This window comes from Solanum lycopersicum, chromosome 4 (assembly GCF_036512215.1).
Source record: "Solanum lycopersicum chromosome 4, SLM_r2.1".
In the NCBI taxonomy this organism is placed as follows: domain Eukaryota; kingdom Viridiplantae; phylum Streptophyta; class Magnoliopsida; order Solanales; family Solanaceae; genus Solanum; species Solanum lycopersicum.
The window spans coordinates 6114571-6258749 of NC_090803.1; the positions used below are offsets into that span (position 1 = coordinate 6114571).

Consider the following 144179-nt stretch of genomic DNA (forward strand, 5'->3'; position numbering starts at 1 on the left):
TAAAACATGAAATATAATGTCATGCCCATACAATTAGTAATTAGACTTCATACATACATTAATTTATATATCAATTCAAACATCATGCAAACACTGTCATATAAATGGACAACCAAATCAATTCATACACAAAGCATGAAATGAAATTCTAAGGTACTTTCATACACAAATCATACAACAACAATATATCAATGTATATATCAATTCATACAAAATTTATACACAAGTCATACAAACTAATACATCAATCCACATATAATTCATACAATATTAATATATATTACAATTTTTGAAAAACTAATCTGTGACTTTCAAACTATAAAATAATACTCATACAGGACTAATACACCAATTCATACATCAAAATCATACATAAATTATTCAATGATAATACATATTATAATTGTCAAAATTCTACAATGTGACTATAAAACTCATAAAGTGTTCGCATAAAAACTAAAAAATCAATTCATACATAACTCATACAAAATTCACACAAAATACAATTGTCAAACAAAATCAAAAATTCATACACAACAACATACATATCAACCGTCGATGGTATCATCTAATATGGAAAATCAATGCTCATTAAACACAGTTCCAAAAAAATATGGCATTCAAAAAAATATATTTAATATCAAAATAATACACATTTCATACTATAAATGTTTAAAAAAAATAATACAAATATTGCATTACAAATCAGAAATAGACAAACAAACTAGCATTTCATATTTCATACCATATTAATATGCAATTTATACAACTAACATCATGTTGACCAATTTTATATGATTTTTTCACCAAAAATTCCATTAATAATACATATATCCACAAATAACAAAAAGAAAATTACCAAACAAAAAAACAAGTATCGTACAATCTTGCAACACTTTTAATACAATGAATTTGAAATACAAAATAACACACAGTAATATCAATTTGTTTTATATTTTCAGAAAACAACTTTTGCTCATATTTTAAATTTTAATAAACATATATAATATAACATGTTGTTGGTCTAAACAATTGTATATAGCATTTTTTTTTATTGTAAATAACTTTTTTATAGTAATATTTACCTGCCAAAATGTGTTGTGAAACAAAAACATCACAAACTTTATTATTAACAGAGATTACTAAGAAGAAATCAGACGGATCCCATCTTCCACCATGTTTAATTAATATTATTAAATTATTGTCCATCACAACAAATCAAAATTTTTTCACAACAAAAAAATTTGATCAGTCAAGAAAAAACGCGGGAGTAAAAGTTCTTCAAACATGGATTGAGAGTGATCCATGAGAGAGAGGAAAAAAAGGAAAAAATCAACTAGATATATATAGTCTTACATGTGTAAAGGGTGTTATTTTTATAATTAAATTTGAATTCTTTGGCCCAATTTCTTCAAAATTCTCAACCCTTCGATTTCTTTCGATCCGTTCATCAACTATATGGTTGATTGACTCGGAAAGACATTTTGAGCCTTTATAGCTCTCTCAAAATGAACCCGAATGTATTTCACATGCATAACAACAAATGAACTAGTGACTTGAGGTTAAAATGGTAACATGTCAAAATTACTAACTACAGATATAACATATTGGAGTCGTTTTTTTTTTTAATTCAATAGCAGCAACTTACACACTTACCGCAGATAATAATCAACTTAAGAGTAATAATAAACCTTAAACAACATGAGGATGAGAGATGACTCGAACAGAATACAATACGCTGTAGACAAACACAAAGCAAAAAATAATAATATTTAAGCTGTACAAAACGAATCAAACTAAAAATAAATAAATTAATCCAATCAAGGAACAAACATAGATTACCTCAGCGAATGGACATGAAACAGAAACTGTAATACTCCGTCCGAAACTAAGTCTTCCACGTTGGGCCGGAAAAATCTAGGGTTCATTTTTTGGGGGATCAAAAATTTCCAATCCCAAACTTTGAATTTTTTTGTGGACGCGAAACCCGAGTTTTAAAAATTATATAAGCTACTAAAATTACTTTACAATAACTTGAAAAATACTTTGAATTATTTTAAATCGTACGAAATTAATGAAGCTCGAAGGTTAATTTATTTTGGGAAGGGTCAAAATTGGGTGTCAACATTTGTCACTCTTCACTCGGTTACACTTGAAGTAATTCTCCAAGTGCTACAGAAAATTTTCCACCTCTTGCGCGTCACGGGCGCCTTTGAACATAGGTGGCTTGGGAGTCTCCCTATCTCGGTCAATTGATGACGATCCTCCAACTTACACGTCCTCCTTGAGTGATTTCATCTCGGTCTTCATGGTCTCAATCATGCTCAACGCCATGAGCCGACACTCCAAAGAAGTGATAGCCTCTTTCATCTCGAACTCGGCATGATGGCGCCCCTCCAACTCCTTGCGGAGGTTGTCCATCTCCTCAAGGGTGAAGTCTTCGAGAGTCTTGAACTTGCGACCGGTCACGTTCAAATGTCGGGCTAATATCTCCACGGTCTGCCTCACCGTTTCAACCCTTGCGATCCACTCCTCTCCTGGTGTGACGTCAATGGGCTCCTCACCTTGTTCATCGTCACTTGCTTCGGTGGTAAAAGGTGGGTGAGATGTTAGCGTGTCCTCATTACTCTTTTTGTGCTTGCGGTTATTCTTTCCTCCCTCCGCGTTGGTGGTGCTAACGGCGTTTACGTCTCCTTCATCAGTCATTCCCTTAGTAGCAAAACTTATTTGTTAAAACGAGTATTATATATGCAAAGCAAGAGTATTTCCATAGGAGTATACTGTCTTGGGTAATGATAATCAAGTTTTGATTGAACTAACATCCACCTACAACCCTGATGGAAATTGGTGAGTACTTGAGAAATAGTGATGGAATCTGAACCAACAACATATAGAAGATTCTCGTTTCAGCTTCCTTCGAGAATAATCATGAAAAAGATAATGGATCCTATATGTCTTAATTTTCACATCAAAAAACTTCGTTTGTCAACAATAACTAGACTTTTCTCAATAAGATCATGAAAAAGATCATGGATCCTACATGTCTTAACTTATCTCTTTTAATTTATCTATGAAATCTGATGTAATTTAATGAATTTTTTCTTATATAGTTTTGTTTCATTCATAATTCGATTGAAATAAAAATGTAAAATTAAATACATTTGTTGTTATTTATTATTGTTCAATTTTGATGCTCTCAATAAGTTTGTAATGTTACGTAGAATCTCATTGAATATAGAAAAATTAATTAAGGTTTTAGAGTTAGTACATTGAATAAATTTTTAGAAAAAAAATGTTAATTGTGATATTTTAAAATGAATACGTCATAACATCTTTTCTTGTCCTGATTTAAATAATAATGATAAAGTAGATATAACTAAACTAAATAAATAAATAAATAAATAAATAAATAAATAAAACAAATTATTTTTGTTTTATGTTATCACACAAAAATAGGATTTTATTCTAACAATTTTTTATTGTTTTGTTGTAGTAAAAAGTGTATGCTTAATTTTGACATTAACATTTAGAGTAATAAAAATATAAAACATTAACACATAAATAAAATCTATAGAAATAATGGCAGAATTACATATTGTATCCTCAATATTTAGATTTATTTTACATTATTTAGTGTTATTTATAAAGGAAAAATATTTGTTTTAATGACTAGATTAGTTTTAGGCATATTAATAAATATTTATTTCAATTAAGAATGTAGTTACACATTTTTTTTGAAACACTAAGAACTCAAGAATGCGATTACGCACCTTGACCAGATTATTTTAATAACTAACGTTCATTAATTTAAATCAGCAAGTGTAAATAAAAATTATTAGTTGTGATGAACTTGAGAGATGACAATTATGTCTCCAAATGTGAAAGTCAAGAATGCAGTTATGCATTTGATTTGAGACTAAATAAAAGTTCACATATAAAAAATGTATACAATTCATGGCCTAAAAATAATATATCCAAAAAAAAATTAAAATTAGTATAAGTCAATAAAAGAGACCGTGCTAGAAACACGGGACTCGAGGGATGTCTAATACCTTCCCATCGGTCAACAGAATTCCTTACCTGAATTTTTGGTTCACAGACGAAAACAAAGAGTTATTTCCTTTTGGTTAAGAATTAAAACAAAAAGGTGACTTGGAACACCATAACTCAAATTGAAAAAAACCCTTTCACCTACGCTGCACACGCGAAAAAGGAGTGTGACATTCGTTGTTTCAATTCCTCGAATATCTCAATTGCTCCACGCATTGTAAAATCTCCTCCTATGATGTAAAGTTGCTCAATTATACAATGCACAAAACACAAATAGTTCCATCACTAGCTACCAATAAATAGAGATACATTTAATTATCATTCAAATGGAGATACATAATTCTTGAAGACTAACCAACCTTTACTACATACATAAACTTATTATATATTGTCATGCTTTAGCCATCTAATAAAATATCAAATAACATATTGTTTAGATATGTTATTCGAACTCTCCAAAAACATTATTGCACTCATGTACTGCTTTTGAAGGATACGACAAGTATCTTTTTGTCTTTTTTTTTTTATAGAGTCCGAATAACATAATCACGAATAACTAATAAAGTAAAAGAACACAATTACTCAACCACAAAACCCCTGGGTTTGATTCTCGGCTTATGCACGATATTTTTTATCCAAGAATATATTTGTTTTATCTTTATAACTCAAAAATGTCTCAATTGAAAATGCTATAAAATATTATAGTGTAGATGTCCACTACATCAAGAAGTTACACTCATTATGTCCATTACTTTCTTCCATTATGAAGATAACCATAACCTCTAACTTTATAACTATTATTCTTGTAACATTACACTTTCATAACCTCCTTCATCATATTCTTGTTAATGTCATGTTTATGACTAACCTTTGTATGTCTCTATGTTACACTATAAATAGAAGTAAGGATTCATATTGTACACACTTGGAGATTTGGTGAATACTTGAAACAAAGAAAGTAATCTTATATTGTTCCTCTTGTCTTTATTTTTCTTGTCTTCGTCTTTATATTGTTCTTTTGTTCTTTAATTTTACAACACGTTATCCACACGAGTTTCTCATTATTCGTCAAGAATCAATGATAGGTATTTCTAGATTTTTATGAATTATCCTAGTAAGTCTTCGGCAGCAAGTATACTTCATATTCTATATATTATTTGTACTAACAAAACTTGTTTTGTTCTTATTTAAAATGGTTAGTAATTATGATAATCTTCATAACAATATTGTGAGGTACAATGTTTTAATTTATTTTACTTGTGACTTTTTATGGTTCTAACATGTTATTCCAATTAATTAGTTTGTTTATTTTTATTTAATTTTAAGTCAAATTCAAATTATATTTATGGCGTTCAATATTTATTTTTGGTAATACATTTGGTTTATTAAGACATTGGTTGAGGGTAATACGGTGAATTCATGTTTCACCGCACCAAGTTGGTAAGACACTGAGTTAAAGTCTAAGTGTACCATGATAAGTTGGGTTCAAGTCCCATTGATTTATGACCAAAGGTGTCTTTATATGGGTAAGACAATGAGTTTAAGTCATAATGTACTAGAGTGATGATATGATATGTGTTATTTGTAGTTTTGATGATTTGACAAACTTAGGGACCTTGTAAAGGTACCAGGTCTCTTACTTGAGTATTGCAGGTTCTTACTTGAGTATGAGTGCATATTTTTCTTAACAATACTAGTTTAGCCAATTTGGTGACTAACAAACTATATGAATACAAATGCATACATAATCTCATAAAATTTTGTGCATGTGAATAATTTCAAACATTTTAGTTTGGCCACTTTGGTGACTAACAAACTATAGAAACATATACATGCATCAGTGATCATAAATATGATATGTGTAAACGTTAATTTTTCTAGTTTGGCCACTTTGGTAACGAACAAACTGTATAAATACAAAGCACGCATAACATTATAAATTTTTGTGTATGTAAATAATTTTAAACATTTTAGTTTTACCACTTTGTTGACTAAAAAACTATAAAACATAATACATGCATTAGGTTGAAAAACCAAGCTCTGTCTCTCCTGAAATACTGAACATGCCAATATTATATGTGTAAACGTTAATTTCTCTAGTTTGGTCACTTTAAAAACTAACAAACTATAAAAAGATAATACACATATTATTTGTTGATCAATATAACGACCACTTTGATTTATTGAAAATTTTAAACTAAACATAATAATTACATTATGGAAGGATTAACTGATGAGTCCAAACACAAGTACAAAATTAGCTACAAGATTGATGATACTTTGTAGATAAAGTGAGTATATAATAACTTGTGGCCATAATTACTCTTACAAGTTTAACTTGGAAACACCAGAAAATTAAGTCATACTTAAAACCAATCAAATTGCATGGACAACATGTATTAACGTAATCTAGTCAATCACAAGAAATTCAATTAAGATTTCCAGTGCATGCAACAAAGAAGCACATACAAGAATAACCAATAATGTAGCATCTCCAAAACAGAAGAAATTTAAAACGGTTAATTAGCATATATTATCAACTTGAACTGCTCTGTTGTTATGTACACAATTTGAAGATAATTTTAGTTCACATAATTCAGAAGTACAACGCTACATAAGTTATTTATTTTTTGATGTGGTTACATAATTTACGAAAATTATCATTTCAAATAATCTAGGATATAACAAAATATCAGGATCTTGAACACGGTAATCTTACATAGAGATTGTTAGGAGCACATACTTGATGAGGAAGACATCATCACAGAGAAAAGCGGAAGCGTTAGTCATAAATTGGTTTCTACCTCCTTGTCCTAACTTTATGTTATCACAACCGTCAGCGATTTTGAATTATTGTAGAGAATATGCGATGGAATTATTGTAGAGAATATGTGATTGACCCTAATGGGTGGAGGGAGGACCAATTTATAGAGGTTATGATTTAATTTGGTACGTCCATCAAGTGAGGAATGTACGGACGAGATATATTCCTTATTAAATACTACTATTATGGTATTACTTGGGTTACAAGTAAACTTGGGTCATAAGTAAGAAATAATTAACAATAATAATTCTTACATTCTCCCACTTGGCCCAATAATCATATATCATTAATATTTAATAAACATTAGTTGCGCATGCAATAAATCTCTTATATAATGTCCATCATACATACCACAATATAACAAACTACTAATGCGAGTTATGGCGGTTGTACATAAATTTTAAACTATATATTTTCTTCCATATACTACTACATTATAATGGCAGGTTCGGGTGTATTCTTGACTGAAATTATCATAGTAATAAATATATGTGAAAATCATATAGTTCTACGATCCTAAATAATTGATAGGATTTCTGAATATTTAGATTATTTATGTTTTCACAATCATTAAAATCCCAAACACTTTTTCCTTGTCCGATAAAAGTTTATGTAGGAATAAGTTATACCTCTCAAGGCATAAATTTTATTGGAACCCTTATTATGGTAAGCAAGTATAAAATATTTATTTTTATTTCAGCTGGCTTTACTTGAACTAGTTTGATCTCCCAAATTTGTCACAATTTGATAATTTCAATAGGGTCCTGTTGTGGAGGATATCGAAGTGATTGGTTTTGATAAGCCTGCAAAAGATGTGATAAAGCGACTCTGTGAAGGATCAATAGATCTTGATGTTATACCTATTGTGGGAATGCCAGGACTTGGAAAGACCACACTGTCAAGAAAAGTTTACTTGATTTTCATTTTTACAAGAGAATGTGGGTTTATATTAGGACATCGAAGAAACCAAAGGATCTTGTTGTTAAGATTGTAAAAGAAGTCGCGCCAAGCAATAGTGAAGAACTAATTAATGACAAGGATGAGGAGCAATTAGCTCATATAATACATGGTTTTCTCATTGTCTTGGATGATGTGTGGGACTCACAAGTTGTAGATTTTGTCGAGAAAGCTTTCTCAAACAACAAATCCCAGCCCCGAGGGGGCAGAATCATGTTGACAACTCGCCAACAACGTGTAGCTGAAGCTGTCAGCGCTCATCCTCACAATCTGGAAAATATGTCAAAAGGGGATAGTTTTTAAGTTGTTGGAACAAAGATCTTTTGGCAAAACAAGGGAGTGTCCTATTAAGTTAAGAGGATATGGAAATGAGATTGTAGATAAATGTTGTGGCGTACCACTTGCTATAGTGGTGATTGCAGGAGCTTTGAGAGGTTGTGAATGGAAACTAGTAAAGAATAATGTGGGAAAGCACCTTATAAACAAAGATGACAGTAAAAGTTGCTTGAAATTTGTTAAAACGAGTTACAATCATTTGGCGCAACAGAGAAAGGCAGCCTAGTTGTATTTTGCAGTATTTCCTCAAGGCTTTGATATTCCTGCTTGGAAACGTATTCGCTTATGAGTTGCTGAGGGGCTAATAAAGTCCGATCTTCAAGGCAGTGAAATCGAGGAGGTTGCAAAGACTTACTTGAGCGACTTCACCGGGAGGAATTTAGTGATGGTGATGCAAAAGAGATCTAACGGTCAAATCAAAACATATCGTCTCCATGACATGTTGCATGAGTTCTGCATTAATGAAGCTCAAAGGATAAGTCTCTTTCAACAAGTATATCTCCAACATGGTGTTTGAGTTTTTCCTTCTATAAAAGATCCAAATACTTCTCGTCTATTCCGTATAATTGTATCCCTAAACATAGAATTGTACAGCATCTTAGGTATCTCCAATTTCTGGTTTTCTCTTTCTTCTTCACTCACAAGCAGATTTGTTTGCACATTATGGAACAAAATAACTCTCAGGAAGGAACTTCGACTGGGAATCAAGCTCCAACTCACGTTTCTGCAGATCTGACTAGTGTGTTTTATGTTCATCCATCTGAAAATGCCGGATCCACGAGTGTTCAGGTTCTGTTCGATGGATCTGGATATCGCTCATCCTTCGTGGATTATCTATAAAATATAATACAGGTTTCATCAATGGCTAGATTCAGATACCTTCCCTCAGTGGGAAAGGTGCGATGACATGGTGACCTCTGGCTATTCAATTCCCTATCCAATGATCTCAGAGACAAACCTGCAGTACGTAGACAATGCGAAAGAAATTTGGGGATGAACTGGAGGATAGGTACGATCAAACTAATGGAGCTAAATTGTTTCAACTGCAGTGTGAAATCAATGAACTCAATCAGGAGAACTTAGATGTCACTGGTTTCTATACCAGAATTAGGAAACTATGGGAAGAGCTTAGTGCCTTAGACACTAATTCACGATACACATGTATGTGCACTTGTAGCATGCTTAGATTTCCTAAGCATTCTGGAATTAATCGAGAGAGCTCATTAACTTGCTTTAACCAAATTAGATAAATGGCATAATAATGACAAATGCTTTTTGACCATAGTTGATGGTTTCAGTAGATCAACATGGACTCACCTCCTCAGTTGCAAAAGCAACACCCTTCAGGCTGTAAAATCCTTCATATCACTGATTGAAAATCAGTTTAGTTAGAGTCAATAAGAACTGATAATGGTACAGAATTCACTAACAATGAAACCAATATGTACTTCCTAACCAAGGGGATAATACATCAAAAGACTTGTCCTTATACACCACAACAAAATGGTGTTGTGGAAAGGAAACACAAGCACCTTTTGGAGGTTATTGTATCAGTCCAAACTCCCCACTACATATACTTTGACAGCCACCTACTTAGTAACCAGACTTCCTAATTCAGTAATTCATAACAAAACACGTTTTGAGATGCTTTACTACCAAAATCCTACTTACTCCCACCTTAGGTCTGCCACAAAACTAAATTTCCCAAGAACCAAACCTCACATATTTGTTGGATATCCTGTCAATACAAAGGGTTATAAGGTTCTGGACCTAAGCACCAAGAAGATACATGTTTCCAGAGATGTGACTTCCCATGAAAACATTTTTCCTCTTGTTTTTTCTGAATCTGATCATAGTTTTACAACAACATTGAAACATTTAAATACTTATCCAAGCATGTTAAATTCCACTTAGGGTGTCTTTAGCAGAACCTCTGTGTTGGGTGATGACACCACTTTTGTTGTCACTAATGCTAGTTTACCTGTACCTTCACAAACACCACAACCTCCAAGTTTTGATCATTCACTGAACATTAATCCAGCACCACTAAATGACCAAACCTCTATTGATCATCCCTTGCCAAACACCACTACTTAACATCTGAACCAAATATCAAACTTAAGAAGGCGTGGTAGACTTCACACTACATCAATCTACCTGAAAGAATATAGCCACTACCTTCCCTCATTACCGCACCAATCCTCATCACCTTCAGCACCTTATTCTCACCTTGTTTTATCTGAAAATTATCTGCCCTTCACAAGTCTTGGACAGAATAGCCAACAAGCAGTTAAAGGTCTTTTACATGACAATGAACCACATTCTTATGAGGAAGCAGTACAGGCAGCAATGACATCAGAATTTGAAGCTCTTCATGCCAATGACACTTGGGACCTTGTTAAGATATCCATAGGGAAGAAGGCCATTGGATGCAGGTGGGTTTACAATGTTAAACATAAAGTTGATGGCACAATAGAGAGGCTGCTTACCATGTTCTCAGATACCTCAAGAGGGATCCTTTCATGGGTATACACTTGTCCAATAATGCAGATTGCTCAATTACTGCTTATTGTAACTCAGATTGGGTTGCCTGCCCTGATACGAGAAAATTAGTAAGTGGCTTTGTTGTGTTGATGGGGGGGACAATATTATTTGGAAATCTAAGATACAAACATTTATCTTCAGCAGAAGCAGAGCACAGAGTTGTTATAAAAGTGGTGGGTGAGTTAGTATGGTTAAAGAGGCTGCTGATTGAATTGGATTTGCCATGTAACTTGCCAATATTCGTGTTTTGTGACAGCCAAGCACCTGTTCACATAGCAAAGAAGCCTGTTTTTCATGAAAGGACAAAACACATAAAGGTGGATTGTCATTTTGTTAGAGCTAAACTGCAAGAAGGTCTCATTACACTCCATCACATTTTGACTAATGATCAGTTAGCAGATTATGTGACGAAAGCTTTGCCGAGTGCCAAACACTCAAACATTCGGCTTGTGAGCTACTCACCTCCAACTTGAGGGGGCTGTTGAGATATATAGTTTATGTTTTATTCAAAAATGTAATTAGTTTTACAATTAATGTTAGCTGAGCAGAGTCAGTTAGTTATAAGTTAGTTAACCTTTCTTCCATGCTTTTGTTAGTTAGGTTGGTTATTCCTTGAATATTGTACAGGTTGATAAGTTAGCTTTTAGAATCTTCTTGTTATTGTTTTGTATAAATACAGTACATCGATCATTGAATGAAGTTAAGTACTCATTCCCAAATTGCAGAGCTTTTCTTCTTTTCTGTTCTCTCTCAAAGCTTAGCTTAACATTCATCAATGGAGAATTGACATTCTCCATAAGTTCTGCTCAAATTCAATACCAACTCATCCCCAACGCCTTTCCACTCATCAGGGTGTTGGACATTCAATCCCTCATATTTGAATTCTTCAAGATGTTTTATCGGCTATTTCACTTGAGGTATATTGCCATCAGAGGCAACTTCACTGTGCTTCCTTCACTCTTTCGTAATTTTTTATATTTACAAACTCTTATACTTCGTAATGATGATACACATACTTCAAGCTCCATCCTTGAGATTAAAGAGGACATATGGAAACCGTTACAATTGAGACAACTGCACTCTGACCTTCCTGTGAAATTGCCTCCCCCTCCTACCCCAACAAGCAATAGTCCTACTTCTTGTCTACAAACTCTTTGTAAGGTTACACCAGATATATGCAAAAAAACTGTAAAGGCTTGTCATCTCAGAAAGTTGGGTATTGAAGGGCAATTGGCACTTCTTCTTGGAAAATCTACCAAGGGACGTGGATTCGACAGTTTCCAAGAGCTAAGGTGTGTGGAAAAATTGAAATTGTTGAACAATGATTTTAGTGAAGAGCTTCACCTTCCTCCACACTTTTTCAGCTTACAAAAAAACACTGAAAAAGTTAACTTTGTCAAGTACAAGGTTTGAGTGGAGTGAGGCAGATATGTTGGGGCAGTTGGAATGTCTTGAAGGTACTGAAATTGAAAGATAATGCATTCATAGGGAAGAATAGGAAGCCCAAGAAAGGAAGTTTTAGCAAGCTCCAAGTCCTGCACATTGTCTGGGCAGGAAACTTGGGATGCATCAAATCGTCCGTTCCAAAGTCTTACACACCTTGCTCTTATTTCCTGTTATGATCTCAAGGCTTTGCCACACGAGCTGTCTGATTTACCTTATCTTTCAGAGATGAAGCTGAACCGCACATTCCAGGCAGTCAGTTCTGCCATAGAAATCAAAAGAAAAAAACTACAGAGGCAAGGTCCGGAAAGCAACATCAAATTCAATCTCATTATATTGCCCCCTCCCTCGTCCACAAATTAGTTCATTTTGTCTTGACAAATGATTTTATATCTTCATCATACGTTTGTGTTTGTTCATAAGTTACTTTCTAGTCGTTGTACAATTTCTGCAATCACGATTTCACATTTCTTAGCATAGAAAGCTCTCTCCAACACTTACATCTATCACATTTTCCATGTAGGATAGAATAAAGGCATGGTGTTCCCTCGGATCAATGATGGCAAATAAAATACTCGTGGATCACTCACTGTTTCATCTTTCTGCAGTCCATTCCGACGAAACAAACCTGTTGTCTTTCAAGCATTGTGATTCTTGAAAATAAGTTTCTGTGTGGTTTAATTTAAGAGATGTCGAATAAATATGCTCCATTATGCGTTTCTAGTCTCTTGTAAAACTTTTCCAGCTTTCAAGTGATTATTCGTGCCATCGAAAACATTTCTTGTAATTCCTGCAATTATTTCTTGTAAAACTCTTCCAGCTTTCAAGTTTTGTTGCTTTTGCGCCACAGAAACTCAAGATGCTATTTTAATCGGACTCTTCACTCTCAGTGCTGCACCCCTGTCAACACGACCTGGATCGAGATCAAATACAACGATTTTAATGCTAGAAGTGCATATACTCGTTATCAGTTCAAAGCATAAGTCGAGTAGAGTTATGATCAACTTGAAGGTTCAGATTTTAAGTGTTCTGCCATTTGACACCTCTGAACAGTCAAAGTGATGCATATACCTTCGAGTTGAAGGGGACGTTCATTATGCTCAAAAATGACCAAAGAATGAGGAGTTATAGTATTAGGACCGCTGCTTTGTAATTTTGTATTTTGCAATTAACTTCTCACAAGAATAAAAATGTATTTTGTAATCTTTGTGTATGTCGTATTCATATTTATAATATTTTTGATAGGGAAATAGCTACATCCAATTCTTCGTCTAAATACAAATAAAATAATACATAAATAATATATTTGGTACACCTTTAACACAGCAACATGTTTTAGCCTACTTGTTTAAGGTGCCTTGAAAGAGTCGATCCCTCGAGTGTTCGAGTGTTTGTGAGTTCAAATCTTGCTAACAACAACTTTGAGCCTCTTTTTCTTTTAAATTTTTACAGAAGTTTTTCTAGTGCACTCATTCTGTTAAGAGTTTGTGAAAGAGTTATCTCTCTTCTTCCTACAACCTCTTGTCCTAATTATATGTTTCTTCCCTTGCTAAAAGTTTACTTTCTATTCAACGTATAATAATTTCTTCATTCTGATTTTTTTGTTAAGGACAAGAAGAACAATACAACACTGCTCCGTTGTAACAACACTGGGCGGATCCTCCCATTTGATGTGTGAAAAATCTGAATCCTTCGGAAAATTCAAAGAGTTTCATACATGGTTAAAAGTATTTTTTTCACACTTCTATTTCCTATTTTCAATCTGATGGGGTGGAGAACATGTTAACCAAAATGCAAATATTATTGGCAACAAATGGGTGTTTTGGTTCAAGTTTTGTGGAGGTTTTGACCAAACTAAGTCATTATATAAAATAATTTATCAAAGTAATACATTTTTCTAAAATTTTACAAAATTAGTATAAACGTATTTCACGGTAACGTTTTAGGGTATATTTTATTTTTTAAAAACTAACAGCATTAGGTTAATATACGTTACTGTAAGTAACGTTTTACTCTTAAAACGTTACTGTGAGTAACGTATATCAATCTGACGCCATCAACTTTTAAAAAATAAAATATATCCTAAAACGTTACTGTGGAATACGTTTATACTAATTTTATAAAATTTTAGAAAAACATATTATTTTGATAAATGACTTTATATAATGACTTAGATTGGTCAAAACCTCCGTGGAGTGCAAATGGTTCTATTGAAAGATTTAAATCTCATTTAGTGGCTCAAGGTTTTTATGATTATAATTTTTTTTTCTTTCACTTTAAAATTATTATAGATATCGAGATTATTATATTTAAATTACAAAAGGCTAAGTCAGATAAGTTCTAGAAAACTTCAGCTTATTAAAATATAAAAATATTGTGAATTTGATATATAGACTTGTCTCTCATTTTAAGAGTCAACTTTTGCAAATATTGCTTCAGTTTCAATTTTTCAACACAAGGAAAGAAAGAAGAAGCATCTACCATCTGCGAGGTGAATCGAATCCTTCCTAACAAGGTGAAAGTTCGTTCTCGTAAGTTCTTTAGCTATCAGGAGCTCGTTTGATATCAGATTAGATTTGAAGTTGAAGTTTTGTTTGAATATTTAATTTGATTTTTTTAAAATTACATTTCTTTGAATAAGCACGAAAACCCTCCTAATTGTAAAATTTATCAAATTTTGTAATGTCAAAAATTTTCCCTTTTCATATATGTGTTCAATACACAATCAACGTTTAAAAGTCTGAATCTCAAAATTTTTTATCAAAGCAGGCCATCATCAAGATAATATATTTTTTTAAAATTTTACAAAACTAGTATATACATAATTCTTAGTAACGTTTTAGATAATATTTTATTCAAAAAAATTTGATAACAAAAAAGACAAAAATCTGACTGAGTAAATAGACATAAAGCGTTATTGCCAGTAACGTTTTATAATTCGTTGCTCTAAAGCACGTTTTACAGCTAAAACGTGACTCACAGTAACGTTTCTCTAAAATGGTTGAAAATTGAAATTCAATTTTGTACATCTCTCATTCATTATTCAAATTTCCACTATTGAAATGGATAGATATATTTTGTACATGCCTTCAATTGAAAATATATATGATTTCTCTTTTCTTTTGCTTTTATGTATAGACAATACCTTTTTAAACAAAAAAAAAACGTGAGGAAGACTTTAAACTAATTGGAGCTTGTCTTGTGTCATTTTAATTTCAAAATTTGTGAATAATTCATATAAAAGATCTTTTTCTAGCCAAGGTAACCATCAATTCCAACTATTAGACCAATCGGTTTCTTATGATTATTAAATATTAGACTATCAATAAAGAAGTTATTGAATTAATATTGATGCAATAAGTAAGCAAGACAACTATTAAAAATAGGAATTAATTGATATCGTAGAAAATTCCTCGTGTTAACTGCAAAACGTGTCTAGAGTAACAAAATATAAAACGTTACTGACAGTAACGTTTTATGTCTGTTTACTTTGTCAGATTTTGGTCTTTTAGTTATTGAACTTTTTTGAATAAAATTTTACCTAAAACATTACTGAGAACTACATTTATACTGGTTTTATAAAATTTAAAAAGAAATGTACTATTTTGATAAATTAATTTTAATAATGACTTACTTTGGTCAAAAATTCCTAAGATAAGTGATGTGTTATTGTGATTGAGAAACTTGTTCAGTTGGATGTGTTCATTAATATTCATTGTGTCATACTGGTATTACAAACTTAAACTTGAATTGTACATATCAGTAAAAAGGACGATTCCCATATTCAAATCACCATTCATCAATAATAAATATTGCATGTTGATGTGACAATCTAACAAATATATCTGAAATGTGATATATATACAATATTTATGAAACTTGTGTGTATATAGGTAGAGATGGCGGCTACTTACGCTGCACTAACTTCTGTGTTGGGAACCATAAACAAGCTTTTACGGTCCAACTTATTAGTTGGCGTAGAAGAGGTTCATAAGCAACAATTAGAGTCACTCGACAAGATGTTTGGCACTCTGCAAGTGTCTCTAATTGGCAAATGTGATGACGGAGAAGCAATTATTAGCAAGGAATAATCAAAGATGTTGCAGTTGATGCAGAAGATGAAGTTGAATCACTAATGAAACAATTTATAATTGATGATAGATGTGGTCGTGTGAAGCTTGATAAGGTGTCTCAACAGGTTATACAAGTAACTCATTCTGTCAATGAAAAGCTGATCTCAACCTTAGAAAATGGACAACCACCGCCGGCTCTCATGATCATTTCCCCAGCCTTGAAAGTTTCTAGTCTAGAGATTGATATGGACTTCAAACTCTGACTAACTGTAAATTTATACAAATTATGATGCATGCACATGCGTGAATCAAGGGTCACAACGGGTGTGATTTTGATCATACCAGACTTTTTCATTTAACTCGCACACTCTAAAAACTAGCTCAATCTTTATCTAATTTTATTTATTCACCGATATGGGATATTTTAACTTATATCCACACACACAAAGAATTACAGTGTTAGCTTAATTTTAGAAATACTTATTTCTTTTACCTTCTCTTTTTCTTTTTTTTTAAACGCTCTCTATAAATTTAAGATTTTTTTGAAATAAAATTCAAATATTTTTATACTATCGTCTATGAGTATTATTTAAATAAACTGATTTGAGTACTACTTAAATAAATTGGAATACATATGAAGGTATATGGATCAAAGTCTATTTTCAATTAATTTTTGGATTATCGATAACATGAACTAAGAAGAGAATCGAAAAAACTAAGAAAGAGAAAAGTTGAAGCATCTATTTAAAAAACTTTTTAATATTAGAAAGAAGATTTAATAAGTTATGATTAATGTTTTTTTTAATGAAAACAATTAATTTAGATTTAAAAAAAAAAAAGTTACCATTAATGATTGTCTTAAATTGCTTCAAGGGTGTTGATGAAGAATGAGGTAAAAATAAAGAGGACAAGTAAATACTAAAAAAAATCTACTCATCTTTGACAATCAAGAAGAATTCTAAATAAACTCATATAATTAATTTAGAGTTCAAGTTATCATATAATACTTTTTTTATTATTATATAAATACTAATAATAAGTAATATATTTTAAAAAATAAATATTTCTAAAAATGAGCTGATGGTGTAATTTTTTTTTCCCACTATTAGTGCATATAAGTTAATCTGATTCATCACGAACCCGTTAAATTAAAAAATAAATTAAAAAAAAAGAGAAAGAGGAAGAAGAAGAAAATCCAAACAAAATTTCAAATAAATGACAGAAAAAAATTGCATGCATTTTTGGCCTTTGCAAATGTGGCATAAATTACGGTTTCAAATTTCAACTGTTTTTAACTTTCTGTTTCCGTTTTTTTTTTAAATAATAATAAAATTAAATTAAATTAAATCCTCTCAAAATATGTATGGACCTGTTAATATAGCAATTTATTAAGGAAAGAAGTTTTTTTAAAAATTATTAGTCACGAGAAAATGTCAGATAACAAATTTAAACTTTTTTTCTTGCGTATTTTATGGAGTTTCGGATCCATAGTTTTTTTTATTAAAAAGCGTGACTTCTTCATCATCATCATCACTTACTATTAAAAAAACTTTCTCTTAGTTTCCATTTTTAGGTATAAAATCTTTAAAATTTTATTCGAGTATCTGAATTTGCATTTTGATATAAAAAAAATGGAGAATAATAGAAAGAGGGGGAGAGAAACGTTGAATACGATTTACAAGAAGAAGAAACACCAAGTCATGATGATGAGGATGATGAATGAGGATGATGATTTTGATCAAATTAGGTATAAATGGGATAACGCTAAGGATTTTATGCGAACAAAGGAATTTCATCAAGACGATGCGTCAGGTACAAGTATAGGTCCAAATGCAGAAACAGGGGTTTTTGATTTTCCATGGATTAAAGGAAACAGAGACGTAAACTTCAAAGAAGAAATCGAGGAATGTTTGGATAGTACATTTTCAACCTACAACTGTTACGATGATGAAATTCACATCGACGCTACTACTATTACCACTACTCCATCAATTTTCAGTGATAGCACCATGTTCGATCAAAAGAAGTTGCTATTAGGATTGGACATTGATCTCGATTTCAACCTCAATCCCGATCTAATTGATCAATTTTTCACTGATACTGCACAATCGTCCTGTGACAATGATCACGTGGATGAAATTGAAGATCATCAATTGAAAATTGAAGTAAACGGCGATACAAAACTTGTTGAACCCAAGGATAGAAGTTAATTAATTGGAGATAGCAAAAGTAGTCTATTACCGTTGGAACGAATTGGTTCGACTTGAGTTGGATTAGAAGCATGAAATATATATACATCATCCCCGATAGCTAGTTATCAAGCACCATGAAATGATATACAACAAAACCCAACAAGTTCTTCTTCGATCTTGAATTTCAATTATGAAACCTTTGAAAAAAATGTAATATAATGATTAGATCCTTAACCGAAGGTTTTCTTTACATAAAATTGTTTAAGAAGTGTACAAATTTTTGTTTTTTTGGATATTAATATAATAATATTCTTAATAAATAAAAATTCATTCATTATTCTATGTGACTCTATTTATTGAGTGATAGAGTTTAAAAAGGAGTAACGTTAAATATATGTAAAAAATACTGAAACTATCCTTTTAAATAAGTGATTAGGAATATTTTACCTATCTTTTATTTTAAATTTGTGATAGAAAAGGTCTCAATATAAAATAATAGTGATAATTAAAAAGAAAAATATATCGTATTTGGTCTTGTCAATTGTCATTAAATGAAATTCCATTGCCAAACAAGCAGACTCCATGATTCAAATTATTCGATAAAAATGTCCAAATTTATTTCTTTTTTAACTTTTAATTATAATTAAGATAGATGAAAATAGTATTGGGATCTAAAGTAAAAATAAGACTTGTCTCCGATGACATGGGCGATCTTAGTTTAAAATATAATTAACAACAAGTGAACAGGTAAAGTTACTTTAATTTATATTAATTGAGGTGAGCAGTGGCGGCTCAAGCTAATTAGTGACTTAAATTTAAAAATAAATTAGAGATCTAATTTTTAATTATTTTTTATATCTGAAATTTAAAATTAATTCGTTCAGAAAAACTTCAAATTCTTTTTATAGTCTTAAACTAGACATTAATTTCAAACAAAATAGATTCGTGTATAAGAATTATTTTTGAGAAAATGAATTAATATAGTCTTGAATAGTAGACCTTATAAAAATTACCCCTACATCATTTCATATTACTTTAATAAAAATATTTTTATTTATTTTAAAAACTAGTCCATATATTATTATTATTATTATTTATATTAAATATTGAATACTTACAGTAAAATCTGATTAATCTGAATATATTATATAAATCTCATTTATGAAAAATACTTTCTATCAATCAAAAAAATAATTATACTGAAAATTTAAAATTGAAATTTCTGATTAATGAAATAACGACATTATTCCCTCTAATACAATTTTATATATTTTCTATCTTTTATAATACTAAATGAAGAAATGACCAAATGCACCAACAAAGAAGGTTTTCATTTTTGTTTTCTCAAAGTACTCTTTCTTTATTATCTATTTATATAAATGAATTTATTTAATTAGATATTTTAAAACATAATAATACCATTGAAATTATCTACATTTTTTGTTGATGAAATATTTGGAGTATTAAAGAGATTAAATTATTTGTGTAACATCTTTATATTTTAACAAAATATACTTTTATATGCTCACTAAAAAACTTATTTCAACTAAATTTTGGACTTTTCTATCATTAACCTTACCATAATAATCATTTATTAATTAATTTGTCTTTTTTCACCCAATAATAGTAAGAATTTAAGATTTAAGTACAAAGTTTAATATTTAAGATTCTTAATATTATATTCTATAGAATTGAGGTTACGACAATAATAACAATAATGACGTAGATGATGGAATTTAATTAGTATGATTTGAGGAAAATAGAGTATAAACAAGTTAATTAGTGGCTTATAGCAAAAAAATAATTAGAAGGCCTAATTTTAATTATCTTTTTACATTTGAGATCTAAAATTATTTTTTTAAATAATTTTTTCAATGGTCTTAAACTATATATTTACAGATATTTTTTAATCTCGTGATGTTAAAGATATCATGTGGAAGTTAAATTTAAAAATTGATTCAAAATAGAAACATTCTTTAATGTTTCGAAACAAACTAAAAAAATGACAAACATATTTAAAAAATATAATATTTGTTTTTGTTTAATAAGGCTTATACTAATTTTATATCATTAAAAAAACTAGGCGTTTGAATTTGGAGGCCCTAAGACGTATGTCTCATTTTTAAAGGCATTGAGCCGTTCTGAGAAGTGAATCTAAGATTCCAAGAAGAAGGGTGCACCATTATAAGACACGATTTTGTCCCTTTAAGAAAAAAAAGACAATTACTTTAGGCTTTCAAATTTGAGAGGCCTCATATATTTTAGCAATAATAGATATGGATTTTTTCATAAGAAAAATATTAAATACGATTTTCAAAAAATATTATAGTAATAGAAAAAGTTATAAGAAGAAATTTAATATACCTAACTATGTCGCAAGAAAGCTTAAATGCATTCATTATATGAATTATTGATTGAAAATAAATTATAAAAAAAGCCGATTATAAAAAATATATCAATTTAATTTTGTCTCAGACAATTTGTACGTTTGAACCGCCGCTGACCCTTGACGTAAGATTAGATCTAAATATTATAATTGATTTTGCTAAAAAGAATGGAAAAGAAGGAAGAAAAGAATGTGGATTTTTTCAGCTAACAAGTTCGAAAACTACTTTATTTTTAATTTATGTGAAATAAAATGTTTGCAATGGAACCTACTTTTAGCTTCTTTTATTTTTTAAAAAATAAAAAAGAAGTAAAAAAGCAATGCTGCATTTTAATTGCTTTTTAAAACGTCAAAAACAAACACCCAAAATTAGTGATTTTAATTGTTATATTTTACGAATTATACATGTAACATATTAAATTTTTGTCTCGATCATGGGTTTTGGTGACTCATTTTTTATTATATCTAAATTCACCCCTAATTGTCCTTAGTAGTGAAAATAGTTGAGAATCCTTTGCTTTTAATTAGAGATTTTAAATTTGAATTTTAAAAATCAGTATAAGAAATGTTGGGAGCATAATCTTTATAATAAGCTTTCTTCTATATGAATATCAAAACATTATATTTTTTAACTTAAATTTCAAATAGTAGTTAAGTAAATTTGATCAATTTTTATTTTATATTATCGTGGATGTCTCCTCTTCATTAAGTATCTAGTGTATTTGTCTGTGTTTCATACTGTTCTAAAAGAATATAGGATATGAATTAATACTAATTAATATTACGTATAATTTTATTTTAAAACACCGTATTATGATGGAATGTCTTCTCATGATTTTTTAGATGATAAATAAATATGTTTTTGACTAAATAAATATGTATGAGACATTAAAGCCGTATATGGAATGATTTATTGAAATTAATGTATAATATTAATTTAAATATGAAATTGAAGAATAAAATAAAGAAGAAGACAAAAAAAATATAGATTCAATTTGATGAAGCGAATCTAAGAAATAATCCGATTTTATTTAATACAAATAACCTAATATGATTTTAAGATGTAAAGAAAAAATTAGAATATTGAAATGTGAATCAATTTTAATTACCGGTTAACACGAGGACAAAAAAATAAGCATATTAATAAAATTATGTAAAAAAAAATATACATAAATTCAATAATGAAATATAAATCACGATGTGAATGTTTAATCATATTTAAAAAATAAAAATTAAATAAAATTTGAAGTTAAAATTATGTTTGGTTATATTTCATAAAGAATATTAAAATTTGAATGTATACACTTTAATATTATCCAATCGAAAATAAAACATATTAATTTTTATTACATTAATTAAAATTTTTAAAAATTAAATAAAATTTGAAGTTAAAATTATGTTTGGTTATATTTCATACAGAATATTAAAAATTTGAATGTATACACTTCAATATTATCCAATCGAAAATAAAATATATTAATTTTTATTACATTAATTAAATTAATTAAGATCTCAATTATCACGCGCACGAAGCAAAAACTTTACTAGCCCTCCGTTTGAGCGGTCCCTAGTTGATTTTTCTTGAGTTTCAAATTTCTAAATTTAGTTATAAAATACTAAATGAAAAAGGGTCTGAAACCTTTGAAGTATTGAAAATGGAATAAAATTATCCTTCATCCACCTATTGACTCCAAAATTTCTTTTTCATCCACCTATTGGCTCCAAAATACCCTTGTCATCAACCTTTGAGTTCAAAATTGACCACTTATTTAATGATTTTAAATTTAAACTATTTTAATTTTTTTAAAATACTTGATGTTCAACTATTGGTTATAATTTAATTTATTTGTATTATTTATAAACCAACCCACTATCCACTCATTACTACTAAACTCCACCCAATTAATAATCCAACTATAATATCAAAATCGTCATAAACACAACTAAAACACGATGAAATTATAGATTAATGAAAATGACATCCAAAATTATTCGAGTCCGAATCGAAGCCCCAATTAAATTTATGTTGAGCCTCTTATTTAGGAGGACACTTTCAATTTGATTCTCTTTCAAGATTGAATTAGAAATTTATGATTAAAGGTAAAGAAGTAATACATCCCGAATTGATTCATCCACTTTTTTAAAATATAATTTTATTAATAATTATGATTTGTTTTAAAACTTTTAATATATTATTTTGAAAAAAAGTTACCTATGAAGTAACATCACATAATTGAGACGTAAGAATAATTAAGATGAACATAGTTAGACTTTTAAGTTTATTGGTAATTTTTATTTAAACACTTGAATGTATGATAATTAACTTCTATAGATATTTTCGTCTCAAATTTTAAAAAACACTCAATTGGCAGTAGCTTTTCTATTGTTGCATTAATAATGTGAGTGATTTATTAATTTGGAGGGTAACTAGTAATGGATGGATAGTAGATTGAATTATAAATTATACTAATAAGTTAAATTATAACAAATAGTTGAGCGCCATGTATTTAAAAAAAATATTTAAAGTTTAAATATAAAACCGTTAAATAAATGGTCAATTTTGAACCAAAAGGTGGATGACAAGGGTATTATGGACCCAATAGGTGGGTGGGAAGGGTATTTTGGAGCCAATAGGTGGATGAAGGATAATTTTGTACCATTTTCAATATTTGAGGGTATTTTAGACCCTTTTATGCATACTAAATTGTGGAGGTGAAATAGTTATAATATGGTAATAAAAAATTTCTTAGCATTTATAGTTTTTAACTAATTTATGGAAAGACATTTAACAGTATACCTAGTTATATATACTTTTCTTTATGAAAAAATAACTAGGCATTAATGCTAAACTGATTTATAGAAAATAATTAGACATTAATTTCAAATAAGTTAGATTAGGCGTAAGAACTAATTTTTGAAAAAATGAATTGATATAGTCTTTAATAACATAACCTATAAAAACCACCCCTACATTCTTTCAAATTACTTTGATAAAAACATCTCATAAAAATATAAAAATTACTTTTATTTATTTTTTAAAACTACTCTATATATTTGTTTTACTTTTTGTTATTTAATATTTAATATGTGTATTATAATTCGATTAATCTGAATTCATATTATGTAAATCTCATTCATGAAAAACACTTTCAATTAAAAAGAAAAATCATATTACAAATTTAAAATTGAAACTTCTAATTCTAAAAAAATAATTTATTCGTTTTTATTATTAATTTATAGTATTTTCTATTTGTTTTATAATAATAAATGAAAAAAGACCAAATGCATCAACAAAGACAACGGTGTAATAAATATAATTTTGTGGGGTTAGTGACAACTTGGCATCTCATGTTCATCCACACAAATCACTAATTTATTTCTAATAAAAAATATTTCATTTTCATTTTTGTTTCTTAGAATAGTATTATTTTCTTTATTATCAATTTATTTATACAAATTTATTTAATTAGATATATATAAAAATTTAATAAAGAAAAAAATGTGTTTTATAATCATCCATATTTTAGTTGATGATTTATTTGGAGTATTACATAAATTATATTATTTGTGTCATATCTTTATACATTATTTTATGTTCCACTGATAAACTTACTTTAACTAAATTTGACTTTCTTGTTATTAAATTTACCAAAATAATTGATGAATAGATTAAATTATTTTGTTCCTTTTCACCCAATAATAGTAAGAATTAATATCAAAATTATAGAGTTAAATATATAAGATTCTTAGCATTATATTCATTATAATTGAAGTTAGAATAACAACAGTAATGTACATATGAATTTTATTAATATGATTTAAGAAGAGTAGAGCGTATACAATATTATTATCATCATATTGAGGTAAAAAAATTATTTTTAAAAGATCAGTATAACAAATCCAAGCACAAAAAATAAGAAAATAATATAAAAAACATTGCAATTAACAAAAGAAGCAATGCAAATCCGATAAGAAAAGAAAAAAAATAACAATATAGTACAAATTGCGATAATCAATCGGTTATAATAAATATCAAAATTATAGAACAACGACAAACATCAACAAATCTAAAATCTCGTGGAGAAAGCAAGATAAATCCATTCAATGTCATAACTTTTAATTGTTATAAGATTATTAAAATTTTATTAATAATAAAAATATCATAATAAATATTTTTGTATTTTTATAATTAAGAAGATTTTAATAATAAAAATAATGATTTTCAATTTCTCATTTGTATTCGGATCGCATTTGCTCTTACCGACACCCTTATCTTTCTCTTCCTTGTATCTCTCTTTCTTTTGCATTCACCATAGCCAAATTCTTCCTTTTTTCAAGGCTGATTTTATGGTATGTTCAATCTCGTTTTCTCTTTTACTTGAACCCATTTTCTGTATTCTTTTTCTTGCCTGAAAAATCATCATTTGGGTTCACTTACAGTGGTGTAGTATAGAGTTAGAACCCATACATTTTACAGTTTTTTCTTAAAGGAAATTGAGTTTTTCCTTCGTTTTCTCAAGTGGGTGTTGTTCAGTTTCTTGTATTTTTAAGGTTAGGTTCAATTGAGTATTGATTTGGTATTGATATTTGTGTTAAAGGAGATCTGAGTTTTGCTGCTAATAAGCTGAGAAGAAGGAAGTTTGATAGTCGTTATTCTGGTATGTTTACTTCGACCATTTTTTGTGTTTGGGATTTTTGTTTTTGTTGTTCTTAGTTGCAAATTCGCCATCTGGGTTCAGTTTCAGTGTAGTACAATAATTGATACATTCTACAGCAATTTTGAGATTTGTTAAGGAAATTGAGTTTTTCTTTCGTTTTGCCAAGTGTGTCTTCTTCAGTTTCTTGTATTTTTACGGTTAGGTTCAATTGTATTTGATAGTTGTGCTGAAGGAGATCTGAATTTTACTTCTAATAAGCTGAGATAAGGAAGAAATTTGCTAGCGACTGTTCTGGGATGCTCAGTTCCTCTTCTGTTTACTTCGACCATTGTTGTGTGGGGGGTTTCTAGTTTTGTTGTTTTTAATTGCAAAATCACCATTTGGGTTCAGTTACAGTGGTTTTGTGTAGTATTATAAACAATACATTCTACAGCATTGTATAGATTTGTTGAGGAAATTGAGTTTTTCCTTCGTTTTCATAAGTGGGTGTTGTTCAGTTTCTTGTATTTTTACGGTTAGGTTCGATTGAGTATTGATTTGGTATTTGTATTTGTGCTGAAGGAGATCTGAGTTTTGCTTCTAATAAGCTGAGATAAGGAAGCTACCGAATGTTCTTCCTTTTTGAGGCTGAGTTCATGGTATGTTCACTTCTCTTCTCTTTACTTCTTCCATCTCTTATTATTCTTTACTGCAAAATCATCAATTTGGGTTCACTTTCAGTGGTGTAGTGCAGTACTTCAATCAGTACATTGTATAGTAATTCATAGATTTATTAGAGGAATTGAGTTTTTCCTTCATTCCCCTAGCGGGTGTTCAATCTTTTTTAGGTTTTTCATTTGTTCAATTGAGTAATGATTTGGTATTGACATTTGTGCTGAAGGTGATCTGAGGTTTTGCTGTTAATAAGCTGAGATAAGGAAGGAATTAGAGGGGGTTTAGTGATGAAGATGAAACTGAGGAAGCCGGTTTTGTTCTTGTTGCTAGTGACTGTTTTTGCCCCTATAGTCCTTTACACTGACACTCTTGGGACTTATTTTACTTCTCCTTCTTCATGTAAGTTTCTTAATTGATTCTCTGTAATTCTTAAAATGGGAATAGCCCATCAAGGATAATGTTTGATGTATTGGCATTCTATGATTATTTCTGCAGCAAGGACTGAGTTCATTGAAGATCTGTCCACCTTTGTAAGTCGGATTTGTGTTTTATCCACTTCATTGTTTAGTGTCTTTTATGTGTTTGTTAAAGCATGAATATGTAATATTTTATTTACAATTCTGATTCCATGATGCAGACTTTTGGTGGTGACGTCCGACCTCTAAATGTGCTCCCTCAGGTATCAATCGTAATTCTAGTCTGAGGATTTATATTTGCTCTTAGATTGAGGCATTGAGCAACATTTGGTCACTGTGCTTAACTTTCCATGTCTACAAATACTAATAGGAGTCATCCACATCTCTCAAAGAACCACGGGGCGATGTATATTCAGAAAATTCAAGCCAAACCATTTCTAATGCCTCAGACACTTTAGGCAGCGAGGATGCTCGGAAAACAAGACAACTAACTGAAGGTTTTTGTTCATTTATGTCTGTCTATATTTCGAACTTAGAGATCTGGAATGCATGAAAAAATCTTGATCAAGTTTCATGTTGCTTCTATAGTTTTTGAACTGTCTATCTCTAACATGTCATCTTTATTCAGCAGAATCATTGAAGCATCAAACTGCCACTGGAAGCAGCAATGATGGAGTAGAAGTGGCTATGAATGGAAATCACATAAGTCAGGTTACCGATAACTTGCACGAACCACAACAAACAGACAAAACTTCACCGAAACTTGTGTCAGCGGGGAAAGACGAAAGCATAGCAATGGAAACCAACTCAAAGAAAAAGACGAGTTCAACAGATCCTAACCAGACCTTGGATTCCACTAAAACTGTAACTACCTTGCATATTCTCTGCTTTTGCATGACTCATCTAAATTTCCAGTCTGCAGCTATTTGAATGTTTTATGGTGTTTGTTGTTCGTTCTCTCAAACTGTTTAGTTATCCTACATCAATTGAGGGATGTGGATTTGGTCTTTATATGTTCTTTGGTAATTTCTCACCTCATGAGCTAGTATTTGGAGTTAGGCCCAAGGTCCATTTCTTTACATGGTATGAGTGTCAGACTCATCCCACTTTTTATTTACCTGATTATGGGGCGTCATATATGTTGTCCATGCTCTAGTTGACAAGCCTGGACGTGCAGGGGGTATTAAGTTATTCCACATCTGTTGTAGTTGTCGATGTGAATTTTGTCTCCTTATAGCTTTTGGGGTTGAATTAGGCCTGATCCTCATTTCCTTGCACAAAAATTCATGCGTTAACATTGTGATATTGTAATCGTTTTCTTTACTGTCTTAATCTGAGGATCGATCTATAAGGTGCGCACTCTGGCCCTTTTCTTGGGTGGCCATAGAATATTTTTTTGTTCTTGGTCTTTCACATGTCAACTTTTGGGCTCATAAATGCTTCAGTGTCATGGGAGTTTCTGTGTATCTTCTTTTGCTTCTTCAGTACTATGTGAAATGCTGGGAGGATTTAAAGATGATTTTCTCATCATCATGGATTTACACCCGTGATCTATCTTGAAACTTTGCACATTAACCCTGGATGTCATTGAGTTAAAGGATAGTATATAGAATGGGGTTCTGTGGTGCATGTTATTTGCAATAATATTATGTTAATTGGCGGAACTAGTAATGGAACCAAAAGTTGGAATTATAGAGAAGCACGATAGGGCATAACACTCTTAGGATTAGTAGAATTATGACTAAATCCATGTTCAAATTTTGCAAGTTTATACTCCATTAGACGAATGACAGTGAAATTAGACGCGAATGTTGTGCTTAGATATTGATAGATTAAGATGCAACGCATTGAATTAAAATTGGATAGTCTGTATAAAAGAAGTAAAATAAGATAGCTAAAATAGGGGAATCCTCGTAGAGTGTTATGCGCCAAAAAACTTCTTACGAAAGTGAAAAACAAGTTGTATCAAACACTTGCGGGAGCAACAATATTGTATAGGAGTGAAGTTGGGCTGTTAAAGACCATTATATCTATCTTTTCCAACATATGCACAAGATGAATGGCATAAAAATGCATGTTAAGATGGATTGAAGTTGTTATTATACTTACATTAAGTTTGGTGGTTGTTGCGGTGTTGTCAAAGGCGAAAAGCACTGAATTTGTGCTAAGGTTTTTAGTACAAAGCACAATTAAAGTATGAGCTTTTATAAGGGAAGGCTCAATGAGAGATGCTTTTATTCTGGTTGGAAAATCATATGTCCATATGGGATAAGTATGAGATTTGGATTATCAGTAATTTGCCAGACAGATTATTTAGTGGTGGAATACAATGGAGTTAAATAGAGAAGATTAGATGCACGGATTCATATAGCTGATCCTACTAATTTAGTTTGTGATTGTGTGACAATGGGTAATCTGCTATATTTTGGAAAAGATTTGTATGGTTGTGCCGTTGTGTGGACTGCATATATTGGTTGATCTGCAATAATTATCTAGGAAACCAGAGATAAAAAATTGACCCTTCTACATGAATTGAACTTGCTTATGTTTGGATTGGTTTCTAGGAAACAAGACATGATCAACACACTGTTCAAACCAGTGGTAAAGTTGTATCTGGAGAGACAGCAAGGGGCAAAGATGAAGAGCGGAATGCGCAAATTGTCCCCCCTGATGCCCGTGTTCGCCAGCTCAAGGATCAGCTCATTAGGGCGAAGGTCTACCTTTCACTCTCGGCAACACGAAGCAATCCCCACTTCATTAGAGAACTTCGCTTGCGGATAAAGGAATCGCTGCGAGCACTTGGTGAGGCCACTAAGGATTCTGATCTGTCTAGAAGGTTAGTTTTATTTTTTAACAATTAGGTTCATCTTATTCCTGTCAAAGTGGCTTTGGGATGGTCCTGAGTCCTACCTTCCCCAGTGATTTTGCCATTTCATTGCATAGTGTCTACTAGCCTGATCCATTTGATTTATCTACCAATACATATGATTTCTTTTTATAGTGCCAATGAGAAGTTGAAGGCAATGGAGCAAACATTGGCCAAAGGGAAGCAGATTCAAGATGATTGTGCTACTATTGTAAAGAAGCTTCGTGCCATGCTTCACTCAGCAGAAGAGCAGCTCCGTGTCCACAAGAAGCAAACATTGTATTTAACACACTTAACTGCTAAGACACTTCCAAAGGGTCTTCATTGTCTTCCTTTACGCCTTTCAACAGAGTATTTCAAGTTAAATTCTTCCCAACAGCATTTTCCGCATCAAGAGAATTTAGAAAATCCCAAGCTATACCACTATGCACTCTTCTCAGACAACATATTAGCCGCTGCTGTCGTCGTAAACTCAACTGTTTCCCATGCAAAGGTAAACGAGCTATTGTCAGAAACTCATCTTGTATATTGAGGTTGCATCTGGCTCAGAAATTCACTTTATTCTTTCCAAGTCTTTTCCTATATGATTACATAGAAACATGCCCATCTGCATGTTTAAGTTTATAATATCTCAACCTTTATGTCTCTTCAGGGACATCCAATAAATTTGGAATATCTCAATCTTCATTTATAACTTTTTCTGTATATGGTGGCAGGATCCATCAAAACACGTTTTCCATATAGTGACTGACAGGCTTAATTTTGCTGCAATGAGAATGTGGTTTTTGGCTAATCAACCAAAGTATGCTACAGTAGATGTTCAAAGTGTTGAGGAATTCACCTGGCTAAATTCAAGTTATAGTCCAGTTCTGAAGCAATTGAATTCTCAGTCTATGATAGATTATTACTTCAGATCTCGTGCTGATTCTGATCCAAATGTGAAGTTTAGGAATCCAAAATACCTTTCAATCATGAATCACTTACGCTTTTACTTGCCGGAGATCTTCCCAAAGCTGGATAAGGTTCTCTTCTTGGATGATGATATTGTTGTGCAAAAGGATCTTGGCGGCCTTTGGTCACTTGATCTTAAGGGTAAGGTAATTGGTGTGGTTGAGACCTGTGGAGAAAGCTTTCATCGGTTTGACCGCTACCTCAACTTCTCAAATCCTCTGATCTCTGAAAATTTTGATCCTCGTGCTTGTGGTTGGGCATTTGGAATGAACATCATTGATCTAAATGAGTGGAGGCGACAAAACATCACAGAGGTGTACCACTCATGGCAAAATCGGGTATGAAATGAATTCTTTTCACTTATTTTTTTCAGGATTAGCATGTTCATTTAGCCATAATTTCACATGCTTTGCTTGGTCATGAAATTGATAGCCTGGAGGCTGGAGCAATATGGTCAATATTTCGTTAAGTATCATATCAGTTCCTGACCCTTGGGGCAATTTCTCTTTTTTCCAGTAAAAGGTCACTTTCACATTTAAGTTTTGTCCACACCCCAACCAAATCCCTGCCATGTCCTTTTTTTTTTTGGATCAAGTAAAAGATTTCATTAATAGTAACAAGGCCAACTTGGTCGTATACAAGAACCGCCATATGTCTTGTCCTGCCCTGTTCCTCCAATTAAACTCAACAATTGTATTGTTGTAGCCTTTGTAAGTTTTCTGGATGACTATGGCTTGTCATATCGATCTCGTTCTGTTACTAAAAATGTCAACATATACACTATACACCATCGATTTTCATGCATCATAAAGTTGTTCAAATAAGTCATGAAATTTTATCTGCACAGAATCATGAAAGACAACTTTGGAAGTTGGGGACCCTACCACCTGGTTTGATAACCTTTTGGAAGCGCACATATGCCCTTGACCGATCATGGCATGTCCTTGGACTTGGCTACAATCCAAATGTTAGCCAGAAGGACATCCAACGAGCAGCAGTCATACACTACAATGGAAACTTGAAACCATGGCTTGAAATAAGCATACCCAAGTTCCGGGACTACTGGTCAAAATTTGTTGACTATGATCAGACATTTTTGCGAGAGTGTAATATCAACAAATTGGGTGGTTCATGAAGTGTTCTCTGCACATATTTCTCCTAATTCCTGAAATACAGCGAGCAAGCATTTGTTTAGTTTACAGGTCCGTTCTTCCTGAATAAGTGTATGATTTTTGTTCTTGTTCTCTAAATCAGGGAGTTATTCAGGTATATATACATATATGTTGAGTGGAGTATTAGAGTGAACATTCTGTATGACCTTTATTCTTGACATCCATTATTGGATGACAGCATGAGTCCAGATTTATTGTAAATGATTAACCATAGCTATCCCTTTGAATTTTACTGTTGGTTCTTTTTTGGATTGTTGTATATCAATGGGTGCTACTCTCGAGGGTGACCATGGATCTTCCATTACTCAGTTTATTACACTAATGTCTTCAGTGATGGTTCTTTTTGAATTCAAGTAAAAAGCATTGCAAGTGTGTTGTTTTCATATTACTTGCTTTATAGATAACTTAGCATGCATACATCATACTTGGTACTATTGTAACAACCCTCATGAAATGCCATCCCTTCCTTAATTTCTAATGTCATGCTTTGGCTGTATTAATTTTACTTTTACTTTGATTGTTGTGATTATGGACCACTCGTGACAACTACGTGATTGTTGATACGTAGATATCTGATTGTACTTACTGAGTGCCTTGTATATTTGCATTTTGAATGTTAGGAGTGAGGAGCAGTTTGTGCCGTCTCTGGTCACATAGTAGCAATTAGCAAGTACAGTTTAGATGTATATATTCATGTGCCTTAGTTATTTCCCCAACTGAACCGAGTTATCGCACTTGCTGCGTGCACCAACTAAGAGGGGCTATGGTAGGTATAGACTAATAAAGTGCGCGGAAAAGGGGAAATGAGAAGTCACCTTGCTAGATGATCTATGTTGTATCCAGAGATGCAGCATTTACACTGGTCTAGTTTTAGTTTTATATATGTGTTACTATATTTCGTAATAATGGCAATGGGGTATGCAATGTGGCAAAAGGATCGAAATTTGTAGTTGCTATTTGATTTTTGTTACTTGTAGTCAAAGGCGTGTATAAGATTTAAACTTTATGTGTTCAATCTTTATGGTTGTGAACTCGTTTAAGCTGTCAATTGGATATCACATTCTCAGTTTTATTCCTTGTGTTTATTTCCAGAAAGTCATTTTCAGGTTGAAATGTACTATATTCTTCTGTTTTTTCAATGTAGGAATGTCACATTTCTCATTAATCTAACTACTAATTAGATTTAACCCTCCCAATTATCATATGCTTGTGATTTGAAGAGTTAGAAACAACCTCTCTGCCTCACGAAGGTAAGGTTTGTGTGCGTCTTACCCGGATTAACTACCCTCTCTCTCTCTCTTCCAAAATGCTAGATTTATGGTTGTGTTTAGTGTGGAGGAAAATATTTTTGAGTTTTTCATGCTCGCTTGGTCGAGATTTTTTTTGAACAGTTTCTTTGGGAAAATAAGTTACTTAACAATGAGGAAATTGACTTTCATAGTAATAGTAAAAAATAATAATTTAGAAGCAACATTCTACACTATGAGTGTGTTTGGTAGGAAAACATTTTCTCTCATGTTTGGTTGGGATAAAAGTTTCGGAAAATGTTTTCCAAATCAACTCATTTTCCTTAAGGAAAACATTTTCCATAACTCTCCTCTAATTTCAAATTACATTTTTTTTTGGAAAAATATCAATTTAAATAAATATTTTCAATTTCAAAATTTTATTTTTTTCATCTGATCCTTGACCCTCCCCCACCGGCCAGCCCCCCCAACCCCAACCCGTCCCTAAAAAATTAATTTTGCTTTTTAAAAATATTTTCAACTTCAAATTTTTATTTTTAAACTCCTACCCCTCCCGGCCAGCCCCCCTACCAGCCCCCAGCAACCCCAATCCCCAAAAAAATTATTTTGTTTTTTAACAATACTATCAACTTCAAATTTTTATTTTTTCACTCCTATTCCCTCCCCCCACCCCCACCACCCTCCAAAAAATAATAACTTTGATTTTAAAAAATATTTTCATGTCATAAATTATTTTTTACTCTAGTAAAATTAAAAGCTGTCTCTCAAAAATATTTTTCATTCATAAATCAAACACTAAATCATTTCCAGAAAATATTTTCTACTCACCAACCAAACATGAGAAAATAAGTCAAAAATTCACTTGTTTTCCAGGAAAACATTTTCTAGGAAAACATTTTCCATGGAAAACATTTTCCTCCATACCAAACACACCCTAATTGTGTTCTTTTTATCTTCCGACGTACTTCGTTTTCACCCTTACTTTCGTACCATTCACTTCTACTTCCTTACCCCATTTCTCGTAATATTTGTCTAGATAATTATATGCATATGTCGTTAGAATAATTGTTTTTGGTTATGTACCAAACACCTCATTCCCGCCCCATTAATATATATATATATTAAGATAATTGTTTTTACTTATATACCAAATATATTTTTTTTAAAAAAGGTAAGATATTCACTTTTTTAAATATTTTCATTCATACTGAACACACCCATATGTTACATAACTTATCATACTTAAGTTTAAAAGTAACTATTGAATATCACTATAATTTTTTTTTATATCATTTAAAATTAGAGAAAGATCTATGAAAGTATCCATTATAAGTTGTTATGACTAATTATTTATAAAAATACAGACAAATAATTTACATATATATGTATATATATCAATTTGGTCAAGGAAAATAATTATTTAATGTACTTGGTGTCAGGTTGTGGAGCCTGATTAATATTTGGTGTACTGTCATATATTACTGTTTACGCGGTTTAACCTCCGCGGTGAGGTTGCCAGGGGGTTATGGGGGCGGGAGCCCTCCATCCCAAAAGAGGGGTTCGGGGCGCCGCCCCGACCTAAATTTTAGGCTGTACAATTTATTCTCTGTAATAAAAAATATTCTGATTTGTTAATATATATACCCCATTGACGTGGAAGTTTACTCGCGGGGTATTACCACGAAATATTGGTTTTTCTCTTTCTCTCTCTAGATCTCTCATCTCTTTCTCTTGAAAGTTCTTGTGTTTTTCATTTATCAAGTGTGTGTGCGTGAATTCGATCCTAATACTTTTAAATTAAAGGAAATTTTCCTTGATTAATTTTGCAATCGCGATTGAATAATTAAAACTTTTTTTTTGTTTGTAATAGAATCTTTTGCATGCACAACTTCCATTAGGATTTAAGAACAATGGGCATATTAACGGTCCTATTCTCTCTTAACATTTGTTTGCTAATCATAAAATACAATAGTTTTTATTTATTTCTTTAAATTTGTTTAGAAGTAAAATTTACAAAATCATGCATTTTTATTTTTTAATTTATAGTAAAATAGATGCAATCCATAATGATTATAATGGAGTGATAAATATCTTTTTAATTTTCTTTTTGATTAGAAAATTTGACTAGAATGATATTTTCTATGTTATTTCACTTTTTAAAATATTTTTACCCTTTTAACTAAAAAAATGATCAGTTTATTTTAAAATAAAAAATATTATAATTATTTTAATTTTTTGACTATTTAGCATTTTTCTTATTTTTCTATTTTATTTTTAAGTACAAGTCTCAAACTTGAATCTTTCCGATCTCAAATTATATAGCTGTCTTTGTTATCGAGTGTTTTATCCTAATATAAATTTATTATATGTGAATATTTTCTTCCAAGAAAGTCAATAGTCAATACACCAAACACCTTTTTCAAGAAATTTGTTTCAATTATTAACAAAGTAACATCTTTGAATGAAATAATGCCAAACTCCCAATAGTCCAAATTCCTTTATATATATATCACCTTTTCAATTAGTTGGAATAGGACAAATGAACTCTATTCATTTCTTTTTGTTTCTTTTATCTTTAACTTCTTTTTTCTTTTTCTTTTTTTTGGCTAAAGTGAAATATAACAAGACTGATTTTTTTGATGGTTTTTTTTGTATTATTTTATTTAATAAAATGGTACATTTTTTTAAAAAAAAATTTTAGTGAAAAAAGTGAGTTAAAGTTAAAGTGAAATCACCCTAGACATGCCAATAAAGTACTAAAAAATGTGTTATACCATGGGCCTCTTTGTTCCCCATCTTTGTCACATGCAAAATCTTTAATATTATTAGATGGACCCAAAAATAATTCAAATCATTTTTTTGTGTGTACTTATATACATGTTAAATTTACATCAAATTATATATATATATATATATATATATATACTTTGGGATCGTTTGATAATTAGAATATAATAAAACAAAGATATAGGTTGGAATATCTTCACCTTCAATATATAATAGTTTATTTTGTTATTTTGATTCAAAATTTATTTTCAGACTAACTAATATCGATAAATAAATGTGAAGTAATAAAATCTCATATTTTTTTTTTCAAAATTGTTATTCGTTATTTGGACAAACAATTTCTTCGATTAGGTAACATATTGAAACATGATAATAATTTCACAAGTCAATAATTTAAAATTCAAAACTTCAAATTCAAAATTGTGAACAATCTTTTTGGGTCTTTTCAATATAGTCCAGCTTTTTTTTTTAAAAAAATAAAATAAAATCAGCCAAAGCCCTTCCTTCTAGTCCTTTTCTTATTTTTATATTTATTTTGTACTTCATTTGGTCATTTCAATGTTTTATTGCTTTCCACGTATAAAAATGTTTTGTTTTTTTTAACCAAAAGAAAAAAATAGTTTTGTTTTTCTCAAATTTGTTTTGAGAATTTCTTTTATTGAGTTAAACATTTATCGGAATAGTCTTTTTATTTCTTAAAAATAGAGTTAAAAAGTTTGAGTGTATTTCACCTTCTACAAATCACATTTATGAGATTATATCCACTGATTAATATATTTTAAAAAATCGAGATAATCTTAAATTTTTATTTCCTCGATATAAAATTCTCTCCTAAAAATCGAAATCGAGGAAACAAAAATTTAAGAACCACGATTCGAAAACTCTGTCACCCCCTTCTCCTAAAAAAGTCGCTATTAGTCCTTAAGAAACATGAGTATTATTTATTAGATCGTTATGAACGGACCCATAAAATTTAAGGTCAAATAAATTTTATAAATCATATTTTTAAAAAAACATTTTTTAAAAAATTTATTACGATTTTGAAATGAATCGATTCGTTAAACTAAATTTAAAATGATCCAGTGATTATTGTAACAAGAATGAAGAAAGTGCTGAAATTTTTTAGGGGATTTGGACAAAAGGAAAAGTACAAAAAGAAAATAGTGGGGCAACACTAATAATGGACTAATTAGCACGAGTTTTGACGTACCTGATAACGTTATTATTTAGGTGATCATACTATTATGAATTAAATTATTAAATATTTTTTTTATAAAAATAAAAATTATTTAAAATAAACTTTTATAATTCAACTATTTTACAAATCACGCTAAAAATATGAACTATAACACAACCATAAAAAAAGAGAAAAAAGACACAGAGTCCAAAGAAAAATTAAACAGTGAGCAGACACTTTGACTGAAATATTGAGAGGGAGCGGAGCAACGACAAATAAGTTAAAATTTAATTTATAAATTTAATGTTTTATATTATTAAAAAGTTTTTATTTAGATCTTTTTAATTATTACTCAATTAATTTGAATTTACACGAAGAAATTTTTATTTTAATATAAAAACACTATTCTATTAAAAGCAATTTCATATGAGATGAATACTTAGCTTACTAAAAATACATTATTCTTCTAAAGCTTCCACTAAAATATCTCAGTATAAACATATTGACATAATACATAAAAATATGTTATATTTAATCTTATTTTATATTTATATAATCTAATTTTAAATATGCGTGTATAAATAGATATTTTAAAATTTATATAAAATTATATAAGTATATGAATTTTATGTGACATAATACAGATAGGATAACACATAAGATTTTTCAAATTCCCATGTAAGATATTAAGTGATATGCACATGTTTATTTATTTCATTTTATACAAATTTAACTGTTTACTTATGCATATCGAAAGTTAGATGACATATACACAAGCTAATACCAAATTGAAGAGCATCTTTATATATTACTGTATGACTTATGCCTAAAACGTTTCGTTCACTATCACTATTTTTATAGCTATTTCGATTGAATTGATAAGAAAAAAATCATTAAATATTTGTTTTCTATTATGTTTTATAACACCAAAAAATTATCGAGTTCAACCAAACTCACAAAGTAACACAAACATAGCAAAAAAGCAAATTTTATATTTTCTTCATCCAAAATTATTTGTTATGATTTCTATTTTTAGAGTCAAAATATAATAATTTTGACTAACATTTTAAGATATATTTTTTCATCATATCAATATGCAAAAAATTGTAATTTATAGTATTTTTTATTTGATTTTAAAATATCTAATTTATTTTGTTTAAAATATTAAAATAATATGATCTAATTTACTTTTATAAATTAGTTAAATTAATTTTTAATAAACATGACATGATAAATAATTCTTAACGGAGGGAGTACTAGTTGTTGTTGAGTGTCTGTGTGTGAGAGAGACAGTAAAGAGTAAAGAAGGGGACTGACTGACCCCCCATTATTGAAAACTGGCGATACCCAACTTTTCTTTAACCCTTTATTTTGTATATCTTTTCCCCCCTCTCTCCATCTGTAGTGGGTATAAGCTTTTTCAGTGAGATTGAATGAATTCCCATTTGGGTTTTGTATAATACGTTCAGTTTATTCACTTGTACAGTGAGTTTTACGAAAAGGGTCGTCGCCGGAAATGGGTATATTCGCCGGAGAGTCGTCGTCGTATTCAGGGAGGCTGAAGAGAGTAGCAAAAAAGATTCTTCTTCAGACTTGTGGGTCATTTCGTTGTGGATACCAAAACCCTCCTGATGATGAACCTCACAACAACAACAACAACAACAACAATCCCTCTGTAAGTTTACTGAAATTCGTTTAGTTTTTTCTTTTTACTTTTTTGTTTCCCATCTGGTGTCGGTATCTCTAATGAGTTTTAAGCTAAATTTGGATTGAGGGAAGTCCCACATTTTGGCATTGAGGGTAGAATTGTTTTTAAATTCGAACTTGAGATCTCTGATTAACGAATAAGTAATACAATCCCATCACAGTTTTCCATCTGGTGTCGGGTAAAGTTTTACATTGAGGGTAAAATGTTACTCAAGACTCAAACTCGAAATCTGTAGTTAAGGATAAAGTAGTATTTTTCCATCACAATTTCACATCAGTGTTTGGTAAAGCCCCACATTGAGGGTAAAATGTTAGTTAGGACTCGAACTTGAGATGTCTAGTTAAAGATAGAGTAGTACCATCTCTCACCTGGTGTTTATTACCTGTAATGAGGCTCAGCTAAATCCGGATTGTGTCAAGTCCCATACTGAGGGTAAAATGTTACTCTCTCCGTCCTATTTTAAGTGACACTTTTCGAATTTTGAGATTCAAACAAGTTTATATTTGACCGTAAATTGTTCATAGATATTTAAACATTTTGAATTATCAATTATTGTGACTTATAGTACTTTACAAATATATAGATTTCATTTCAACAAAATTGAAGATTCCGTGCGCATATTTTTGGTCAAACTTAAACTATTCGTGTCTCGATAAATGATAAATTTCACATAAATTGGGACTGAGGGAGTATATAAGATTCGGACTCGAGATGTTTAGTTAAAGATAAAGTAGTACCATCCCATTACAATTTGCCAATCGGTATTTGGTACTTGCATTAAGGCTCAGCTAAATCCGGATTGTTGAAAGGTTAAGTATGAAGTAGTACTTAGTACTTACAATCCCATCACAATTCTTGTTGGTGGAATTAGTTTAGTTTTGAGCTTTTTTCCCTAAAATTTCATGCATTTGATGATCTGTTATGTGCAGGAGTTTCCATATCCGGTGAATAATCTCGAGCTGTTGAATCATACTTCTGTAATTAAATCCTCACGATTAGATTCTACTACTAACACACCTTCTAACAAGGTACCTTCTTCTCTGCATCTTCAATTTTTTGTCATTGTTTTGCTGTGAATTACAAATTGTTCTTGCTTTTGGATTGTGGTTTCAGTAAAATTAGCTGGTTTAAGCTAGCCTTGCTGTCCTTTTGTGATAAAGAATTGGACTTTGGACCTAACTCAACAATGCATTATCATATCCCTGATTAAATTTCTATGAAGTAAAGATTGTAACATGAGGTGAGGATTAACCATCTCATCTTTAAAGAACCGATATGGGAGCTCAACATTTCGTTTCATATCCCAGATAAATTTGGAAGTAAAGATTGTAGTTGGCTAGCATTCTCTTAGATTTCTTGAAATTCTTGTTTCCTTGATTAGTTTTAGCCTTATAAATGAATAAATGCTTAGTGTTCTCAATGAATTCCCAACCTGAGAGAATCAAAAGTTGTGAATGCTTATGCTGCATTGTGATAGGTAAAAGTTTTCTGCCCGCGGAATTTTCAGATCCAATCTTTACACTCCCATTTACCTTTCCCAGGTCAAAATTTTGGCAAGCCTCTATTGTTTCTTATTAACATAGTGCAGATATTATTAAGCGTAGTAATAAGCCAAAAAAAAGAAGAGCTAAACTATAGAAAATAAGAGACTGAATAACTCAACTTTTCATTGATTACATCCGTCAAGAAGGAATCTGTCGCGTCTCTGGTACAGTTCAGTATGATATTTTACTTCTAGATGTTTAACTCAACTACTCCCTTCTTGACAACTGGGAAAGAAAATATTAAATATGAAAGCAAACCTGGGGGTGGGGTGGGGGTGGGGGGAGGGGCACTCTTAAGAGTGTCTTGTGCTATGTTTTTTCCTTGTTTGATGAATGAGTAGTTAGTCTGTGCCATCTGATTAAACATTCTAAAAAGGATTCTTCTTGCAGGACAAAACACATTTAAGTCTTTTTCTTTAAGAGATTATATCTGGAATTTCCTTTTTCTTTTTTTTGTGTGTTTAAGAGCTGGTCTGTTCTTTTTTGGCATCTGTATGTCCAATGTTGCTTATGTACAAAGAACCTACAAAGTCCTGCATGAGAATGTTATTATGTATATTAGTCCCTTTCCGTTGGTTTTCCATTTGCAATTTAGAAAACTCATGCTTCTCTTTCTATTGTCTGGCAGAACTTTTGTCCAATATGTCTGGATTCATTGAGCTATAGCTGCGACAGCAGCCCAGGACAGGCTATATTCACAGCACAGTGCTCTCATGCTTTTCACTTCGCTTGCATATCATCCAACATCCGCCATGGCAATGTTACTTGCCCTGTTTGCCGTGCACATTGGACCCAGCTACCTCGGACATTGAAGATGCATTATTCTCCTCACAGCAATCGCGCTGATCCCATTCTCCAGATTCTTGATGAATCAATTGCTACTTCTCGGGTACATAGACGTTCCTTTTTACGTTCTGCTCGCTATGATGATGATGATCCAGTCGAGCCTGACCGTACATCAAATATTCACCGTTTGCATCTATCTTTATCACCTGTTCCTCACAGTACTTCTGTGTTTGATCCGTGCTCAAATCCAAAGTCTAGCTTTAGTTCATGCCATTATCCTCAGCATTGTTTAGAATCTTCACAATCAGCAGCACAGCATTTTGTAGAAACTGGGCAGTCTCCTCTGGTTTGCAGCTCCTCTAGTAGTGCTTATCTTTGCTTAAAATTGGCACATCAGCCAGCCACTGACTTAGTCTTAGTGGCAAGCCCCAACGGACCTCACCTGAGGCTTATGAAACAAGCCATGGCATTTGTGGTATTTTCATTGCGGCCTATAGACCGTTTGGCTATTGTTACCTACTCTTCTGCCGCAGCACGCATCTTCCCTCTCAAGTGTATGACCTCTTACGGGAAGCGCACAGCACTTCAAGTTATTGACAGACTGTTTTATATGGGCCAAGCTGATCCAGTAGAAGGACTCAAGAAAGGAGTAAAGATACTAAGAGAACGCAGCCACCAAAATACTCATTCTTTTATTCTACATCTTTCTGACAATCCAACAAGATCTTTCCATGGGTTTCACTTGGAACTTCCCATTACAATCCATAAGTTTCATGTGGGATTTGGATTTGGTACTTCAAATGGATTCGTCATGCACGAGTTTGAGAGATTTCTTGCTAAAATACTATGTGGTGCAGTTAGAGATATTGCATTGATGATTGGAGAGGACACAAGGATCGTGAGGCTTGGAGAATTGCGAGGGGGTGAGGAGAGGAGAATTCCATTGCTTTTGGAAGATATGGACAAAGTTCGCGTGGTATATACCTACATTGATTGCATGATGGATGATTCTGTTAAAACAGGTGAAGTTGTAGTCGGAGTTGGTGACAGGAAAGAACTGACGGATACTATTGACATTGTTGAGAACACTGGTGGAAGAAGTAGTAGCGTTGAGGGCTGGGAATACCATGATCCATTCATGGCTAGACGATGGGCTAAGCGTTTACATGGCTATCGGATATGATGCTCATGTCCTTGATCCCATGATGCTGGCTGATCTATTAATTGAACAAACATTTTTTAGATTCTGCATTATAGGTGTGTGATCTTGTGAAATACATGAAGATAGTTTCTTGTATATCTGTGTTCCCAATTTTTGTATTAAAGAATCTAATATGATTGATTGAACTGTTATGAAGTGCTTATAATATTTTACAACATTGTAGGATTCATCATAAATAGACTAATTCTTTATTGTTAGTTTATCGCAACCTTTCACCTTTATTTCGCTTGAGACTAACAATATGAATAATATTACTCACCATTTAAGCATTTACATAGTGATCTAGTGGTCAGTGAAAAATGAAGTTTAATGTTACCTTAGAAGAAATACATTGTCTCAAGTAACCTAATGGTCAATAACATGCATGGACTATGGAGAAACACGAGTTTTCAAGTTCAACAACAAAAACAAAAACATATTATGTGATTTTTCGAGTCTTAATAGATAGAATTAGTTACAAGATACTTATATGGGTGGAATGACTTAGGTGTACCATGTTCAAGTTAATAACAAAATTTCGTCTACTCAAATGTTGATAGATAAGGTTACTTAATATATATTTGATTAAAACACTACTACGTAAACTATCTGTGCTTCGCACGGAAATGAACTATGTTATTAAGTTCACATTGATCATTCGGGAATATTCGGATTTTCAATGTATACACTACATTGTCAAAATCATTTTATCTTAAGTCAATCCAAAATCTTAAAAGTGCTATATATTTTTTTTATTTGTGATTGTTTTATACAAAAATTGTGAGTCATAGAGTTATTTTAATTGTAAGAAGTCTAAGAAATCTCCATGGAAATAGTTGGTCAAAAGTAATGAAATTTTCTAGATTCCAGAACTTATAATGAACAACATCAGACGTTAAAGAAGAGACTAAAAAGCCTCGAACAACAACACTCCCAAGTAAAGTGGAACATCACGTCCATACAAGAACATAATTAAATAATTCAAATGGAGGAATTCGAGTTCCTTTCTTATGACCCTAAAATTGTTAGTATCATAATTTCATATCACCAACCAACTTGTTTGGAATTGAACCATAGTTATTGTTATGGTTATAATGTAATTATTAACAAAGCAGTAAACAACATCATTCATAACTGGATATTCTAAACCAAAATTTTTATACATAACATATTTAAATCTCAAAGCATATTTGAGTGTTTGAACTCACAAATATCCACAAATAAATATTTTTGTGTTAGTGTATTTTGGACATTCATTTGTTTCAAGAAAATTTGATCTCTTATTATGCCTTAAAAGAAGAAACGAAGAAATATGACAAATTAGTTAACTTGCGATAAAAAAAGTGAACTAATTGTCTCTATACTAATATTCTAGGAAGGATGAAATGACATATAAAATGTTTGTACCTAAGAAAGGACAATCAAAATAATATACTAACTGTGACAAAGAAGAGAGCAATCTGTTTGGTTCTTTTAACAAACTTCAACATTGATTGTGTATTAGTTATCACATATTTCTTGTTCCGTGCTATCAAATATGGCGCAACCCCACAAGAAATTTTCCCAAAAAAGTATTGTAATAAAACTATAGAGAGAGACAAAATGGAAGATAAATTTTCAATTATCTTCACTGGAATTTTTAACTGAGTTAAAAAAACCACCAAAATAGAAATTTTTTTTTGCAATAGATACATGAATTACTATGACTTACAGTAAAAGATTAAGCTTCATTAGATATGAGGAAGAAAACTTTGAGGAATGAAACACACTCCATAAGAAGCTTAATTAATGTATTTATATTCAACTCTCGCAGAGCGGAAAAAACCTACAAATAATAGTGGCAGAAAAAAAAATACTTTTGTTATTCAAGAACCAAATATAATGAATTGAACCATTTCAGCAGTTTTGTGAGTTGTTGATTGAGAGGTGCAAGAGTAGTAATGCAACATTGCAATTAAAATCATTTTTCTATGTTTATAAGAAGAAATATGTAGGAAGGGAAGAAAGAGAAGATCAAATTTTAATCAACCTAGCTGAAATTTTTAACAGAGTTAAAAAAGATCACCAAAATAGTAAAAAGAAATTGTCATAATTACATTAATAACTATGATTTACAGTAAATATTAATCTCCATGAAATAGGACGAAGAAACCTGTAAGGAATGAAACAAGCTTCATAAGAAGCATAATTAATGTATTTAAATTCTTATCCTATAACGAAAACCCCCCTACAAATAACAGTGGCAAAGAATCCCTCTACTTATATTAAACAAAGTGTAGGTCACAACTCTTTGGAAAAGTTACAACCCATTAGAAAGGTCACAACCTTACATAAAAGTCACAATTTTTCATAAAAGTCGCAACTCTTCGTAAAAATCGTAACTCTTTCTAAAGATCAAAACTTTTCATAAAAGGAAAAAGTTAATTTTGATAATAAATAAATTTAAAAGAGAATCCTTATTTGTGGCGACGCCACGCAGACGGGCCTAGAGTTCTCTTATAATATATATATATATATATAACTAAGGAATTCTCATATATCTTATATTCGATGATCAAAGTTATTCGATAACTCATTAATAACGAAGATGCAAATATTTTATCAATTAATCGAAATACGTGAAGGGGCTTTGGTGTAAAAATAAATAAATAAATCAATTCTTGGTTACACAATTTAAAGATGAAGAACCGCCGGGTAATAAACTCCATATCGCATCACTGTGTACCGAATCATTTCAATCTTGACTTTGGGGTTGGCGAAAACCCCAAAATTTTGCTACTTACCCTTTGAATCTGCATTCAATTCTATGAAAATTGCTTAATTGATACAGTAAAACTTGTTGAAAATTCGACTACAGAAGCAAAAGGTGTTGATTCAATGTTTCCCAGATTGATTCAATCGCAAGAAGATGAATTTATTCATGGGTGTGATGTTAATGTCGGGATTCATCATCATAATAGGGTTAATGGAGACCCTTGTCTTGTGTTAACTTCAGATCCCAAACCTCGTCTTCGATGGACTGCTGATCTTCATGAACGATTCATTGATGCTGTTACTCAACTTGGCGGACCCAGTAGTTAGTATTTTCTGTTTTCTTATTTGCCCTTCTTATCAAGTTTCTTTTTTTTTGTTGTTGTTAAACTTTTCAAGAATGTTGAGGATTTTTATGATGTTGATGTATTGTGCAAATGTTTAGCATTTAGATGCTTGTTTTGTTTCTTGTTTGGCTGAGAAAATGAGGTAGTGCACTATTGGTTTGCCAACTATTGTGTAGATTTTGGAAGGTTAGCATTTGCATCTATGGAGGCTTGAGACGTTTTGAGCTCACACCTTTTTTGCTCTCCCTTGGTACTTCGAACACATAAACTTAAAGTTGGTGATGAAAAGAATGCTTATTGTCTGAGTGACCCCGAGGCTTGAGACTTGAAACTTATTCTTACAGCTGAGATGAGGAGTGAAACATTTTGAGCTCCCACCTTTTTTTTTTCCATTGGTGACTCAAACCCACAAACTTAAGGTTGGAGATGCAGAAAATGTTTAACGTCTGAGCAACCCCGAGGCTTTTGAGACCTGAAAGTTATTCTAACAGCTAAGATGAGGCTTTAGACTTTTTGAGCTACCACCTTTTTTGCTCTCTTAGTGTCTCAAACCCACAAACCTAAGGTTGAAGGTGGAGAGAGCGTTTACTGTTTGAGCAACCTCGAGACTTTTGAGACTTGGAAGTTATTAAATATTAAGCTAAGATGAGTTTTGACTGGAATGAAGCGTTTAGCAAGACTCGGAAAAAAGTTAAGTAAAACTCCAATCTCAATTACCATAGTTAAATTGCAAAAGCATTCCAGTCAGGAGGCTGCTTTGAAGTGAAAAAAGAAGAACAATATTGGGGGTGTGTAAAGGGAAAACTACTGGGCTTGCAAAGAATCTCTCTTCTTTTTCATTTCCCCTTTTTTCTGTTTACCCCTTCTTTTGGTTTTTTAACTTTTTAGAATGTTGAGGATCTAGAAGTTATGTATTGTGTTACATTTAGCATTAGTACTTGTTCTTTTGTTTTTTGTATTGGCTGAGAAAATGAGATAGTTTACTATTGGTTCGCCAACTGTTGTGTAGATTTCGAATGGCTAGCATTTTCATATATGGAGGGTAAAGATGAGTCAGATATAACTTACGGCTAAGATGAATTTTAACCAGAACAAAACCTTTTAGGTCCAATCTATTCATTAGATCTATCCACTTCCATTCTCCTCAAATTTCACACTTAGCCCCATTACCATAGTTAAACTACTACGGGTTTGAATCCTGCAGAAGGTTAGAGGGATGGGCCCATTATCCAATGAGTTTCGAGCTGTGCGCCAAGGGCACTTGGGATTTCTTGGTTATTAGAAAATACCATAGTTAAATTGCTGAAACATTTCCATTTAGCCTACCAAAACCTTACCTAATGGACTAATGGGTGGTATGTGCAAGTTGGAAATTAAGAGGCTTCACTAAAAATAATTTACAAATTGAAATCAGTCTAGTGTCATACCCAAGAGCCTTTATCCTGGAGAAAAAGAAGAACTACGCTAGGGTGTGAAAAAGAAAACTATTGAACTTGCAAAAAATCGTTAAAAATGTTGTGAGAATTAAAAAGATGGAGACATTAGCAACTCAAGATATATTCAGTTTAATAGTCCTTATGTGGGTGAGATTGGAAATTGGGAATGAAACCATCTAAACCCATAACCCAAAAAGTTAATTTTTTAGGGAAGATTCATGATTAGTGTTAACTGATAAGCTTGGGAAAGTCTGGAAAAATGGGTTCGTATCGTGGAAGAGAAGGTAATGGCTTAAGTTGGAGAAGAGTTGAAAAAAGCTGAATTTGGTGCTAGTTTGTTACCATTGGTACCAACTGAACTGTTGCTGGTTTACTGCAATTCTTTTAAGTCTCTGCCTTTGCCCTTTTTTTCCCTGCCTTGAGCAAGCAACTATATTATGCTGGCAGCAGAACATAATTTTCCAGTACCAGTATGCCATCAAGACAAGATAGGCAGGTGCTGTCTGACATGTGTATATCAGGTAAAAGGAAGATATTATCAGGGAAAGAACTTAGTATATGTAGAGACCTTCCTATTCATTCAAATTGGTGTGATAGCATGACTACTTTCCCTTGTTAGTTGTGTTTGGCTAAAACATAACCCTTGATCTCACTCTGGATGACAAGTGCTTAGTTTTATTAATCATATATTATTATAAGAGGGAACCAAAAAAGTTAAAAGTTGAATTACGATTTTACCCTTATTATAAATTAAAATATTTAACTATTTAATTTAAATATTAAATTTTATTATTTTAATCAAAATGTTAATGACTTTTCCACTTCTTTAGAATAATTTTTAATTAAAATATCTAATTTAATTTATTTTCTTGAAATTATTTAAAATATTATTTTTTCGTTTAATATTTATTTCGGGATTCAATGAATTTTGATTATCAAAGTTGAATTACTTTTTTGCCTTTTAATTAATAAAAATTTTAATAAATAAAAATAACTAATCTAATTAGTAGTAGTATTTAAATTGTTACGCAAGCTAATTAAATAGGAGTAATATTTTAATTATCACTCAAATTACAACAACCTATATTCAATGTTTTGGAATTGCTAGCTTTTCATCTTCCTAAAATTATCCTATATTCAATATTTTGATTTTGTTTCAACTTCCTGAAATTATGAAACATTAATGTGAAGTTCATGAATCTCTCAAGCCCTTAGTATACTTTGTCTTTTACTATATAATTATATATGCATTTATTCCATTAATTTAAATTTGTTATTTCTTTTAAATTTCATCCGTTAGAAAACTTTTCATGTACTCTATTAAGTTTTATCACATAACATTTTAAAAAAATATATAGGATGTTGTTCCAATTGATTTGCACAGTAATTTTGATAAGTGTAGAAAAAAATGTTATATATGACATTATATACTTGAGGTTTAATAAAAAATTTGAAGTTATTAGTTTAATGTGGTGTTGCAATGCATGAAAAATATTAGTTTTAATAGTTTGTCATGTTACATTCGATATATATATATACTATTTTACTAATTATTTATGTTAAATTCAAAAAAGAAATGACTCGGAAGTTTAAATCCGACAAAAAATAATCTTCCTTTCAAATTCATATAACTCATATTATTTTCTTAAAAAAATTACTTAACGTGAAATATACGTGCGTTGCACGTATTAGAGAACTAGTTAGCCTAAATTAGTGCCACCATTACCTCTTTAAAAAAGGTCCCCTATAATTAATTCTTGTTAGCCACATCATATAGGGATCATCAAATCAATAGCAATGTTTACTTGAATACAAGGTTCCTCTCTTTTTTTGTTGAAGTAAATGCAAGATATCTTGCTGGATTATTTGTATTACGTGTCGGTGTTTGGGGGGGGGGGGGATTTGTATTACTTGTCGGTGTTAATATAATGGTTGCATAGTTGATATCTGCATTAAAGTCTTTAGTTTGGCTGGAACACCTGCTTTTCTCATGGATATGCTTTCAATATCACTTGCAGAAGCTACTCCAAAGGCAATAATGCGGACAATGGGAGTCAAGGGACTGACTCTCTTCCACCTAAAGAGCCACCTTCAGGTCTGTCAGAATACATTAGATTTTTTTCTTATTTGTCTCACAAGCCCACCGCACATCCTTCACTTAAGTCCCAGATGTAAAGAGGAGGAGGTGGGCGGTGGAGCAAAACATGTATGTTTTCTAATGAGCTTAAAATCAAATGTTTTTTGATCAATTTTTAACTATGATGTTGTTTGTTCACTGCAGAAATACCGACTAGGTAAGCAATCTCAGAAAGATCTTGATGAAGCTTCAAAAGATGGTAGGTATAGTTGACCCATGTTTTCCTATAACTGGAAACGTGGTTGCTCCTGTAGTTTCACAAGTCTCTTGGCAGTTGGCATATAACCTTCACCATTTCAAAAAGAAAAAGAAAAATAAGTCTCTTAGCATATATTGTTAATTAAGCTTCAAAACTGGCGTAGTGGCTGTCTGGCTGAGATATATATCTTTCGATGCCTCAGGGTTGATGCAAACAGCTTGCTCTTCTGTTATTTATGGTTATACCTTTAGTCTTTCTTCTTCTTCTTTTCTTTTTTTTTTACTTGAAAGGAATAATTAAGGAACATTGTGTACTGATTTGGAATGTAGACTCCAGCAACTCTGTTTACCCCCTCATTTCTTCTTTAAAATAAGCCCAAAAGATGAAAAATGGAAAAATGCAGGAAGAATATCATAAACTTGGGCAGTGATGTGTGAAGCTTACAGAATAACCAAGAAGACACTGATTTTGTTTATGTGTGAGATCAGATCAGTGCAGGAAAGGCTATAGGAAGACATCTTTTTTGAATTTTTCTTTTTTATTGAAACTGGGTTCTTGTTCTGCATTGAAGGACTTACAGCTACGTATTCATTAGAAAGCCCTTGTTCTGGTGGTACTCCTCAGCAGTTGCCTGCATCAGACTTGAATGAGTAAGGGTTCATCCTATAACTAAGACGGCTACTATTTATTTTTACTTTACCCCAATAATTATATAATTTGCTTGAAATGCGTCTTTTAGTTTAAAGATTGTAAAATGTCTTCAGAGGTTTTGAAGTCAAGGAGGCATTGAGAGCTCAAATGGAAGTGCAAAGTAAATTGCACCTCCAAGTTGAAGTAAGCTTTCTGCACTACATCGGATGAGTAAATTGCATTTGAATGTTTCTCAAAATTAATACATGGAGTTGATCCTTTCAAACAAAGATGTCCAGATGAACATGTTCTAAATCATGGCTGATAATTCATTATATTATTTGTTATACAGGCTGAGAAGCACTTGCAAATTCGGCAGGATGCTGAACAAAGATATATTACCATGCTGGAGAAGGCCTGTAAAATGCTCGCTGATCAATTCATCGGTGATGTAGTTACTGAAAATCACCAAGAGACTTACCAAGGACTAAATACGAAGACACAACTTAGCCCTTTATGTAATCCACATGGATTGTGCCCCTCGGAGTCTGCTGACTTTGTTGGAGTCCATGGTCCAGAAGACGTTTCCCCCAGAATCCATCCACAACGCACGGATTGTTCCACTGAAAGCTGCTTAACTTCGCATGAGAGCCCCGCTGGACTTCCTGTAGAAGGATCTTCACCTGGAGGGAAAAAGCGAGGGCTTAGTGGTGATTCAACACAAGCATCATATGTTTGGGGTGAAGCAGATATGAGATCATCCGGTGTTCACGTGCTACCAGTTAATTGCTTTGGTATTTCTGGCTCTAATGTTCAAAATGTCTCTAATTAAGAGATTAAGCCAAGTCCGTCCATAGTCATTGCTTTGCACATTGCAGTTTCTGGGAAGTCCAATGAGCCCAACTTAAAACTGTGTAAATGCAAGCTGATGTTATTCTAACTCTTAACTGCATCTCTGTGAAATCATCTTAGTTCCTTGAAAAAGAAAAAAAGAGAAGAAAATTGAGATTCCATTTGCTTTTATATCTTTCTCAATTTACTCTGCTGTCCTAACTTTCATTTATAAGTTTGACTGCTTTGAGCTGGGCTGCATGTTAGGGAGTACATCAGTATTCCAAATGAAAGCAACAATAAGTACCGTTTGGTATTGACTTTTTTCTATTTTTTTCAAAAGATATTTTCAAATCATTGTTTGGTTCAACATTGGAATGATTTTTTTGATTAGATTTCAGGATGAGTTTTTCAACTTTGAAAGTTTGTTTTGATCACTTCTTCAAGTGAACTCTTCCACTTACAAAACCTTGATTTGTTTCAAGAGTAATATATGTTCAAGCACAACTTAAACTTTTGTTCTCAAGTTTGACTAAATCTATGTTATGTCCAAACACGTACTTGACATTTTGGTTGTACAAAATGTTTGTATGAAGAGTCAAATGCATTTGCCTGACAGACAGACATAAATGTCAAGACAATATTTAGTTCTTGCATTTTGTACAAAATTATTGTGAAGAGAACCAAGTGCTTGTGACATCAAGTGAGAAGCTTCTGCATGTTTTAACATTAACTACCCAGCAGTCTGAGCTGCATCACTTGGTTGAATGAGACCTAAAGAACCCATCTTTCTGTTGAAGAATTTTCTCCTCCAATCAAAGTGGACCATATAATTAAACTTGATGCATAATCAAACTAAAACCCAAACATTTGAAAGAAAGGGTAAACATGAAAGTTTACTGTCATATAATTTTCTTGAACCAATTTCAACAAATTTAACATTATAAGGGGAGTTATAATTAGTTACATAAACCTACACTATTGCTAGGCATACACATAAGAGCCACTAAAGAAAAAGTTGTCAACTTCTCCATTTATGGAACAGTGCTTGTGAATAGCAACAGATGGTTAGGAGGAGCTGTATCTCCTATGGTTAATTCTCTTCTGAAAACAAAGCCGTAATCGCTGGCTAAGAGCTTCCAACTTTTCAAACTTCTCGCGCTTGGATTTTTTTGTGATTTTTGCAGCTTTCTTTTTTCCATCGTCCTTTGATGAGTCCAGTGCAGTATGTTGGTTATCGCGAAGAGGGGTCACAAGCACATCTACAGTACTCTGCAACTCAAACAGAAATTTACAACTGTTTATCATGAAGTGTACATAAGAGTAAAGCAAAAAGTCTACTACTGGTTGAAATAGACTCAAGTCAGGAGCCCTTGAACTTTATATCATGAAACAAGTTGGAACTATTTTTTTCATTCAGCTGATATCATATTCAATCCCAAAGTGTAAAGGCTTATTTAGAGGGTTAATTTGATCAGCTTTCAGAGTGATATTGAGCATGAATTTTTATTTTTATTTTTAAAATTTAATATTTGGCATGAATAAATAATATTTAAGGACTAGAGATTAAAAAGAAAATACCACAAACTTGTTTTCTCTTCCATTTCAAATATAATTAGTTAGGACTTAACACGATTAGCAATATGGTCCATAAGATTAGGATAGAAGGAAATATAACCTTGAAGAGTATCTAAGGCACACATATATGTAGACAGGCAATTTTATAAAGCTGCTTCAAAGAAAAGACCCGAGAAATGAATTCATTCATTTTGGTCAATCCACTCTAACCTTGTTTAGAGCTGAGGAAGGGTTTATATAGCTCAAATGAACGTGTACATGAAATTACTTTGATGTCAAGAAATGATGGAAACATAAATATGAAATAAATCTGCTTTATTAATGTGGGAAAGGTGATTGTCCTCGCTCTTGCATTAGCACTAACACAATTCTGATTGATTTGGCTGAGATATTCTTGCGGACAAAGTCCGGATCATGGCCAGATAATGAATATGAGAAGCGCCTATTGAGCATTGAATCTTATTAAAGGATGAAAACACTTTTAAGGTTTGAGTGTTTAGAATTGAATAATGCATGAATTACTATATGAATGTAACTGTGAGTTGTATACAGGGTACAAACTTGCATTTTATATGAAATTGAGGGGTGACAAAAAAACTGCTATCTACAAGTATGGCAATGGGAATTCAAATCTGATTATCAGAGTGGGAGCAGAAGCACAATACCTGATTGCCACTGTCGGCATCTACAAAATCTGTGGTAATCTCATCATCACTTCCCAGAGATGAGCACCTTCCCCAACTCTCTCGGTTTGAGCTTGTGCAAGAGTAACAGTCCTCATTTTCACCACTTTGCTTGTCCTGAGAATCAGAATATCTAAAATTTTGGTAATAGCGAAATAACAACCAAAACCAGCACCAAAGAAGAGTATTGTATTTCTAAAGACTTAAACTGCGATCAATCTGACACTCCATCCTTCTTAAAACAAAGGTCCCTATTCGAAGTGTCAGCAATGTTTTATCATAATATATTTTGATATCTAGACTGGTAACTCAAATAAAGATCTCGGGATAACAATCCCTTATCTAATCCTTCATCCCAAATAACAAACCAGCTGGACAACTGAAAAACATAAAACGCAGGATTAAAGACACCGAACATCAGACAATGGACCTACGATTCTGAGGATGGCCGAGCAAGGATTTGAAAGCCACTAGACATGGGGCTTGGACATAAACGAGATACATGAGAGAATAAAGAACTTTTTTCTCCAAAAGGAAATAACATATTTGTTAAAAAGGAAGAAAAGAGGAAAAGGAGTTGCAACAGATATGGAGAAAGTCAAAGAAATAAAAGCGTATTAGTTGCAACAACCCTTGACTTGAATGCAAATGTTTTAATCCTTAACCAGTGTACCACAGTTCAAATGGTGTGGGCACCCACTCCCAGTAATGCTTTAATCGATGAGTCAACACATTTAAGAGTAAACTGCACTGAAACAGAAGTTTGCATACCTCTGTTTGTGGAGTAGCATGACCATTAAGTTCTTCTCCTCCATTAATAAATGGATCCTACAATAAGTAACAAATCAATCAACTTATAGTGACGCAACTTAACATCACTGCCATTGAGAAAAACTCATCGGGGAAGAGATAGGGGTGGAAGAACATGGGAACTTGAGAGTTAAAGAGAATTCTTACATTCAAACTAGCAATTGGGGCAATGTCGGCAAGGAGTTCGCCAGCAGACTTAGCTGTTGAAATGCTAGGTGGCACAGATGAAGAGCTTGCTGTATCAGCAGTAACATTCCGAAGAGTTGCAATTATCTCATACAAGAGATTCTATGAATAGATCACCGCAAATGAAACGTACATCAGACCGCATGATTCACAACAGTTAAGTAAATATATATCGTTAACAATCATGTCAAATAGAGAAGGAACTACTAGTAATACACAAAAATGTGAAGAATTCATGACAGCTAAGTTAGACATCAAATTAGTTTCGATTACTTCTCGAAGAATGAAGTGATTGCAGTACAGAAGTTCTAGAGTTACTTGTAAGCAGCATACATGTATTACACACACACACATATATATGTGAAACCCTTGTCATTTTACTTCACATTTTACGTAAGTTGCTCGGACTCAGGGTGCAGGTGTCCGATACGGGTGCATATCTTGAGGTTGGATTCTTCGTGATGTAATTTCTAAGATTCGGGGATATGGATCCATGTATGGGTGCGGGTGCGGGGATTCGCCTAAAAATATTTTAATTATCTAAAAATGGAGTTATAAAATGTAAATTATAAGATATTATGTAGAGAACTTGAGGAGAATCCTGGAAGGAGATTAAGGAAAAGGAGTGACAAAGAAATATCTATATATAAAAGGTATTCCATTTTCTTCCATTTCACTTTAGCTTTTGTATTGATTACAACAATCATTAAAACTATCCAAACTTTCCTAATCGATTTTGGCCAAAGTACCCAAAATCGGCACACCAAATCGGACATGGATCCCACACCCATGTCGTTTCGAGAAGAGTGCGGCACCAAAAATGAAGAGTCCGAGCAAGTCAAATTGAGTGAGTCCTATAAATACCCTTCTCTAATCAAAATCATATAAGCTGACATAATCTAGAAAACTAACTTTGAGACCGTGATTATTTTTTCTAATTAATCATACAATCAAATTTATCCAAAATCTCCCTCACATATACAAGAAACTCTTTAGCCAAGATACAATTTTCCATATCACCAATTTAACTACCCCTTTTGACCCAAAGGAATGGACCATTACAATTTGGAGAGTCAACCCGACCGTTTTCCTTTTACTATGAAGTTTCAAACGTCTTAACTATTAAAAAATATGAAATATAGTAACTATTCTTTTTACAAGGTAATACACATATATAGTAACCAGTGTTGTGAAAGGTGATCGCCGCGTCACCAATGACGAGAGGCGAGCTGAGACGAGGCGAGGCGAGACGACCCTTCATCGCCTATTAGCTTTGTGGTGAGGCGATCTCCAAAAGGTGATGCCATGGGCAGTGTTGTGAATGGCGAGCGCCTCATCGCCAAAGGCGAGAGGCGAGGCGAGACGAGCCCTTCTCGCCATTCCACAATGAGGCGAGGCGACATACAAAAGGCGACCCATGGCGTCGCCTTTTTGATTTAATTTTTTTACAAAGATTTCACTTAACGATATTAGTCAAAATTAGGGTTTTTTTTTCTATTTTCAAAATTTGCTGTTGCGCGACTCCTTTTTAGTATCTACTATTGGTTTTTGAATTGAATATTTGCTAATATTTGTTATTACTATTAAGATTTTGGATTAAAATATGCAATTAAATATTTTTAATTTTTGGTATTCATTGGCGGCTTAATTCAAAAAGGCAAGCGCCTCGCCGCTCGCCTCGCCGTGTGGCGAGGCAGGCCCTTGTCGCCTCTCGCTGTCCAAAACACAGGCCATGGGGTACGATGGCAACAAAGGTAAGAATGGCATTGCCTTTTGTATTTCCTTAAAAAAAAAAAGGGCGACCAATTGAAGGTTTTTAAAGGTAAAAGGCAATTATAGGGTTTTCTTACCAAACTTGGACAATTGCACTCCTAGACTATGACTCCAACTAGTTGACTCAACTAGACTTCTCCGGCAGCCATCCAGACTTTTTCGGAGACATAAAAAGTCCAACTAATACGTATTTCTTCTTCTTTTCTCCTTCCTCTGTTTCTTTTTCCTTCTTCTTTAGACTTCAAAGTTACTTTTATTTACTTCTGTTCTGTGTTTTCTCATTCAAGTTCTAGACTTTTTAGTATCTACTATCTATTTTAAGTTTTTGAATTGAAATATTTGCTAATATGTTATTGTTATTGAGATTTTGATTGGTTGTATATGTAATTAATTATTTTAATTTTTTTATTAATTGATGCGACACTTCAAAAAGGCGAGTGCCTCGCCTTGCGGCAAAACAGACCCTTATCACCTTTCGTCGCCTTTCACCATCCAAAACACTGATAATAACTTACATCAGTATCAACCATCCTCCTCTTTAATATATCAACTAATTCTATTGACTTCTTTATTAGTGAACTATATTCCAATTTCCAGCTGTCTATCCAAACTGACACTCTTAAGCTAGCTTCTTTACTCTCTCCTTTGTATAGGCAATATGGTAATTTTAATTGGATTTACCCGGCAAAGTAGGAGACAATATACCTTGATATTCTCGATCCTTCTTTGATTCAAATCATTGTTCCATCCGAATTTGAAAAGATTAATATGTGGGACCCCTTCCTTATGTAGGACCAAATCTTGGCATAGATGTGATGGAACTTCTTCTATAACCAGCCTGCATCGGGTGTCCCAAACACTGCTCATACTCCCTCACATCCATGTGTCAATGTGATGACCTCATTGATTATTTAACACTACATCTAGGTACTAATGTGGTGCATGTCTAGGTTTTCCTCGCGAACATAACAATACTTGGAGGATTCATCATATTAAGATTATTATTGTTGACCATCAATCCGTGACACTTATCTGGACTCGGAACCAACTATATGTTGCAATGCTCACATAAGTCGTGTTAGGTGAAAGGAGAGAATGCCGAAAAAGTTACAGCAAAATCTTGCAAAAATATCCTCCCGCTTAAACCAACAAAAGACAAACCAAGAAGATTATTGGTGCATACAGAGTTCCACATCCCTTTTTTCTTCAGAACTGGAAGAAAGCGGGTCTTAACAAGTCTTCTCGGTCTATTTGTAACACCATTCCAGCTGTGGTCTTATGGATAATTTGGAAAGGAAGGAACACTAGGATTTTATAGAACTCAGAAATATTGTTAATAGTAAGACTCGATGTATTTCTTTGCTTAGCTTTTGGTACAACATGGCTAATGATGATGTAAAATGGTCTTGTAGCCATCGTTGATATTGTTAGCTCGTTACACTCATTGCAATGCTTGTTTGGGATGTAACTTTTGAACCAGCATATCCTTTTTGCTGGCTATTTCTATAGAGCTTCACATCACTTGTCAAAAAAATTTTAAAAAAATTATGAATTTCTTGTTCAAACAGAATTTTCTTCTCCTTGCTAATTAGTTAGGAATATAATCTTTTGTTCATTGACAAAAGACATTGAGCTGATCTGGTAAATACAATAATAATTAAAAAAAAAAAAACAATTCAAATCTAGGAAACTTAATGAGTTATTTACACTCGTCTGAAAATACAACTGGGAAAAATTACCTCATCCATTCCAGCACCAACCTTGATGTCCCCTAAATCGTAATATTTCTCTATTTTACTTTTAGTTGGTGAAATCCCAGGAGGGTGGAGGACATTGTAGAAGAAAATAGACACTGAATCATAATAGAATTGTGGTCGGGAGGAATTGTGGTCACCATCAAACTTGATAATGTTTTTATCACCCTGTACAAAGAAAAATAATAGATTACACACAATTCACCACATCACAACTTACTTTAAAGATATCCAAAATATTCTGTACCGCATATGATTTATAAATGAGATCAGAGTGATGGGGCTGAACAAACTTATCATCTTTAGCATGTCCAAAGAGAGCAGGAATATATGTTTTGGGAGAAACCTGCCAGAATCAGTAAATTTTTGACACATCAATATTAATACCCATTCAATCCAAATCAGATACATACCATAGTTGGAAAAACTTAAAACCTGTTCAAATGCTCAGCTTAGTTATATGAGTATATGTTTTTTTCCCAAATTAAGTGCATTATCAAACAAATTAACTACATGAATTAAACAAGCTTTTATCAACTTCAAAGGACAAATGGATTAGACTCGAGACAACCATGAGCTCAAGCACCTGTAAGCAATTAAGTCTCATGATATCAAACTTTGCCTTCTTCTGAATGACATGTCGCATATACTGCACAGCAACCTTTATCTGCAGAAATAAAGAGAGTAAGATCTCAATACCTTATGAGAATGACACAGGCGTTTGCAAGTACTTCAAACTTTCTTAAGACTATAAACACTCTTCTTCTAGCATTCTCCTTCTGTTTGATGAACACTAGGGAGCTTTGACAAAATATGCATTTTTTAGCTTGAAGGGACACAAATAGAGCAGATTATATGCAGCCGATTAGAGATAGTTTTCAGTAAATTATCCAGTAGACATGATTTCCGGCAGTCATATTCTCATCAATGATCTTGAACTAGTAAAGCCAAATATATTAAACCTTTCCGCCTAGAAAATATGGAATGAGCCAATGAAAAAAGTTCATTCTGAACTCATAATTTGGTCCTTTTCTTTCCCCGTGCAACTGTTTGGAAAAGACAAACTAAAACTGGGAAACAAACCACATTCCCGATGCATAACAAATTGACCAAGTGCATATATACAAAATATAATGAAATAAAACCCACAAGATAGTAATGCACTTGTATGAAAAAAAATTATGCACAAATTGATGTCATACAAAATGATTTCTTTTTAACCACCCTCTAAGAAGATCATAAATATGCAAGTACTTGTTTCAGATCACGTTATAGATGTCCATCCACAGAAAAGAAGGGGATCCATACGGTGAATTTAGGAAGCCTGATTTTGTAGACATCTACAAGCTCCATCATTAGATCAAATAAGTTAGAGAAGGCACTGTCCAAGACCATTCCAGCAATAGAAGGATCTTCCGCTCCATATAGAAGGCTGGTACATTAAACAGAATTATTAAAATTGTGATCATGGAATTATTTAGAAACAAAAAGAAATCAGAATCATAGTCAAACAGTCAGCTAGAATCTAACTTGTCTTTTCCAGAAGAATTTGGATTGAAAATTTACTAGCAATTGAAGTACGCAAAGTGAAAATACCTTGTAACTGCACCCATAGACCGTCCCCATAGACCTATGCGTGAAACTTTCAGGTTGCTTCTCAGATGTGACACAACTACCTTGAGGTCATCTTTCTGATACGCAAACGAAGAGTTATTCATATATCACAAGCACCACAAAAATAATGCATGCAAGAAAAAGAAAAGGCAGTACCTCATGCCAACCAAGACTAACATAGTTGCCATCTGACAAGCCTGAACCCGAGAAGTCAAGGGTTACCACAGTGATATTTGATGAAAGAAGTATTACAGCTGCCTCATTCGCATCAGCCCTACAGCCGCTGCAGGGTCCAGAACGGAAGATAAAGCTCAATTTTGAGAATAAGACAATAGAACATAAAATACATTTCAGTAAATATTTACTCAATCCTCATACATACTACAATGTATGTGACTATATAAAAAAGGTCTACAGCCTAACAAGATTAGTGGAGCAATTAAATACCTAATGTACTATATAATGTATCGACTCTTCATAAGATAATCACAACTTAAGCAGATTAGCGTTCACGTCAATGAATTAAAAGTCATAAAAGCAAACAGTAAACCTGTTTCCATGGCAGTATATAACACAAGGAAGAGGAGCACCATCAGGAAATGATGATGGAGTATAATGACTGCATCGCAAGGTATGACCTCTTTCATTCTTAAGCTGCAAAAAAATAAATAGATGAAACAAGGATAATCGAATTATTTAGAAGACAATGACTACACAAATGAGCAAGGGTGACCACTTTAGGTTAGAGGTGACCATACTTGCCTCAAAGTCTTCCCTTTTGTACTTTCTGCCCCCAAGACTGAACTCTTTCTCCCATAAAAACTGGTCTGGATTGTAATCTGCCCTGTTATACAATAGAGAGCAATTGACAAACCTCTAAACAACTATCAAACAAATCAAAAGCTCAGACGGACGATGGTAGATTGATGCTTTATAGAACAAGGTTCTATTGCATCAAAGACCAAACAGAAAATGGATTGGTGGGTATATCATATATCAAGCTGGAGACCTAGTTAAAAGAATTGGGGTGGATAATTAGACAACTCCCACACCTAGGAAAATAGTAGCAAACATACTGCAGGCAGATCTGAATGAATAGTAGTGCATATCTTCTTTTTTATAAGTAACTAAGAAACCCTTGAGAGCTGGCAGTGCATTGTTTGAAACTCGGTCTGATCTCCAGGAAAACATGCAACAACTTTTCAGAAGTTCTAAACCCAAAATGCGGGAAAAGGAATTTCTGACAGTAGCATATTTGCTAGGGCAAAAACATTACAGCTGCTGAAGGGAAAATGTTTAGTTCCCCTATTCAAAAGGTGAGATTAAATAGGTATATTCTTGTTGCTCAAATGACTTCACAGGTTACAACTAATTAAATGCATGCCTGCAAACATTAAAATCTCGGACGGCAAGCCAAGGGTAGATAGACCAATAGGGTTAAACTAGCCTTGCTGCACAGAAGGTCAAGGGACTATACATTCCCCACCGCCACCCCCTTCTACCGCACAACTGTATAATCAGCCTTCCTGCATAGAAGGTCGAGGAACTAACCATACCCCCACAACCATCCCCTTGCATCCCATGATATATAGCTAGAGAAAGCAAGAGGAGAAAAAACTTTGTAGCTCCCTTGATAACAAGAATAGACAGAATAAGTTCAGAACAAGATCACAAACTCCTCACCAAAAAAGAAAAAGATCACAAACTGAATACAGAAACTATTTCATTTGGGCTTCTAAATAGTTATCATGATCACTTGTCAGAGGTATAAATCGTGAAAAGAACTCCATCCTAAGCAGGCAGAAAATATGAATATCTAGACATATGCAAGTCCTACCCAATCTCAGTGTTCCTTTTTCTCTCATTCATTTTGCATGACCTGTTCTTTTTGGGCTAACCATGGTGTCCGGGCCAGCTTGCGGATAGATGAGAAGAATTCAGCTAGTTTTGTTTTTTATAGACAAAAAGCTAGTGTTTTTTTGTCTCTGGCGGGGGTTGAACCTTGTTGGGAGTTGAATCTAAGACTCTGTAATTATCAACCCACTTCATTGACCACTAGGCCACACTCTTGGGTACCATTTTGCATGACCTTTTGGCAATAAGTTCCAATCCATTGATCGAAATGAAGAATTGAGCTATATAAAGAAAAGAAAAAAGAACTTCTCCATCTGAGATAAGTCTTTTCCCTCTTCATTTCTACTGACACAGTTACATTCTATTTATCTGTTCATTTTTAAAAATAAATGGGGTAGGGGAAATGGGGAAGGGTTTACAAGGTAGGAATCGAACCCTCAATGAGATGAAAATTCAGGTAGCCAACCAACCAACTAAGCTTCCCCGACTGATACAGCAACATATGACTTAATATAATCTTTGCATTCACATAGTTTGATCAAATTCAAGGGGGAAAAGAAATACTAAAATTCAACAGAACATTCTACTTGGACTATGCATTTCAACCCTACATTACCCAATTAAGCAGATGGAGAAACAATAACAAGTAGAACGCACAACAATCAGAGCTAAATTCAATTAATCCTCAAAACAATGCCCTAAAAGAAGCACCCAAAAAAAAGAATTGATGATATACCAACCTGGGCGGACGAATAACAAAATTGATGAACTGATCAATCATACTTCAAAATCAATTTTTTCTTGACTCCCAAAAACACTGCAATCTCTGATTATAAAACTCGATTTCGTACCATTTCAAAGTCGACCCACTTCAAGTTTTACTTTGTCCTTCTTACCCAAAGCAAAAAACCCACAAGGAATATAACTCAAATTCACAAGCTTTTCTCTTTCACATCGCTCAAATGAAGCTGTATTAGTTCTTGAAAAGCTTGAATTGGAACTGAATTTGCAGATTTTGGAGGTTTTCAAATGGGGATTTCTGGATTAGCAGAGACAAGAAGGAGTTTACAATGTTGATTGTGATAAGTTCATGGGATCCATTAACAAGAACTCCAGATGAAGAAGAAAGGTGGAATCTTGTTTTGGAAATATTAGGATGTGATTCTAAATTGAAGAAGTCTAGGCTTTGGGATACTTCACTACTAGCTCATTATTCTTTTCCCTTTTTTTATCGAGTCTTCACTTAATAAATAAAGTTGTACTGATAAAGTAATTATCATGTAATTATGAGATAATGAGTTCAAACTTTCAAAATAATATTTTATATAAATATAGAAAAGATAGGTGTCAAAAATGCACATAAATTATACTTTTTTTTAATTTGCATATCTAACTACTGAAAGTTTGAGTTTCATATCTAAACTATCACTTTTTAGTTTGAGAAATACACCTCAGTGGTATGTTTCTCAAACTAACAAGTGATAGTTTAGATCTGAAACTCACACTTTCAATAGTTTAGATATGAAACTCAAAAAAAGTAAATAGTTTAAATGTGTTTTTGACACTTATCATAAAATTGTTGATAATAGAGGTCTTGTCCTTTTTTGGATCTTATATATAGCTAGAGTTTAGTGTGTCGTGTTTTTTGAGTTCAAGATATGTTATAGTTTTCTTTTATAATCGAAGGTTAAATTGTGTAGTCCCATTTGGTCCTTCTTCAGGCAGAGTCGGAGTCAGAAATTTCATAAAGAGTGTCTACAAATACCAGTTTGTTATGTTAAGGATATCCAAAATATGTTATCTAATCGCTCCGTGTATCATTTTACATATATATATGCTTCTTGTTTTTTCGACAAAGGGTGTCCAATTGCTACGTCATTGTCTTCAGGTTTTGCGCATAATCAAAACTTAGTGTACTGCACAAATTTTTTAGTTTGAGATGTGAAAATAAGTATTGTTAGAAATGCAGAATGAGATTGTGTTTTATAAACTTTTGTAGCTGAGTCTTGTTCAGATAAGGTATATTGCGAGAACTAATTGCACTGAGCTAACTTTTAATATTCTATTTTTGTACTCAATATTCGTTTTTCATTCTGAAATTCAAATAAAACGAATTAGCGTAAAATATTCTTTAACACGATAATTTTATTTTTGATGTTAAATTCACTTTTAAATTAATAGGGGAGAGATGTTTATTAGTTTTCTATTATAAGTTTGGGGAAATAGAACTTTTGATCTCTGTGTTATTATTTTATTCTGATTCTGATTCTTGTGTTATTTGGCTAAGCACATGGGACCTTGATTAATCAAAATGTGTTATTTTGGTCATTTAAATTGACAGATATCATATGTTTAACAGAATTAGTATTTAAAAACATAATACTTTAATAAAAATAAAAATATACTTTAAAAAGAAAAAATATATTATTCATCGTGATCATTATCGATTTGATTACACAATTCTCGTTAAGAATTACTAATGAACTAGTCTTTAATGAACATTACAGAGTAGCTACTAGTCATTGGACTTTTTCCTATTTCACTAAAGTAGAAAGAGGCAGATAAATCATTACTACATAAAAAGTGATACAAATGTAATTAATTAAACTTTCAATCGAGTTATCGGAGCAACCAATTAGAAACATGGACAAATAGAGACTTGACCCAATAAGTTAATAAGACGTTTGTAGTAAATTCATACTTGGATCATTAACCCATTAAACCGAATCATTAACTCAATAATAAAATTATCGATTCAGATTATTAATTTCAATAGTCAAATTATCAATTTCAATTCAAATTTGAATAACCTATTCCAATCCTTTTATCTCCTTTTGAGCATTCATTGACTTGAAGAAATTTTATTCTTAGCCTATTTTTCTAGTGACTTTTGTTCTTCCTATGACTTTATAGTATCTAACCATAAAAATACTTATATTTAGGTTAAATATTTACAAGAAGTTTAAGGCCTTTTAAAAGTAATGAAACTAGTCCATTTTCGTAATAATACAGAACTTCAAATTAAAAAAAATTATTTCTCAAAAGGATTTAACTTAAATTTGACATGAATTGATAAGTTTTTTATTCTTGGGGGTGGGGGGTGGGGGGTGTTGTGCTTCTCAAAATTATTTCGGGATCTTCCTTTTTTAAAATTTAACATACTAATTATGTAATTTAAATATATAACATTTGATCAAAAATTGAAACGACATATTTTAATTAATTGAAAGTTTAATACTTAATCGAATAACACAAGATCAAAATTAAACTAAAATAATAATTCAGAGATCAGAATTGTTGTTTCCCCATAAGTTTTGATTGTGTTAACTTCCTTTGAATTTACCCATTAATCATCTTGTTTGTCTGTATAATCCAAAATTGAATGGTTTTGACTATTATTAGACTTTTGGTTTAATATTATCCTAAAATATTACTCTATTTTTGCTTTTGATTAATAACAGAATTTAAGAATGATTTTGATAATTTAAAGTCCTAGTCAAAAGTAAAAGAGAGAAATTTGGAACTTTTCTTCTTGAAAATATAGGGTACTTGGAGTGAATGTGCTTTTGTTTATTATTATATTAGGTAAATTATTTGTGCTTCGCATGGGATTGGACTATTTTATTAAGCTTACATCTGATCATTTAATAATATTCGTATTTTCAATACTTTATTGGCAAAAATGATTTATCTTTAGAAAAAACGTTTCTTCGAAATCTTTAAGTGCTATATTTTAAAATTTTATTTTTGTTTTACAAAAATTATGAGTCATAGATAGATTTGAAGTATGAGATAGAAGTTTAAGAAAATTTTCTTGGAAATAGTTGGTAAGATGTAATGAAATATTTTAAATTGTAAGAAATTATAATATTAGACATAAAAAAAGACACAAAAAACTGTTGAACAACAACACTCCCAAGTAAAGTGGGAAATCAGGCCCATACAAGATCATTAGTAACTAAATTCAATGGACGATCTTGGACTCCTTTCTTATTAACCTCATTCAATTTCTTTTTTACTATTGTATGCCATATCAAGAATATGATCAAAATGACCCTAAAATTGTTATTATCATAAATTATTTTTTGTCATTGTTTCAAAATAGTCATTGCTATTTTTAAGGTTTCATATCACCGGTCCCAACTTATTTGGATTAAAGTATAGTTATTTTTATGGTTATGATATGTAGTTACAAAAAATTAATGCAATTATAAACCAGGAAGTAGGTGACATCTGAATGTTTCACAAAGGATATAACAAATCAAAATTTTGACACGTAACATATTAAAATCTCACAACATAATTTTGTGAGTACTTGAACACATAAATATCGAAAATTATTATAAAAAGACCTTATTTTCCTAACAATCAAGAAGAAAAAGGCATGTTTCTAATATATTTTTCAAAAATATAATCTTTTGGGGTTGTAACAAGTTTACAGTTCGCAAATTTAATTTAATTGAAAGAATAAAAAAGAAAGAGTTATTTCTTCTTTATCAAAATTTAAAAATTTTATCAAAAGAATGAGTTATCACTACAACAAAAATATTTTTTAATGATAATTAATAACTTAATTATCGTTAAATATGTATTTTCAGAGGTAATTGATACTCTGTATAAATGTCCTTAAAGTCAATAGAAACATTGAATTAAATAACAATTAATTAATGTCGGTAAATATTGTAGCACTCTTGTGAATGTTCATATTTATTACCGATAAAAAATATTTTTGTTATAGTGTATTTTAGATATTTTTTAGTTTCACCAAAACTTAATATCTTATTATGCTCAAAAATAAGAGAAGAACAAATATGAAAAATTTGTTAGTATGCAATAAGAAATGTGGCTATACAAATATTCTAGAAATAATGCAATGACATACAAAATGTTTGTACCTTAAAAAATAATCAATATAATATACTAATTGTGGCAAGCAAGAGAGCAATAATTTTGGTTCTTTTTAAGAAACTTCATCATTAATTCCATATTAGTTAGCAAATATTTGTTGTTGTTTGCTATCAAATATAGCACAACACAGAAGCAATTTTCTCAAAAAGTATATGAAGAGAACCTGTTGAAAGTAAAAAAAAAAAAAGATAAATTTTCAATCTTCCTCACTTGAATTTTGAACATAATTCAAAAGAAAAGTCACCAAAATAGCAAAAAAAGTCGCAATTGATACGTGCATCACTATGATTTAAAGTAAAAAATTAAACTTCATGAAATAGGAGGAAGAAAACTTTGAGAAATGAAATGCACTTTATAAGAAGCTTAATTAATGTATTTGAATTTGAAAAATATATACAAATAACTACAATAGAAATAAAAGATTTGTTTACTAAAGAACCAAATATAATGAATTCAATCATCAATAATTTAGCAGTGTATGAGTTGTGCACTAAGAGTTCCAAGAGTAGTAATGTAGCATTCCAATTGAAATCAATTTCTTTTGTTTATATGAAAGAAACCTGTAGAAAGGGACAAAAGAGAAGATAAATTTTCAATCACCCTTGCTGAATTTTAACATAGTTAAAGAAAGGTCACCACATTAGAAAAAAAAATATCATAGTGAGATTAATCACTATGACTTATGGCAAAGTTTAAGCTACATGAAAACATTCAAGAATGAAACAAACATCAAAAAAAAAAAGCTCAATTAATATATTTGAATTTGACTATTCTGTAGTGGAAAAAAAACTAAAAATTATAGTGGCAAGAAATTTCTCTATTTATAGAAAACATAAGGTAGTGTGAATAAATATTTATTGTGTCTTATTGGAAAGGTTACAACTCTTTGAAAAAGTTACAATCCTTTAGAAAGGTCACAACTTTTCATAAAAGTATGAGTTTTTTACAAAAATCACAACTCTTCGTAAAAGTCACAACTCTTCGTAATAGTTACAACTTTTCAAAAAAGTCACAACTTTTCATGAAAATGGAAGGACAATTTTTTTAAAATAAATAAATTTAAAATGGAATTCTGATTTTTGGTGGCGCCACTTAGGCGGGTCTAGGGTTCTTATATATATATATATATATATAAACGAAAAATGGAATATATAGGATTAATACATAATAGATATTTGATTTAATATTAGATAAACTTAGATATTTTTTATTGGGATAATACTCAATTACCTCCCTAGCCTATACCCAAAATCCCTGAGACACACCTTATCTTTAATGAGGTCCTATTACCCCCTCCAATTTTTTTTAAGTAATTAATTACCACATCAATACCTACGTGGCAATAATAATCAGAATGGTTGATGTGTTTGTTCAACACGCGTCGGGCCCCACTTTTGCAGCTTTTGAAAAAGTAACTATCAGCTAATTTTACACTTCCCAAATTCGAAAAGCTGGCCATTTATGTTTTCAAAATTACTTTACCAAAAAGTAGATAAAGTAACAAGGAAAGAAAGAGGAAAAGTGCTGCATGTGTGGATCGATTTCAAAGGTTAGAAATTTGATTTCAAACTGAAAGTTGATTTTCGATGTTGGATTTTGATAGTTAGTTTTTGTTTCAGTGCTGCATGTGTGAATCGATTTCAATCGTGAAAGTGTGGGTCGATTTCATTCAGCAAGAATTGTGGTTGAGTTGAGTTCAAAGGTTAGTTTTTTCTTCATTTATTTTTTTTTTGTTATTGTTATGCTTAGATTTTGTAGGAATTATGATATGTTGTTAAATATTGATTTCGATTTTAAGTGAAATATAAATTTTAGGGTTTATATTGTGATTTTGTTAGATATCAAATTTCGTATTTTTAGGGTTGATGTTATTCATATATTCATACTGTCACCTTTGTTGTTATGGGGTATGTAACTTGCTATTCATACATTTATATGAAACGTATTTTGAGTGTGGGTTGGTTGGGTGGTATTATAGTTGTGTGAGTTATGTTGTTATAATATGAAACATGCAAGAAGATAAAGACGAGTTGGGTGTTGTGTTGTGTTGTCTTATATTCTGGGTTACAATAAAGTAACTTCATGTTGGGTGTTGTGTTGTGTCTGTGGGTGTGGGGTTAAAGTTAAATAACATTATCCTAAGAAGAAAATATATGTTGGGTGTTGTGTTGTGTCTATGTGGGGTTACATACCTAATTGTAAGAAGATAAAGATATGTCGTGTATTGTGTTATTTATGTGGGGTATTGTGTTATGTATGAGTGGGGTTGGGTATGTGTTTTCTTCAACTTGAATTGTTTTTATAAGTATTTGGGTATGTGTTTTCTTTAGTCAATTATTATATTCTATTAGCAACTTTTACTTAATTATTGTTATGTTTATGCATATAGGTATGAGTGGGTTTACATTCATTATTTTAAAGTTATATCATGATGGGGCCTTATTGTATGAAGGTGATAAAGCAAGATATGTGGGTGGGTTAGTGAGTGAATATTATGATATTGATGTGGATACAATATCATATTTTGAGATTAAAGACTACATTAAAGAACTAGGGTATAGCCCAAATTGCAAATTTAGTGTCCGGCCACCTAATAGTTGCATCTTAGGAGATATTGACAATGATGATATTCTCTTAACAATGTGTAATTGTTTGCAAAGTGGGTCTGTTTTGGAAGTATATGTTCACATGCCTGGTGAGGAGTCTGACAAAGATGATAGTTGTCTAGAGGAAGGTGAAAAAATGAAGTTGAAACTGCCTAACACAAAAAGGAAAAAACATACCATAGAGAGAGTCAAATTTGATCCCAACATTAAGAAGATTGTGTGGCAATTGGGTATGATTTTTGAAAGTGTAAAAGAGTTTAGATTGACAGTCACTAAGTATGCAATTCAGAGAAGGGTTCAGATTAAAAAGTGTGTGAATGAGCCAAATCGAGTAAGGGTGAGATGTTGCAAGGTAAATTGCAAATAGTTGTTATATGCAAGTTTGGACAAGAAGACTAATAACTTTATTATTAAGACTTACATGCAAGTCCATTCATGTCAAAAGGCTACTAGGAATTATTTGTGCAACTCTACATTCATTGCTACTATTTTTAAAAAGAAAGTTATCGAACAACCAAATATCAGAGTGTTCAAGCTGCAAGAGTTAATCTGTAAGAAGTATAATGTGCATGTTGATAAGACCACAACTAGAAGAGCAAGAGCTAAAATTTTGAATGAACTTATGGGTGATCATGTTAAGGAATTTGGGAGAATTCTTGATTATAAGGATGAGTTGTTGAGGACTAATCCTAGGAGTACTTGTGTGGTGAAGCTAGGAGAAGCTAATGAATATGGTAGGCCAGTATTTAAGGCATTTTACATTTGTTTTGCTGCACTCAAGATAACATTTATGTCAGCTAGAAAATGCATTGGTCTGGATGGTTGTTTCTTGAAGGGGGTTTGCAGGGGTCAATTACTTATTGCAGTGGCTAAAGATGGCAATAATCAAATGCTTCCACTTGCTTGGGCTGTATTTGAAAATGAGAACACAATCACTTGGAGTTGGTTTATTTCTCTGTTGAAAAAAGACTTGAGATTAGCAGATGGAACAAGTTTCACAATTATGTCAGACATGCAAAAGGTAAACTTGTTTTAAATTATCTGTTGGTTTATTATTTTTTAAACTTAATTATGTAATGTTTGTTGTAACTTGTAGGGACTGGATATAGCTATAAAGGAGTTGTTGCCAGCTTGTGAGGAAAGAAGGTGTGCTAGGCATATACTAGCAAATTGATCAAAGAATTGGAGAGGGCTGCAAAGGAAGAAGCAGTTCTGGAAGTGTGCTAGAAGTACTTTTGAAGCTGAATTCTGAGAAAATCTGCACGAATTGTCTAAATTAGGTACTGGAGGTACAGGTATAGTGGATGACCTAATTTACTATGATAAAGAATATTGGTGTAAGGTATATTTTAATTGTGAAGTCAAGTTTGATGCAATAGAAAATAATATGTTGAAAGCTTTAATGCTTGGATTTTGTCTGCAAGGCATAAAACCATTATTACTATGTTTGAAGGGATAAGAATTAAGGTCATGAATAGGTTAGCTAGGTTAAGTGAATTTCCAAACTCTTGGATAAGCAGTTTCTCTCCAATGGCAATGAATGTATTAGAACAAAATATTGATAAGTCAATGGCATATAACATTGAGTTTAGTGGAGTAACTAGCTATGAGGTTTTGGATGGATACAAACAACACACTATATGTTTGAGAAAGAGGGAGTGTAGTTGTAGATCTTGGATGTTGAAGGGTATACCATGTGCACATGCCTTAGCTGCAATGTTGCATAAACAATATGACCCACATGATTTCATTCATTCATGCTACTCTAAAGAGAGGTACTTGATGACTTACTCACATTTCATACAACCTATGAATAACATGCCGATGTGGCCAGAATTAAAAAATCCTCTTGTTGATCCACCAGTGATAAAACAAATACCAGACAAACCTAGAAAGTTGAGAACGAAAAAGGTTGGTGAAAAGAAGGTGTCTGGTAAATTATCCAAAACAGGACTAACTATGACATGTAGTCTTTGCCATGTTAAAGGTCACAATAAAAGAAGTTGTCATTTACGAAGGAGTGATGGAGTTGGTTCTACTGCCGGGGAACAGAGAATTATCCCTACTTCAAATGTTGAAGAACCATCAAGTTCAAAAAAAGGAAGGGGAAGACCGATGGTACATTACTATTTTGTCACTTACTTTTAAGTGTAATCAACTTACTAATATAATATTTTTTTTTTTGCTAATTAGAAATCAACAAATATTGAGAGTGAGCCTGTTGCCAAAAGGGGGAGAGACAGACCTAAAAACACAAGTGCAAATGCAAGTGCAACAGGGGATTCACCTACAATTATTGCACCTCCAACAACTTCAAGAACAACAAGAGCTACAGCAAGTGCAAGTGCATCAAGGGCCTCTCCTAGAACCACTGCACCTCCTACAACTTCAAGAACACCAACACATGAAGCAAGCGCAAGTGTAAATGGTGTTAGAGTATTATCAAGATCCAGGAGTGGTAGAGGAAAGGGTAGGGGATTGGGAAGTGCAGGAAGCGGTAGTAATCATCCACTTGAAAATTGGTTTACATGTTCTCATGGTAGTACAACATAGGGTGTAGACCAGAACACAAATGTTGCACCAAAGGAAACTACTACTACCAGGAAAGGAAAGGGTGTTGAAAACACAACTCAATTTAAAAGGCGAAGAGTCACTGGTATGGGTGTGTTTCAAGCTAAAAATGGTTTCAAAAATTTCAATGTAAGTATTGCGATGCATTCATATTGTTTGTTCTCTAATAACTTGCACATTTATTCTCTAATAATCTTAGTTCTCTAAAAATTTTGTAGCCTAGACTGCCAAGTAGCACAATATTAGCCGAACCAAAGAGAGTTTTGAGATCAAGTATTGTAACTGGGGATGTTGGTTTCAAACCGACAAGTGGATTGAAGTGGAAAGGAAATCAGGCAATCACAACTAGAAGGCTCCAGCAGATTAGAGATCAATCAAGGCTTTCAAACTCAAATGCTTCCTCCTCTTCACAATCTCGACACCCATGGAAACTATAATGTTGATATCAATGGTGTTTTATCAGTCATTTTTTGATGGCCACTATAAGTACTATTTTGTTTCATGTTTGAAGGAAAACTAAATATTTCTATTTTTTGTTATAGTACTGAAATTATGGGTACTTATGCAATGTGAAAACTTTATTTTGCGTATGCGTTGTGACTTGTATAATTTTGGGCACATTTAGATTTTGTACTGAAAATTTGCTCTTAAGCAATGAAATTCTGGGCACCTATGCGCTGTGACTAATTCTCTGCGCTTTTACAATCAACTTTGTACTTAAAATTTGCTCTTAAGAATGATTTACACCTCTTGCTTTACTTCATTTTAGAACTTCCAACACAAACATATCAACATGGCAAATAGAGAATTAAGACAGTTTCAAACACAAACAAATTCAATTTTACATTACAATAGAGCAAATAAAGGTTTCGTTACCACACAAAATTATGTTAATTTCATATGATCCTTATACCTACCAACTTGGGTTAGAAAACTAACAAATACAACAACAAAACAAATCATCACACAACAAAGGAATTTGCCAAAACAACAGCCTTTATTTGTTTTCTTCATTTTCATCCCTTTCACCTTCTTCTTGTCTTTCAATTCACCTATTTCTTTTACGTTGTCAACCTTCTCCTTTGAATTGATGTTCAGATTTTCATAACGATTTCGAAGACTTTCACCTTCATCCAAAGGAATTTTCTCTAGTTTTGACTATTTAATGTTGGAATTATCAAGCTGTTCCAGTTGCATCTTCACACGCTCATATTTTTTTTCTAACTCATTAATTCTATTCACCAATTTTGAAAGAATAAAACGAGATCTTTCATCAACTCTCTCCGTGTCTCTCCATCTAAAGAAATTACAGTTTGTGGCCTCATAGTGAGGACAAGATCAAAATCGTCTTTCGGGATTGCGATTTGACCAAGACGTCTGCATTTGCAGTAAGATTCCATGCTTGCATCGCACTTCCGCGTTAAACATTGAATCGTTCTCATCCATACACAACTTATTCAACTTGGATTTTGTCATAATCCTAACTTTATAAACATTGTCAAAAAAAATAAGAATTAATAATCAACATAAAAAGATGTAAAGAATATATTAAATTTTACTTTACCTTTTCAAATGAAAGAGCTATTTAACTTGAATGATAATGGATAGAGCTTCTTTAAAAATGAAGAACCATGAAAATGGGGGTTCAAAAGAGGAAGACAACTGCTTTAGAGAGAAACATTAATATTTATTTTTGATTTTTTTTCAAATTACTTTGACACGTGACTAACTTTTATTGGTCATTGTTAGGCAAATTCTCCACTCACGCGCCCTAAATTGGTGAATTCACGTGTATTGCCACGTAGGTACGAAAGTGGTAATTAATTACTTAAAAAAAAGTTGGAGGGGTAATAGGACCTCATTAAAAATAAGGTGTGTTTCAGGAATTTTGGGTATAGACTAGGGGGTAATTGAGTATTATCCCTTTTTTATTTTTAATTTGTTGATTAATAGTCCGTTTGAATTGGCTAAAAAGTAGTTTTTAAGTCAAAAAAAAAAACTTAAATAACTTTTAAGTCAAAAGATAAAAAGTAGGAGAGTCCTACTTTTGATTTTTTCAAAATTTATTTTTAATTTTATCAAAAACTTTCTAAAGCTAAAAATGATTTAAAAATAAATTTGGCCAACTGTTAATAAACCGGCTCTAAGAGTATGAATAGATCAAAACAGTCTAATTTCTGCTGATACAAAAATAAATTTATATATTTTCCCCTATTGTTATTTTTCTTAAATTAACAATTGTAATTTCTCTTAAAACTGTAGCATACATTTTTCTACAATTATCAAAGTTATAGTTATTTAATCATCCAATTTTCTTCTCACGAGCCATATGTATCAAAGATATACTAAAAACTCTTATGCCACGGCCCACGTATATTATCTCTGTAAGGTATACAAATAATAATGCCAGCAACTACTATCGTTGCCAACTCTAAATCATGCAGTATCGCGTATACTTTAAAACAACTACATACGCTTCAGTCTCAAACAAGGTGGGGTCGATAAAATAGAAGCCTCACTGACCATGTTTTAGAAAAGGATTGTCACACTATCAAAATCATTTGCTTAACATCCTCTCCCATATCAATGGATTTAAAATTTATGAATTCAACCAAAAAAATGTCCAAAGTGACACAAAGATCTTAGTTTAATAGACTTTTGGTCAAAATCAAATTTACAAAAATATTGTTCCTCTACATAGTAATTACATTACATGAGTGTAAATTTAGCAAAACAAGCTGTCCAACTGGCTTGAATTACCCAACAAGTTGTTCTACACTTGAGATAGTTGCCATTGGCATCTAGGTTTAAGCAAAAATAAACTTTTTGTACAAAATAAATACATCAGAATGACCAGCTCGATCGTAAGTGAGGCACCAAGTGATGCTTATGAAATATTAAGTTATCCCTTGAGCATGCAAGGCCTGTGCGGGGTGGTAGTAAGATACCTGAATAAGCTTCGCAACAATCAACTGAAAATTTGTAATTCGCTCTGCTTCAATCCGGCTTTTTCTGGGCTTTTAGTGTGTCAAATGGCTGATTATATGCTCCTTAAGCTGACATGACTAAACAGCAGTGTCTGGCTTCACAAGCCCTTGAAGCTTCCACCCTCCAGGTCCAGCCAGAGAAAATGCCTGAGGAGAGCACTTAAGTTAGAGAAGATCAAACATTTCAGAAACTTCATTTTGTGAATTATGAAGCTATAAAGTTCCATAAAGCACACACAATCATCTTTGTATCTAAGACTCGGATATGGTTCCTCACAGACAAATATGCGTCTTTAAGTTGTTCTCTTCCTGTTTTTGGAGATCACTTTTCAAGAATCTGTATCCAAAATTAGAAGTATCTATAAAGAGCCATTATTCTCTTTAGAAATGTCTGCCTTCCATTCGGATATGGTAATAACCTAATTCCAATACATAACATTTAATGCAAATGATGATTAGACTTCACAATATTTTAGGGTGCAAAGAACCAGTTAGAAAGATAAAAAGGAAAAAGTGAAAGATGGGAAAGTAATATTTACATATTCCATTTGTCTGAAAACATAGTCGTGCATTTATGACTCCTTATAGAAGCAATGGGAGAAAATATTGTATGAAATCAACTGTTTTCCATTGATCTGGAACAAAGTACTCAAAAATCGACCAGCACTGCCCCCCTAAATTTCGGTCACAAGCCAAACACTCGGACCTATTTTTAGTTCACCCTCAATTTGTGATATATGCTCTTAGGAGTGAATGTTGGGCCTTGTGTCACTAAAATCCAACACATCCACATGATAGTCTCAGAGATGTGATACTAAAATAGATGTGTGGTTATACCATATTAGACAAGATTAAAAATGTCAATATTCATTATTCATTATAAGGTACTAGCAACACACAGTGAGGATAAAATGCGAGAAGGTTGCTAAAGATAGTTTGGTCATATCCAGTCGTTGACCGTCATATCCAGTCGTTGACCTCCCAATGCACCAGTCCGTAGGTGAGATACCATGGTGAGTAAAGGTGTGGAACAAGATAGACCTAACACGGAAGGAAATTGTCTCAAAAGGCCTACAATCTTTCAAAATCCATGTAGGGCACAATGGTCGTTTCAGTCATATTAGTATGTTACTTTAGGTAATATTATTTCTATAGTCTTTTAGCCTTAGTAGAGATTTTTCCACTGAAAGAAAATATAGAGAAATTCTAGTACTTGTTATTTTTATTTTGTATAATATTGCGCTAATATGAATTTTAATAGGAGAAACATAATCAGCGAGGATTCATATAGCTGATTTCAACTTGTTTGATACTGAAGAGTAGTTGTTGTTTGAGTTGATACTCATTTGCTTGCTAGGTATTCAATAATTTTCGTGAACTAACCTACCAACAGATAGTTGAAGTCTTTAAAGCAGATTGTCATTTTCTGATAAGATAAAGTGAATATTTCTACACTCTAATAACAATGGAGTTCATGAAATTCCTAGCTACCAAATTACAGATCACTACCATAGATCAGATTTGGTTGACTTATAATAGGAAAGTAGCTAGTTAGGAGTTCTGGTTAAGACAGGAGAGAATTAACTTGGGATGACAAAAGCTAAGGGGGAACAGATGTTCAAATTTCGTTCTTATACGACGGCAAGAAGAAAGCAGGGCTGTAAAACGATACGACAAAGTAATAACAGGCCCTATTTTGGGGGTCAATAGCATTTCATTTCACAGTGGAACTCGGTATACCAACCAACCATTTGCTACTGTAATGCAATTGAATTGCCAAAGTAAGACCGGTAAAATGGAACCAGCAGTTACAGATACAATACCTCTTCCCACGACTTCCCAGTGGCTTCAAGCAAAGCACCATTACAAGTCTTTAGTTCTACAGTAGCACCTGACAACACTGAGGCTGCCTCCTCCCATCCTCTATTGTGTCCCATACACCTGAATAGAGGATCAAATTTTAGTATTTTACTATGAAGCACTTTACCCAATAACTGTCAATTGACATAATGAACTGTCATTTCTCAAACCGGAGATAAAATAGAAGGTCGTAAAAATCCAATAATTGTATTGAGGTTAATAGGACAACCCTTTACACTAACTGCATGCAAAAGCAAAGTATTTCAAAAAACATAAATATCTACAAAGACCGTCTGGTCATCACTACTGATAGAAATATCTTTTATACTCCAAAGCGTACAAAAAGAAACAATTGTAGAAAAGGGTTTTCTTTAACTCTTATGCTTTTATGTTTCTCTCATTCCTTGTGATCCAAGAAAGTGATTAGGGAGTATCTCCTATACCCTCCTACACATCTGCCAGCTGAATATCCATGCAAGTCACTTCTGTGACTAATCCAATTCAACTCCCAAAATACTCCATACCGTATACCATAATTTATATAGCGTAACAAGTGACTGACATTTCACATGTCTTCCTGCACATCAAAACCAACAAATAGTAAAGTTTTTTCCTGCAATGAAGAATGGCTCCCACGTCGTACTTAAAAAATGACACCTTTCTCTGTATGCTAAGCACTTTTTCAAAATGGTGGTGGTATCATGGACAACTTGCGCTTATCTCTGCCATTTCACTGGGTACCTGCTACCTACTTCCTTTCACCAGGACAGAAATCGAGTTACTGAAACTCAACCAACCAAGACTTCGGCAGATTGGAAGACATAATCTAGTGGTTTTCACCTCCGCTAGGATTTGAACCTAAGACCTCATAGTTCTCCCTCCACTACATTAACCACTAGGACTCACCCGAATACATACCTAACCACTCATATCAAGGAATGAAGAAAATTCATGTCCTTCCTCTTTATTAGCCTGTTATAATATGATTTCAAAACTAACTTGCTGCCTGTCTGGTTTACATTTGCAGCTGATGGTGAGACTTATTTGTTTGTACAATAATCCAAGCAAACATTTGAGCACTCCACTCTTCCAGTCCTGCAAATTTCTTATCTTTTGAAGCACCCATAATAGATTTGTATGCAATTTATAAATGCTCTTCCATTATCTAAAATACCACCACCAAGAATCACAAGCAGAAGGAGAACTCACATGACTGTTGAGATCTCATCCCTCGAGTAGTTACATATTGCTTGTCGTAGGTGCTCAGCTGTCTGCCCATCCATTGCTGCCACAGAATAGAAGCTTGAAATAAAATGTACTTCAGCTTCCAAAAAGGCTTGAACTTGCTCCTGCATTATTTTCAGTGTTTCCCGCGTTCGCAGTGCATCACTATGCAATAAGGAAAACAAAATGATCACTTAGTTTGTTAATATCAACATAATTTATAGCCAGCTTAAAGATCTCAGAGCAGACTCCCTTCAAGGTAAGTAGATATTCTTAAAGAACCACTAACCTTGATAAAATAAGTTGTGGAATCCAACCCAGTTTTAGAAGGTTTTGCGAGACCTTGATAGCATCAAGTTGTCCAGATCTACTCAAAGGACGATCATGATCTGCTCAAGAACATAATGATGAAGCATTATATTAAACCTATGAATATAGCTACTTTTATGTTTATGGAGAAACACAGTAAACTTTTCCTGTAATTGTTTATATTACAAGAGGAAAATTTGCATGAGGTATGGAATGCAAGTCGTTGGAGCATCAAAATTGAGCTGTGTTTCACCCATTACAACTCACAGTTTCAAAAAACAGAATCCAAAGAGTACTCCTTCCTGTCTCTCTACACTTCAATCCTATTTAACCACTTCTATGAGGCAAAAGAAATTACTGTACTACTCTACTCTACATAGATTACAAGAGAAAACAAACATAAGAACCAACTTCAGGTGTTCTCCTGTTTCTGCATCAGGGAAGTGCTACTAATATTTTCAAAATGAAACAAGAATATAATTCGGTTCTACGGACTTCAGTCGACAAGATTATATTTAGTTCTTCATTCTACTGCACCTGGAAGATGAAGACATAAGGAGTGACTTCAACGCAGGTGCATTTTTGAGAGGCAAGTCCATTACTGAAGAAAAGAGAAATAATGTCGAACACGACAGAAAAAGAAAACCATTTAGAGGTAAAAGTCATTACTTCATTGTAAAACACTTTTAATTTTACAATTGTTAAGACTAATTCTAGGGAAACTGACTAAAGCCCTTTGCCTTATGGTAAAACTTCAAATGCACCCAGACAACTGTATGTGCCTGAATCAGAGGGTGCTCCTTTTCAATTATGATTTCCTCCGAACTAGCCACTACAACAACAACAATAAACATAATGCAATACCACAAGTGGGGTCTCCGAGGGTAGAGTATACGCTGACCTTACCCCTACCTAAAGAAGTTACGGAGGTTGTTTCCATTAGATCATCAGCTCAAATACTCCGAACTAGTCACTGATGAGAACAAAAACTACTAGCTTGCCCAAATTTCACCAAAACCAAAAGAAAAAAGCAAAATTCTTTTTTCAATCCATACAAAAACTTAAAAGAACATTCGACACCATGTTCAACAAAAGAGCCCAAATTCAGTAATGAAAAGTCAGTATCGCACAAAGTTAACACCTTGTACTACAGTATTATCATTTAGCTTCAAAACAGAACAGAAATCGGAGCTCCTAATTGCATACACTTGAATCTTTTAGGTCATCATTCAAGGGTCTATTGGAAACAGTCTCTCTACCTTAACTTCCGAAGGTAGGGATAATGTTTGTGTACACTTTACCATCCTCAAACACCATCAGTGTTAGATTACACTGGGTTTGTAGCTGTGGTTGAATCTGTTAGGTGCTTAGTCGTTAAAAGTACAGAATTAAACAGGGAAAAGAAAAGGGGTTCATGGATATAGCTCAAGTAATGGATTAATCCTTAAAACTACAGAATTGAACAGGGAAAAGAACAGGGGTTCATGGATGTAGCTCAAGTAATGGACTAATTGAACAGGGAAAACAAAAGGGGTTCATGGATATAGCTCAAGTAATGGACTAATCCTTAAAACTACTGAATCTAAACAGGGAAACAGAAAAGGGGGTTCATGGATATAGCTCAAGTAATTGATTTAAAACTACTGAATAAAACAGGGAAACAGAAAAAGGGTTTCATGCTTATTCCTAATCAAGCACTTCTTTTTTTAAAGATTTTAGTAGCTAAAGATGATTACCCCGAATAGAGCGATTCTCCCAAGAACTCTTCGCATGTCTAAGCAGTATGAGTCGACGAGCAGCAACTGACGATAGGGTTGTTGTTGGGGTTTGTGTAGAAGTAGAAATCTGCTGCTGATCTTGATTGGTTTCAATTACAAGAGAACCAACACCACTACTAGATGAAGCAACCATAACACATTTTGGGCTTTTCTTGATTTGGGATTTTTTACAGGAGTTGTAGTTGTATGGTACTTGTAATGGTTCCACAAGAGATGCTACTACAACATTCATTTTCTTGGTAGCTTCAACTACTCAGCATTCAAAATGGTGGCTAGCAACTACAAATTTCTTCTCCTCTGAGCTGAGCAATAATGCATACTATTAATTTGCACTTCAAGCTAAAAGTTTCTTGTAGCTTAGAATACAAGGGGTTGTTTGGATCCTCTGTAATCAAAAACTAATCCTTGAAAAAATCTGTCTTCGTACTGGATTCTTAGCATAGATTCCATTTTCCTCCTAAAAATAAATTTTACTCTTTTTGTGGCGTTTGTGTTATACTTCTCTTAAGAAAATATTAATTAGGAGAAGTTTTGACTATTTTATCGTTATTTATATAATATATCTTCATTAAATATTTACGTATAAATTATAATCATCCTGATATTAACTTTTTGGTTATTCTAATTTATATAAGTAATAACATTTAACTTTCAAAATCATCTCAATCAAAATTGATATTTGTAAAAGTAACACGTAAAAAATAGAACACAAAGACGATACCATGCATATTTCTATAGGACTTAAGTCTAATACTCATCAAGAATTGTATTTGGAAAGTGTAATATTTGGAAAAAGCTAAAGTTGCAAGGAGTCAAATTTGTCTCCAAACAAGTAGGATTTTCCTATAATAAGAATGTCTTCAACTGGAAACTCCATTTACATGGAATGCTTTTATCTACAAATGAAGTCAAACTAATATATGAATGGAAATTCTAATGTAGCCATTGTATAGCATTATTGAGGTGTAAGTAATAATCTTGAATCTCCCCCGCGGCCTTTACTGATATACCAGTCGAGGGGAAAGAAATGAGGGATTATATCGTTATCTCTGGTCCTTTGACAACATGATCAATCGAAGATTCTCTACAGATTGACTTTGTTTAGCTTGGCATGGGCTTGTTCTCCAAAAATGATCTGAATAGAATGAAAGCTTGACGAGGGCGATGAAGAGGAACTTCATGCCCTGCTCCTGTTATAGTTACAAGGGTTAACCCTTTGTATATTTGGCTCCATCCTCCAACCTATTCATAGAATAACGACAAGATACAAACGAAAGAATGAATTTTTTGATACTTGAGAGGAAAAGATGCAAAGGTTGCCAAGAGGAAAACAGTTTGCATTGTCCATTTATGACTAACCTTTTTATTGTCATACCAAGGGTACCAGTTTGTGATAGTTGGGAGCTTCAATGCATCTATAGAATATCGAGTTGCGGTTAAAGGAACAACTGAATCAGTATCGCCACTGCAAAGGATGTTAGATGATCGGAAAATCAGATTCTGATTAAGATAAGCTGAAAAAGGTAAACATTATCAAAGTTGTCTGTGCTAATGAGTCATCTCTGCATAAACCGTGATGATTCAAGATGACACAAACATATCAGTTCATCCTATGACTTAGTTGGAAGTAAAGATACAATATGAGACGTTTCCAGCTCCCCTTTCATACTTGATATTCTTCATTTGAAAAGCCAAATGAATGTTGCCAGCAAAAATCAGCTATACATAATGAGTAAAGATGGAAAAAGTACTGTATGCAATTATAATTCGTAGACACTTAAGAAAAAGAGAGTATAGTTGCAGTGATGGACGTATAATAGTGCAAAACAGTCCAGAAAAAGAAGTAATGAATGTACAATAACCAGCAAATAGTAACAAAAACCACAGTTAGTAACACTACTGCACCAAAATAATCGTAGTTGAAGTACAAGAAATAACAGATAGTAATAGAAATCGAAGAACAAGAAACTACAAGGATCATTTAGTATAAGCTTTTCACTAGCTTCCTATGAACTTAAATTCCAACTACTTAGATGATAAGTACATGCGTAAATATCTCTTCTATGAGATAATGGTAATCAGTGAATTTTTAAAAAAATTGAACCATAAGAAAGATTCATTTTCAGAATCAAACGCCATTCTTTGCTGTGCTTGTTGGAGATGCAATAGGGAGATCTTAACTTAGTAATACTAGTTTTAGCGTCCAAGAATAATAAATCGCCGATGAGAGAGAGAGAGAGAATAAATGAATAGGCTACTATACCACCATTATATGGTGTAGTATTCATATCATTTCCGACTGCAGATAGTTAATTAATTTTGGAAAGAGGGTACCGAAACTTGAAAATGGGGTCCAATAACACAATGAAAATAGAGGGGCAAAAGAATATGTCAAAAGGAGGACCGACTTAGTTTACCTGAATACCCATATCCTGAGACCAGCCGCTATTAGCTCATGGTAGATGGGAAGCATTGATAAAGGAGAATCGTCCCAGTAGTCTCCGACTATATCACTGGAAACCGAAAAAATCCAATTAGAAGTTATCAACAAGTTTGAAGATAGGAAACTTGAAACTTCAATAGTTTTTTCAACAGACCTGCATGTTTTCCAAGGATAGGCAATCTTAGTTACATTAGCATGGAATGCCTTTTGTACCTCTGGGAGATTAAAATAAACATCAGAGTACCTCTCGGTACAAGGATCATATGCTCTGGACATCCATGGCTACATTTTTGAAACAGGAAGAGAAGTTTAAAAACTTGAACGCCCACGTATTAAATTGAGGACTTCTGGACTACCATAAGGACATAAATATCAACATTAGATGTACAATACTAAACGGTGAAGTCCAGAATGATTTAAAAAAATTCACACTTAAATAGGTTTGGAAACAACAACAAATAACAATATACCCAGTGTAGTCTCATATAGAAATAGGTGTGGTAACAATCTTAACAAATAGAAATCTGACACACTTTAGCAAAATAAGATAAGAGGATTACTAGTTAGGAAGGAGATTTAAGGGAAATTGATGATACTTCAAATACTCTCAATCGAGAAACTACATTGAAGAGGCACTCCTCCGGGAGAGTTCACTAAGCTAAATGAAGCTTTCTTTGTAAGTCCTAAAATCACAGATAGACCGTCTGAAGAAAAATAAAAGATAATATACCTGCTAAAGTTATAGTTTCCATTTACATAGCAGTGTCTCACTAAAAAGGAATATTATTTTATTTTATTTTTTGATGACAAGGAAACCCGCAGCCGCTACCCTTTGGGTGTGCACAGGGTAAAAATCCCGCTCCTATGCAATAGCTCGCAAACCACATAGGAGAGGTAACCCGTTATTCACTACATGATAAAGATACTTTAATTCTTGCGGCTCTCTCTCTCTCTCTCTCATACACGAACATGACCAAACAAGAATTTCAAATGAAAATACAAGCACCTAGATAATAAACATTCAGTGCCTCTGAACATTGAAAATGCAATCTTCCTGGGGTAACTTAACTGTTGAAGGATACCAGCATAAAACACTGATCCACTGAGAAAGGGGACATTTCTTTGCTAGATGCATTTTTGACAAAGGATTAAGAACTTCAAAATTTTCCACAAGGTGAAAAAGAAAAGATAGTTATGTTTTTGAATCTTTGATGGATGTAAGATTTTGGTAAAGCTAACAACTTGCCATGTCAGGCACCAGAAAGACAGTTCTACTTCTGATTAAGATGTCAATTCTAAGTATCCACACTTTCAACATATTGTCTAAAACTCCAAATCTTTCACATAAAAAAATTTTAAGCATGCAGTAATGTTTGTCAGGTCCTTTTAGCAAACTAAAGTTTTGAAAGTGTGCAATTATCACAAGTAGTTCATCTCATTACTCTTTAACGACTTTCACTGAATATTCTACAATAACCTACATGTGTCATCTATAAGTTGAGTGAGAAGAGAGCATAAAAAGTAAAGACTCACATAATGACCCCTTAGGTTGCGGTGAAGTGCATTAGTACTGGCACAAGGACGAGTATATATGCTATATGGGTCAATATTTCCCTGCTCATGATCTGCAAGAAGAAGAGCTTTGGTACAATCAGTGGAAGGATGTTCAGACGATCCTGTGTCACATGTTATCTGGAGAAGCTTGTATGTAGAATCCGAAATCAAGCCATGAGTCCACCAGTACTCGAACGTGCCAACATAGTCATGGTAATCATCGGTAACAGCATTTCCAACCTAAAAAGATCAGAACTTGATATTGACTCGGTAATATTGCATTAAACACTCAAAAACGCCAACTACTACTAGTAGCCTATTACCATAAAGCCCTTGAAATTTATAATTGGGTTCTTGATTCCCTTGTTCCTCTGGTAGACAAGTTGAGATAGCTGCGGAACATAATGCCCTGAACATGTGGAAGAAAAATGGAATTAGTATCTTATTATATAACAAAGATAGATACTAGTAATTAGTGTGTTATAACATACTTGCATAACTTTATTTGTCAAAAGAAAAAACATACCTGCATAACTTTCTCCAGCAATGTAAAATTCTCTATGCTTGTACTGAGGAAACCTTTCAAACCACTTGATAACAAACTGGTAGGTATCTTCAGCTACAAATTGGAAGGCCAGGGTTCAGCATTTCATCTTAAACAACATAATCATTTCCATTAAAAAAAAACCGTTTCGTACATTGGATTAACTTCTTGAGAAAATAAAAATTGAGACAAGGTTCAAGTTTGTAAAAGTGGTTTTGACCAATTTTATTTTTAAAAAAATCCACTAACAAAGTTTCAACTCTTTTTCAAGTTAAATGCATATCCAAACACAACTCGATGTCCAAATATCTTTTTTTCAAGTTAAATGCATATACGAACACAACTCGATTTCCAAATATCCTTTTTCAACTTTTTTTCAAGCTAGATGCATATCCAAACACAACTCAATTTCCAAATACTTTTTTCGCAAGTTGTATGCATTTCCAAGCACAACTCAATTTCCAAATATTCTTTTCAACTTTTTCCAAATACTACTTTTTAAATATCAGGTTTTTACGTCCAAACGCCTACCATGAATCTTCAAGATTCTCACATCAAAAGCACACAACATAATGACTAACATTCAATTACTCAATCATCCTTACCTGTTCTTTGATCACCAGCATCATACAAATCTGAGGTAGTATTTGTATAAGAAAAACCAACTCCAGCTGGTGATTCAAGAAAAAGCAAATTCGCCACTGCCAACAACACAATTCCATTATTAAAGACAAGAAAACCAAACATTATTCAAAACAAAAAAAATCATTTTAAAACAAACACACATACAGTTGTTCCATGAGTAAGGATTCAAGTAAAGTGTCTTCCCATCAGCATTAATATGAAACGGGCCGATTTCTTCAGCAGCTCCATAAGCTACAGAAGAACATCCTGGCCCTCCATTAAGCCACAAAACAAGTGGCCTTTTCTCAGGATTACGAGTCGATGGTGATTCAATCAACCAGTAAAACAATGCCCTTCCAGCTTGCTGATTTACAGTTACATAACCTGAATACTGACTAAATTGTACATTTTCTGGTTGCCCAGGCAAATAAGTAATTCTATCATTTTCTTGTTCTACATTATAGAAAGAATAACAACTACCCACAAACAAAAATGACAAGAACATCACATAACACAGAGAATTCTCCATGAATCTGTACACACTGAAAACAAATCAAACACAAAGATTGGATTTTTTTCAAGAATTATGTACAGTTAGTCCAAGATATTGAACATTTATCACATGGGGCAAAACAATACAGTGAAAAAACACAAAAACAACAAAAATCCCAACTTTTTGTGGGATTTTCAAGAAACAAGGAGACAAGTACTATGGGGGCAAAATGAGAATGACCCAGATAATATAAACTAAAGAATACCCAAATGCACAGATCTCTAAATAAATTCTGAAATTATATAGTATATAGTAATAATAAGTAAGAGATTTGATCCAAGATTTCTACTAATTAGTGAAAGTTGACATTTTTATCAACCCAAATTAATCGCCCGCCTTCTTCCAATACAAGATAAGAGTATTTTTTATACATCTAACTACTAAAAATATCTGTCTTTTGTCATTTTTGATTTCTTGTTTATCGTTCAATGTTCACATTGAAATTCAATTCATGTTCTTTTTAATACAACTCACTCGAAATAACTAATTTTACCATACAAATATTCTTTAAAACTAATTATGTACAAACTTAAATCAAGACATATCTAGTGTAAGAAAAAAATAGTTACATTCATTGCATCACATTGTTTTAATGTGGTGTATCTTTTGTCATATTCACATTCACACAATGATTGACGGGTTTCGTCATAGTAATTATTATTTTTGTAGGAATTATCTAAATAGACAAATATAACTCGTGAAAATATAAGGTTGGTTTAAATTCGTATCAGCAAATCATTCTTTAACCAAATCTAACATAGTAACACCTCCATACTCAGGCTTAAGTGGAGCATGTATCAAGTCGAAAAGTAAATAAATTTAATTTTGAGAATAATACTATGGTCTAATTCAATTTTAAAATTAGCTCATGAAAAGCAGATTGTTCAAATCCATATAGAAGTTTATTTTTCAACTAAATTGAGATTTTATTACACTCTAAACAAAGTAAACGCAAAATTAAATAAGACTTAATGAAAATATCGAGAATGAAATATCTTGACAAATTTAATCGTTATTAATTAAAAATAATTAGAGGTGTACTTTCATTGTAATACACACAACCCCACTATTAAGTCATGGAAAATAGGGAACAGTGTGAAATAAGGGATCTTTCTTTTTTTGATTTTATTATGTTAGCCACTCTTGGATCAATTTGACTTGATATGTAACAGTAGCACATGGGGATATTATGGATTTGGTTTTGATTGGTTGGCAAAATTCTCATCACAAATAATTCACAAGACTTTTTGGACCAACATCATTTTATTCCAAAAACTTTAATAGTAGGATATTTCCTCCATCTCATATTAATTGATCATCAATCTAAAAATAATTGGACTATCTTATATTAGTTGTTCGTCTAACTAAATCAATAAAGTATTGATTATATTTTTCCTATATTATCCTTGCAAGTTCACATCTGTTTGTAAAAATTTTAATAAATTTTTTAAAATTTTAAAGGAGCGAATTATTAAAATGCCTGTAAAAAGAAAATTAATCAATTAATATGAAACAGAAGAAATATTTTAGGTTCAAAGTTTTAAAATATCAAGAAATCAGTTCGAACTTTGAAAATGAAAAAAATCATGATGAAGAGATCACTTCACCCTTGAAATGGGCCTTAAGATTAGTCCGACTCGGAATACCTACTGCTAATAAGGGTTTTAGTCATATTCGATCCAGCTTAAAATTAATCAAGTCAATAAATTTTTGAAATACTAAATGAACGGGGAAAAAAATTATACGTGACCATCGCAAATGTTAAAAAGTAGACTATAACAATATAGCCAAGGATTTTATTGGGATAGATTGTGATCTCTTTTATCTTTAGTCAGAAATTTTGTGTTTCTGTCTTCCAAAAAAAGAAGATCCAGAGTGATTCCTCGCCTATCCTGTCAGGGGCCCAGTGGAACGCGAGAATGAAAAATTCCTAACATCGAATTCCGAATATCATATAATTATATTTTTAAAGGAAAAAAAAATGTATAGCAACATTCTTTATGTATTTCTAGTTGGACTAAAGATAGGGTAGAAGGTTTGCAACTTTTAACCACTTTTTGTACTTATTACGTATTATATAATATATACAATTGTTTAGAATTGTTCAACTTGCAATGCCACGTGAATATTAGTTGTATATTAAACCTTTTTGATTACGTAAAGGAAAACTTACAAGTTTTGTTGGAAAAAATCTATTAATTTTATATCAGATGAGTTTTAATAATTTACGCATGAATATTATCATTACAAGAATTTATGAATAGTCTAAATTTGATTTTGAAATGGCTTGTAAAAAATAAGCAACTTTACATATAGCAAACATAATAATTATTTTTGTATATTATAGTTATAGTTTGCATAATTGCGCTTCATAAAAAATTTCATGTTTGTTACGGTTATTAATATGTATATTGCGCTATACATATACAAAAGAAGCAATTGTATAATCTGTTTCGATATATATACACAAATGAATCAATTATATAAGTTGTGTTTGTATAAAGCGATAAAAGAGAAAAAGACAAAAAAAAAACTGGGTAGGGAAGATATGTATTTATATAATCATAAGTGTATAGGATGAAAACGCAATGTATATATATGTGATTGTATAAAGTGAGAGAGGCGAGAAAGAGTGGCAAGCGAAATCTGGAAGAGCAGGCCGAGATCTGGAGAGGAGAACGAAGATATATGTATATGTACAATCTTCTTTCACTTTATGTACAAATACAAACGCATTTTATAATTTGTGTTTGTATAAAAGCGAAAGAGGCGGGAGAGAAACTAGCAAGAGTGGCGAGCGGGAAACCTAGGGAGAGGACGAATGACAATGCTAGCTACAGGTTACAATTAAATCAAATTGTGGTTATCATATTTAATTTGAATTAATAGTTTGTTATTATATACGATTTTTCCAAAAATATGTATATATAAAAAAATTTACACTCTTTGTGCACTTGCCACTACAGTGGGCTTTATCGATCACCCAACGGTTAATTTTGGGCTTATTTGCTTGATATTTATGGGCTTGGCCTGCATTTTATGAAGGCCCATTTGCTAGCAATTTAGTCCAAGCAACCTTAATGGGCCTTCATCAGCCCAAGTCTTCTTAATCAGGCCCATATTTATATTTTGGTGACAACATTTCGGGACAGAGAGAATTTTCGGTGGAGCAATAATATCGTTATACAACATTGACAAAATTGCATTAGTCCTAAGTGTTAGCACCAAAATAGTGACAATGTCTAGAGGTTGATGTAGCAAGTTGTGCTGGATTAGTTTAGTGAATATTTTTTTGGTTTCTATTTATTGAGCGGTAAATTATACTTTGAAAAATAAAATAATTTAGTTACAAAAAAAATACTCCTTATTTTAACTTATATAATACTAACATATTTGAAGAATTAAAAAAAAAATCATGTGCGGTGAGAATCTTCAATCTAACGCTTTCCCAACTGAGCTATCCCCGCATACATATTAATTGCACCAGCCGGGAATCGAACCCGGGTCTGTACTGTGGCAGGGTACTATTCTACCACTAGACCACTGGTGCTAGATACAAGCTTTTGAAGAAAACAAGTTAAAACTCCCATTAAGAGAACAAAACGCCTCGCCGTGTACAAACTAAATTTTGTAGCTGAGTACAAACGTTTCTTACCTCCCCTAACAAAAATTAATTCTAACTTCCGCATGATGAAAAAAAGTAAAAGGTCCCAAATATAAAAGTGATCCAGTTTGACCACTGTATATTGCTAACATGAGAAAATTGAATAATCTAGAATTTCGAGTAATTCGCGACGACACTAAAATCGCTAAAGTAGTGATAAATCTTGTTAATAAAATGGGTCATGTGATGATATTTCAATCATTTGCATCAAACTCAAACTTCCTTCCTGCAAGCGCATCCCAGAAACACACACTATAATAAGAGAGGAAAATTTTTAATAGGCAGCAAGTTCAATCAAACAGGTGATTGTGATTTTCTATCTAACTTAACTTTTAACATTATGAGATTTGTGCAAAAATCTACTTTATTGTTTAATAATATGGGCCACTATGACCTACTATTAGTTTTTTTAAAAAAAATATTAATAATTGCCATAAAAAGATTTAATTTTAAAAAAACAACTGAAGAAAAAAAAAAGTATATCACCAACTTAAAATTTTGTAGATGTTAATGAGGCCTAATTGTTTTATCAGTTTCGGAAGGTATATTTGTACAACTTTACAACTTAAATCTAAAGGTTGAACAGAAAAAGGAAGGAAAAATTACATAAATTAGTACATTTTAATAAATAATTACTGATTTTAGCAATACTTTTTATTTATTACCATTTATAACAATGCTATGTCAAATCTACAATATGAATTAAAAGTGAATTATGTATGCAATATATATGAATTATAATTGTTTTTTGAAATATATTATGTTTGTTTGGTAAAAATTTGACATATTGTATTATAAGTGTATTAAAATGTGCGATAAATGTATTATCCATTATTAAAATTTGTATTATATATGAATAATAAATTGTTATTTATAATATGTGTTAAACTTGTATTAAAAATGAATTAAAAGTGATCAAGTGAAAAAAAGATATTATTGCTATAAATAGTAAATATTTTTTTATTTTAGTATATTTATATAAGTTTCCCAAAAAGGAACAACAAAATCTACATGTTTATGATTAAGATGGGCCAAAAGAAGGTGATGAGCCCAAATTATCCTAAGATGGGCCAAAAGAAGATGATGAGCCCAAATTATCTAGGGTTGTATAATTTCCACACTTTATCCTTATAAATACACCAATTATTAATAAAATTTTTCATAGACGGCTACGGTTAAAAAAAAAAAAATTGTTCTCTCTTCTCGTGTTTAGTGTTATCTTCCTCAAATTCATCTAACAAAGGATAATTTTTGTTTTTATTTGATGTGTGGTATAATTAAATTAGAATTCGAGCTTTGTTTTTTTTTTTTCAATTGCCTTTTTTTGTGTGTGTTTTAATGCGATTTTGTTCAATTTAGTCTCTGATGATGATCAAATATATAACTTTCGTTCTTCTGAGATTAAATCATGCGGAGAAGTTATGGAGACCTGAACTGAAGAGACAAATTGAAATTCTTTTTTTTTTATACTATATTTATTTTTCTTTTTTTTTTAATAATATTGCTGTTAATATTTTTGAGTACTAAAATAAGTTTTTTAGAGGTTGAATTTTTTTAAGATGAATCTTATTTGTCTTCTAAGGATGATTATTCGTAACATTTACTGATATTAAATCATGTTGATAAAAAACTTTGGAGACCTGAACTGAAGAGTCACTAATAAGATCATTTTTTTTTTCATACTTACTATTTTCTGTATTTGTTTGGATATTGAAATGAAAATCCGTAAAGATTTTTAACCAATTCCAGTTAATTGAAAAGATTTTCTAATCAAATTCACACATCTTTTGGAGTTTAATATCTACTTCTCTTTTAGCTAATCTAAAATAATATCAATAGCTTGATATGGGAAAAATTAAACAAAATAAACCCAACAAAGTTCTAGAATTGAACCTTTTAAGTGTTCAAATTAATTACATTGCTGTGGGGTTTCACATTCTTTATGGGAAAAAAATTAAAACCTAATTTTTCATTTTACCTTTATTAGTTATTGAAATAAATGAATATTAATTAATAATTAATTTCAATGACAATTTATGAAAAGTAAAATTGACGAATATTTTAAAACATAGTCTTGCATATCCAATAATTAAATTCATTTGATGTAATGGAGGACTTAATAAAATAAGCTTAAATAGGCTTAATTTGCAGACATATCATCCTTATCCAATTAAATAAGCTTAATCACACAATTTATTTTACCATATTCTCATAAAAGAAATAATCATTAGAAAAAAATCATAAAAATCTCAATTTTTTTTTTATACATCATTGATCAGATACATCGCCATGTATCGTGATATAATATATCACTTTTTGAGATATTAATATTACATCACTTTATAAGATGTTTCGGGACATTTTTGGAATGTACTCGAATTTCTAATTCTTAGTATTGTAGGATTTATGTAAAGTTTTCGAGCAACTATTATTTACAAAATTTCATGAAAAGGAAACTCCAAACATTTATGCTCTCAACTGTCTAACAGGTTAGTGATTTTATGGGCTACTCTTTGAGTATATAGTCAAAAAATCGAACAAATATAGTCTTTTTGATGCTATTATTTAAATTTCAATGCTCTTGAAATATACATTTTTGCAAGGATAAATTCATGTACGATATATTTATTTGCTCGAAAATGCCCTCCAACTAGTTAAATTGTTGATAATTACTCCATAACAAGGAGAAATAGATCAATTTCCTCCTTGTTCGTTAAAAAATAATGACGTTAATACGTTTTTTTTCTTCTGATTTCTTACACATTAATTTTAAATAATTCATTTTGAATAATAATATCACACGCACTATCAATGTAACAATTTTTACCATTTGGTTTACATAATCAAATATTTATATAAATAGACGAGCCAAACAACGTATCAAGGCTTCGCCCCGATCGTAAAATAAAAAGTAAAAAAATTACATAAATTTTAAATTATGATTTTGTTCGTTCATGCTCATATGCATTTTTTTCAGCTTTTTACATACGAAGTGCATAGAGATTATTTGGTTGTTAATTTTGCCTTATTGGCGTGTCTTTTTTGTACTTTCATGTGAACTTTTTTTTTGGATTTGCTTGGGTTGGTCTCTTATAATTTCAAATTAAATTGATATAATATTTTAAGTATATCTTAATTTTTTTAATTTTCACCAATTATATGTTATTATATTGTAGCTTCGACCAAATATAAATTGTGCACTTCAGGATTTACAAGTGACATTTCTAATAAAAAAAGTTTTATACATAAAGTTTGAATAGAAAATTTTGATTAATGATATAACAATTTCATCGTTTCTATCGTAATTTATATTATTATATTCAAAAATATACATAATTTTGGCATGCAATTAAGGACTTTATTTTATTTCCTTGTCAATATACGGCAGTCATTAGTCATCCATCTTCTCCTTCCGACGTCGAAGAATCAAAGCATTTAACTCTATCGTATTTGATGTTTAAATCAAATTGATAAATATTAAAATATATATATATATTTAAATGTAAATTTTAAATTAATCACTTTAGTTTTTTATCATATTTTTTTTTACTTGCCATTTACTAAATAAATTATTTATATATTAAATAAATTTTAATAAACTATAATATTTGAGTAAAAAGATTTATCTAAAAATTTAATACTTCACAAATATGTCAATGGAGTAAGTAGACATTCAAAATGAGATCCATTTACATCTCACCGAAAAAAAACTGAAAAAGGCATGTCTGTTAACGGATAAAGAGGAACCCTCCGATTATTACGACAGAATTTTGTTATCAGATATATTAAAAAAATAATAAATAAAATAGGAAAGAAGTGAGAGATTTATTATGTATTTTAAATTTATTTGAGTGTATTAATGATATGAGAGATAAATGAACGAGATTTGATATGTATCACAGATACTATTAGTATGTTTTTATTTATCGTCTAACTTATCAACCATATGATTTGTAATTATAAGCTTTTACGTCATATTCTAACTAGTGACAAACTCAAATATAATTTCATTTGAATATAATATTCTTAACCGTTTCTTGGACTTTGTATTTCTATGAAATCTTTCAAATATAGTAAGTTGTTTTAAAAATTTTCTCTCAAATATTTCTATTTCCATAGAAAAATCAAGCTAAAATCCATGTTATACTAACGTTTGCATTATGTAGTATATGAATTTAATTATGTTTGAAATTAAATCAAGATTATTTACACATGATAAAAATTTACTCGTATTCAATATTTACATCAAATAAATAAAAGGAAATAATCATATAATGAATTAAAACGAGCTTGACCTTCTCGATTACTAATTGATTGTATAACATTAGACTAAAAACTTTTTCAGCCCCTTAAAAATTAAGACCATGTTTGGCATAGCCAATCGGCTTGTTATAGCTTTATGGCCGGCCCATGACGGCCAAAAGGTCTTTAAAAAGTCAAAAATCAAACAAAACATTTCGTTCAAAACTTTTGATACATAAAACATGAAACTCATAATCAAATATTGAAATCTAAACATGGAAAAGGCACACCATTAAAAAAAAAAGTATGTGGATGAAAATGCTTTGCTTCATTTCGATTTGAAGTACAAATCTTTCGATCGTTTGATTGATGGAATAAGAATAAAATTTTCGAAATAAAATATAAGACCATCTTATCTCACGTTTGATTTAGGATACTAATTTATCCCAAAATTATTTTATTACATCGTTTATACTAAATAATAGGATTAAGTATCTTATATAAAAGATAAAGTAGTCAATATATATATATATATATAAATACACACCATTTCTCTATTCTATCCCACTATTGCCAAACGACCAATGCTTAGATTAATTAGAAAACCAAACACAAATATCAAAATCAAAAGAAATAAAGTGTTAATTTATATTGCATTATTAACATTAAATACAAAACATAAAAATGCACGTGATTTGTAAATGTATAAATATTGTCATTTCTAATTAAGGTGAATTACTTTATACACAAATGGTGCTTTTTGTCACCGACAATCCACATAAAATTTGGAATTTTCATTGAAAACTAGATGATGATTTTGAAATATAAGATATAGTCAAATTGTACAACCTAATACAACACTTACTTTAAATAATAATAATAACAACAATAATAATAATACCACGTGTTGTTTCCTTCTTGATTAAAGTGAGTTCAATTTATCGAGTGATTCAAAATTTAGTTAAGATATCATTTTAAAAAAATTATGAATATTGATGTATGTGTTGTTCAAAGTGTAATTAAAGATTAATAGTATTTTTTTCCATAAAAACTAACAATTTCACCTCTAAATGAATTGTGGCTTCGATGTTCTGAAAGAGAGTAAATTCAAGCTTAAATAAAAAAAATGAATCTTTATTGTTAGTAACGCAAGTTAGGAATGGAACGTCCTCTTAATCAAAATTACTTTTAAAAAAAAAAACTTTTTTTTATTAGACGGGAGGATCAAGAAATTGAAAAGAAAGAAATTCATAAAAATTTAAGACATAGCAATTATAATCATATCGATACTAAATATAAAGAAAATAGATAATAAGAATTGACACGTATAAGTAGATGACAAAAATTAAGGTCATAGCTATTACATAAAAGACTCTAATCTATAAACATACAATTTTATTATAAATAAGAAACTTTCATCAAATACTACTAATCATGTAATAACCATTACATGAAAAATTCTCATCGATATCACTAAACTATTTATAAATACTTTTATTTTTCTTGTCACATTACATGTGGAATGTAACTAATGGATGCCTTCACCACTCCCTTAGCATGATAAGCACTATCACTACAACTCAATTTTTTGATTAGCCACCATAACCCCTTTTCTTTACCCTTATTAATACATCTAATATTATTTACATTCACTTTCTCATCATTAATTTTTCTTAATTGCAATTGAGAAAGTGATGAAACTTTATTATTACTACTTTGTCTTCTCTTGAGGTCTCTTAATTCCATCTCTTGTGAAAATGATTTTGATGTTCCAAATAATAATAAATACCATGATTTCAACCCCTTCTTATTACCTTGGGAAAATGTGATATAATCCCCTATTTCCCCTTTCTTTTTGAGCTTTTGGTGATTAATATCTTTGATAGGATTTTCTTGAGGAATAATTTTTCCACAAAAAATTATATCTCGATGATGAAAAAATTGATTATTGGTCATTTCTTGATTGAAAAACTCAAATAACCCTTCCTCTTGAGATTCTTCACTTGATACGTAGTTTTTCCATTCTTTAGCATTGTTGTATATAGAGAGGTCGCGAAAAGAAAGACAACTTTCTTCTTCTGGATTTACGTTTATAAATTTATTGAATTCCATCTTCTTCTTCTTCTTTTTTTAAATTTTGATATAACAATAATAATTATGCCTCAATCGATGAAAGAGATTTAAGATATTATGAAATTAAGGACACACATATATTTGGTGAGGGAAAGAAGCTAATAAGATGGACACTTATATATATGGAGATCTTGAGAGTTTAATTAGTAATAAGATTAGAAATTAATTAACATATTTTTTGATGATTATATTAATTATTTATTTGTCTTCTAGAAGAATGAAAACTTTGTTAGGGAAAAGGGGGATTTTCTTTTTATTTTAATAAAACAACTAATCTAGAAGAGTAGGCAGAGAAAGCAAAATGGAATGATAAGACAATTGTTAGCAATTAATTAAAGTTTAATTATGAAGAGAGTTCACATTGAATAATTAGATAAAGTTTATAGAAATATATAGTACAGAAAAAGATAAAACGACAAAATGAAGTGCCTAATATACAACTTATTTTATTGGAGAAATTTATTTTCCTTCCATAATTGTATTATTGTTATAAATCGATCCAATGAGTGGATAGTCCATAAAATAAGTACATGAATAACTATTCATATTCACTAGGTCTCATGAGCCTTTTTGGATAAGAATGTATCTATTTATTATGATACTTAATATGAAGTATATTCAGAGTGATTTCTCAACCTATGAATAGGGTTGTTCATTTACTATTGTAATATATACAGATGAGACTAATATACACTTGAATAAGAAGAAAAGTTCTCTTCTTCTATCTACTTCTCTTGTCTTGTTCTCTTTATGATTATAGGCTTATGAGCTTGATTTTATAACACGTTATCAGCACGAAAAGGCAAAAGAAAGAAATAGTTTTTGCCTATAAGGGTTGTGGTCATTATAGTGTGGCACATGGTTGTGTACCTATGGTACAACAAAAGTAAAACAAGAAACATGTCTTGCTCGTAATGATTTTGACCATGACAATAGTAATATAATTTCCTCCTTGAAGGAGATGCTCACCATAGTGATGGTGTCATGCAATATGTGATAGTACACAAAATTAATGGCAAGCTCTAATGAGTTGTGATATTGCCAGAGAAATAATATTGAGGTATGGTTGTAGTAAGTCTCAAAAGAAACCTTTTAAGTTTCAAATGAATTAAAAAGAAATATTGAGATTATAAATTATGAAAAGGTCAGGATCTGAATTTGTTATTATAGTTGTGTATTTTGGTGACTTGAACGTCATTAGCACTCTTAAAGAGCTTTCAAAAGCTGTTGAGTGTTTGAAAGGGTGAAAAGGTCTTGGTAAGATAGAATGTTGTCTTGACCTACAGATTGATAAATTGACAAATGAAATATTTGTCCATCAATCAACATACACAAAAAAGTTTTGATGCGATTTTTATATGGATAAATCACATTCATTGAGTACCCCAATGATTATGAGATCGCTTTAAATAAATGATAATTCAGTTTGATCTCAAGAGAAGGATGAAGAGCTTCTTGGTGATGAATCTTTATATTTTAGTGCAATCAGGATACTAATGCATCTTGCTAACAATATCCAACCAGATGTCTATTTTGCAGTAAATTTATTGACAAGATTCGATTCCTCCCCGACAAAAAGACATTGAAATGGTGTTATTTATATACTTGAATATCTTTGAAGGGCCATAGACATGAGCTCATTCTATTCCGAAGAATTCAAGTCAAGGTTACGCAGATGCAGAATATTTATCTGATCCGCATAAAACACGATCTCAAACACGCTATTTGTTTTTGTGTGGAGGCATGATAATATCCTGGCGATCAATAAAACAAATATTGCTATGCAGAAATAAAAATCCTCCATTAAGCAAGTCGAGAATGCGTCTGATTGAGATAAATGACACACCATATTCAGGAAATGTGTGGGTTTTTTTAAAAAAAGAATATACCAACCACAATGTACAAAGATTGGAGACATCATCGCAAGAAATTAAGTGATGTTTTAATTAGGGGGAGTATAATACGCGTTGTACTCTTTTTTCCTTGACCGAGTTTTTGTCCCACTGGATTTTCCTGACAAAGTTTTTAATGAGGCAACAAATAATGCGTATCAAAAGATATGTGTACTTTTTTTCCTTCAGTAGAATTTTTTCCTGCAGGGTTTTTTCTAGTAAGATTTAACGAGACACAATTTCTATGGACATCCAAGGGAGTATTATAAATCAATTGAATGAGTGGATAGTCCATAAAGTAAGTACATGAACAACTATCCATATTCACTAGGTTTCATGAACCTTTTTGGATAAGAATATATCTATTTATTATGATACTTAATATGGTGACTTTTGGAGTGGTTTCTCAACTTATAAATAGGGTTGTTCATTCACTATTGTAATATATACAAATGAGACTAATATACACTTGAATAAGAAGAAAATCCTCTTCTTCTATCTATTTCTCTTGTCTTGTTCTTTTTATGATTATAGTCTTATGAGCTTGATTTTATAACAATTTTTGTATTATTCTCATATTTGATTTGATATGTTAATTTAAATTGATGATCTAGTAAAATAATCTTTTTTTTTCATAATATAAATATATGAGTAAAATTGTATCTATTATAATTTTTTTTCAAAGTTTACTTATAAAATTATATTAAATATATTATTATTATTATTATTATTATTATTATTACTATTACTAAAGAGAAAAGGGTATGATATACTCCTTAACATTATCATTTAGAGCTGATATACCCCTTGTTATGAAAGTGACTCATATATACCCCTACTTATAAACAAATACTCACATATATTCTTTTCCTCTAACAAAATTTTTTATTATTTTTTTCTAAAAAATATAATCCCATATCAGTATATTTAATCCTCGTCAAACATATTTTTTTTTGTATCAATGACTAATTTAGAATTATTATTTTGATAATCAAATTTATTTATATTTCACTAATGTTCTTGTAAAACTTATTGTAGATGACCAAATTTTTTTCTTTGAATACAAAAACTAAATTACAATATAGAAAAAAAATAGTTTTAAATATTTTTTCTTTACACTAAGGAATGAAAGAAAAAAATAAGAACAAGAAACTCAAATAATTATAATCAAAGAAGTCAAAAAATAATTTATGTGTGAAAAAAATTAAAATATACCTTGAACATTGATAAAAGAATCACATATACCCCTAAATATTTTTTAAAAGAATTAAAAGTAAAAAATATAAATTTAAAACTAATTCACTTTCGTTAAATGAAATGTATATGTGAGCTCATTTTGTAACGACATGAGTATATGTGAGCCGTTTGTATAACGAAAAAGGTATATATGAGCTACTTCCATAACGAGGGGCATATCAACTCTAAATGACAAAGTTAAGGGGTATATCTGACCCTTTTCCCTCATTATTATATATGTTATTAAAAATAGGTATTATCAATTCCCATTTAATTTTGAAACAAGATAACATTTAACTTTCTAATAAGACTCTATCTTAATCTGCGTTCTTCATATCTTCCTATTTAAGATCATAATTTCAATAAATTAAAGCTACTCTATGTCCCATCAATCACTTCTTTCATTTACCTCTCAAACCTAGTTCCACCTCTCCGCATTCATATAACTTTTTTTATCTCTTCAAACAATCATCATCATAAGTTATTTAGAAATTTATATATTATTTTATATGAGAAGAATGTAAAATAATAATAAATATAAGGAAAATTATCAAAAATATCTTTAAATTACGTGAAATTAATGAAAACGGCCCTATATAAGTTTGATTCAAAAACTGCCTATGTCGTCAATGCTTTGGTTTAGAAATTCCCCTACAATTACTAAATGGATCAAACATGTCTTTTCCGAATATATATATACTAGTTTCACACCACGTGCATTGAACGTGCGCATGTATCTATAGTATATAGGCCTGCGCATAATACGGTTCAAATCGAAAAAATCGATCGAACCGATTTTTTTTTAATTTCAATTTCGGTTTGTTCGGTCGGTTTCGATTTAAAATCCTAAAAATTTAATTGTTTGATTTGGTTTTCGTTTTTTAGTTATTTTAATTCAGTTAATCAAAAAATCAAGATATTCTTATACTTAAATTTATAAGTTATAAATGTAGTCTGTATAAGGCCCAATTTTTTCGGACCAATTTGAATCCTAAACTTCAGAGATCTAAGTCCTAACTCCTAAGACCAGTGACTCCTTGACCAAAATTCCTAAACTCCACACCTTAACAGATCGGCAAGGCGCGCGAGCGCGCAGGCTGTCGCAAACCTCCCAGGCTCATCTCGTCAACTCGTCTCCAAGAAGAAATTATCAAAGACTACCCTCACAGCCCATAGGCTTGTCGCAACCCTCACAAGCTTCAGTTGTCGCCTGTCGCAACTCACAGGCTCGCAACTCTCGTCTTGTCAACTCGTCATTGTAGTGTCATCCATCAACAATCTTCGATTCTTCACTCTTCTCACTCTCTTATCAGTAATCTGTTCTTTGTCAAGAGATATTACTATTTCCAGTATTTTGTCGGCTTCTTAATACTTATGTAGTTTCGTTCCTTATTTTTGTGTTAATATTGTGATTTGCTCTAAAGAGTCAAATTTAGTTTCCATCAAATTCTATTTAAATATCATCACAATATTGATCTGCCTTTTACAAAGAGAGGATCAAAATTTCTAAATTTTAATGCGCAATGTAAATAGTGATTGAAATTTGAAAATGTACCATTGATTATTTAATTTGATTAAACCAAAACCGAATCGAAATAAACTGAACTGAAATTGTAATAACCAAACCAAACTGAATATATTTTAATTTGGTTTGGTTTCACATTTTGCCAAATCGAAAATCAAACTATCGAATCGACCGAACGCCCAGCCCTAATAGTATACGATGTTGTAAAATAGAATTAATGTTACTAAATTATAGTTTAAGTAACACAGGACAAGTGCTTTTAAATGATTAATACAAATTGACATAAAATTACTTTTATTTTGAGATCAAAATGACCGGTTAATTAATATTTATTAATTAATTTATATTATATATTTATAAATTATAATTTATAATTTATATTAAATAATAAATACTACTTAAGTAACCTAACTACCCCCTATTAATATTACATTAGTATTACATTTGAGACTTAGTTGAAAAAAAACCCTTCCTAGAAGGTGGCTATGTAAACTATGCACTATACTAGTAGTTGTAAATTGAAATTGTAATTTGTAATACAAATTTAAATAAATTAAAGTGATATATTTTAATTTGTATAATTGTTTTATCCTTATTTTTATTTGATTTTTTAGAATTACAAATTTAATTTATTTAAATTACAAGTTATGAATATAACTTATAATTATAACATATTAATAAATAATGAGTAACAACTTATAAACTTCAAAAGATTAAATCTTAAAAACTTAATTAGAATCAACTTGCAAACTTAATAAGTAATTTTTTTTTATATCTTTAAAATAAACTTACATTTTAAATTTAAAACTATTAATTTAAACTTAGAAAAATAAAAAAATATTCATATTTTCGTAATTCAAAAAATCATTTTTTGAAGTAACTAAATGTATCATCCCGTTTATCCCACCCCGTTCCATTCCAGTCCGTTCTGATTCCATCCCAGTATATGGTGGGACGTGACGGAATCGAGTTTTCGTCTTCCATCCCAGTAATTCCGGTTTGATTCATTCCAGTATCGGTCAACGAACCGGTCAACTCGTTCCGTTTCGATCCGTACCGATTCGTTCCGGTCCGTTGTATAGTCTTACCTGAGATTATTTAAGAAGAAGAGGAGTAGAAAATTAAGAAAGAATTGTACTTTAAAAGTAAGAGAAAACCTCTTTATTTATAGCTAACAAATAATAGTATGAATAAACGTTAATTGTGCCTTATCTGAAAAGTTACTGCTCATTAGAAAGTCACGATCTTTTGCAAAAAGTCACAATTGATCAGAAAAGTCACAACCCTATGGAAAAGTCACAACTCTTTGAAAAAATCACAACCCTTCAGAAAGTTACAACTCATTGAAAATGTCAAAATCGATCAAAAAAGTCACAACTCTTTAATATGAAACAATATCTACTTTTAATATAATACAAATAAGTAAATTAATAAATGAAACAAATTAAGTATTTTTAATTAGGGGTCTTATAGTAATTTGACATTCAATTTAGGAGTTTATGTTTTTAAGATAGTGTATATATTATTATTTTATTAATTTTTCTTTTTAAACACATCTTTTTCCTAATTAAAATATTATTAAAGGATCCTATCTTATTTTCTGTCTTTCAAAATCACCTTAGCAAATAAAAATGTGAAAGATATTTTCTTCTTCTTATTGTTATTTTATCAATTAAAATAGAATAATTTTATGTACTCTTTCGACGGATAATGTGTGTCATATATATAAGATCATGGTATGTCCATCATTAATTTTTATTTATATAACAATAAAAGTAATCATAATAAAATAAGAAATATTTGTATTTTTTATTTTTTCTAAATTAAAGTAGGATAAAACATTTTCTAATTTTAAAAATATTATTCAAAAAAAGAATCTGTTAAAAGTATATTCATTTGAAAAATGAGCATTTCTAACCTATTAAATAATTATAAGGATATTTTTTGATAAAGATATCAAGAACATTTTTTGATCAAACCATAAAATGAATGGTATTTTTGTTCATTTCAAGTGATTTAAGAATATTTTTGATAACTTGTTCATAAATATTTATAACAAAAATAAAAATAACAATAAAAAATAAAACTAAAAATGACAAAAAAGTCCTCACACCTCTGAGTTTTTTTTTCTTTGAGAAATATCCATTAATAAAAACTTAAATAAAATAAAATATTCATTACATTAATTAATAATCCCATATTTACCAATTAATCCATTCTCTTGTTCATCTTCTATGGATTCTTGAAAAAAAAAAAGTCGTTTCTTTACGGAGATCCCATAGAACTATAGTACTTCACACGCAAGTAAAATTCGTTGAAAATCCAAAACCCAGAATCCAAAATCCAGAAAAACTGTTCAAAATTCCTCTAAAAGTTGCGTAATCAGAGCTATGAGTGGAAACGAATTCAGGTTTTTCTTATCGTGTGATATTAATCTTCCTGTTACTTACCGAATTGAGAAATTGGAAGGCAAATTGTTACCACCCAAGCTCGCTGATTCAGGTTCTTTCTGTTTTTTAACAGCAAATTTCTGGGTTATTTTGTCTTATTGAGTTTATTCCCTTTTGTAAATTGTGTTTTGTTGGACGATAGCTTGTGGGGTTTTGTTGTTGTTTGATAAATATGGTATTTTGGGGTTTGTTTGTAGACTATAATACCAGTTACCCTTGCTGGGATTTTAGACCCAAGTTTCATATTGTCTTAATTTTAGCTTCATGGACTGTTAAAGCTCGGTTCTTTTTGTTGACTTGTTGTTTGATAAATATGATATCTTGGGGTTCTTGCAGATTATTATATCAATTACCCTTGCTGGGATTTTAGACTCAAGTCTCATATTGTCTTAATTTTAGCTTCATGGACCTTTAAAGCTCGGTTCTTGAGCTGAATGTTGTTGTTGACTTTTTGTTTGATAAATATAGTATCTGGGGTTTCTGTAGACTGTTTTACCAGTTACCCTTGCTAGGATTTTAGACCCAAATCTCATATTGTCTTAATTTTAGCTTCATGGATCGTTAAAGCTCGGTTTTTAAGCTAAATGATGTTGGGTTTGTGGGGTATTCGGGGTTCTTATAGACTATTTTATTAGTTACCTTGCTAGAATTTGAGAACCCAATCTCATATTGTCTTAGTTTTAGCTTCATGGACTGTTAAAGCACAGTTCTTGAACTAAATATTGTTGTTGTGGGGTTTATGTGTTTTTGATAAATATGTATCTGGGGGTTCTTGTAGACTATTATAGTTGCTAGGATTTTAGACCCAAATCTTATATTGTCTTAATTTTAGCTTCATGGGTCGTTAAAGCTCCAATGAGTGAGGGTCTATCGGAAACGACCTCTCTACCTCCCAAGGTGTGAGGGGTAAGATTTGCATACACCCTACCCTCCCTAGACCCCATGATTACACTGTGTTTGTTGTTGTTGGATAGATAAAGCTTGGTTTTTGAGCTAAATTATAGTACTGCACTGAATAGGAAAAGAGGAAGAGCAGTTGGGGAATAGGTAGCTTGAATCTAAAGGACACCTTTTTCTTCACTGCCCTATTGCATCAGACATTTGGTGTATGTTTTTTGCTATCTTTGGTATAAGTTGGGTCATGCCACACAACATCCAGGATCCTTTTTGAAAGCTGGTCTCTGTAGCTAATTGACAACCCCATTAGCAAAGTCTAGCAAATGATGCCCTCATGCATTTTGTGATTTGTTTGGACAGAGAGGAATCATAGATCTTTTGATGGGCTATCAGCTCCTATTTCTCTCCTTATAGCTTGATGTCTTTTCTGGTTATTAAGTTGACTGAATTTAACTCCTACCAAATGCCCTGTAAATCTTTTGGACTTCGTCAGCTCTTTAGTTTTTGCCTAGCTTTTTGTTTAGTTTGTATAGCTGGCTTTTGTCCTCATCTCACTCTTTTGTACAATCTCCATCTTCCTGTTGCTTTTAATGGTATCATCTTACTTCATTAAAAAAAAAAATTTATCTTCATGGGTTGTTGAGGCTCAGTTCTTGAGCTAAACTATAGTACTGTGCTGAATAAGAAAGGAAGAAGAGCATTTTGGGAATAAGTAGCTTGATTGTTCCTTCAAGTCATTGGGGTTTATGGTTTTTTCTGTTGTTGATAAATATGGTATCCAGTTGTAGACTGTACCAAGTAGCTTGTAGCTGTGCCTCCATGAATTTAGGGAGATTTGAAGAAATAATGGAACTAAGCTTTTTGCAGTAATAAGATTTTTAGACCCTAGTCTCATATTGTCTTTATTTTATCTTTATGGATCATTAAAGTTCAGTTCTTGAGCTAAATTGTAGTACCATGTTGAGTAAGAAAAGAAGAGCATTTGGAAATAGGTTAGCAGTTAGCCTGATTACTTCTCAAGCCCATTGGAGTTTATGGGTTTCTCTGTTGTTGATAAATATGGTATCTGGGCTGTTTGTGGAATATTCTATCAGTTACCATGCTAGGATTTTAGACCCGAGTCTCATATTTTCTTAATTTTAGCTTCATGGATCTTAAAAGCTCGATTCTTGAGCTAAATTGTAGTACTGTGCTGAATAAAGAAACAAAGAAGAGCATTTGGGGAATAGGTTGCCTGATTATTCCCTAAAGCCATAGGGGTTTATGGGATTTTGTTGTTGTCGATAAATATGGTAACTGGGCTGCTTGTATAATATTATACCAGTTACCTTGTTAGGTAGGATTTAGACCGAGTCTCATACTGTCTTAATTTTAGCTTCATGGATGTTAAGGCTCGGTCCTTAAACTAAATTCTAGTACTGTTCTGAATAAGAAAAGAAGAAGAGCATTTGGGGAATAGGTAGCTTGATTATTCCCTCAAGCCATTGGTGTTTATGGGTTCTTTTGGTTGTTGATAAATATGATATTGTGGCTGCTTGTAGACTATTCTGCCAGGTACCTTATAACTTGTGTCTCCAAGAATTTATGCAGATGTGAAGAAACAATGTACTACTACCTATCTTTTTCAATACTAGGGTTTTAGAACCTAGTCTCTTATTGTCTTATTTTCAGCTTCACGGATCGTTAACGCTCGGGTCTTGAACTAAATTGTAGTACTATACTAGCCAATTTTCCTTAAGCCAAAAATATCATTGTTAAATTTGGTTTTAGAAAAAGGGAACCTGGGCTGACAGTGTGTTGGTTATCATAGTGAACTGCTGCTGAATCCATTGGCAGGCAAGAGAGAACCAGGCAAACTGAAAGATTGACCTCTGAATTTACAGTTTTTGTCTCCTCTTAATTGTGTAGATAATGTTGATTCTACAACGGAGGAGAGAAAGGCAGAGCTGTATGTGGAGAGTACTTTATATGTAGATGGTGCTCCCTTTGGACTTCCCATGAGAACAAGGTTTCTTTTATGACAACATATTTGAAAATTTCTAATTTAAATGCAGTGGAAATTGGATGTAAAAAAGCAGTATTTCTGAATCTAAGTTTCAAACTTTTTGTACGAGTAATTTAATTGAGAAACTTTCTGTGTGCAGGCTGGAAACAGGAGCTCCATCGTTTTGCTGGAATGAACTTATTACTTTGAGCACAAAGTATAGAGACTTGACGGCGAACTCACAATTGTCATTTACAGTGAGTCGAGAATGTTATTATCATCTATCTTCCTTTCAGCTATAATGATGCCTTACTATTTGCTAGAAGTTCTCTAATCCAACATTCAATGATCTGTTGTTGTTTTTTAGGAACCATCTTAATATTTGTCTCTTAACTTTGTTTCATGATTATAGAGTTGCGCAGATTTATTTGTTTGGGGAGACACCACTGTACCTACATGAACTTGTTATGCCCTGTCTGCGCGAATACCTCATGTTCCTTTCTTAAATTGCGTCAATTAGGAACACCAACTTTACTAAAATTTAGATTGAATAAATTTCAACATTTGGATTTGTTTGGGTGTTAGCCTTTTTGATCAAGATTTCTTTGGTTGTTACCAGTGTCCACACATTTGCCTAACAGTTCTTTCTTGTTCAACTGCAGTAGATTGATTTGGTTAACTTACATTGTTTTTTTTTGCCTAAAGGTTTGGGATGTTTCTTGCGGAAAGGGGGGAGGATTGATTGGTGGGGCTACCATTCATCTCTTCAACATGAAAAAACAGTTGAAGACAGGGAAGCATAAGCTTAGGCTTTGGCCAGGCAAAGAGGCAGATGGATCTATTAACACAACAACACCTGGAAAGGTTTCTTTTGATCTTTAGTTCAATAGTATGGTTTCCATTTATTGTTCTCAAAAGACTTGGTGAGGAAATTTTTCTATGTACTCAACATGGTTGGCTTCCATTAGGTCCCAAGGGAGGAACGCGGGGAGTTGGAGCGTTTGGAGAAGCTGGTTAATAAGTATGAGAGAGGACAGATTCAACGAGTTGATTGGCTGGACCGCCTTGCATTTAAAGCAATGGACAAAATTAAGGAGACTGAAAATAGTCGAAATGGAAGTTCTCATTTGTATGTGGTTGTTGATTTTTGCAGTTTTGAACATCGAGTTGTTTTCCAGGTATCTCTTTATTAGTATGTGGTGATATTTTTGTTTTTACTTTTAACTTTTTAAGAAGCTCTTCTATGATTTGATTTTAATGCTTTCTACATCATTCTCACTCTTATGGCTCATGATTTACAAGCTAATCATCCTATTTGTACATCACAATTTTTTTTGGATTTCCAACCTTCCTCCTTTTGTCTCACTGTTATTAAAGAAGATCTTGTACAGCTTATTTCTCCCTTGAACTTCCTTGTTTATGCAGAGAACAAAAGATGAGAATACTTAGTGACTAAGAGATAAAAATTAAGCAAACTCTCAGTTAATGACCATAGTAGGTAATTTTAAACACTGTCCCTTTAATGACATGCGCTAAATTTGGACTAAATCCTAAGGAAAATGGGAAAATGAGAAAGAAAATCAGCAGCATCACAATGTAAGGACATTTTGACAGTGTTCCTTTACTAGGTACCTACCTGTTATCACCAAACTATACTTGCCAATTAATTTCTGGTTAGAAGTGTTCAAGTACATTTCTAGCCTAATATCTGGTGCCACAAGTATTCATTAATTTCTTTTTTAGTAATACTCTCGTCAATCAACAAAGTGTTATATCGTAGTACTCGAAAGATCAAGTGCAACATGTTGATTATATTGCTTTATTGTGCAGGAATCAGGAGCAAACTTCTTATTACCGTCTCCTATTGCTTCAACAAATGAACTGGTTACTGTCTATGATCCCGAAGTCGGAAAAATAAATCCTTCTGAGCACAAACAACTAAAACTTGCTAGGAGCTTAAACCGTGGCATCATTGACCGAGATCTTAAACCAAGTATTACAGAAAGAAAGTAAGCTGCAAAACCAATATCTACCATTTTCAAACAATCAATCAACTATGTCTCATAATTTGGAGTCAGCTACATATGAGTCCTCTGTATTTATTCCATTCCTATTAACCTTTTTGCTTAAACTCCGTGTTTGCTTTTCTAGCCCATTGGTATCTTTCTCCACCACTGTTGGGAATATTCTGTCAGTTAAGTCCAGAATAGTGGATACTCGATGGTACCTTATGTAGTCAAATACTCTAAATCATATCTTTGAGCAACCAAAGAACCTTGATTTTCTTATTCTAACCACCCCATTTTAGAAGCAAGATTTTTCTTCCAAGTTCCAATCTCTTTTCCATATTTCCTCTCTCTACTGTGCTTATTTGTGTAGCATTTTCAGAATTCAGTAACTCTTATCTTGAGGTCTTCTGTCATTACAATTTTATAAAATGTGTAATTTTTCTTGTTGATGCCTTGATCTTTTTATTGTTTCTCTATATTCAGATTCTATGTTTCTTTTCTTTTTGTGTTTTTCTTTTTCTTTTTTATTTAGAATCTGTATTCCCTTGTTCGAATGTAACCAGTTGTGTATTACATGGTTATTAGGTCAATACAAAGAATTTTGAAGTATCCTCCTACAAGAAATTTGAGTGGTGACGAGAGGCAGATGCTTTGGAAATTCCGTTTCTCATTGATGTTAGAGAAACGGGCCCTCACTAAATTTCTACGATGTGTCGAGTGGAGTGATGTCCAGGTACAAAACAGGGTCACTCTTTCCTCATCTGTTGTAATTCATCTTTCTTTGCTTTCTGAACCCAGTAGCTGAAGCTGCTGAACAAAATAATCCTTAGTAATACCAGCCCAATAAAATATAAAAGGAAAGGGGAAAAGAAAGATCTAGTAATAGAATTTTATTTTTCCTGCTTCTTGTTTCTATTTACCATACATTAGCGGAACTGCTTTCCACAAGGAGGAAGCAGAAGAATAGCAGAAAATACTTTATATCAGTCAACTACTCCTTAAACCAAACTGGTTAGGTCGGCTATATGAATTCTCTATATCCATTTCACTCTATGCGAGATATCTTTAGTATTCACAGAATTCATCTTAATTAGACTTGTTTACACTGGACATTAATCTACCACAACCAGAGTTAAACCCAAGAATTTGAAAACTATGGGTGCACCATCAAAGACTAATACATGTTAGTTAAAGCATGTTGCGCAATACCACTTTGTGCGATAATTTTATTAACATAGTACTCGCATTAACTAAATGACTTTGAATGCAATGTTTTCTTTGTGCACTTTGCACCATGAGGTCACGAGCTCAAAACCATCCAACCGCCCTTACCCGCGTTTTTTAGGCTATTGTAAGCTATATCCAGAAAGGAAAAAACAGTGGGAAGGCTGTTGATGGAATTCAGACCCAGGACCTTCAGCGTTGCAGGAGGTACTCTGTAGCGGTTTCAACCAATTCACCAAACTCACTTTAGTGTCACAGTGCACCTAAGATAATACGTATTAATATCTCAAGGTATATAACTATATTTACATAATTTTTTCCTGAGTTAACGGGTGCACGTGCACCCACACCTTTCTACATAGGCGCAGCCTCTGACCACAACCCTCGTTCATTCAGGCTTTTAGAACTGTACCTTCATGTTGGTGGAGTTGACCATCGTAGACATAAATATTGAAATATAAAAAAGACATACTTCGGATAGATTCTTGTCTCATTGAACACCAACTGCAAACTGCCTACATTATTTCAGTAGTTCCTTCTCCTGAAAGAATATCTGAGAAGACATCTCCTTAAAGCAAGTTATTTGAACTTGTATGCTCGATGTACAGTCATAAGGAGGAGATACCATCATATGTAGACTGTACTTCATGACACACACACACACACACATAAAAGAAAAAAGATGAATAAATCAAGTGTCTGGAAATTTTCATTTTTCTTCTTAGTTTTTTATACCTTTGGATATTTGCTTTACTGAACCAAGTTAAATCAAGTTCAAGATTTTTTTTTTTTTAATTTTATGCAGGAAGCAAAGCAAGCCTTAGAACTGATGCACAAGTGGGAATCAATTGACCTATGTGATGCACTGGAACTTCTATCTCCTGTTTTTGAGAGTGAAGAGGTAATAGTTAAGCACTTATACTTGAAGTTGTAAATGTATAGGAAAATTGTTTTCATTATGTGCAGTCCAAAGTAGTTACTAATTAGAAATATTATCAAGAAATATAGTTCCAGAAATGCTTGAGAGAAGATTTATTTGGAGAGAAATCTTAACCTTTGCTGCTTTGTGCTTCCGTCAAAGTCAAGGTTCTCAGGAACCCACTCACAGGTGGCTATAAGTATGGAGTACCATAGGGAAAGAAACTGTTTAGCGAGAACAAATTAGGCTGTTGGTCCTTGATAAATTGCTCACCCTTGGTAGTACAATGTGACTCCACTTTGCTTTGCAGCTTGATTTAGATCGATCATTTATGTAATTTTCACATCATATTCTCATTTGAAAGAGTCCTAATTTGAAATGCTGTGACAGGTTCGTGCCTATGCCGTTAGTGTTCTAGAAAAAGCTGATGATGAAGAGCTTCAGTGCTACCTCCTTCAGTTGGTTCAAGCTCTTCGTTTTGAGCGCTCTGACAAATCTCGCCTTTCTCATTTCCTCGTGCAACGTTGTACGCTTGCTGTAATATACATCAAAGTTTTGTAGGTGCTAAGTGATGATCCATAGCTTACCAATAGACAACAGGTAACTGTTCCATTTTTTTCCCCTCGCAGCATTAAGGAATGTTGAGTTGGCAAGCTTTCTCCGATGGTTTGTAGCAGTGGAACTTCATGATCCAGCATATGCAAAGCGCTTTTATTGTACTTATGAAATTCTGGAAGAAAGTATGTTGAAGGTGGGATATCTGTCATTATTTCTCATATATGCTATTATCTTAGGGAAAATGCACAAGTACCCCCTTAACTTATGCCCGAAAATCCAGAGACACACTTATACTATACTAAGGACCTATTACCTCCCTGAACTTATTTTATTAGTAATTTTCTACCACTTTTCGGCCTACGTGGCACTAGCTTGAAATAAAAAGTCAACCAGCATTGGGCCCACAAAGTAGTGCCACGTAGGTCGAAAAGGGATAGAAAATTATTAATAAAATAAGTTCAAGGGAGTAATAGGACCTAAGTATAGTATAAGTGTGTCTTTGAGATTTGGAATATAGGTTGAGGGGCTACTTGTGCATTATCCCATTATCTTATTGCGATAATTGTCTGAATATGGATAATTATATTTTAATAAGAAGTCTTAACAGAGTGCTAGTTTTAAAAACTTCTTTGGTTATGACATTTTACCAGAGATATGTACGTATTATAGTCTATATGATATACATTACTTCCTCTATTCCAAATTATATGACTACTCTTTTTAGTTCGTTGCAGGAAAAAAGGACATTATGTACTTGGGAACTCTTTAACTTGAAACTTTTCATTCTATCTTTATTGACATTCTCTTACAGCCATAGAAATGTCATCACTCGTTAAAGACTCTTTTTTTTTAATCAAACGCCAGACATGTGCTAAAAGTCTCTTTACTTTATTTAACACCGTGCTCGGTCAAAAACCATCATATAAACTGAAATGGAGGGAGTATATATTATATCATACAAACATACACATACATACATATGTGTATACACATATATTTAGTGGGAATGATGTAGGAAAAATGTCGTTTTTATTTTACTTGTGCTTTTGGTATAAGGACTATATCATACAGACATACACATACATACATTTGTGTATACACATATATATAGTGGGAATGATGTAGGAAAATGATCTTTTTTTTTTTACTTGTGCTTTTGGTCTAAGGAGAATTAGAAAATACCATGTTGTATGGAGGTGGAAGACGGTGTATGACTCGAGCCAAATCACGTGCCACCTTGTACATATTTTATGACACCAACTTAATGTTATTAACCATACTTTTGGCTTATCAAAAAAAAAGGTTACTCTTAAGGGAATTTTTCTGGTTATTGACTTCATCTACATAATAATAGTTAGGAGCTGGTGCAAGTGGAGATGAAGATGGCTATAAGTTGTGGCAGAGCTTGGTGCGCCAGACTGAATTGACTGCTCAGTTATGCTCTATAATGAGGGATGTAAGAAATGTTCGTGGTGGCACACAAAAGAAAATTGAAAAGCTTAGGCAGCTTCTTTCTGGCCTCCTTAGTGAGCTCACTTACTTTGACGAGGTAATTACATTGTTCAATGGGTCTCGTTGACATCAAAGTAGTAACTTCTATAATATATGCATTTGCGTTTAAATTTCTGAAATCACAATATGCTGATTATTGATTTTTTGTAGCCAATACGATCTCCTCTGGCCCCTGGTATGTTGATCACTGGGATCATCCCATCAGAGTCCTCAATATTTAAAAGCGCATTGCATCCATTGCGGTTGACATTTAGAACAGCAAATGGTGGATGTTGCAAGATCATATTTAAGAAAGGAGATGATCTTCGACAAGACCAGCTGGTATATGCTCAATAATTTAGATTGCTTTTGCTGTAACCATTTTGAAACAATGGGTATGTTGTGAATTATGTTTTGGTTTGTCTCCACTGAGGGATCAAGAGGGGTATTCTTATCCCGACTTTCTCACATGAGAAAAAAATGAGATTGACAGATATAGGCATGTCTTTCCTATTGGTTATAGGGCCAGATTTAGTTTCAAATTCATGAAGTAGCCAACTAATTATTGTAGGCTTTTACCGTAAAACAAAATTTCCGAGAGATAAGGAATGTACTGACTTCTAGTTATTCAGGTTGTCCAGATGGTGTCACTTATGGACCGATTGCTCAAATTGGAGAATCTTGATTTGCATTTGACTCCATACAGAGTATTGGCAACTGGACATGATGAGGGCATGTTGGAATTTATCCCATCTAAACCGTTAGCACAGGTATTTGATCTATACCGTCAATCAATACATGAAGGGGCTACCGTCAAACATCTACATTTAAGATTTAATCTTTTTCTATAGTTTCTGCATACGAATATTGTATTAAATAACAACTAAGTCTACCCTTAATTTGTTTTATCAGATTATATCAGAGCATCGAAGTATTGTAAGCTACCTGCAGAAGTTTCATCCTGATGAGAATGGACCATTTGGTATTACTTCTACATGTCTTGAGACATTTATAAAAAGCTGTGCTGGTTACTCCGTCATCACGTACATATTGGGCATTGGGGACAGGTGACTTTCTGTAAATTGAAAAGTCTTGCTTCACTCTTTCTTTATCTTTCCACTATTGAGGTGTCCTTGTAAGTTCTGGACAATGTGAGCAGGATTTATGATAATCTTAAAATCCTTGAGTGAATAAGTTAAGTAGATTGCTGCCAAGTTAATCGCTGTCAAGTTTAGAGAATATATCTACTGTAACTGTAGATGTGTGTTTCTTCGGAGGCAAATAACAGTTTTTTATGAAACTTCTAATATTTTAAAACCAGCAATCAAGTTTGACGTCATTGGTTCTCTAACATCCACCATCAAGGTTATTTGAAGTGATATATTATTTTTCGTGAAACTTAATTATGTTTCTTTTTTAACTAAATACCTAGTAATCATGTTTTTTCGTATGCAGGCATCTTGACAATCTTCTTCTTAGAGATGATGGGCGTCTTTTCCATGTTGATTTTGGTTTCATTTTAGGTCGAGATCCTAAGCCCTTTCCACCGCCAATGAAACTTTGCAAAGAAATGGTTGAAGCTATGGGTGGAGCAGAAAGGTACATGTATGAAAGTCATCTAATATTTGCTTTGAAGTGACCTATCTCAAGATTCTAACCGAGTCCTGTCATAGCTCCTCTTTATTTGGAAGTTTTCATTCATAAATCATCTGTAGGTGTTATGGATATGTGTTTGATGAAGGTTCAAGAGCAATGTTAAATTGTTCCTCTTATTCTTGCAGTCAATACTACACCAGGTTCAAATCCTATTGTTGTGAAGCATACAACATTCTACGAAAATCAAGCAACCTCATATTGAATTTGTTCCATTTGATGGCCGGTTCCAATATTCCTGACATAGCTTCTGATCCCGAGAAGGGCATTCTTAAGGTTGCCTATTTATCTATTTGGTTACCTATTTTACAACTTTCATGTTTGCTTAGATCATTCCTCTTATTAACCTCTTCCGACTTAACTTTTTATCTTTATTAGCTTCAAGAGAAGTTCCGGTTAGACTTGGACGATGAGGAATGCATTCACTTCTTTCAGGATCTTATCAATGAAAGTGTTAGTGCATTATTTCCGCAAATGGTTGAGACCATTCACCGTTGGGCTCAGTACTGGCGTTGATTATTGGTAAAAGTTATTTTTGTTCAAAGTTCGTTCTTTCAATTCAGGCTAAAGCCAATGATGTGCTTTTCCCCAAAAATGTAACTAGGTTCCTAAAGCTATCCAGACTCAGCATGCAGTAACCTGGTTCTACAATGTTCGATACTCCCTCCGTTTCAATTTTTTGTCTTACTTTCCGTTGTAGTTTGTTTCAAAAATAATATCTCCTTTTTATTGACAACTCTTGTATTTTAACTTTCCGCATGACTTGTTTAGGCCACAAGATTAAAAGGTATTTTAGTACACTATACACATCTTTATTTTGAGACCACAAGATTCAAAACTCTTTACTTTCTTAAATTCTATGTCAAGTCAAAACCAAACACACAAATTGAGACGGAGGGAGTACTTGATAACACTTACTTTGTACTCTGGCTGGCTTCCTGGTTTTATAAGTTGGTGCTACTTAGGCCTTAATATGGTTGGACTACATAGTCACATGTTAAAAGGTTCATCATTGATTGCTTTTGCTTCCTGTCCCATGAGAGTACCTCATTTAGAACTTGTATTGACTGGAAATCTTTTGGTATCCTCATCTATGTTGCTCGAACTCTTCAAAAATGCCACCACGTACGTATAGGATCCTCTGAAGTAATACAATTTTGAAGGATCCAACGCGGGTAAGACAACATTTTTGGAGAGTCCACCAACATAGATCCTCATTTCAGTATAAATAATTTGTGCTAACACAATGTAGTGGATTCTGCAATGTGTATTATTATCTGTTGTTGCTTCGATGACTTCTCTTTTGAGCCGAGGGTCTAGTGAAAACAACCTCTCTACCTCACAAAAGGCAGGAGTAGGGTCTGTGTACATCCTACCCTCTCCAACCCCATTAGTGCGATGACACTTATTTTTTTTTTTGTACAATATTTTCTGGTGTAAGCACCAACTTGACTATGGCTTTCATTGGTATCACTTGTTTCAGGCTGGCTGATCAGTTACCTGTTGGAGAATGGAATTGATGTATAAGAGCATACATACTAATGTTATTATAATTTTTTTTTGTACAGTTAACTAGCATTATATTGTTATATATAACTACTATATATAAATGGCTTTTTTCAAGAATATCTATGTTTTCTTCTCCCTTTTATGTCTGATGTTCATTTTTAACTTACTTTTAGCTTTCTGGTAGTATTTTGACAAAGCTGTTGAATAGCAGGTTTAATGAAATTCAAGGTTTCATGTGGAGCATCTAGCTGTATTCATCATTCTTTATGTCAAATCCTTTGAATGAAATGTCACTTCTTTTAGCTTCAAACATCAACAATTCATTGCTTTATTATGACCTACATAAACTATAACCTTTTCGCGAGTTTCGCACCTCGATGGTCAAATTAAAGCCTCCTTGATCCCATCATACACACAAAAAGGTAATCACATTAGTGAATTTGGGTTTCATGACTAAATAAATGAGGTTAGTCATGACAAACATGGTATGTATTTGATTACAAAAACATCTTTAAATAATCAAATTGAGGAATTTGATTTATATGACAATAAAAATGAAATAATGAATGATGTTATTTGAGTTATATGACAGTAAAATGAACGATGTTTTTCATGGCAAACATGGTCAGTATTGATCACCACAGACATTTTTGGTAGATACACCAAATTTTAAGCCCAGATACATTTAGAAAAAATCACACATACTAATACAAAAGATAAAATAATCAAATTCATGAGTTTGAATGTTATGACAACGAAATTACTAATTGAATGAGGTTATTTATGTCGAAAATGGTGAGATTGATCACATGACATTTTTATGGCCTTATTTGTTTGCGTTAAATGGAGGTATGAATCTTAATCATTCAGATTCAGTTCATTAAGTACGTTCGATTTTTAAGATTGATTCAGATTCAGCCCATCAAGTTCATTTATTTTATTTTTAAAAAAAAACCTCTAAATGAGTCTCAAGAGGTCTGAACGAATGATCTGTTGTAGGAGACTCTTAACAACATTCTCATTAATGAGTTATCAAATAATAAAATAATAAATCATCGTTTCTCTGCTTTGGGCATGCCTTTTCATCATATAAATGAAAAGTTTCTTTCTTTCTTTTCTCAATCAAATACTATTTTTTCCTGGTAAGGTTTCATAAAATCCTTTCAAGTATTTTTTTTATATTGATAATTTTCTTGTATTGATGTGTCAAGAACACTGGTTGCAGTAATATTTTTGGTATATTGTTGTTTATCAAGATTTTTGAATGAAAAAATAATACTCCAAATCATGATTATTATAACTTTTAAAACCTTTTCTTTTAATCAAAAGTAATATATTTTGTTGAAATAAAATTTTTATCATATTTTATTAGTTGCACATTCGGATATTGAAAACAAACAGAATTAATCATTTAGTGTTCAGATTTAGAAACCACATCTTAATATTCAGATGTGTATTCAAATCAAAACACCTAGATCTTAATACAAATCTTACTATTCAATTGTGTGTTCAGACTTAAACCTCTTAATCTTAATAGAAACAAATAAGAACTAAATGAACAACAACAGTTTATAGCGAACATTAGTTTATATACACTTACAATTTGAACAAAAGAAAATAATTCAAAGGACCAAAAGAACCAAAATTTGTTGGGAGGGAAATGTGACTAGAAGACTTACTTGAAACCATTACTCATTCAAGACTACAACATTTCTAAAAACAAATCATAGTAACTGCAAAAGAATTCTTTCATCAAAAAGATGAGAAAAAAAAAAGGAAGGCCACAAAGTCTAACAAAAAGATCACTAACACTTGTAAAAGACTCCAAACCTAGTCTTAAATAACACTAAAGCTGCCTTAGCCTGACTCCATTTTCATCTCTTAAATCTAGCTACCAACTAAACTATATGTCATCTACTTCTTTACTATAGCCTCCTACATCTTTATACAAAGAACCAATGAACAAAGCAATGAAAAAACAGTAAACAAATAACACTAAAAGACCTGAAAAAAATGAGGACTAGGAAAAACTGGTTTCTGCTCTGTCTGCTCCTATGATGATTTTGTTACTCGGTTGGAGTAGTACTAGCTGTGGTGTTGTTCTCAGCTTGGACAGTGATAAGGGGGCGGGCTCGTCTAGGTTTGGCCTGCTTGTAATGTGTTTCCTCTTCGGGGAAAACGTTGCTTCTCATTTCCAGAACCTTTTTGTGAGAGTTGGAGTGCAAGGATGGAACGAACGTGGGACTTGCAGCAGGACGGTACTCAGGGTAGAGCCTGCCTTTCTTGTAACGAACACCACAGGCGTTGCAGAGGGTTTTTGGTCCCATTGGACCGGCTCTCCATTGAGGCGTCTTTGTTATCTCGCAATGCAAGCATTTCCTAACTGCTTGTGGCGCGGGCTGGTAGTTATCCTGATTAGTCTCGATTGGAGCTAGAGGGATCGATAACTTGATTTTCTTTTTCTTCTTCATGGGAGACTCGGCGAAATTCTCAGAGTCCAATGAGTTAACTCCAGGAGCAACAAATTGCTGGGGACTTACTGATGTTGGAAACATGAGGTGATTTACTGACCGGGGATTAAAAGTTGTAGGACGAGGACGTTTAGTCCGAGCACGTTGTGGACCACGGGGGCATGGACTAAGAGGAGGAAGTGTTTTCCCCGGTCCCGAGCTTGACGTGGATGAGCTGCTGCTGCTGCTGCTGCTCTCAAGTACAGAAACAGGACTTGAGGTCAGGAATTTGCTATCAGAGGACTCCTTTTTGACAGAACAATGTTCTTTTCCGAGTGTCAAACCCCCACAAGAGAAGGAATCCTCCACGAACGTTGAAAGCCACTCGAGTTGAACGATATCCTCGAGCTACAAAAACAAAAGAGAGAATGACATGATTAGAGTTTATATAAAGTTATATATGAACAAACACAAACAACAGAAGTAATTAATTGAAGGAAAATGTATGGATTCATGTCTTTAACGCCTAAGCCAGATTAGTATGCAATACAGATGTTGCTCGAATCATCCAAAAATGTCATATCTTACAACAATAATGCATTGTTGGAGGATCTAACACGGGTGGAGCAGCATTTCCGAATGGTCCTCCAAGTAAACATAGTTCTAAAAAACACACAATTGATAACAACATACCCAGTTTAATCCCACAAGAGAACGTTAGTTCAATCTGTGGCTTACTGTTGCAAATTTGTACCACATCATTTACTAGGACGGACCCTCAAAAGTCAAAACGTTAACCAATACAAGTGGAAATGGAAGGAAACAAAATTTATACGACTTTACCTACCATGGAGGACAACATCCTTATGAGCATTAAATAGAGAAACAAAGTAATCTACTCGAGTGGGTGTCGAATCATTCAAAAGTTATTACATAGTAAATGTTCTCACATCATATAGATTGAATTTGAAAGTGAAATTTCAACTAAATACTTATCAACAAGTTGTTATCAGTCGAATGTGTGGACAATTTTATCAAATTCTAAAATCTCCCAAATGATTGAACTGACTATACCTGCAACAAGTTTTTGAACAGAAAATTTTGAACTCCTACCTACCATAAACATGCTTTTAAGATGACGTGACATGGCCAGACACCGCTAACATTAGAAAAATCACTTTTAAAAGTTAACACCAACAAACAACAACAACAACATGGATGTACGCAGACCTTACCCCTGCCTCATGGATGCAGAGAGGTTGTTTTCGTAGACAAATGCATAAAAAAAGATAGCAACCAATCACATACGTCCCACGACAATTACTTAATCATGATTACTACCACATTAATCATGATGATGCAAATTTAAGAAAATCACAGTGAAGTTTAGTTGCTGCAGACTGCACTCACCGGAACTGAGAGCTCCGCGGAGAAGTCTGAAGCTGAATTGCTGTAACTGCCGGAGAAAAATGGGTCAGAATCAGGCAAGGGATCGTTCCAAATGCTTGGAAAATCATTACAATCAACAGCGTCAACGCCACCACACACATTCTCTGGGGAAAACTCAATCAAATCTTCCATATGATCAAAGAAGCTGCTACAATCTATCTCATCAACGAAATCCGAACCCATGCTAAATACTCTTCTTTTTTATACTAAACTAAACCTTCTACCTGTAAAAATATCAAAAACAATACAATGAATTATGAATGTCCAGATAGAAAAATTCATCTACATTTCAAAGCAACAAAGGCGAAATTCGAATGCATGTATCAATGTGAATTTGGATACAGAATCTTCAAAGTCTTAAAAGAAATAAAAATTAACATATTTAGAAACAATACAAAGAAGTACTATAATTCAAAATACCATAGAAAATCTTGGTCAAAAAAAGAAAATCCTCAACTCTCCTAAAAATGCAACATAATATGCATACATGCTCTTCCTCTGTTCCATTTTATGTGGCGTTGTTTCCTTATTAGTTTGTCTCATAAGAAACAATAGCACATTTTCATAGCAACATAACGTCATTTCGATGTTTAATATCATAAACTTCAAAATATCTTTAAAAAATCACGTAAAATAACGTGATTTCTCTCTCTGTTCCATCTGATGTGGCATTATTTCCTTATTCATTTATTTCAAAAGAAATACTAGCACATCTTTATAGCCATATTACATCATATTGTTGTTCAATACCATAAATTTCAAAAAAAAAACATTTCTTTTTTTGTTAAAACAAACTCAAACTCCGTATCTATTATTCAGTCGAACACTATCACATAAATTGAAACAGAGAGAGTAAGTACGTATACGCGTAATCATGAGGTGAAGGGTGTGGGCCACCCCACCACCTCCTCCCAACATAATCTTCAAGCTGGAGCAATGTTGTCATAATGATGCTTGCCAGCACAAAGGGGTTTTCATGGCCCATTTTAGCAGAAAAAGTTGAAATTCTTTTTGGATTCTTGTAAATCAGAAAAAAATAATTAATTTTTTTTTTGAGAAAACAGATGGGGCCACAAGCAATTTTAAAGTTGAACCGACAGGTTTAGTAATTTGAACAATCAAAGCATCCCGCATTCACACAACTCAGAGACTAATTTCACAGTTCAAATCCGTCATCGTCACACTTCAAAAATTTAATTAATACTTAAAAAAATATTTAAAAATTCAAAAGGACTGATTTCGGAGCTCGAACCCGTCATTATCACACTTGTGATTAGAATAAATTGAAAAAAAAAAAGAAATATGTGAAAACACAAATGCAATTATTCAAAAGCATACCTCTTAAGTAATGCAGAAAAAAAAGTTGGTCAAATTCTCCAAATTTGTCAAAAATTCACTCAAATAAATAGATTTTCCCCCCTGAAATATCAAGCAAAAAATGTCAGAAAAACATCAAATACAATGCAACTAAAGACTAAAAAGCAAAAATTCATTTAGAGAATTACAGAGCCAACAACTAAACAGTACACAGTAATAAAATTACGTGCAAATTGATTCGAATACTCACTCTAAGTGAAAAAAAAATCAATTTCAATTAAAAAGTAATTTAAATTACGCAAAAACTGATCCGAATACCATAACTCTAAAAATAACACTCATAGACTCTAGAAATCACGTTTGGCCATAAAATTTCGAAAATTCTCAAGTTTTTACTTTTTTCACCTTTCCAATAACTCATAAAAATTAAAAAAAAAAAACAACTCCAATTTATATTCGTCCCCAAATTACAAAGATACAATTTTCAAATATCATTTTCCATAACCGAAATTCAAAAAACTCAAATTTGTATTCTTCAAATACAAACTTCAATTTTCAACCATCATTATTACTTGAACCAAATTTTTTTTTTGTACACTTCACCTTATAAAACCATGAAAATGCACGCAAACTGACTCCGACACTAAACACGACCAAAACAACCACACTCAAATATAATTAACAAAAACTGCACGTAAACTGACTCGAACACTCACACTCAATAGTAAACAAACAACAAAAAAAAAGTAAAAATAGAAAAAAAAAATTTGATGTACCTTTGAAGAATAAGAATAATAGTGAAAAATGAAAAAAAAAGTTTATTATTAGTATGAGTTTATAAAATGAAGAAGAAGAAGAAGGTGCAAAGTAGGTGAGGTGAGCCTCTTACTAATTGCTAGCTGTACTTTTCTTTTTTAACTTTTTATATAAAAAAAACAAAAAAACAATCAGTCTATCTACACACGTATTTCTCACTTTCACACTGGTCCCATACGTTTCTCACTGCTTTCGAATTTTAAAGCGAGTTCAAAATTTTAAATTTATTAATATAATTTGATTAGACATGAAGTTGTAGAATTAAAATAAGTGTAAATTATCATATGAATGGTAAATCAATAATTTTAGAATTAAATTATCATTCAATATAGAAATAGAATAAATTTCGTTTCTAAATTATTGATAGTCTTAAAAATATTTTTTTATTTAATTAATTAAATTTATATTCACTTTGATATACTTTTGATCTATCATATATCATAACACATTATTTCAAACTCTTGTAAGACTAGGAAAATTTTAATAAAAAGCCAAAAGTAATGTTGAAAAGTGAAACATCTCTGAACTTGACGAGAATTTAAAATGTATTTCACTTATATTACAAGATTGACATTGTATTTAAATTTAGTTAGTCAAGTAAGTAAAAGACTATTTTAAGAATTTTAATAATTTAAAGATGAAATTAATAATTTACACCAAATTAAGGGGTGTTTTTAATTCTTTCTTTCATAATTAATACTAATACATAAGATTTGTACTTTAAGTTATTAGATTTAATTGGATTCACAATTTATATCGTTCCTTTATTACATAAGTAACAAATATATTCTCTAAATAATATTGATCGGATATATAAAATCTTCTTAGATGGTGTTTTTTTTTAAAAAAAATTCAAGTTCACTAAAAGTCAATATTATACGAAATAAATCATACTCCATTCATTTTAAATTTATACTCCATGTCTTAATTAAAAAATAATAATTTTAAAATGAAAATGTGTATAATGATATAAAACATCCTTAGAATTTTCGGTCACAAATATATATATACCTTAATAGGTTAGATTTATGGAGTTACTTAACATAGTACACTAAGAAACATTCATTTTAAAGCAAAGCAAAAAAAAAAACACCTAGAATTAGTACTTTTATGTATTTATGTGTCACATTGTAAACAAATTAAAAAATGTATCGATCTTTTTATTCCGTTGTTTGACTTATACTTGTCTTATAATATTCAAGCTTAATGACTTTTTAGAAATTGCGAAATTTTTTAAAGAAATTGTTTGTTGATCAGAAAAATTATCAATATAGACCAACTTAATCCATCTCGATCATGCTTCATTGGTTAACGGGCATACTCGACCGTACTTTAAAAAAATCGTTCTTAAATGAGCTTCAAAAACCGTTATTCACCGTCGCGAATAGATAAATACGCGTATTTATACGTGTACGCCGTAACCTTAACGTAGACGTTCGCGCGTAATTATTGGCGGTGTTAACGGCCGTTATATTTGACATTTCACTTTATTCTTTTTAAAACCCAAAAAGGTTGACTTCACCCATTCAGTGAGCGAGTGTATTTCACTCACCAATCATATTACTTGGATATGATTGATTGACGTTTTTGCACCAATAAGAAAAGCGCGTGTTTGAACATGCTTTGTGGCGCGTGACGTTTGTTGAGTGGATTATTTTTTAAACCTGAATTCATGCTAAGCAAATCAATTAAGATGTTAATTGATTAGAATTATAATCTATTAGTTATCGATCTAATTATTATTACGCTAACCCAATTTTTGAATAGCAAAATCATCCTTTACAACTCTATAATATATTGATAATCTAGCAAAACACTTTTTTTATTTGATTTGTCGATAATAATTTGATTTTCAAACATTTACTAATAAAAAATATATGATAAATGATAAAAAAATTAACTAATGGTGTATCTAATATTACATTTCTTTTTTGTTTCGAATAGCTATTAGATGCTTATTTTGAATTTGATAAATGTAGAATTACGTTAAAAAAGTTTATTAATATTATAATAAAATACTTTGTATTAGCGGTAATATTATTTTCTCAATTCGATATCAAAATATTTACTTAAGATATAATGCTTAGCATCTGACCACAATTTTTCACCAATATATTAGTACATGCCTTTATTGTTTTGACATAACTTGTATTGTACTCATTGAATATGTATCTTCCTTCCAAAATACTCCTCCCCCTTTAATAACTAAAACCAAAATACAATTTAGGTAAACACCTATTTTCCAATTTTAAGTCTTTGGATTGGTGCAATAACTATATACAATTCTTAATATATAAATATAAGTTATACCATAATTTCAATTTAGCCGATTATAGTAGATTAATGGTTCTTTTTTTAAAGTTATCATATCAATAAAACTTAAATTCTTTTATAAAATATATGGTAGGTTGCTAGCAAATGGTTTTTGGACTTTGGAGTGAAACTTAGAGAGGAAAATTTGTCATAAATTTTGAATAATTCACTTGAGTAAAGTAAGTTTTCTTAAATAACTCACAAATAATAAAATAATTACTACTTTAGAAAAAGAAATGTTCAATAGAAGTGGGGAAAAAAAAATCTTTTATCAAAGAAATTGTTTAAGCAAAATATAATTTTTTATATTAACTAGTTAAAAAAATATCTTTTTCAGTAAGGTAAATTAAATGATTGTCACTTGCTTCACTTCTAAGATAAGTAATTAAATAGTTGTGACAATTTTGTAAATTTAATCAAGAACCTAACTTAGCCAGTCTACACTAGTATGCACTAATTTAAGTAAAGTCACATGACATGTTATTTATTATTATTATTAATAATAATAAATATAATAAAATTATTATTAATAATAATAAGTTTTTCTTGATCTAAACAGATTTAGTTAACGATAAAAGAATAATGTAAGTTGAAAGAGCTAGTACCAACTAGAAAGCTTAAGGGTACATTATTCGAGATATATAAGCAAAAAATTTAGTTTTTCAATTTAACTAGTTATAATAGTCAGTCCCTAATATTTTTAACACGAAATATTGATTTTTCACGTGAAAATCCAAAGAAATACTAAATGTACAATGAATTTAATATTGCAGATCTTCTATATATGAAATTGAGAACTCATTTGTTTGGTTCAATGAACTTGAAATTGAGACATAATTATTATTTTTATTTTGAGACTAATTAGTCATTAAAATCTGTCAACAATATATATATATATATATATATATATATATATATATATATATATATATATATATATATAGTCCACACAGTATGAAGAAAAAATAGATATTGAAAAACAATAGTATGTGAGGTCATGTTATAAGAAAATTAGGGTAGAAACACATGGAAATGCATACAATATATCAAAAATAGTAGATCACCTATATATATATATATATATATATATATATATATATATATATATATATGAGATTCATCCAATCAAATATTTTTCTTATAAATATATTATACAATAACAATAACAATAAGAATATATTTAGTATACTCTCATAAGTAGAATTCTAAAAGAAAACAGAATAAACGCAATATATAATGCATGTATTTTAGGAAAAATTATCCAAATATACAACTTATTTTATCATATTCTCGACAATGTCCTATCATCTGATTGTTTTTAAAGAAAAATTCCTATCATCTCCTATTCTCAGATATATCATTTTACACAATGTATCAATTAAATCCTTCACTTTACGTAATGTATCCATCGGATGTACCATTTTAGCCAATTTATCAAGACATTGAGTAATATAGCCGAAACTGAGACGCAATGTATCGAGACACTGAACGATGTCAAAATCGATGCATCAGAACGTTTTGGGATGTATCCAAATAACACCGAAACTAAGATTTTTTGTAATTTGAAAGAAAAAAGTAAAATATAATTAACTCTTAACACTATAAAATTTGTGAAAACATCTCATCTACCCTCGACTCTTTAGAAATATGTTTCTTCCCCTGATTTCATATCAAAGCTCCACTATCCCTCCCCCTCCCCCCACCCCCACCCCACCCCCACCCCAAAAAAAAATGACCCTTTTCCTCCTCTTTTAAAAATATCATTTTTTAGTAAATATTTTTAAATAATTCATTGTCATGATATTAGCACTACTAGATCTAAGTTAGTTAATTAGTAGTAGTTGTTTTATAAATTTGCATGTTGTTGTTGTCCCCTCACTATCTCCTAACTTCCTTGATGTTGGACCTACAATATAATTATCATATAGGCTTTTAATTAGGTGAAATTCTTCTAGCTTATATTAGCACATGTATATGGAAAAGGTTCAAATTTATTGTTTGAAAGCTTTCCTTTACATGTAATGATGCAAGTTTTTGCGTAATTTGATTTCGTATTTACTCTTTACGCTTAACAGAATTTCAGTACAAGAATAATTTTTAAATTATAATTAAAACTCGAGGAGTAAATTTGAATACGTAAAGTTTCATTATTTCACGCTGAAATTTTGTTGGTAATAAGAATAAATTTTCAACGACGTATTCAACAACAAAAAAATGAAGACGGACCTATTGATCACAAGTTCATGCCGTGAAATCAGTTAATATTATTTTCAACAGCAAATCATTTTTATCTCAATATCTTTTGAAGTGTTGATAAATATCATTTACTGAATCTAACGTGAACGTAAAATACTGCATATACGAAACGTTATATTTTGTCATTATGTATGTGTGGTTGTCACGTAACTATGAAGTTGTTAGTAGAAAAGACATGTTAACTTTCTTTACTATTTTGACCTCAACAAAATAATTATATTATTTTTATTATTAAATAAATAAAGTTTCAAAGGTTAGTTGTGGAATAAATCAATTAAGTACTACTAATGGAGGTCACGTGCAGAGAGCGTGCCAGCAAGTATGAGCCCATGTTCTTTTTTACATATGGACCCCACAAAAACACGTTAGCCACGTGGCAACAGAAGAGTGGACCCCAGGATATGAAGAATCCACGTGGTATTCCAGCTTGGCAGTTGCCACAGGATCTAACTCACATGACTTTGTCTTGGGATTCGAGCCTCCATATATTTTATTATATAGTCAAAAAAACAAAGCAGTACGTAGCTTGATTCAGACAAAAGTTTTTTTTTTAAAAAAAAATTAAAATATTTTTTTAGTTGTTAGATTTTGTCAAGAGGCAACAAATCTACTATAAATCAATGATGAAATCAGAATTTTTTTTCAATAAAAGTCAGGGTTCTAAAATATTTAGAAGAGAATACACGAAGAAGCAAATAATATTCAATATTGATTGTTATATATACATAGAAATAGGGTCAAAACATAAACAAATCTTTAAATTTGTTGGGTTTTTTTCCTCAGATACCTTAACTATGCTATTTTCCTATTGAATCAATCATAATTTGTTCTTTTTAAACATCGTCGTCTGATAGTGGAATCAGATTTGTGAGGGGTATTGATAGAAGATACATATATTGTTCCAGAATTCATTAGTCCAACTGATAGTGACATTGTTCGAGAATAATTTTGTTTTACTTCAATTCATTTAAACACATTAGAAAACAAATGAAACTAACACACAGTTTGACTTCATTTCTTTAATCAAAATTATTATAGTACAAACACGATTGAAGACATTTACCATAAAAAAAACTGATCAAAATCAGTCAACATTGTTTAAAATAAATAAATTATGGGTGGTTCAATGATTCAATAGAAAATGGAGTAGGTGAAGTACCTGAAGGGAAAAAAACTCAACAAATTTAGAGATTTGTTTATAAGTTCGACTTAGAAATAATTTGAACCATACAAACATAGGTTGTGGTGTGGTGGTGAGATTACTTCATCTCTAACTATATGTTTCAGATAGGAGCCCTGAATATAGAGAAAATCTAAGTTATCCCATATGATGTTCGCAATGCAATCTTTTTTTAGTTTATATCGAAACTTCAATGTAGTTCCAGACACTCAAAAACTTAAAAAAAACCCATATAAATAGTGTAATATTTAAATCAAGCGGAATTTATGGAGTACATTTGATGTAATTTTTGAATAATATATGTTACTTCATCTGTTTTATTTTATGTGATACAAGTGAAATTAGGAAAGTAAACAAAATCTCTTATATGATTCTCACATATTTTTAGTTGTCATTTTACTGAGATTCATAGTACTTTTTAGTTGTTATGTTATTGTCAAACAATATATGCAACTTTTTTTGTTTCGATAAAAATTAGGGAGTCAACCAAATTTCATTATGTTTTTTTAACTATGTTTTTCTAAAAAGATATTAAATTGTTACATTGCGTTTTAAGCTTCTTTTTTTTTATGTGACTTTCAAATATATAACAAATTAGAAATTAAAATGCAGAATTAAAGTTTTCAAATCATTATACTTCTATATTAAAATGTTCAAATCTTTAAAACTCCACATATATGCACAAATTAATAGAAGGAAGCCAAACAATTTTTTTTAAAAAAATAATAATATATGAAAGCTCATTTCAATAATAACACATATATATTTCATTTTTAATATATGACTCCCTCCTTTTTGATTTATATGAACTTATTTTTCATTTCATTTCAAAAAGAAAATAACTTCTGAATATTTTTTTTACATAGCATATTAAAAGATCACAAAATTAAAAAATATTTCAATATACAAAATTTAATATACATATAAATTTTAATTTTAATTTTGATTGGTTTCACCAAATATTATATTTGATCTATAATTATGAAGAGCTAAGCGTAATCATTATTTATTAACTTTCATATAATGAATAAATATCACAATAACTCATTAGAAAAATGATGAACTAACAAAAATGAGATAATACTAATAATAATACCTAAAGATGTTTCTAGAACTATTTAATTTTCTTGTTATCATTCTTGATAGATTTTTGCTTGCATGAGTTACATTTTTACCTTTGATCATCATTCACTTCATATATAGAAAGATATTTCTAAAATTATTTATTCTTGATGGATTTTTGTTAGAATGAAATTACATTTTTTTTCTTAGTCATCTTTAATACAAATATATCATCCTATTCATTTTTATTTGTAAAGTTACTTTTAACATCTTTTTCTTTAATTTCAATCTAATATATATTATTAATTTTATCACACTAATTTATTTTCAAGTATATTAATTAAAGCCAAAATAAAGATTGAAATAATTAATTCATGATATTTTTATATAAAAAGTAGGATTTTTTTATAACCATAATGAATAGAAAAAAATATTAAGAATTAAATTAAAGTAATAGTAAAATAGAGTAATAATAAAATAGATATCACTATAACTCACAAAAGAAATAAAAAGGAAACGAAGAAATAACAAAATAAGTTAATGGTAATAACAATAACTTAAGATGTTTCTAGAACTATTTTTTTTTCAATCATTCTTGGTAAATTTTTGTTAGCATGATATTACATTTTTGCCCTCGATCATTATTCACTTCATATATAGGAGATAATTCTAAAATTATTTGTCATTTTATAGGTTTTTGTTAGCGTGAAATTATATTTTTAACCTTGGTCGTCCTAATTATACAATTATTAATTTAGAACTTTGCCCATAATAATATTTAAAATTACAAAATTGCAAGTTAAATAAAACTCTATCAATACTTATGTTAAAAAAACATTATATATAATTAAAACGGAAATTATATAAATGGAAGATTGTAGGATTATACTAAATATGTTTTAGTAATAGTAAACATAGGCGAACAATTTGAATTGCCAAAAATATAAAAGTAAAAGTATTTTTCAAATTATTATTATAATCAAACAAATACAAATTAACTTTTAAACATGAGTTTGTAGGCCACACATAAAACAAAACTTTTTGTGAGTTTTGAAACGGAAAATTGAATTCTTCTAGAAAACTATTTTGACAATTAATTATATAATTATAAATTTTTAGAACTTTGTCCATAATAATACTTAAAATTACAAAATTGCCATCGATCGTCTTCATCTTGACTCTTCAATATATATATATATATATATATATACACACACACATGGGTAGAATGCATAAACATTTTATCTTTACCATTTAGAAATAAGACCCATCTAAGTAAAATATTTAGAGGTCGTTTGGTATAAAGATGCATAATGCATGGATTAGTAATCTAGGGATTAGTGTTTATCAGGTGTTTGATTTGTTACTTTCCATTTAATCTTATGTTTGGTTTAAAAATCTAGAAAAGAGTTTTTTTCCTCTTATACCCTAAATTATTATGAGATTTTATGTTTAATTTAATTTTTTAAGTTAAATATTAAAGTATATTTAAAAAAATTGTTATGAATTTTGAGGTGTGATATGCCACCATAGAGATACTTGATAACACAATACATGTCAAATATACCTTAAACTTAACATAGATTTAAGGCTACTTAAATTCTTCAAATACACAATTCTAATTTTTTTTTAAAAAATAAAAGTCCAAATGGTCAATCGACTAATTACATTTAAAAAAAAAACGAAAAAATCAACCCAATATAACAAATCAAACACGGAGAAAAAAATATTAGTAAAATTTCAAATTACATGGAATGAATTTGAAAATTTTAAAAGAATATTTATAAATATTCTCAAATAAATTCAAAAATAGCATTAAAGTAAAAAAAATAGGATTTTTTTTTGGATAGTTTAATCAATTAGAGATCTTATTCAAGGATTATTAAACCTTGGATTAGTTATCCTTCACTTTTCTAGAGATTAGATAAGACCTTGTATGATGTATAACTAGTTCATGTATTGAGTTAAATAAAGTAACCAAATAATGTTTTTGTATTGAGTTAAATAAAGTAACCAAATAATGTTTTTGTGTTGAGTTAAATTCTAATTCATGAACTATTTTGATTAATACCTCCTACCAAACGGATCCTTAAAGAAGTTAAATAAAAGAAACAACAATAATAACAATAACAACAACAAAATAATAATAATAATAATAATAATCGAAACTTACGGAAAGACATAATAATTTTAACAATGATTTAAGAAACGGAAATGAATAATTTTAAGCACATGAGTTGTCAATCCATATGTAGGGTCAATTATTTGTTGCCGTACACATCTCTGTCTGGGGATCCAAGTGTTGTGATTTGAAATAATATCAATAACGAAATTAAAATTTAACATAGTCTTTTTCTTTTATAGAAAATGATTAAAAATATCATTTTTTAGCCTTAAAACTTACCCAATTTTTTAATTATTATTATTATTATTATTATTCATTTCATGACATCTTTCCATCTGAATTTTATTCAATAAGATAACGTCAAGTAATAAATAATAAATAATAATAATAGTTTTAAAAAGTCTATCAATTTTTAGGGTAAAAGTAAACCATAAAAGTGAAATTGAGATATTTTGAACCAAATAAATGAAAGAAAGATATTTTAACCGTAGCTAAAACCTACTAAAACACATTGATATTACAATTATATAATATGTTATACAAAGGTGGTACCTGACTTATATAGACAACATAATTTTTCCCGTGAAGAATAAATTAATCACCCTTCGTTGGTTTGCCTCTAATGCAGAGACAGAGAGAGAGCAAGTACAGATTATTCGATAGAACCTAATAATTCTATATCTCGTATTGAAAATCTGTTTAAAATGTACAAATAATAAACCTCTTCACCATTAATTAGTAGCCTCATTTCAAATTCCAAAGTACACTAGTACTTTCACTTTACGCGGCACAAATCTAAATTAACCAAAATTCTAGCAAATGTTCAATAACATTGAATGAGAAAACAAAAAGAACACAAACCAAATTGATCAAAAATGAGAATGATAAAGCCTTTTAACTTATGGCTTTTGGCTAGCAATTAGGATTCAAAACCATTAAATTTCATCTCGACACAATGGTGTACCATAAAGCTAGATTTATTTTCACAAGCACTAAACATTTTAACATATATCTCAAATCTGATAGAGATTGAACTTTTGTCTAGCTGATAATGGCAGTTCTCGTCTTCAGGAAGGACAAAAATCCTTACAAGTCGCTGAGCAAGAAGCATACGTATGACAAACCACACGCCAAAAGTGAGTAAATGAAGTAGTTGAATTGGGACAAAGAAGTTATAAAAGGAAATGAGTACTCATCAAGCTATATTTTGTTCGCTTATTTTGCCTGAGGGTGAGATGCAATGAAATCAACTGCTAAGTTTATTGAGTTGATCTTGTCGGCTTCATTGTCTGGAATCTCAAACCCAAATTCTTCTTCAAGGGCCATCACAACTTCCACAGTGTCTAAACTATCTAACCCAAGATCATTTTGGAAGTGAGCATTTGGGACAACCTGCAACATTAAATAAAAATGGCATTTGTAAATAATATAATACTTACCAGGACCACTCACTGAAGCTAATAAAGGAACAATGATAGATAAAACTCGAAAGGTTCCAAGTAAAACATCAGGACAATAAGCTGGTTATAGAAACACATGACAATAACACATTGGTAGCATCGCTAGCAACAAAAAATAACAAGAAGATGCACACCACAAGAATATGCGGACATGCAATAGAACTAAATGAGGATTTTGAGAGATGGAGTTGGGAAGGAAAACACAAGGGAAAATTGTTGGCATGCAGTTGGTGCGTTGAGGATTTCCTTCCACAACTTGAGTGTCATGCAAGATAGAGATGGCAGTACAAACATCTGTAGACTTCTACATAAAGAGATGTGCATTGGAAATTGAGGTTTAGAAGAAATATTCTGTATTGGAAGATGAGCAAGTTTCAAAAGCAAGCTTGATGGAATTACTTCACAAGCACATCTAACAAACAATACACCTTTCCTCCTCCGATTTGACTCAACAAATTAAAAACCAAATGGGGAACTGTTTGCTTTACGCGTCTTTGTGCATTAAGGTTCTTATCTTCTTCAATTCCTTTAATACATGTGACCATCGTACAGTAGGTCTTCCAATATTTCATTATTTTTTACCATAACATGTGTTTTCATCTCTACCCAAGAACAACAAGCGAAAAGGTATATATTGTATTTCACCTTTTTTGTTGTTACCATGGGATTGGCCCATCCGATCATTAGAGCACGTACAGCTTTTGACTCATTCCTTCCATCTTCTGATTTTATTGAACAAATTAAAAGTCAAAACAAATTGGCCCTCTCGCATTATTGAGTCCACTAACTAGTCGATTTACCTGATCGACAATACTCAGTTTACAACCTCCACTTCATGAAAGTTCCTCATGTTCTTTGAAATTCCCTTCCTACTTTTGTAATGGCCGATAGTCAATATTCTTGTACTCCATACTTTTCTAGCCATTACACATGTTGCACATATAAGTATCATTTTTTAAACCACCCTGCCTAATGTAACTGGATGCTTGTCAAGATTACTCCCAAAGGGATCTAATCAGCAATCAAACTGATGACTCCGCCATTCCTTAGTTCTCATGTTTGAACAAACATATACATCCACGTTATAACAAGTGTTTCTGTATATCCCAAGGTTCCAAAGTCTTCCGATTGACACCCATCACTACGTTAACATCAAGAATAATGGCACAAGTTAGTGCTAACACTTTAATTTGATTCTATCAACTCCTTCAAGAGACTTTGAAAGAAAAAAATTAATTCATAGAACTTTATTCTGATTTCATATGATCCCCTCTTTGACAAGAATGAAAATTTTTGTCCCTGCCATTCCCTTTTGACTTTCAAATTATCCTCAGTCAGAACCTCCATTGCTGCCGACTTGCTGCTCCTGCATTAGTTTATGACTATTTAACTACTTGTTTCTTGACAAGCTTCTCCAATTGCATGTAGCTAGTATCTGACATGAATGCAGCCTAACATCTCCTTCCTAAATTTTTCCTATGCTGCTCAAACTCTTCAAAAATGTCGACAGATTTGTGTCCGATCATTCAAAAGTAGTTCATTTTTGAAGAATTCAAGGTGGGTACAGCTTCATTTTTGGAGATTCCAAGCAACATAAATATTTTCTATCCTGACATAGTGACTACCTTCCATATATATTGCATCTTGTTCTAGTATAAAAATTCACAAATTTCTGACCTTTCGTTCCGTGCCTTCCCAGTACCGAGGTGGTTTATTCTCAAATACCCTTTCATAAAGTTGCAAGACCACTTAAAAATTTGGAAGTTGATAGGGGTTCTATTTATTCTACGGATTCCCTAAAAAATGAACTCATGCAAGAATCCTCTTGTCAATACCTTGATTAACTTACTGACAAGGAAAAAGTTTTCCCATTTATTATCTCTATTCCGCAGCTAGCCAGCTAGAGTTTAGGTTTCACGTTATTGTACACACTAGACTTATATTCTCAACCTACAAATATAAGTTTTCATGATAGACATAAGAATTGCAAGTTACCTCGCCGTGCGATTTAGCAACTAGCAGATTAGCTCCCTATAGTTAGGAATTTTGTACCTCACAGCTCAGATGACCCCTCTTCATATAGCAAGGGACAATCTGCATATTTAACCACTACTCAAAGGACCACCAAACATTGTAAGCATGAGTTAACGCAACGGGTGGTGCACTAATTTTTAGACCACAAAGGGGAAACGAACCAATTTCTTCACCATAGATGAGCCACAAGTTCTGAAAACCACTATGAGGCAATACTCACTTTTTTCCAAAATATTGTCTGTTGGATTTTCCTATCAAGATATATACTATGGAATTTCAAAATTTGCACCTAGTGAGCTATCAGTTACCAATTCCCTCGAGCTGAATCAATCTTAAAGCTGATTAAAATGTGGACGCAAGCATCCTTTTAAACATCCATTAACTTAAGAATTTTACCAGTTAACAGATGAATTTATCAAAGTCCCATTACAGGTAGTACATCTCCTACCCAAAAAAATCTTCTCAATTCTAAAATCAAATTCTATCACCATGTTCTTTTTTGTTTTGGAACTGGTAACTTTAGCTATCACCATGTTCTTTAGCAAAAGAAATAATCCAACAATCCTCTAGAAAAATGGCACATTGTATAAGCACCCAAGGGATAGCCAAGTGGTCAATGAAGTGGGTTGTAGAGAAACATAGGGTCTCATGTTCAATTCCAAATGAAGGAACTCAGTCTGGAGACCTATCAGGAACTATGGCCATTGATGCAGATCAGAGCAAAGGTGAAGATTGGGAATGTTCAACGAACATCCTTTTGGCATGAAAAATGGACAGGGCAAGGAACTATGAAACAACAACCAGAACTCATCGCATTAAGTAAACAGCAACATGCCACGGTTTCCATGATGTGGACTGGTCAAGGGTGGAATTTATTCCTAAGGATACATTTGAATGACTGGAGATGAAAAGAACTGCAGAATTTTACAATTCACTAGCAGGTTTTAATAACCTTAATGGAGGAGAAGACAGACTGGAATGTAACAAAGACAGGAAGTTCTCTATCAACCCAGCTTACAAGGAGCTGAATTCAGCAGCGGTGAAGGAAAGGAATTGTCCTTGGAAGATGATATGGAAGCCAAAGATACCTTACAAGGTTAACTGTTCACCTGGCTTTTGGCTAAAGAGGCAGCCTTGACACAGGAAAACCTCAGTAAAAGGGGTCATCAACTAACCTCTAGATGGGTGAAACCTGGAAGCATAGCAGGTGCTAAGATGCTGGGAACAAGGATTGCATGGTAAGTGAGGCATAGAGATGTAAGATTAACCAAAACAAGCCCATCTAGCCATTAAATCTATATCGAATTAATGTTATCTTTCAAAAAAAAAAAATATGGTGATTTCTTCACATTTGTCCAAGCCTCGGGTGGATAGAGCAACCCGATACCTGTTTTAGTAAGAGGTAACAGGTGACCGTGGAATTAACCAAGACAAACCTAATCTAGCCTTCAAATCTATAGGACCAGCAGCCTTAAAATCCATGAATATCATAAAAAAACACACAACAAACATGTAAGGCAAATAAAAATAAAATAATTTCACCAGTCAACAGATGATTTTATCAGTAAGATAAACAATACATTCCAATCCTAAAAACGGATTAGCTGGAACTTGAACAGAACACTAATTTCATCAGTCAACAGATGATTTTATCTGTAAGACAAACAATACATTCTAATGCTAAAAATGAATTAGCCCGAACATGAACAGAACACTAATTACATCTGTCAACAGATGATTTTATCAGAGTCCCATCACATGTAGTAATGCTCCTACCAAAAAAAAAATTCTTCTCAATTCTAAAACCAAATACTATCAGCATGTTCTCTAGCTAAAAGATATAATCCAACAATCTTCTAGAAAAATTACAAAGACGTATGGTCGAGTGGTGGTTTCAGAACCATAAACTCTCAAGTTCAATTTCCCGTGAAGAAAAATTGTTCCTGTGCAGGTGGGCGTGGGAGGTACTACCAAGCTTAGCTACGACAACACGATTATAAAATAAAAATAAAAATGCACACTGTATAAATCCATAGGTCCAACAGCCTTTAAATCTATGAAAAACGACAATAAAAACACAGCGAATTTCCTTTCTAAAAACGAATTAGCCGAAACCTGAACAAAACCCTAATCTCATTTCACGATAGAAAAATAACATATACATAAAATGCAATATGATAGATATACCTTGCAAGGATCAACTTTCTGAAAGTTTTTGACGACGTTGATAACACGATCCCTAACTTCATCCTTGTCGAGAAACGATCCCCTTACTTCCTCTGAGAAATGACGTTTGAAAAGCTGACTAACTGAACCTCCGATGAGCCTAGGGTTTCGAAGCTGCACTGGCCGAGCTTCCACTCTCAGGTACTTCAGCAATGCGATTCTCGCCGCCATTGAAAATCTTTATGTATAGAAAGAGAATGCCGAGATTTGGACAAGATGAACAAGCGGCGTGAGGGCTTTCTCAAAGGTTCTGGAGAAGTCGTAATACTCCCATAGAGGGTTTAAAAAGTTTTTTTTTCTTATTAAAAAAACTTTTTTATTTTTTATTTTTTTCCCATCTTTTTTTAATAATTTTTTTACTACATGTATTTATTGAACAAAAACAATGTATTTAAGTTAATTAAGGTTGTGATAAGCATATGTCACTAATGGAAAGGTGTTTAGTCAATCAAGAAAGTCCATGTATAGAAGTTGAAGATGTTCGGATGGATATGTGTGTTAATTAGAAGATATGATTAGAAACGAATTTATTTAAGTAAGATGTGATTGATTTTCGTGGCAAATAAGATGAGTGTAACGAGGATGTGTAGTTTTGAATGTGTGAAAATAAAGTGTAAGGAGTTGATGATACATTAGTTAGGACTTAGGAGGTGTGAAAAGTTAAATGTACAAAAGGTAGGAGAGACAGAAGTATTGCTGAAAAAGAACACACAGGGAAGGGACTAAACAGAACTTGTCAATTGCTCCGAGAGGTGATAACCAAAAGAACTAGGAGAATAGGGATAGGAATGACAATGGGGTGAGACAGGTTGAACTTGACCCGCCTTTTTTTTAATCCACTCCCACATAATTTTTGTAATATTTTCTTTTTAAAGTTAAGTTTGATACTAAAAAATAAAGTTCATAAAAATAAATTTATTTTTCATTTAGTTGTAATAATTCAATAGGATAGTGACTTAAGATTTTATTTTTTAGAGGTCAATTAGAAAACATCTAAAAAATTGTATTATTTTTTATTGAATCATATTCGTTTATTATTTTAAATATTTTAGTAGTTTTAAAGAAATTATCAAAAGAAATAACGTTTTATCACTCTTATAACCTCTAAAAAGTTAAAATTAAGTTTGAATCCATGTAAAATTACATATACTCACCATCCGCTCCGCATTAGTTTTTAAAAACTCACTTCAACCACCTTGAGGTCAATTAGAAAACATCTAAAAAATTGTATTATTTTTTATTGAATCATATTCGTTTATTATTTTAAATATTTTAATAGTTTTAAAGAAATTATCAAAAGAAATAACGTTTTATCACTCTTATAACCTCTAAAAAGTTAAAATTAAGTTTGAATCCATGTAAAATTACATATAATCACAATCCGCTCCGCATTAGTTTTTAAAAACTCACTTCAACCCACCTTGTATCCCCCCCCCCAGCCTCATGTAGCCATAAATCTATCCCACCATGCCCCATTGTCATCCCTAGATGCGGACTAGAGAGAACTTGACACAACTTTAACTTAGAGACACCTTTTCTTTTTCTCGTCTCACAGCTTGTTTTATTTTCTTTGTACCTCACTATTTGATTGTTGCATTTTCCTTACCATCCTATTTAATAACATCGCTTTTGAATTGAGAATCAATAATAACAATCTCTCTACACCTTAATAATTCTTTTATTAAACAAAATTTTAAAAGTGAACCCCCGAACACTTCCTTTAAAATAAATATTAAAAAGTTAACTACAATCACACATGATAAACGTTTCAGATTATTTATTACTCCAACACAAATCATAAAGTGATTCCTTATACCCCTCTATAATGTAACACTCATAAAACATTTGACCAAAGAGTAAAGTCGTAAATTATTTATCTAATTAACAATAACATATCTAGTAAGTATATTCTTCCAAATGAAATCCGAAGAGAATTTGATATACACAAACCGTATGTTTACCTTTGTTAACATTTGTGTAATAGTGTTTCTCAAATCATTTAGCGAATCAAAACCTGCTATGCTCACAAAATACACTTAACAGAAACTTCTCTTTGACCACAAAAATGTTTTTCTATAGGAGAGAACAAAGCATAAGGTCCTATTAACTGCTTGGACTAAAATTTGTTATTAAAGTGAATACTGGAGTAGACAAAATGTTTCTCTTCCTTTCTATTTTGTGTGGGAGTTGCTAAAGGGAATTTCGATTACAAGGGGGAGGGGGGAGTGAGATTGTTTACGGGAGTGTTTTTCTTATATCCAGCCGTGGTGTCTGAGCTAGCATGGACACTTCACAAGGACCAACTAGTGCGGAACATCAATGCAGGAAACTGAGTGGCTCCATCGATCACATAGAGTAGACCTGGTTGCAACTTGCACTTCTTCCCTACTTCGAAATTGAGAAAGCTTTCAACTTGAAAACGGTCATAATTTCTTGGACCTCCTAGCAAACCACCAAGGCTCAAACCCCATCCAAAATCATCCTTAGAGGTATCAGACATGGTAACTGCCCACTGCAAATGTTTGGGATTTGATGTTTTCATCTCTACCCAGCCACCAATTTTTGTACTTTGATAAACTTCTGACTCTAGGGTCATGGCAAGATACCCATCTAAGACGCTTTCTTCCACAATGATCACATGAGGATACCCTGACTGTTGTAAAAAACTAAAAGGCAACGACATAGCTGCGAGTCTAGGCTGTTGCCTTGTCTGATTGGCCATTTTGTGTATGCCCAAGACTGATAGTTTTGTATTGCTTGGAAGTTGGCAAACAACTTGACCAAAGGTGCCAAAACAATACAAAAGCCTACCAGGCTGTGGCGGCAATGCAGAGAAAAACTGAGCCAAGCAGGCAGCAATATTTGATTTTTTAACCATCACAGAGATTCCACTACCATTTAGTTGATTCAGCAGGGGCGGCCCAAAAGATGAATAGTCAGTCAGCCCCCTTTCCTGCAAAAAATTCCCCCAAAAGATTGTTATTCTAGGCTACACATTAAGGAAACTAAAAATGATGTAATATAACAAGTAGATACAATATGCAACAACCAACTAATGAAATCTTCCTCGTCAGATTACTTACCTTGCTTTTACAGAAGCTACATAGAAAGATAACTGATACTGACAATACCGAAAAGAATCGAACATGGAATTGATAACTATGATCACAAATCAGAAAGCACATTCAGTATTCAGAAGCATTTACCTCACGTGAACTTGTAGGTACTGCAACATCTCTGCATCGACCACCGACTGGAATGGCAACTGCAGAACACCAATCACTGATATGTGCTGCATAAAGAACTTTTGCTAAGGAAAGTGGACTACCCAGGATACTCTTTTGGCCTCTTTCGCTGCCAACAAACTCCGCTACAAGTGTATATTTTTCACGGATAGTTGTTTCAAAAGTCAGCCTAGAATCAATACCAGTCCTAATTGCTCTTTCAATTGCACGGCACTTGGTTCCATCGATGGTACCGATCATCAACAGTGCACCCACAGCATCAAATTCTCCTCTTACGTGAGTGCTAGTTTCTTGTACTGGACTTCCTTTAGAAGATTTAAAGAATGCAAGCACTCGCTCCAACTTCTCTTGTCTGTCTCTTAGCTTCATAATATCTGAAAAAGCTTCTCGTTGCAATCTCTCCAAGATCTCATTCTGTAAATGATATTATTGGAGAAGTTGTAAAGCACCATCTTACAGTCTGTTATAAGCGATATTTTCTCTTACATATGTAAAGCTTGTGGTAACTAGCAAAGTAAGAATTTGACTGCTCAAGCTCTGAGAACTTCCTAACGACACTGTTCCGCAGTTCAACGTTGCATGACAGGTAACAGATATACCCACTTTAGATCAATAATATCACACAAGCAACAGGTAACTCTATCCATCAAAAGCTATAACAGATAACAAGAAATCAGTAATGTTTTTGTAAACAACTCACACAAGCAACAAGCATCGGGTAACTCTATCCATCAAAGCTAGAACAGATAACAACAAATCAGTAATGTTTTTGTAAACAACTCACACAAGCAACAAGCATCAGGTAACTCTATCCATCAAAGCTAGAACAGATAACAAGAAATCACTAGTGTCTTCATCGACATTGTGGACCAAAATTTTACTTGTAACAATCTATGCGCAAATGGATCACTATACAATGACCGGAAAAAGAAAATACACAGTTAATTTACCGGATTGCCGCGATTGGAAACTTTGCGGTTGCGGAACACGACGGAAGCGCAATCCTGCGTAGATTTTGCGAAGGATTTTAACTTGTCTACAACTGAAACAGCTTCTGCTTCCATTTTTGAATCAGAAGGAAAATTAAAAAAGCTTCAATGAATTGTGTCAATGGCGTTTCAACAATGGAATTTCACTTTTTCTCTACTCTCCCGCCATAACTGTATAGTACAAGTTTGTTATAGAGATGGAACTGAAAATTGAAATTTAATTTAGATATATTGTTATAATTTAAAATCAATTAATCAATTGTCTTAACTTATTATTTATATTGAAAAATAAATTATATTTATAATTTTAGTGATTTCTACACACACATATATATACTAGCTTACGGTTCGAACGTGTGTCTCATGCAATATTTTATAAATTGGTTAGGATGATTATAATTCAACGAAAACGTGTGTGTAATGAGTACTAAAATGGAACAATTTCAAATAAATATTATGACAATATTTTTTTTTATAGAAAACTAAATTAAAGAAGACTAATAGAAAGTAAATATAAAAAAGCTAAACATGAAAGAAAAAATCAGCATACACAATCGCTCTTTAAGACTTTAATCATAATAATATATACATGGAAAAAGACTAAAAAATCAATACATAATTTACCGAGTTTTTGTCCCCTTCTCTCATATCCAATCAAAATTTAAAAGTCTTCTCTATCAAGTCAAACAAAAGTATAAATCAAATAGAAAAGCATAAAGGTTATGACTTATGAATATTAATAATGATAATTCAATAGGTAATTAAATATAATCTATGTCAATTAGTTTAAACTTAAACCATATAAATATTGTTAAAACTTGTAGTGAGATACACACCAAAATTTGAAAAAAGAAAATATAAATTCAATTAGCAAAATATGAAATGAATACAAAAATCTATGTATGGATCAAACTTTACTATATGAAGGGAACTATATAATAATCATATTGGCTTTGTTCGATTGTCTCTAGATCTGTATCATCTCTTATTGATTGTGTTTCATATAAATTATTATTAGCGGAGGAGATACTAAAGATAAAAAATAAACACCTGCTTCAAGATCATAAATATATAGGATTATATTATAACAAATTCACATAGTATTAGAGAATTCAAATAGAATCATAATTTATAAGGAGAAAGTGAGATAATTTTTTATTCAAATAGTATTGGAGAAACTCAAATTGAGTCATATAATATATAAGGAGAAACTGAGACAATTTTTATTCAAACTCAAATTATCTTAAATCTATTGTATATCTAACATATCGAAATCCTCACTATATTGATAAGAACAGTGGAATACGATTACAACCTTAAGATTCTGCGGTAATGCCGTATACTACGACCGGAAAAAAGAATTGACCTCTAGAAAACTCATTTTTAAGGTCTCTTTATGACCTTAAGGACTCTTTTAAAGTGGGTTAAAACCTCATTTCTTATAATAGAAATAGGATTGTAAATCTAAAAGGATTGGCGCATAAATACTATTGCAATAATCAAACTACCAAATTATAATGGAAAAATTGAAATAACAAATAATTAAAGATAGAAGAAGAACGGAGATGAGAAACTTTAGACTCTAGAAGAAGAGGAGACGAAAAACATTTTCTTCAATATGTATAATCCCTAAATCAGTGACCGTTGCACCTTTTGATGGAACCATTCTCACGTCCACTACTCAATCCTTATCCCAAATTAACCTGACCCTATTGCTTGTTCTAGGCCCAATAGCCCTTGTCAGTCCTATAACCACTGGTGTGACCTTGGTATCCACATTAGGTTGAACTTGGTTCATAACGGTATATGTCCTAAAACTTTGGTTTAAAGGAGTTGTCATTGGCTTTAAGCATGAAAGATCCGTAATTGAAATCCTTAACCTGAGTAAAGCTAACAAAAAAAAAAAAAAGATCAAGATTATTATAACATAACCACTCCAAGATACTTCATAATCATCAAGAATTTACAAATTTGAAATAATCAATATTCTAACCTAAAGAAATGAATAAGTCTATAAAATATTGAAGAAACTAAACTAAAATTACTTGCGCTCTCTTTGAAACTTTAAACCTCATATCACAAATGCACAATTGATGTGGTAATCTTGATGCCCCCAAAGCTGAGAAAGAAAATATGACAAACATAAATATAATTAGATGTGATATACATATAAATCAAGAAATCTAAAATTAAAATAATACGAATAGATCAAATAAAAGTATGGATTTTGCGATTACCAATTGTCTAACTAACCTTTCATCCTAGACTTGTTTTGTATTATTCAATACTAGTGTACTTAGCCGCGCTTCGCGCGGTTATGAAAAAGATTAAAATAAAATTACACATAAATATAAATAATTACTTTAATAAAAAAATTTTTTTGTTAATCACATAATTTTATAGAAGAGAAACTATGAAAAATATTTAGATTGAATATGAAATTTATTAAGAAATCAATATATGTGAACTTTGAAAAGTTAATTATTAAAAATAAATTTTATAGAGAAAAAGGGAAGGTAATAACTAATAAGAATTGGGTAATATTAGAACTACTTACATGTAAACTTGTGATCATTTTTTTCTTTTTTATTTGAGATTTTCTTAGTATAATTTATATATATTTATGTAACCTTTAAATCTAATCATTCTTTTATGCTTATTTGTAATTTTATAAATTATATACTTAGTATAATTTTTCGGCAATGTATAACTCGGATTGCTATTAATAGTTAGTATTCATGACTATATAATTAGCCAACACTATTATAAATCATTATCCACAATTACTATTACTTGTCCTCGTCATGACCCAATCATCACATGTTTTAATTATTTTTATTGTATAATATTAGATTAATTTAATATTTGTATTAATAACTTTTAATAATTAAATTTTAAATAAAGAAAAGTTTAAAAATCTTAATTAGTTAAATTTCATACTTATTATTATTATTATTATTATTATTATTATTATCATCATCATCATTATACTTAGGTTTAGATATCCAATTATTTTTGGGACAACTTATATTGGGAAAAAATGTAAAATTTAAAAATAACATAAAAGAGAACAAAAGAGAGAATTAACTATGAAAAAAAGATTCAAGAAAATGACACCTACACAATTCCTATTTTTTTTTAAAATTTTGTTTCGCTTACACAAAATATTAAAAAATATATTTCACATTTTAAATAAATATTACATTTAACATAATAAATTCCTAAGAATAAAAGTCACAGTAACTAAGAGGATTAATAATATGACTTTGAACTTTTGTAACATAATAAGAGTAATATTTGTACATTATTACACTAATAAAAAACATTAACTATAGAAAATGAAAATAAACAAATTAGAGTTATTGAGATAAATATTTTATTATAAGTAAATAGAAAGGTAGGAAACCAACTAAATTTTTAAAATTATAAATTAATCGTAATTTTGAAATAACTTTAGAACTCCCGAAAAATAACAAATATGAAAACATAAAGACTTATTAATAAACAACTTGAAATATTCTAAGAAAAACAACAAAAATGAAAAATTTAAGAATTGTAATTTTACATATTAATAAATAATTTATTTTTGATAAAACCATCTGTATTTTAAAAATAATAAATTAACTTTACATTTTTACGTTCTATCATTTTTGTTAATAAAAATTGTTTCACCGGATTATGAAAGTATATGCACATATTTCTTTAAGTAGCATATCGATTTCTACTTCTATGTTTTAAAATATTATAAGTCACAAACACAATAAACTAATATTATCAATAAAAAGGTGAGAGATGAATTTATCTAAACAAATAATTATTTTTGAAGAATGTTATCATTATATATAGTTAAATTATCTAAGAATCATAAAGAGGTCTAAGGAGAATAAATTAGATCTTTTTTTATTAAAAAAATTCAAGAAATATATCTTCATGAACATAAATAAATGATATTAAATGTATGATTCAACAAAGAAAGAGTTGTAATTATATTAGACATATCAAATTATTTTTCCTTGTAAACTCAAATTATGCAAGAATGTCTAACCATTTTCACTATAGATATATCTTCTATAATCGGCAAATCTGATTAAATAAGTTAAAATATTATCTACCAAAAGAATAAAAAGATAAAGAATAAGGAGAAAATTACATGTAAACACATATAATCATTTTTGACAAAATATAAATAATTCAAAAGAAAATAGTATAATAGAAACATCACTTCTTAAGGACCTAAAAAAAATAAAGAATAATCACTATAGCTCAAAATCCATTAATCTCCATCTCTGAATGTTCTCATTTTATCCTATATACGAGAGTCAAGAAAAATAATAACAAATAAATTATTAGTCCTAAAATGAATCTCAAAGTTAACAAAATAAAATATTATATCTCATAAAGAATAAGGAAAAATTACATTTAATCGTAAATTCTCCTACATAATCATTTTGGACAAATAATCAATATATTTAACTCAAAATCCACTAATCTTCATCGCTTGATGTTATCATTTCATCCTATATACAAGAGTCAAGAAAAATAATAACAAATACATTATTAGTCATAAAATAAATCTCAAAGATAACAAAACAAAATAATTTATCTAGAAGAAATAAAAATATGATGACATATTAGCTTTACTTGCTAATTAAAAGTAATATATGAAATAATATTTGAAAAAATAATGCACCTCAAAGCTTACAAATATTGTAACATTTCTTCCACTAATTCTCTACCAAAGATGACTACAAAATAACAAACAATTTTAGTGTGATTTTATAGTGTTAATGTAACATTTCACATTAAATAATTAGAAGTTATGAATATAAAATGTTTAAGAGGTTATGAATATGAAAGGTTTGAGGGTTATGAATATTATTAATACTAATTTAAGAATAGAATTTATATAATTAAAAAGATATAAGCTTATTAAAAAATTAATTGAAAAAAATAAGAAAAAATGTCAAATAAAAAAAATGAATGGAGGTCATAGAGAGGTGCCACATCACCTCCTCTATGATCCTCATTTATATATATATATATATATATATTCAAATGTATAATTTTATTAGACAATAAATGTATTACTAATTATATATTGATTTTGTTTGTAAAATAAATAAATAAAAATAAGAGGTGAAAATACAAAAAATGAACAGAGAAAATATAATATTTGGTGATTACATAAAAATTATAAATGCATTTCGAAGCAAAAAAGAACGACAAAAAATGACATCACGAAAATAATATTTTATTTTAATTACTTTTTCTAATTAAAATAAAAATGAAACTAATCATCATAAATTTTTTTGTTGTTGTTAAAATGAAATAATTATTTTAATTTTTTTTCATAAC

General features: G+C 31.5%; 12 protein-coding genes, 1 long non-coding RNA gene and 2 other non-coding genes across 26 annotated transcripts; 8 read left to right on the top strand and 7 right to left on the bottom strand.

Annotated features, from left to right (window-relative positions):
• The first annotated feature begins 14561 nt into the window (after positions 1–14561).
• Positions 14562–16719, top strand: LOC138348256 (uncharacterized). 2 transcript variants are annotated; one of them, XR_011220564.1, is made up of 2 exons: positions 14562–14685; positions 16048–16719. It is a non-coding gene; the product is annotated as an uncharacterized lncRNA (long non-coding RNA). The 2 variants fall into 2 exon arrangements; XR_011220565.1 differs by having other exon boundaries at positions 14562–14669.
• Positions 16720–24858: 8139 nt separating this feature from the next.
• Positions 24859–31882, top strand: LOC101252577 (probable galacturonosyltransferase 4). Of its 9 annotated transcripts, none has more exons than XM_010320908.4 (12): positions 24859–25155; positions 25404–25463; positions 26028–26101; positions 26344–26516; positions 26613–26647; positions 26755–26796; positions 26904–27030; positions 27162–27397; positions 29098–29369; positions 29535–29892; positions 30116–30688; positions 31198–31882. In XM_010320908.4, exons 4-12 carry the CDS (start codon positions 26405–26407, stop codon positions 31483–31485), a joined length of 2043 nt encoding a protein of 680 aa, XP_010319210.1. In that variant the 5' UTR covers positions 24859–25155; positions 25404–25463; positions 26028–26101; positions 26344–26404; the 3' UTR covers positions 31486–31882. The 9 variants fall into 9 exon arrangements, with proteins under 9 accessions (XP_010319210.1, XP_010319211.1, XP_004236640.1 ...); XM_010320909.4 differs by having other exon boundaries at positions 25002–25155; positions 26025–26101; positions 27165–27397; XM_004236592.5 differs by having other exon boundaries at positions 25020–25155; positions 26025–26101.
• A 6098-nt stretch (positions 31883–37980) lies between these two features.
• Positions 37981–42169, top strand: LOC101252274 (E3 ubiquitin-protein ligase WAV3-like). Its single transcript, XM_004236591.5, has 3 exons — positions 37981–38408; positions 39371–39469; positions 40614–42169. Exons 1-3 carry the CDS (start codon positions 38250–38252, stop codon positions 41952–41954), a joined length of 1599 nt encoding a protein of 532 aa, XP_004236639.1. The 5' UTR covers positions 37981–38249; the 3' UTR covers positions 41955–42169.
• Positions 42170–44489: 2320 nt separating this feature from the next.
• On the top strand, positions 44490–50495 carry LOC101251768 (protein PHR1-LIKE 3). 2 transcript variants are annotated; one of them, XM_004236589.4, is made up of 6 exons: positions 44490–45048; positions 48525–48601; positions 48788–48842; positions 49414–49492; positions 49607–49676; positions 49825–50495. In XM_004236589.4, the coding sequence occupies exons 1-6, from the start codon at positions 44850–44852 to the stop codon at positions 50302–50304; spliced, it is 960 nt and encodes a 319-aa protein (XP_004236637.1). In that variant the 5' UTR covers positions 44490–44849; the 3' UTR covers positions 50305–50495. The 2 variants fall into 2 exon arrangements, with proteins under 2 accessions (XP_004236637.1, XP_004236638.1); XM_004236590.5 differs by having other exon boundaries at positions 48788–48800.
• A 691-nt stretch (positions 50496–51186) lies between these two features.
• On the bottom strand, positions 51187–61800 carry LOC101251464 (uncharacterized). The gene is made up of 13 exons (XM_010320907.4): positions 61296–61800; positions 59464–59545; positions 59252–59355; positions 58858–58984; positions 58684–58778; positions 58396–58519; positions 57674–57754; positions 57335–57433; positions 57073–57255; positions 53522–53662; positions 53336–53392; positions 52547–52681; positions 51187–51575 (listed from the first exon to the last, which is right to left on the bottom strand). The coding sequence occupies exons 1-13, from the start codon at positions 61334–61336 to the stop codon at positions 51372–51374; spliced, it is 1473 nt and encodes a 490-aa protein (XP_010319209.1). The 5' UTR covers positions 61337–61800; the 3' UTR covers positions 51187–51371.
• A 4783-nt stretch (positions 61801–66583) lies between these two features.
• LOC104646775 (uncharacterized) lies at positions 66584–71145 on the top strand. The gene is made up of 3 exons (XM_069297025.1): positions 66584–69090; positions 69166–70769; positions 70859–71145. The coding sequence occupies exons 1-2, from the start codon at positions 68491–68493 to the stop codon at positions 69241–69243; spliced, it is 678 nt and encodes a 225-aa protein (XP_069153126.1). The 5' UTR covers positions 66584–68490; the 3' UTR covers positions 69244–70769; positions 70859–71145.
• LOC138347846 (uncharacterized) lies at positions 69888–71077 on the top strand. The gene is made up of 4 exons (XM_069296393.1): positions 69888–70187; positions 70263–70505; positions 70623–70769; positions 70859–71077. The coding sequence occupies exons 1-4, from the start codon at positions 69888–69890 to the stop codon at positions 71075–71077; spliced, it is 909 nt and encodes a 302-aa protein (XP_069152494.1).
• Positions 71146–73269: 2124 nt separating the features above from the next.
• On the bottom strand, positions 73270–79320 carry LOC101251174 (uncharacterized protein At3g52155, chloroplastic). Its single transcript, XM_004236587.4, has 5 exons — positions 78757–79320; positions 77001–77100; positions 76697–76876; positions 75451–75568; positions 73270–73774 (listed from the first exon to the last, which is right to left on the bottom strand). Exons 1-5 carry the CDS (start codon positions 79028–79030, stop codon positions 73706–73708), a joined length of 741 nt encoding a protein of 246 aa, XP_004236635.1. The 5' UTR covers positions 79031–79320; the 3' UTR covers positions 73270–73705.
• A 295-nt stretch (positions 79321–79615) lies between these two features.
• LOC101250880 (serine carboxypeptidase-like 27) lies at positions 79616–85099 on the bottom strand. The gene is made up of 9 exons (XM_004236586.5): positions 84129–85099; positions 83945–84040; positions 83322–83414; positions 83119–83204; positions 82775–83035; positions 81396–81523; positions 81216–81311; positions 80158–80263; positions 79616–80040 (listed from the first exon to the last, which is right to left on the bottom strand). Exons 1-9 carry the CDS (start codon positions 84490–84492, stop codon positions 79900–79902), a joined length of 1371 nt encoding a protein of 456 aa, XP_004236634.1. The 5' UTR covers positions 84493–85099; the 3' UTR covers positions 79616–79899.
• Positions 85100–87995: 2896 nt separating this feature from the next.
• On the bottom strand, positions 87996–88066 carry TRNAG-GCC (transfer RNA glycine (anticodon GCC)). Its single transcript has one exon. It is a non-coding gene; the product is annotated as a tRNA-Gly (tRNA).
• Positions 88067–89538: 1472 nt separating this feature from the next.
• Positions 89539–89624, top strand: LOC112941411 (small nucleolar RNA Z159/U59). The gene has a single exon (XR_003246695.1). It is a non-coding gene; the product is annotated as a small nucleolar RNA Z159/U59 (small nucleolar RNA).
• An 11760-nt stretch (positions 89625–101384) lies between these two features.
• On the top strand, positions 101385–114019 carry LOC101250591 (phosphatidylinositol 3-kinase, root isoform). The gene is made up of 18 exons (XM_004236585.5): positions 101385–101710; positions 104464–104563; positions 104700–104796; positions 105245–105403; positions 105508–105717; positions 106370–106548; positions 107134–107281; positions 108578–108673; positions 109082–109217; positions 109321–109442; positions 110604–110798; positions 110912–111082; positions 111373–111510; positions 111653–111807; positions 112196–112339; positions 112522–112669; positions 112772–112915; positions 113877–114019. Exons 1-17 carry the CDS (start codon positions 101599–101601, stop codon positions 112907–112909), a joined length of 2448 nt encoding a protein of 815 aa, XP_004236633.1. The 5' UTR covers positions 101385–101598; the 3' UTR covers positions 112910–112915; positions 113877–114019.
• A 1613-nt stretch (positions 114020–115632) lies between these two features.
• Positions 115633–120108, bottom strand: LOC101250294 (GATA transcription factor 8). Of its 2 annotated transcripts, none has more exons than XM_004236584.5 (4): positions 119895–120108; positions 119140–119220; positions 117763–118025; positions 115633–116760 (listed from the first exon to the last, which is right to left on the bottom strand). In XM_004236584.5, the coding sequence occupies exons 3-4, from the start codon at positions 117982–117984 to the stop codon at positions 115969–115971; spliced, it is 1014 nt and encodes a 337-aa protein (XP_004236632.1). In that variant the 5' UTR covers positions 117985–118025; positions 119140–119220; positions 119895–120108; the 3' UTR covers positions 115633–115968. The 2 variants fall into 2 exon arrangements, with proteins under 2 accessions (XP_004236632.1, XP_069153127.1); XM_069297026.1 differs by lacking the exon at positions 119895–120108 and adding an exon at positions 119722–119863.
• A 9627-nt stretch (positions 120109–129735) lies between these two features.
• On the bottom strand, positions 129736–135256 carry LOC101250008 (acyl carrier protein 2, mitochondrial). The gene is made up of 2 exons (XM_004236583.5): positions 134552–135256; positions 129736–130262 (listed from the first exon to the last, which is right to left on the bottom strand). The coding sequence occupies exons 1-2, from the start codon at positions 134759–134761 to the stop codon at positions 130086–130088; spliced, it is 387 nt and encodes a 128-aa protein (XP_004236631.1). The 5' UTR covers positions 134762–135256; the 3' UTR covers positions 129736–130085.
• A 1206-nt stretch (positions 135257–136462) lies between these two features.
• Positions 136463–139032, bottom strand: LOC101254683 (uncharacterized). The gene is made up of 3 exons (XM_004237067.5): positions 138786–139032; positions 137797–138249; positions 136463–137543 (listed from the first exon to the last, which is right to left on the bottom strand). The coding sequence occupies exons 1-3, from the start codon at positions 138897–138899 to the stop codon at positions 136881–136883; spliced, it is 1230 nt and encodes a 409-aa protein (XP_004237115.1). The 5' UTR covers positions 138900–139032; the 3' UTR covers positions 136463–136880.
• Positions 139033–144179: the final 5147 nt, after the last annotated feature.

What these genes read in the sequence shown, in the direction of transcription:
- LOC101250591 (XM_004236585.5), top strand. Translation starts at nt 101,599, where the DNA reads ATGAGTGGAAACGAATTCAGGTTTTTCTTATCGTGTGATATTAATCTT. An exon ending in ACCCAAGCTCGCTGATTCAG is followed by an intron (nt 101,711 to 104,463) that starts GTTCTTTCTGTT and finishes TTAATTGTGTAG; the next exon opens with ATAATGTTGATTCTACAACG. An exon ending in TCGAGTGGAGTGATGTCCAG is followed by an intron (nt 107,282 to 108,577) that starts GTACAAAACAGG and finishes AATTTTATGCAG; the next exon opens with GAAGCAAAGCAAGCCTTAGA.
- LOC101250880 (XM_004236586.5), bottom strand. Translation starts at nt 84,492, where the DNA reads ATGGAGAATTCTCTGTGTTATGTGATGTTCTTGTCATTTTTGTTTGTG. An exon ending in TGCTGGTGATCAAAGAACAG is followed by an intron (nt 83,415 to 83,944) that starts GTAAGGATGATT and finishes TCCAATTTGTAG; the next exon opens with CTGAAGATACCTACCAGTTT. An exon ending in CTTGGTATGACAATAAAAAG is followed by an intron (nt 80,041 to 80,157) that starts GTTAGTCATAAA and finishes TTCTATGAATAG; the next exon opens with GTTGGAGGATGGAGCCAAAT.
- LOC101251464 (XM_010320907.4), bottom strand. Translation starts at nt 61,336, where the DNA reads ATGATTGATCAGTTCATCAATTTTGTTATTCGTCCGCCCAG. An exon ending in ATATACTGCCATGGAAACAG is followed by an intron (nt 58,985 to 59,251) that starts GTTTACTGTTTG and finishes TGGACCCTGCAG; the next exon opens with CGGCTGTAGGGCTGATGCGA. An exon ending in TCAGGCTTCCTAAATTCACC is followed by an intron (nt 57,755 to 58,395) that starts GTATGGATCCCC and finishes TTATTTCTGCAG; the next exon opens with ATAAAGGTTGCTGTGCAGTA.
- LOC101250008 (XM_004236583.5), bottom strand. Translation starts at nt 134,761, where the DNA reads ATGGCGGCGAGAATCGCATTGCTGAAGTACCTGAGAGTGGAAGCTCGG. An exon ending in AGAAAGTTGATCCTTGCAAG is followed by an intron (nt 130,263 to 134,551) that starts GTATATCTATCA and finishes TTAATGTTGCAG; the next exon opens with GTTGTCCCAAATGCTCACTT.
- LOC101254683 (XM_004237067.5), bottom strand. Translation starts at nt 138,899, where the DNA reads ATGGAAGCAGAAGCTGTTTCAGTTGTAGACAAGTTAAAATCCTTCGCA. An exon ending in TTTCCAATCGCGGCAATCCG is followed by an intron (nt 138,250 to 138,785) that starts GTAAATTAACTG and finishes TATCATTTACAG; the next exon opens with AATGAGATCTTGGAGAGATT. An exon ending in TACCTACAAGTTCACGTGAG is followed by an intron (nt 137,544 to 137,796) that starts GTAAATGCTTCT and finishes AATTTTTTGCAG; the next exon opens with GAAAGGGGGCTGACTGACTA.
- LOC101251768 (XM_004236589.4), top strand. Translation starts at nt 44,850, where the DNA reads ATGTTTCCCAGATTGATTCAATCGCAAGAAGATGAATTTATTCATGGG. An exon ending in TCAACTTGGCGGACCCAGTA is followed by an intron (nt 45,049 to 48,524) that starts GTTAGTATTTTC and finishes TATCACTTGCAG; the next exon opens with AAGCTACTCCAAAGGCAATA. An exon ending in ACCTAAAGAGCCACCTTCAG is followed by an intron (nt 48,602 to 48,787) that starts GTCTGTCAGAAT and finishes TGTTCACTGCAG; the next exon opens with AAATACCGACTAGGTAAGCA.
- LOC101251174 (XM_004236587.4), bottom strand. Translation starts at nt 79,030, where the DNA reads ATGAATGTTGTAGTAGCATCTCTTGTGGAACCATTACAAGTACCATAC. An exon ending in CCACAACTTATTTTATCAAG is followed by an intron (nt 76,877 to 77,000) that starts GTTAGTGGTTCT and finishes CTTATTGCATAG; the next exon opens with TGATGCACTGCGAACGCGGG. An exon ending in GATGAGATCTCAACAGTCAT is followed by an intron (nt 75,569 to 76,696) that starts GTGAGTTCTCCT and finishes TCCTCTATTCAG; the next exon opens with GTGTATGGGACACAATAGAG.
- LOC104646775 (XM_069297025.1), top strand. Translation starts at nt 68,491, where the DNA reads ATGCAAGTCCATTCATGTCAAAAGGCTACTAGGAATTATTTGTGCAAC. An exon ending in TTATGTCAGACATGCAAAAG is followed by an intron (nt 69,091 to 69,165) that starts GTAAACTTGTTT and finishes TGTAACTTGTAG; the next exon opens with GGACTGGATATAGCTATAAA.
- LOC101250294 (XM_004236584.5), bottom strand. Translation starts at nt 117,984, where the DNA reads ATGGGTTCGGATTTCGTTGATGAGATAGATTGTAGCAGCTTCTTTGAT. An exon ending in CCGCGGAGCTCTCAGTTCCG is followed by an intron (nt 116,761 to 117,762) that starts GTGAGTGCAGTC and finishes TTGTTTTTGTAG; the next exon opens with CTCGAGGATATCGTTCAACT.
- LOC138347846 (XM_069296393.1), top strand. Translation starts at nt 69,888, where the DNA reads ATGCCGATGTGGCCAGAATTAAAAAATCCTCTTGTTGATCCACCAGTG. An exon ending in AAGGAAGGGGAAGACCGATG is followed by an intron (nt 70,188 to 70,262) that starts GTACATTACTAT and finishes TTTGCTAATTAG; the next exon opens with AAATCAACAAATATTGAGAG. An exon ending in ATGGTTTCAAAAATTTCAAT is followed by an intron (nt 70,770 to 70,858) that starts GTAAGTATTGCG and finishes AAAATTTTGTAG; the next exon opens with CCTAGACTGCCAAGTAGCAC.
- LOC101252577 (XM_010320908.4), top strand. Translation starts at nt 26,405, where the DNA reads ATGAAGATGAAACTGAGGAAGCCGGTTTTGTTCTTGTTGCTAGTGACT. An exon ending in CTCTAAATGTGCTCCCTCAG is followed by an intron (nt 26,797 to 26,903) that starts GTATCAATCGTA and finishes AAATACTAATAG; the next exon opens with GAGTCATCCACATCTCTCAA. An exon ending in ACCACTCATGGCAAAATCGG is followed by an intron (nt 30,689 to 31,197) that starts GTATGAAATGAA and finishes TTATCTGCACAG; the next exon opens with AATCATGAAAGACAACTTTG.
- LOC101252274 (XM_004236591.5), top strand. Translation starts at nt 38,250, where the DNA reads ATGGGTATATTCGCCGGAGAGTCGTCGTCGTATTCAGGGAGGCTGAAG. An exon ending in ACAACAACAACAATCCCTCT is followed by an intron (nt 38,409 to 39,370) that starts GTAAGTTTACTG and finishes TGTTATGTGCAG; the next exon opens with GAGTTTCCATATCCGGTGAA. An exon ending in CTAACACACCTTCTAACAAG is followed by an intron (nt 39,470 to 40,613) that starts GTACCTTCTTCT and finishes ATTGTCTGGCAG; the next exon opens with AACTTTTGTCCAATATGTCT.